The sequence below is a fragment of the Uloborus diversus genome, chromosome 7 (assembly GCF_026930045.1).
Source record: "Uloborus diversus isolate 005 chromosome 7, Udiv.v.3.1, whole genome shotgun sequence".
NCBI lineage: Eukaryota > Metazoa > Arthropoda > Arachnida > Araneae > Uloboridae > Uloborus > Uloborus diversus.
In genome coordinates this window covers 12,348,237-12,492,415 of record NC_072737.1, presented here as the reverse complement: position 1 = coordinate 12,492,415, position 144,179 = coordinate 12,348,237, and the positions used below count along the sequence as shown (strand labels likewise).

At 36.2% G+C, this 144,179-nt stretch overlaps 2 protein-coding genes across 2 annotated transcripts; both read left to right on the top strand.

Moving 5' to 3' along the window:
- Window positions 1-18,218: 18,218 nt before the first annotated feature.
- On the top strand, window positions 18,219-19,646 carry LOC129226256 (CXXC-type zinc finger protein 1-like). The gene has a single exon (XM_054860856.1). It carries the CDS (start codon window positions 18,219-18,221, stop codon window positions 19,644-19,646), a length of 1,428 nt encoding a protein of 475 aa, XP_054716831.1.
- A 22,246-nt stretch (window positions 19,647-41,892) lies between these two features.
- Window positions 41,893-114,597, top strand: LOC129226253 (multiple epidermal growth factor-like domains protein 6). Its single transcript, XM_054860854.1, has 17 exons — window positions 41,893-41,933; window positions 49,253-49,355; window positions 57,918-58,045; window positions 60,119-60,214; window positions 62,832-62,904; window positions 63,926-64,047; window positions 80,547-80,723; window positions 82,922-83,041; window positions 86,802-86,978; window positions 88,595-88,705; window positions 91,434-91,553; window positions 93,749-93,982; window positions 100,228-100,458; window positions 106,219-106,446; window positions 107,371-107,490; window positions 113,230-113,462; window positions 114,467-114,597. Exons 1-17 carry the CDS (start codon window positions 41,918-41,920, stop codon window positions 114,488-114,490), a joined length of 2,313 nt encoding a protein of 770 aa, XP_054716829.1. The 5' UTR covers window positions 41,893-41,917; the 3' UTR covers window positions 114,491-114,597.
- Window positions 114,598-144,179: the final 29,582 nt, after the last annotated feature.

The following is a 144,179-nucleotide window of genomic DNA, read 5'->3' as shown; positions in this document are numbered from 1 at the left end:
ACTTCTTGCATGATAGTACTGTCGGCCCCACTTAATGGAATATCGTCGCTTCCAAGAAATATTATTCGATTATGCGGGGAAATTTTATTTAAAAGTTCCAAATTGACAATATGTCTTAAAACTTAATAATAATAATAAATCGGTAGCTATATAAAGGGAATAATTAGTGTTATTGGGGAAAAGTTTTTGAAACAAGCTAAATAAGCAACAAAATAGTTTAATAATTAGTATATATATTACAAGTACGCATGACTATTATAAAAAGTAACTTACAACTAGAGTTATGAAATCTTTGTTTTGGCACCTTTTTTTCAGTACATTTTTTTTTGAAAAATTAAATATTAAGGTCTTTTTTTTCTGACTCAATTTTCCCCCTCTTCGACTGCGTCAATTGTTCTTACTTATATTTTTCTAATTTATTCAAAAATTTTCTCAGCAAAAATACTTGCGAAAGCTGATTAATATTATTCGATTATCCGGTGGAAATTATTCGATCAAGGGGGGATCTATAACATTGCGTCTATGGGGAAATACTCTGTTCCGGGAGGTTTTATTCGTACAAGCGGGGTATTCGTTTATCCGTTACCTGATTAAGCGGGGCTGACAGTACAGTCGACGCTCGATATAACGACCATCTCCGTCCCAGAGAAAAAGGTCTTTATAACGAGTGGTCGTTATAAGAAGTATAATTTTAAAAAATATACACAGTCATCATGCATACCCCGTTGTTCCATAAAAAAAATGGTATTTTTCAAACATTCCAGTTAAATGCCCAAATTATTTTCATCATAGGAATTTTTAGAAAAATCGTGTGCAAAATACTACGACAGGATATTAAAGAACTTTTAAAGTAGAAAATATAGAAAGGAAAATGTTACACACTTACAAATCTGCTACCACTACACTTTCTGAAGATAAAACCAGAAACAGACGTTTTCCTTTTTAGCAGACGTGATTTTTGCAAAACATTATTTTCCGTTTCAGATATATGTGATAAATTGTGTTTTTTTTTTCAAAGAAACATTTAGGAATCTGTAAATTTCTCGATTTTTCCTCCCATTATTTCTTCTGTATTAGTTGTGGTGAATGGTAATTCCCCCCCCCCCCCCCTCTCAAAGTTGGATTACATACATTGAAAACTTCAGGCAGATGTCCGTAAACAATAAACAAGGTCATTTCAAGCTACAAATTTGTTTTATTGGAAAGAACACCAGATATAGCGTCCGCTGAATTCGATCGTTGTATTGGATTGGACGATACAGAACGGTCGTTATAACGAAGGCAAATTAACGAAGTGTTCATAGGAACAAAGTTGGGACTTTTACCACTGGTCGTTATAATGGGACGGTCTTTATAATGTATGGTCGTTATAATGAGCGTCGACTGTATTTACAAGTTATTTTTGTGAGAAGAAACACTTTGAATGAGGAATAAAAAATTGAACAGTATTTACATATACTTTTAATTGGCAAGCACCTTTTTAGAAAACCCTTTTTTTGGGGGGGTGGGGGGGGGTGGTAATCTTGTTGAAAAAATCCTCACAAGCGAATCCAGGGGTGATTGTGTTCCGGTATTTTACCGAATTTCCGGTATTTTCGGACGTATTCCCGATATTTTTATGTCCGAAAATACCGGAATTATGTTTTTTTTTTTGTTATGCTTTTATCTCCCTACCTCCGCAATCTTTTAAAATTATACAATACTAATCAAATATATCTGAAAGAGCCTTAAGATGGACACCTATCCCTTAAGATGGACAAATGTCAAGATAATTTGTATAACACCAGCTCAAAATTAACTTTGTAACCCATTAAAAATTTAATCAAATGTGCACACAATATTTGGACTCAGAACTATTTAATACTATGGCAAAGTTACACTTAAGTAATAGGGGCCAAAGATTACCCCCCGTTCTCGCTTTGAAACTTTCAGGTATTTTTTGATGAACTCACAATCACCCCTGAGCGAATCCGGTATTAATTTTTGAAGTCAATGTTACAAATAATCCTTCCCAGTTAGTTATTTTTAGACTTTTTGGTCATCTGTGATCAAATTTATCTTTTTTCAGGACATGAAGTAAACCGGCCGGAACCCCGGGATGTTTTTTGAAAACCGGGACTGTCCTGGTCAAACCGGGACGTCTGGCAAGCCTACTTATGGCATGTGTGTACTGTGGAAATCAGACTTGCACCAAATTGCGGTACAGTTGGAAAAGTGAAGCAGCTCACTCCAAATTGCCAGCCAAAATCTGGTCTAAAATGACAATGTGTTTTAATCACATTATAGTATTAAAAACTCTAATTATAGTGCATTGGTTATTATCAAAAAGCAAAAAAAAATTAAACCACCTACCGAAAAAAAAAAAAAAAAACACTCCGAGAAACGCTTTATTTCTGTCCAACCTGTAAAAAGAAGCCAACCCTTTGTGTGAAAGATTGTTTTAAGAAATTCCACAAACAATAAAATATTATTTTTTTCTTGAATTGGAATTAATTTTCAGATATATATTTTTTGTTCGTTTTTTTTAGTAAATTTTCAGTTTGTGCAATCCAGCAATGATTTTTTGTTCGTTTCCCAGAAGCCATTTGTCGATATCAGCACTATTCCGAGTTTATTTCTAACTGAACAAAAATGGCAAACAAACAAGTACGAGATAACTCGTAGTTGGGGTCCTAGAAAATAACGCAATCTACGAGTTATCTCGTAGTTGTCAGTTAACGTGTTAACTAAACATAAGGACATGAAAAAAAAAAGCGTTTCCTCATAAATCTTAAAAGTTCGCAGTCAAAAAAAAAAAAAAAACAACAACATATATTTGCACAAAAACTCACGCTGCATGCATACTACTTGAAAGAATCTTTCCAACTGCTCTCTGCTATCTTATATTAGTACTAGCAAAAATACCCGGCGTTGCCTGGGTTAGCAATAATTATGAGAAACAATCGTTACTTGCATTTGTTTTCTGTTTTAAGTGAAAGAACTTAAAACACACCTTTTTGACGTGATTTAAAATCTAGATTCTTCTTTACTCATAAAACTAAAGTAGCAATAAGTAAAAAGAGCAAAATAGTACTCATTTAGAAACGAAAACACAAAATTTAAGCATATACAAATTTGAAGAATTTCCGAAATATGAAATTAAACTTCACATGTTTAAAAAGATTTATCAGTTAATACTTATTTTTTTTTTACATAGAGTCTTACCTTTTCTGTATGTCTATTGAAGAACGAACTGTTTAAAAAAAATGTAGCCACGCGCTCCTGATCCCCTTAAACTTGCTTTAGTTATTTTGGAAAATTTTAATTATTGTGGATTCTTGGTGAGATTTAAAATGTTGCCGAATTTGCGGGAATCGTTTTGGGATACCTTGGATAATGCTCCCCTCCTTACTTTGTAAAACGGTATGTTACTCATTTTGGGGATATTTCGATAATTGGGAATCTGGCTATCTTTCTTCATTGGCGTTAATTTTTGGCTCCAGCGCCTGCGCGAGAGGTATTTTTCTTTGCAAATCAAAACAAAGAGATCGGAAATATCTTTTCACATAGGGTTACTTTAATCAGCAGGGTTACCAAAATAAAATTATTTACGCCAAAAATGAGACGACCGCGCCAAATTCCCAATTATCGAAATATCCCCCTAATTTTTGTTAAAGAGATATTGTCGCCATATGCTAAGATACTTTTGGTCACCATAAAATGGCGCTAAACAATTTCAACCGAAATGTTTCCAAAATAAGTAGTAAAATTTGGCGATGGTTTGAATTTGTGCACAAAGTCACATTAATGGAAGTTTTTGTGCTGTTTATGGATTTACATAATTTAGTTGCTGGATTATTTTACAGTAAAAAATGTTTTTAAATATTCTTCGATTGACGATATTTTGTTTACATGGTGAAAGCTGACAAACATTATTACGTAGTCTTTGACTTCAAAAACCGCGACAGTTGAAAAAACTGCCAAATGCATTCGCTACTGAAATCTTTCTGCATAAATTTTGGCGAGGTTTCTGCTGTTAGATTGGATAATGATTAAAAAATCCGATCAACACAAATAATTAAAAAAAAACATTAGTTACACTAAAGTTCCGTTTAAATGGAAAATAATCAACCAAATCTAGTTATTTTCAGCCAATCTTGGGGGAAAAAAGAAAAAACGTTACTTTAAGATTTGACTTGAGAAAAGTCTCAGTCAGACGAAACACATAAAAATTCAACAATTCTAACTATGAACTGGGAGTTGAAATGATACACTAAATAATGAATTGGGTTGAGGAAAGCTTTCGAACATGGAACAAAAAAAGCTAATAACTCGTTTTTCATACAACTTAGAACTTTGTAACAGATGCCATCTTCAGCAGAAAAATAAGCGCTTTCGATGGACACATAATTTTAATATGTGCACGTATTTTTTCACCGTCATATTGGGGCATTTATGCGAAAATTTGGACAAATTAGAATAAAAAAGGAACTATCAATCGGATTTTTTTCGAACTGATCTACAAACCTCCTCAGTACCAAAAAGAACAAACGGTGAAAGTTTCAGCCAAATCTACCGGGTAGTTTCTGAGATCTTAGGGAACAAATTTACCAACATTCATTTATATATATATATATAGATTATCATTATATTATTATTATATTATTATCATTCCATTACATTAAAATTAATAGTAAAAATCTTCATTAATACAGCTGAAATCCACGTCTTCGGCCGGCTAACAAAAATTGTAAAACGGTCTGTTACTAATTTTCGTCAAAAAGATATTGTCGCCAAATCTTGAGATACTTCTAGTCACCATAACATGGAGCTAAACATTTTCATCCAAAATGTTTCCAAAATGAGTAGTAAAATTTGGCGATTGTTTGAAAATGTGCAAAAAAGAAAAAATTATGGAAGTTTTTGTGCTCTTTAATGGATTTGCATAATTTAGTTTATGGTGGATTATTTTACATCTTGAAAAAAGTTTTAAAGATTCTTTTTATGGCGATATTTTGTTTACATGGTGAAAGCTGAGAAACATTGGCTTCAAAAACAGCGACAGTTGAAAAAATTGCACAAATCTATTCGCATAAGCTATTACGAAGAAGCGAGTTCCATAAATTTTGAAAATATCAACAACAGAACGTGTAAGAAAATAATTACATTTTTGGCAAGGTTGATATCAATTTGAGTGTATCATTCAGCGTTGAATTTATACCAATCCAGGCGGCATTAAAATAATTTTCAATATTGCTGCATATTATGAAAAACAATACGGTGTCAAGTATTTTTAAATAAGACTAAGCTACTATACTTTTAAACACATAAAACGTTCAAAACCTGAATACTTATGAAGAGGAAAAAACGTTCAGATTTGAGTTAGAATGAGGGTTTCACTTTTAAAATATCGTTAACAGTCCCTCTAAAAATATGTATCTGAATAAGGAAAGTAGTCATCCCCCCCTCCCTTCGGAATAAGAAAAATTTTCAAAATAACATCAACATTCTGTTTTTGGTTTTGGTTTATCCCCAGTTTTGCCGACATTTCAAACTTCCTCCCGCCTTTAATATTTTAATGTATCAAAAGGTATGATTAAAGAAGAAAACGGGGGGGGGGGGGACGAAATGTCGGCTAAACTGGGAAGACACCCTTTTTTAACCCCAACAGAATTAGCATAATAGCTTCAAAAAATTCCCTTTTCAATGAATTCTCGAAACGTCATCTTAGAATATCGACGTCAGTCCCTCAAAATCAACATCAGCATCAACCATTCTGAAATAACGATAATGGCTCATCTAAAAATCTCCATTACATTAAAATTAATAGTAAAAATCTTCATTAATACAGCTAAAATCCATGTCTTCGGCCGGCTAACAAAAATTGTAAAACGGTCTGTTACTAATTTTCGTCAAAAAGATATTGTCGCCAAATCCTGAGATACTTCTAGTCACCATAACATGGAGCTAAACATTTTCATCCAAAATGTTTCCAAAATGAGTAGTAAAATTTGGCGATTGTTTGAAAATGTGCAAAAAGAAAAATTTATGGATGTTTTTGTGCTCTTAAATGGATTTGCCTAATTTAGTTTATGGTGGATTATTTTACATCTTGAAAAAAGTTTTAAAGATGCCTTTAATGGCGATATTTTGTTAACAGCGGCAGTTGAAAAAATTGCACAAATGTATTCGCATAAGCTACTGAAATCTTTGCAAAGAGTTTGGCGAGATTTCTACTGGTAGATTGGATCATGAGTCTGATCTCACAAATAATAAAAATATAACAATAATTTCATTAAAGTTCCATTTAAATGGAAAATAATCAGCCAAATCCATTTATTATCAGCCAATCTTGTGAAAAAACGTTACTTTAAGATTTGACTTGAGAAAAGCCTCGAACAGTCACACGAAACGCAAAAATTCTAGCTATCAACTGAGAGTTGAGATGATACACTAAATAATGAATTAGGTTGAGGAGAGCCTTCGAACATGGAACAAAAAAAGCTCATATCTCGTTTTTCATACAGCTTAGAACTTTCTAACAGATGCCATCTTCAGCAGAGAAATAAGCGCTTTCGATGGGCACATAATTTTAATATGTGCACGTATTTTTTTCACTGTCATATTGGGGCATTTATGCGAAAATTTGGACATATTAGAATAAAAAAGGAACTAACAATCGGATCTTTTTCGAACTGGTCTACAAACCTCCCCAGTACCAAAAAGAACAAACGGTGAAAGTTTCAGCCAAATCTGCCGGGTAGTTTCTGAGATCTTAGGGAACAAATTTACCAAACTCCATTTTTATATATTAAGAAATGGCACCATCTACAGTTCTCGCCGCCAGTCTTCAGTACCTCCCATAGCTTCTAGGGAGGGTTATTGAAATTGCAGTATGTAACAAAAAAGATATTTTTTGCCCTGTAAAAATACAAAGAGAAAAAAACTTGATTTTGCACTTGATTTTCTGAGTCATCAAACTATTTAGGAAAAACAGGTTAAGATTCAAGAAGTTCGTTTATTTTTGAAGATAATGGTAGATTGCAAGGTGACAGAATATTAAGTTTTAAAAATCAAGTGTCATGTCTCCTTTTTCCTGGACCATTCACTGAATATCTTTTCTTTACTAATTAGAAAGCTGAATGTTCCTCTTTCTGTCCGGATCCCCGTCTGTCAGAATCTCTGTGACGCGCATAGCGCCTAGACCGTTCGGCTGATTTTCATGAAATTGGGCACAAAGTTAGTTTGTACCATGGGGGTGTGCACCTCGAAGCGATGTTTCGGAAATTCGATGTGGTTCTTTTTCAAATCCAATTTTAAGAACAAAACTATCATAAGATGGACGAGTAAATTAGAAATTATCATAACGTGGAACCGTAACATGGGTACAAGCCAATTGGCGAGAAAATTCACCATACATTATTTGTAAATATACAGTCGAACCAAAAGACCTTTTAATTTTTCTATTACGTGCAAAGCCGTGTGGGTACCACTAGTAATTCCATGAAAACTAGTAAAATAAAAGCAGACGACTTTTTCTTCATAGTTAAAATATTTCAATTTAAATCCTTTTCAATAAAATAAAAAGGTTTGAATCGAAAGAATGTTTACGTTATAATTATAACACGAGATCATTAAAAGTAAGAGTTGAAAAGCCACTTTTTCATTCCAGATTTCTCATTGACTATTTTGCTTTGCCTTCATTTTCGACATGCCTGCGTGTGTAGCAGTGGGATGTACTAATCAAAGTCGAAAGCCTATTCCTGGAATCACTTTTCACAAGTAAATATGTGTTGTTTTTGAAAAAAGCAGGATTAATTAAAATAAATTCAAAAAAAAATTAATTTGAATTTTTGGCATCTTGAATTCAAATTGTTTTTCGCAATCACGAGCGTGTGTATGTATGTGCGTGTGTGTTTGTGAAGGCGCATGTGTGTGGGTGTGTGTGTATGTTGTGTACGCAGTGCTGTGTGTGTACAGGTGTGTGTATGCATGTTGTGTATGCAGTGCTGTGTGTGTACGCGCGTATGTGTTCGTGTGTGTGTGTATGTGTGTGTAGGAGTGTGTGTATGTGTATGTAGGAGTGTGTGTATGTGTGTGTAGGAGTGTGTGTATGTGTGTGTAGGAGTGTGTGTATGTGTATGTAGGAGTGTGTGTGTGTGTGTGTGTGTAGGTGTGTGAGTTTGTATGCGCGTGTCTGTATGCGTGTGTGTAGGATATGGACGCAATCTGGAGACGGTTTTCGCTATAGGAGCAGCATCGTGAGGAGCCGGTCGATGGTGGTGCTGGCAGAGGGTGCTGGTAGGAAAATAAAATGATAGCACGCCAAAACAGTCAAATGAGAACAATAAGCAATCGTGATTGCTCAATAAATTATTACACTGAGAAAAATGAAGTTTTCAAAAATGAGTACATTCATGCTTTCAGATTTTCTTGAAACCTTTAGTTTCAAATATGAGTACCCATGTTTTCAAATAGTAGGCTGAATTATTTCATACTCAAAAATGAGTACATAATACTCAGTTTTTCAGTATTCAAAAATGAGCTCAAATACCTCAAAAATGAACACACATGTTGATTTGAGTATTTGATAAGTATTTGAATGTTTCAAATTTTAATACAACGTAGTCAGAGCCATTTTGACTCGCGATATGTTCTAATTTGAGTGCTTTTTCGTCATTTTTGAAATTGTTGTTTTTAGAATATACAACTACAAGTAGTGTATCATTTTTATTTATCAAAATATTTAGTCTCTTTTGTTTTAAACTTTTCATTATCATATATTTTGTTTTTCAATTTTTTTTGCCAAACTATTCTTCAATACATTTTAAGATTTCCGAGGGAAGCCGGACTTAAGAGATGCTTGGATACATGCAGTAAGAAGAAATAATTGGGAAACGAATAAATACAGCTGCCTATGCTCAGAATATTTTGAAGACTCAGATTTTGACCGAACGTCCACACTTAGAGTATACCTTAAGAAGAACGTTGTACCTTCAGTATTTAAAGGGCAGCCAGTGCCTCAGCAAAAGGTGTCATTTTTTATACCTTTTACATCATTTTTAACACGCTTTTATTAGCTTCACCTGTATGTATGTATGTATGTATGTATCTGTCTTGTAACGGAATCTTGCAGCTCAAATTTCGCCCACTTCCTGCGATCGGATTCTTTTGAAATTGGGTACGCGACCGCAGACCCGATGACAATGCAATATTCTATAATCAAATTAATTAATTAACTCTTTTAATTGTTAGTTTCCTCCAATTTTAATCAATATTTTGGCATGAATCCAACAATGTGAAAAAGGAAAAATTTTAAAAAATACATTAAAAAATGCTCGCAAAAATTATTTAAAAATATCTACAAAAACCTTTAATTTTTCTGCATCAGACAAAATTTGTTCCAATGTTCCAAGGCAATTAGAACATGAAATATAATTGTTTTTGACTAATTTTTATGCCAAAATTTAGGTGAGCCTTTTAGACCATTGTTAAACAAAACTTTTATTTAAATGCATCTCAAATTTTCAAAGTAATGTAGATATGATTTCAGCACACATACATCGATGACTGAGACGGATTAGCTTTTTTTGGGCAAATTTTATGAACATAAAAGATTTTGAACAATGTTGAAATGAATATTTTTTCGTAAAACAAGTTAAACTAAAAAGAAGAAAATAAAATAATAGTTTAAAAACTAAAAAAAACGCGCTTTCGTAGCAAAATGAGCTAAAAAGTGAAAAATAATCTTTGGATGATAGTAGTTGACCAATTACTTAATTTTAATGTAATACAAAAAAAGCGTGGGGGGGGGGGGTTCTTATCAGTTGTCTTGAATTTCTTCCATTTGTTGTCCATGCAAAAATGTAAATAGACAGCACCCCACGGTTTTTTGTATTACATTAAAATTAAGTGATTGGTCAACTGCTATCATCCAAAGATTATTTTTCACTTTTTAGTTCATTTTGCTACGAAAGCGTGTTTTTTTAGTTTTTAAACTATTATTTTTTTAAGTATACTTAGTTTTTGTATCAGTCATTTAAAATATCTTTTATTTGTTTTTATTTTGAAGTTCTTCATAATATTCAAAGCAATTATTTATCTACATTCGTGATCAAATTATACAAGAATCTAAGACAATTGGTTCCTACGGTCTCTTAAGTATACAGGGTGTTTCGTTTTAACCTGCAAGACCTTTATTTTCGCAACGGTAAGTCTTAAATGTATACTTCCAATTGCAAAAATGTTCAAAATCAGATGCAGCGTTAAGACATTGAAAGTTTGAAGGGAAAATAAAAATGAGTCAAAAGACGCAAAATTTAACTTTTTATTCGGGCCCTAGGTCCCCCAACTAATATTTAGAGAAATAATCTCCATTGAAAACTTTTACTGACACAAAAAACTTGACACTTGTGCGACCAAAATTCAGGAGATATCCCAGTTCAGTTTTAAGGGACCATACTGAAGATGAGATACGAACCTGTCGCCCTTTCAGAAGAATGACAGGTCATCAAAGAAAGAAAAAAAAGGTATTTATATTTTTTATTGCTATTCAAAAAAAAAAGAAAAAAAAGAAGAAAAAAGCAAATGTTATGCCGTAATACGCAAAAACTCACGACAAAACTTCGAACAATTTGAAAAACCTCACTCTATGCACACATATAATTTTAGATCCTTTTTAACCGCTATATTTTCCCCCGAAAAGTGTTATTGACGGAGAGTGAAAAGTGGTGTAAGTCACAAAACGCTACGTTTTATATCTCGGTGAATATTGGTCGTACGAATTTCAAACTTTTTGTGTTGGAATTATTTTTCAATGAATATTATTTCTCTGAGTTTTAGTTAGGGGACCTGGGGCCCGTATAAAAAGTTAAATTTTGTAATTTTTGACTTATTTTTATTTTCACTTCAAACTTTCAATATCTTAACTCCGCATCTGATTTTGAACATTTTTGCAATTGGAAGTATGCATCTAGGACTAACGGTTGCGAAAATAAAGGTCTTGCAGGTTAAAACGGAACACCCTGTATATTAGTAACAGATGTATTTATTCACTGTAAAAAAAAAAAATGCGTAAGGTTACCAGCATTAATGGGTGTAACGTTACACAAATTCTGAAGTGTGTAGCATCATTGTTTTAAAAACTCGAATCGTTGGAAGAACATTGCACTATGGTTTCAGTAGAACTCAAAACGCATGCGTTATGATCAGAATCGATGCAGAGCAGGAAAACTCTTATTAGCGGTTAAAGTAAACCGACACTGGTAGCTGAGTGGTAAAATCGCTTGCTTTGCAGGTTGTGCGATTCGCGTTGAGGGTTCGGACACCACTCAGGTCATTTCTTCTCTTCGTGCAATAAAAATGTATATTAAAATAATTGGTTGTTAAAAGGCATGAACTTCATAAATCGTTCAAGAAAGTCAGGTGAAAGCTTAATTTTTGCTAATATGTAAACTTTCGAGCAATTTTTCCTGTAAGCATAAAGACAATTCTGGTGTAACCTTATACGCAGAAATGAGTGAGACGTTACTCTATAGTTACATTACCATGGTGTAACTTTCCACGAGCGATGTATAACTTTACCCCAGTTATATCATTTACTAGTGGTACACGCACGGCTTTGCCTGTAATAGAAAAATTAAAAGGTCTTTTGGTTCGCCTGTATATTTACAAATAATGTGTGGTGAATTTTCTCGCCTATTGGCTTGTACCCATGTTGCGGTTCCACGTTTTGATAATTTCGTAATTTACTCGTCCATCTTATGATAGTTTTGTTCTTAAAATTGGAATAGAAAAAGAACCCCATCGAATTTTCGAAAAATCGCTTCGAGGTGCACACCCCCATGCTGCAAACTAACTTTGTGCCAAATTTCATGAAAATCGGCCGAACGGTCTAGGCGCTATGCGCGTCACAGAGATCCAGACATCCTCCGGACATCCAGACGGAGAGACTTTCAGTTTTTATTAGTAAAGAAGTTACTCCAGTGTAGTGGAAGCAGCCAAGCTGCCACCGATTTTATGAACAAAAATTACACAAATTTTTTAGTGTTCAAACCATTGACCCGGATCATTCAATTCGGTCTATTACATTCCAATTTTGAACCTGAATTGTTTAGACTGGAGTTATGGACTTATGGCCTTATTCAACAACTGATTTGAACCTACATCATAAACACGTTGCACTTATTGAAGCCATCTTCAACAAATGACCCGTCTTTGTTTAGCGATTCGTGTGTCTTACTGAAGTGCAAATTGGCTGGTAAATAGGCACTTTAAAGTAAACTGTGTGAAGTAAAATTTCTGAATAACTTGTTGGAGTTCAGAGTTTTAGTGCGGGTGGTTCGACTATAACCCAGACATCCAGACAAACATCAAGGTTCTTTAAGAACGAATGAAAATTTGGAGTAAATGTGAGTTCGTGTGCGTATACGACGAATTGGCACTACGCTCTGTCTTCCCAAACCCTAAGCTAAGTTTCATGCGGGGATGATCGGTTCCGTGCTTGTAAATGAGACTAGCTTAACTTTGGCGAGCATTTAAATGAGCAAAGTCTTAATGTGTTCTACCTCACTTCAATCGTCTGCTGTTTCTTTCATTATTCATAAACTTTAAAAACTGCTGCTTTTGCTGCAAATGCTTTGTATGATATTGCAGGTACACTGATGAAAAAAAATTCTGAAATTTTACGGCAAAAGTTACTGGCATCCATGTTGCCAGCAATTTTTACGAAAAATTTTATTTTACTGTAAAATTTTACGCTAGAATAAACGAGAGTTCAAACACGCAAAATAGGAGCAGCAGGTTCGATCTCGGGACCTTCGGATTGGCTGGCGACTTTGTTGCCAACCTTACGAGTTGGGACACATCGAGTGGGAGGAAATACGGTGTTATCTGCTTCGCACTGTAAGTCACGTGGTGTATCGATTGGCGCCGCAATCGTTTATTTTTTGTGGTACAATACACTGTAAATTTTTTCTGTACTGTAAACACTCTATTTTTCAGTAATATTTGCCATAAAAGTTTCCTGATTTTTTAACAGTGTAAATTTAGAATGAGTAAACAATTAACTGATATTTTTGTTGTTTAACAGGTTGTACATGTAAATACGAGTAAACCACCGACTGCTAGAACAATGGTGGTTCTAATGGATTCTACTACAAGTGAAAATGCAGTTTCCTCACTAGTATGTAATGCACCTGCTGGCAGGGTTGGCAAAAACCCGGGTTTTTTCAAAAAAGCCCATGGACCCAGGGTTTTTTGGGTTTTTTTAAATAAAACCCAAAAAAAACCCAACTAAAGAGTGGTTTTTTAAAATAAATGTGGGTTTTTTTGTCTTTTTTTAGGGAAAATGTGGGGTACTTGTAGCATATTGTAGCGTAAGTATATGGACAAAGTGCAAAAATTGTCTTCGGGTAAAAAAAGCTGGAAAACTAGTTAAAATTTAGCGTTTTCTGAAGAAAAGTATAAAAAACGAAAAAACCCAAGAATGGTGAAGTTTGAGGTTTTTTTAGTTTTCATTATTACCAACAGTTAAGGCAAAGTTACTTCTCGAGTGATAAGATCTATTGTTTGTTTTTAATTACTACATTTTTTTCTTTGCATTTTACTTTATTGTATTTCATTTTGTTATGCAAAACTACGGTAGAACCTCAAGTAGTTTAAATCCCTTTTTACGAAATTCCAGCTTAATTAAAACATTTCTTTGAATTTTATGTTGCCTGTTTTTCTATTTCTGTGTACAGAGTAAGAAATACTTAACTTTTCGTAAGATAATGAAAATACTGTACCTGTTCTGTTTTCTGTCGACCGTTTGAAAAATCTGATTATTTCTCAAAAATATACCTTGTGTTTATTCGAGATTTGTGACGTGTTGGGTTGCAGAAAATAATTCACATGAAAGCCTTTTAACTAGATTAGTTTCCTCTGCACAATCTACAAATATTGAGAAAATCAGATGTGACGGGACTTGGTCAGTACAATTTGAGTTATTTATTGACCAATTAAAGAAAAAAGTTAAATACATTTATTTAAAATCTTTGAAGTATTTTTTTAATGCCGTTAAGAGTTAAGAAATACTATTAAAGTTCAAAGTTCATTTTTTATGTTCATTGTCTGTGGTGGTGAAGAACAAATAAAAAAGAAGTTTAAATTGTGAAAGTATTTAAATTAATTATTTTTTTAAAAACTTCTCAGAAAGCTTAAAAAAATCCAAAAGTGGGTTAAATAATGGGTTTTTTTAAGTGGGTTTTTTCAAAAAAACCCATTGGGTCCAACCCAATTGGGTCCAATTCGGCCAACCCTGCCTGCTGGGAATCCAGTTGTTGAGGAAAACTCGTCAATTCCGTCACCTACTAATGATGCATTAGAAAGGCAGTCAGAGGAGAAAGAAGCAACTCGATATAAGAGAAAAATAAGAACTCTCCAGGAAATAAATCGAAGACAACGTAAGAAAATCAGCAATTTAAGATGCCTTTTGAGCGAAATAAGAGCTAAAGATTTAATTACAGACGAAAACTTATCGATTGTGTTTTCATCGGTTGAATCCAACGAAGATCTGCTTAATCGACTTTTTTTAGAAGCTAAAGGAGACTATTCAGATGAAGCCTATGGCCCAGTAGTGCGCAAATTCGCACTAGCATTGCATTTTTACTCTCCGAAAGCTTATAGTTATGTGAGCGACTCATTTAACTGTCGTTTTCCACATCCCACAACGCTCCGTAAGTGGTATTCAAGCTTACAGTTATATGAGAGACTCGTTTAACTGCCATCTTCCACATCCGAGAACGCTCCGTAAGTGGTATTCAAGCTTATAGTTATGTGAGAGACTCGTTTAACTGCCGTCTTCTACATCCCAGAACGCTCCGTAAGTGGTATTCAAACGCGAATGCTGATCCTGGATTCAATGAAGAAGCTTTGGAAGCTTAAAGCTCGAAAGTCAGATTATTCAAGCATCCTCTTTTATTGAGCACTAGCGCGGTACCCGCACGGCTTTGCCCGATGTAGAAAATTAAAAGGTCTTTTGGCTCGCCTTTATATTTACAAATAATGTATTGTAAATTTCTCGCCAATTGGCTTGACCATGTTACGGTTCCATGTTATGATAACTTGGTAACTTACTCGTCGATCTTATGATAATTTTGTTCGGGAAAATGTTCTTAAAAATTGGAATAGAAAAGAGAACAAAATCGAATTTTCGAAAAATCGCTTCAAGGTGCACACCCCCATGCTACAAACTAACTTTGTGCCAAATTTCATTAAAATCGGCCGAACGGTCTAGGCGCTATGTGCGTCACAGAGATCCAGATATCCAAACAGACAGAGAGACTTTCAGCTTTATTATTAGTAAAGATAAAAATGTTTGATGAAATGGCTATCAGACAGCTTGTTGAATTTGATGGAGAAAAATTTCTCAGTCACAGTAATACTGCTGACCATCGATTATACGGAAAGGCTAATATCCGGTTTATATGCGGAAATGGACAAATCTAACGGGTTTTGTTGATGGACGAAGGTGTTAAATGATTATTTTTCGTATTAGCTAACATTGAAAGTCCTACTCTGTGTATTTCTGGAGATCCTGGCTGATAAAGATTCTATTCTATTCAAGAGTCACAACTGACTTCAACTGTATTTTATGTCGAGGTCTGCATACTAGTGCCTTGCCTCCATTATTTTATATACCGATAGATGGCAGCACCATCACCGGATCGAACAGTTAATGAGAATTTAGAACTAGTCCAAGAGCTAATAGCTACCTGGTACTAGCACCCCCAGAGGTATCGTTTCACTTGGAGGACATTGAGACCACGAGCATATTTAACGTCGCCCAGTCCCCTTTAATGACGACGGTGGGTCTTCGACCAGCGGGGATCGAACCCGAGCCCCTCCGGCCCCGAGTCCAATGCCCTACCGATCAGGCTACCACGGCCCCGGCTGATAAAGATGTTCTCCAACAAAAAACTGTAAGTTGATTAGTGTTTTAAAGTGTTTACGTATTTTAATATATGATTTGCCAGTTAATACCGTTATCCAGTCGAGTCGAAAAACAGGATTTTTGGACTTATTATTTGCATTACTGTTGTGACGTGAGTGTCCGAGTTCCGCGTATTGATTAGATAATTCCAAGGTAGCACAAGAAACACGTTTATTACTAACATTTAGCACACATAAGAAACAATTAACTTTGAGTAAATACTACAATTCGATAACAATTCGATAGAGCTCCTAATGCAGCACAGCATAGATTCGATGGTTGATGAAGTGAATCCATTGTTAGATTGATTGCATGAGTCTCGTGCCCAGTTCGACGTATTGCCACTCACTTGTTGCGTTCGTAGAAATACAATAATCACAAGTGCTGTTCAATTGTATGAGTTATACCTAAATTCTGAAAACTTACTCCAGTATATACCCATGCTTAAATTAAGCCAAGATCATTTAGAATTAATTTTCTTAATGATTAGATCTCAAGGAAGTTTCAATAATAACCCTACTTCTTGACAGTTTAACACAGCTTATAGAAAGCTTTTGTTAAAAACATAGGTCAAAAGCAGCAGCACTGGTAATGTCATTCTATAAAATAAACTTACAGTCCTTGCAGTTACATCCTTGAAATGTCCAGAACCTTCCTTTAATTACTCAACAACTGGATTCAGAACTGAAATAGATTCAACTAATTCTGTGTTGGAACAATCTGAGCATTTTTATGCTTATAAGCCAAGTTTTTTGAGCGAATGTGCATAGCATATTGATTTTTATATACAAGGTGTTCCAGAAATGATTGACACATTTGAATAATCAATAAAAACTAAACGGGCATCGATAGAAATATACCGTTTGTTGCATTATGCTTGGAACAACGGTAAATTTTCAGACAGACAAACTTTCAAAATTAGTTACAATGTTCCTCAACAGATGGTGCTTCAGGAGCAGACGCGCGACGACAATTTTTTGATCTCCAAGAAAATAAACAAAAGTCGCCAAGTGCCATCTAAACGTTTGTAGTGAGTATAACGATAAAATACCGTTTCGTGTTCCAAAAAATATTGAAAAAAGAAAGGCAGTTTATAAATAATTAAACAGAACAATAGTTGTAGAAAACAGTTTCCGTTTTTTAAAAATGTTGGTAAGACAACTGTAGAATTTCTTTAATTAAAATGTAAAATTCCGCCAAATAAATTTGGTCACCCCCCCCCCCCTTAAAACATTAAATTAATCATTGCCATAACAGGCCAAATAAATGTTGAACAGTCGATCAATTCTACAATTAAAATCAAAACTAATCGGCCAGTTCAGTGATCACCTATCTCGCGAAGCGACTACGTAAAATTATGGCTCCACCCATTTTTGCACCGATGTATCCCATAATTCCGGCTTCAATTTCATCCCCTTTTTACTATCGACCTCTCAATGTAAATTTCTTTACTCTATGATTAAATATGACCAACACTTCCATCAAAAACGTAAAATAATCCGCCTACTCCATTATTTATTCGCAGCTCCAGCGCTCGAATACGCTACCGGTGATTAAAAAAATTACAGAAAAAGGTAAAACATTGCGTTCCACTTGTGTTTGTTGGTAAACATAGGCAGTTTGTTATGAGTACTTATTAACGCGATCGATGTGTCTTAGATTGTTTTCAGCAACAGAAATTGTTTTGTCCCTTAATGGAACAAAAATATCATACATACAAGCAAAATTACTTGGCGTATAAGCACTTTTTACGTTACGGCATGCGTTTGTTTTACCTTTTTCATCCGCCATTAAAGGTAGTTGCAGTGCCCCCTATAGTTCGTTGGAGTTGCGAATCGCAAATCTCACAGAGTGATCGCGTAACTGTAACATAGCCGAATGTTAGAAATAAAACATCCACACCAAATATAAATTTTTGATGTAATGTCATTCTCAATTTAATATTTGGAGCATGTAATATTTTAAGTACGTAAAAACAAGCCTGTACTTGATCGTAAAAGTTATAGTACCAGTTACAGTAGAACTGCTGGATGTAGTTCAGCCTTGGTGAAAATGGAATATTAGATTAAATTATCGTAAATTATAGTTGAACTTATTGCGATTTTTAAATAGATCTAGTGGCAACATGGAAATTGTTCTTTAAAAGTTTTACTCTCAACGACTTTCGAAGCAATTTATTGCTGTGAGTAGTTTGATTGTTTAATATTGTTTTATGCGAAAGAATTTAATTTGCTTTAAGTAAAATATCTGTTTTTCTAATTATATTATGTCGGTGTCTGAAGTAAAACAAAGTGAGGTGTATTGCATATGCCGATCTAGTGATTGCAGTCGATTTATGATCGCTTGTGACAATTGCGGAGAATGGTTTCACGGTGAATGCGTAGATGTAGATTCAGATGAAGCGGATAATATAGATTTATTTTTTTGTGACCTATGCAGAATAAAGCATCCGAACTTGAAAATCACGTACAAGAAGCACAACTCTAAACGTAGTAAGCGAAAACGTTGTAAGAAAAAAAAGAAGCAACTTATAAAAAAGCTGGAAGACAATTCCCAACACTTGGATGTTAAACAAGTGAACGCGATTCAACTGGATGATAACATTGTTCAATCTAAAAGTACTGTGCTGGCTGAAGGCACTGTACAGTCCGAAGTCACTGTTCAGCCGGAAGTCACTGCACAGTCTGAAGTCACTGTCCTGTCTGAAGTTGTCGTCCAACCTGTAGTTTCTAACCAGTTTGAAGTCGCTGATCTGTCTGATGTCGCTGTCCAGTCTGAAGTTACTATCCCGTCTGAGGTAACTGTCCAATCTGAAGGTACTATCAATCCTTCAAAATCTCCACTGCGTTGCGTCACCAACAGAAAATCTGGGCGCAATAGAACGCGATCAGACAGAAGCAAGAAGAATAATTGTCTCTTCCACTGTTACGGACCTGGATGCACTAGGGCTGCTCGCCAAGATTCCAAATATTGTAGTGATGATTGTGGTAAAAAACTTGCTACACACCGTCTCCTCGAAATTTTGCCGCTGAGGGTTCAGCAGTGGAAGGCGCACCCTTCAGCAGCAGATGACATTTATAGAAAAAAGTTAATAGACATACGCAAGCAAATTCAAGAAACACAGAAGCGATTGGTTGGCATTGAAACAGACATCAACAAACTAGAAAGTTTAATCTGTAAATCGAGACATTCGCCCGACAAAATGGTTTGCCTTCCGGAGAGTGATGACGACTCGACGTTGCACTGCTTCATATGTGGAATAGAGGTAGCCACCAAGACCGCCATCAGACACTTCGATTCTTGCTTTAAGCGCGAAGATCGACACTTGCAGGCCACTTCGAATTCGAACGACGAGGACTGGAACATTTTCTGCAACCACCGGATGGGCAAACAGAACTTCTGCAAGAAGCTGCGCGTGCTCTGCCCTCTGCACTACAGAGAGTCAAAAAAGCCAGACGATCTTTGCGGTTGTCCGCTTCCAGGACAGACGGACCAGTTCTGTGGCTATACTGCGAAACGGTGCAACTCCCACGTCGGTTGGGAGGAGGCGTCCCGTGCACACCTCGATATGGAGAAGTTTAGACACTTGACTTTGCTGGGTAAGCTCAAAGAAGAAGAGATGCAGGTGGTCTTCAACATGGCTGCCAGGGGAGGTGTACTCAACATGATGCTGCACGAGACGGTTGTTCACTGATCTTTCATTATCTCGACACGCTTCAAAATTCACAATAAAGGAGAAAAAATGAGCAACTAGTTCTTTTCCTTTCAAAGGGTACCGTTTAGCATTCTGTGCCGAATCGTACCAAGAGATATGAAATGTTCGCCAAGCGGTAACGTGGTCGTGGTGAATTTTCAAAAGTCTAACGGAGAAAGCCATTCCAAAAGTTCGTGGAAATTAGCATAACGGGGAACACTTGGCGCATTTTTAAAATTCTTCGCCAAAGTAACCAAAGCTTATCTGTATGTCAACGTTGCCAAAACCAGTGTTGCTGTAATTTAAAATTTCATGTTTCATTTCTGCCAAAAAAAAAAAAGGGAATTAAGAAAGACTGAAAGTTTTATTAAAGTGAATGAAAATCCACCGAATGATTAAGTTTAGTCATTAAAATATCAAATAACCCGCCAAATAAATAAAAACAAGTCGTTAACTAACATGAAAAGTTACATTGAAATGTTAAATTATACTATGAGGAGCAAAAATAGCAAGAGCTATTTCAATAATAGGAAACGTTTTCGTCCATTTGACATATTCGACATATGATAATTCTCCAAAAAGTTCCATTGAAATCTAACTATTCCGCCTAATGCACAAGTTAGGCCATCAGAAATCCTTTATAAGAGAGAGAGAGAGAGAGAAAGAGTTCCATTACAATATAAAATATATTCCTAGAAGTAAATGAAACCATCAAATAGCATAACTTCGATTGTAATATGAAATAACTCGCCGTCGCCATTATTTGTCGCTAATTTCGTCAAGCGACTACGTTACCTTAACCCAGCAATCAAAAATCGGTACTTTTCCGTTAAAGGTTCGCAACTTAGCGTATTTTTCATTTTTGGCAATTTTAATTTATTTATTGCTATTGTAAACTAATAATTTCGTAGTTGGAGACGTTTAATAACCTCAATTTCTAAGTTCTAAACTTGCCATACATACTTCTAGGTATTGCCAATCGCTTTTAGTAATTTTTTCATTGTTGCCAAGCTCGAAAATATACAAGTTGCCAAGCCAAATGACTTACCTTTAACAGAAAAGTACCCAGAAATCTTCTATGTCAAAATAGGGACGACGAGTAGTGAAATTATAGTGTGGGTGAATTATTACAACGTGGAACAATCCAAATTGGCGATAAATCCAGCATAAGTTAAGACTTTTTGTATAATAAAACTCCTTTCCTACTGTTTATTTTTGTTATCTTACTGTTTTGGATAATATTCGGTCTTTTCTAGCAATATTAGCAGGGCTGAAATACGTTAGCTCCTTCGTCTTGCATCAAAAAAGTTGCCGACGACTGAAAAAAATTGGCCTCAATCCCAGTCGTCGAAATCTTTCCCTTATTTTCATTTAAGCTTGCAAAAAGATTAGAAAACAGGGTACTTTTCCGTTAGCCGGGCGCAAGCGAAAATTGCCAAATGATTACGCCTACCGCCAAGCGATTATTCGCCAAATTGATGTAAAAATCCGCCAATTTTCTTACAGCACTGGTTGGGCCTATTCGCTTGGTGAATCATTTGGCGAATCATCGCTTGGCGTTGGACGTAATCAATTGGCGATTTTCGCTTGCGCCCGGTCAATGGAAAAGTGCCGAAAAAAGTTGTACGTCGCTTTAGATACAAGTTTGGCGAAACATGGGATATTTCGATAGTTGGGAATCTGGCGGTCTTTCTTCATTGGCGTCAATTTTTGGCGCCAGCGCTTGCGCGATGTATTTTTCTTTGCAAATTAAAACAAAAAGATCGGAAACATCTATTTACATAGAGTTACTGTAAATCAGCTGGGTTAGCAAAACAAAATTATTTACGCCAAAATGAGACGACCGCGCCAGATTCCCAATTATCGAAATATCCCCTCGAAACATTTTGCAAACGCGCCAAGTGTTCCAAATTATGGTAATGTTAGCGTTAATCTTTTGGCGCGATATCGGGATTGACGCAGAATGCCATGTAGCGTTCATGATAACTGAATGAACCGGAATTTAACTGTGCGGAAGAGTTGCGGTTATGTAGTCGTAACAAGTTTTTAAAACTTTCGGCGCTTTAGCCATTCAAAAGTTACATTGAACTTTAAAATAATTCACCATCTAAGTAAAAAAAAAAAGCCATTGAATAACTTTAAAAGTTCCATAAAGATGTAAAATATAATTCTCCTACTTCATTATTCATCTGCGATCTTGCCAATAAGCGATCGTTACCATAACACCGCCAATAGTGCAAAAAGTATGTTCTATAGAAATATGAAGTATGCTAGTTATTCTCGAATTTGGCAGTGGAACGGATATGTTATAATCTTTCTTGGCGATTTTTTTTACGCTTGCACCAAAACTAACAGTCGTCGGTTCACTGGTAAACACAAATGTTCGATTGCATCTGAGATTTCTCTGGCGACGTTTGGAATCTTGGCAGAATTTGTGAGCAGAAGAGAAATATTTCTATAATTTGGAATTTGGCGCGGTTTTCACATTTTTAGCACGAGTGATTTTGTTTTGGTAACCCTGTTTCTTTTCTGGTATCTCCTTGTGAATAGATATTCCATTTCCACGCATCGTTTATGTATGCAAAGGAAAAATATTCCTTGTGCAAGCATTGGTGTCAAAAATTTGATGCCAAGAAATCAAAATCACTGAAGTAAGTCCCAATTATCGAAATCTCCCCTTCAAAAGCATCAAATCTGGTAATCTAGTTAGGTTAGTTTTTATTGGATACCTTTCTCAATACATCACGGCGAATTTTTGGTCTAGATTTTTTCCCTCTAATTGTTGTCGAATTTTTCGACGCCAAAAACTAAGCGGTAATGTTAATCTGCCTTGCCAATCTCGCACGAAATGAACGCCAAAATTTCAATTATCAAAGTTTACTCATGTATTTTGCATGGGTGCAAACAAAGATTGCGCTAGGGATTGTTGCGAAAAGTTTCTGTAACGTGGTTGTGGGAAGCTTTTGAAAATTTTGGCGTCTCAGCTACTTGAGAAGTTCAATTAAAATACAGAAATTCTGCCAAATAAGAAAATTGAACAATCGAAACTTAAAAATTTCTTAAAATTTAAAACGGTCCTCCAAATATTAAAAGTTTTATTAAAATAAAATAATCCGCCTACTAAATGAAACAACGTTTCTTCTTTTCACTGGCAAAAGAGTTGTGCTTGCCACTTGACTAAAAAATGAAGTGTCACAATTATAAAAAGAAAATTAATGGGGGAAAGTAGTCTTTTATTTTTATTTATTTATTTTTTGGCAAAAGTATTTTCCAATGAACATTTTAAAAGAAGAATTCAATGTGTCAGGAAATTCTGAAAATAGCACCATAGCTTGATAGCGTTACCAGTTGGAGAAAAATATGTCCCCTTTCCCCCTCCCCCCCAAAAAAGTGCTAAAAGTACTAAAGTCGCCAAGAAAAGATGGCTGGGAATTCTTCTTCGTAGTTTTTCAATATTTCGTAACCTGTAGCGAAATATACGAATCTTAGCATTGAGTTACCGCCCCAAAGCGATCCTTATATAATATTTCTGTAGCCTGTTTTTGGTTTCTACGCGAGATTTTTCTCAATTCTTAAACGATTTCTTTAATTTAACCTTATTTTAAAGCTTATCGTGCAGGCAACTGACGAAAAATAGACCCACGGTCTAAAAATTGTTTTTTCTGTCAAAAAAACCTGTTTTAAAGAACCTGAATGAGGTTTTCAATTAAATTTATAACTTTAACTTGTACCGTAACCGGCAGAGCTGAATAGCTTGATCGGCAGAGCGTTCGATTGGTAACCAGGAGAATGCGTGTTCGGGCCCATGTCCGGACAATCTGCATCAAAAAAAAATTAGAAAAATATCGCGCATTATATCAGCAATGAATAACAAATATGAGGGAATAGATGAGATGGAAACGCTCCTTGCTGTTATGGAAACTTGATGCAACATGGAGCTAAATTGATTCTTAGTCGCAAGGCTTTTTTTTTTTTTTTTTTTTTGGTTTTTAAAGTTTTGGCTCCGGTAAGAAAATTAAAGCATAATGTAAGCGAAAATATAAGTATCAGGTTTAAGAATTCAGACTACAATGGAGCTGTTTTTTGTTCAGAAAAAAAATAATAAATCGTATATTGAAATATAGATTCTTCTAATGAGTTTTTGACTCTTTGTACAAAAAATTACTACTTCAATTTGAAGGGTAAATATATTTTTTTTCTTCCTTTTGCAAAAAAAAAAAAAAAGCCTATCACATTTTTACTACATTCGAAAAGCTACGCGTAAAAAAGAATTTAGTTCAAATTATTTTGTATTTTAACCGTGCTGTTAAATGATGTGCCATTTGAGCCATAACGGTTCAAGCAGTCTGCGATGAAAAATTGTAAAAATTTTCAAAAATAAAAACACTTCTCTTCAATATCTTATCTTATATATTATTTCAGTGGATTATGTTTCTGTCAGTATGCGAGATCTTTCTTATCTCTTGAAGAAATCCCCCCCCCTCATTTTAAAACTTATATGCCGGCTTACAATAGCCGAAAAATAGACTTACGGTCTAAAAATCAAGTTTTCGGAAACGCCCCTTGCTGTTACAAAACCTTGATGCAGCCTGTAGTTCTTATGCAATTTTTTTTTGAAGCAAAGTTCTTATACAATTGTTCAATTGTTTGCGTCGCTTTCGACAAGGGAAAAAAATAATAAAATCAACCTGTGTGCGTGTGCGTTTTTTTTTTTTTTTTTTTTTTTTTTAATATAGCTTAAAAGCACTGGACTTAATTGTTCTGTTAAATTAACAAGTTTTTTCGGTAGAGCGTTCGGCTATATACTATCTGAACTTCGGCAAGCTCTGGCTGTCCGACATAATAGCAAATTTACATTAATATTACACATTACATGTACTCATAACATACAACACATAACACACATAATAAAATAAATGCAGTGGGAATGCCACTTGGTGTTTCGACTCCTTTATGCAGGCTACAGTTATCTCATTCAGATAAGTTTACTGTTAATCGAAGGGTTCTTCCTCTTTTTCAAAGCTTTGACTCTGTCCAGGCCACTAAGCATAATGTAAGCATAAAAAAGTGTTTGATTTACCTCAAGGGAATCCTTTTTGCGCAGAAAAACATTTTCATTGTATGCTGAAATGTAGATTTTTCCAATAGCAGGGTTCGACCTTTTGTACAAGTGAAAAAATAATGCGCCAAATTGAAACTACGAGTTTTACCCAGTAAACCCTTAATTATTTATTCGAGTACGATATAAAACATTAAAATTAATATCAACTTCATTAGTAAGAAATCATTTTCTACTCCGCTGTTTTCGGCTGAAGAAAAAGAAAAAAATATATTTTGTCTACGTTCGAAAAATTACACTTAAAAAACGGAGTTAGTTTAACTGGTTTTGGTTTTGAATTTTAAGTGTTCGATTAAAAGAAAAACATGTGCGATCATTTAAGCCGTAACGGTTAAAGCAGCCTGCTATGGGAAATTGTTCAATATTCTAACATAAAAACACTCATTTTCAATCGAATTTATTACTTCAATCAAATTCCATGTTTTACGAATAATTTTAAATCGTATCATGCTGGCTAATGACAAAACATAGACGAATTATCTTATTTTTTTTATTCGGCAAAAAGCTTTTTTGCTGTTTTTTATTACGCATTCCTTCAATGAATGGCATTCGAAAAGGAAGGCGCAATCGATAGGTTTGTTGGAGTGTCGTGCTGTTATTCAGAATGGCGTCAGTTCGAATCCGTGCCAATAAATATCTCTTTACTGTTTCTTTTTTTTTCCGTCAGATGCTCACATGGGCAGGACTGTATTTGCCACAACCTGTTTTTTCACATGCAAAATTATTGCTTTTTCACGAGCCACTCAGCCACACTTTTAATGATATTTGTGTTTGCTCTGAAATTACTGTTTTTGGTTCTTCTCCATAATGTTCTTTCTTTGAAATTTTTAAAGAGCGAAATGCCTTATGAAACAATTCGAAGCATAGTGCGGAATTCCGCACGGGCCGACTAGTGAAGAATAATGCTGCAAATGAATCAATAATTATCATACAAATGATGAAGTACGTATGTACTTACTCTAATGTAGACTAATGCATCTTGTACAACATTTGTATCATAAATATGAAGTTGTTTGTTGAATTGTAGCATATTCAAGTAGTGTAAAACTTTAAAATTTATGGTCTGAGTTTAAAATGTAGCAGTGTAATGTAAACCAACGTTCTCTAATGAAATAAAAATCTCAATATGAAACAAAGAGAAAATATTTCTGTTTCGTCCCAGGAAACTATTTCTGTATTAATCGAACGACTTTAAAAAATCGATTGAGTGGTCTTTTTTTGAGCCATCACGATTGCTTATTGCTTTCATTTGACTGTTTTTTTTTGGCGTCCTATCATTTTATTTTCCCACCGCCACCGTCCGCACCATCACCGTCGACCAGTTCCTCACGATGCTGCTCCTATAGCGAAAGCCGTCTCCGGGTTGCATCCATGTCCTACACATATGCGCAGACATACACACACACAAACACATGCACACACAAACACCTATACACACGCATACATACAGACACCTATACACACGCATACATACAGACACCTACACATACACAAAAACATACATACACACAACTACCCACACATTCATACCTGCACACAGACACAAACACATATGCCTACACACACATACACATACCCCCCACACACGCATTCATATACACAACTACCCACACACTTATGCCAGCACACAGACACACACACATGCCTACACACACAAACACATACCCCCTACACACAAACACACATACCCCTCACACACAAACACACTCGCCGACATACACACACTCGTGATTGCGAAAAACATAATTTGAATTCAAGATGTCAAAATTCAAATTAATTTTTTCTTTTTATTTATTTTTATTATTATTATTATTATTTTTTTTTCTTTGCCTTTTACCCGCTGACCACAGCTCATATTAAGGTAAATCTCACGGACCAGAAGGAATATATAATTTAACTACATTATTTAATATTTTTTTTTAGATAGCATAGATAAACAGGGAAATGAAAGACAATTGCAAACCAAAGATAGCTGTCATCAATACTACATGCTTATTTTATTGATTCGAACCTTGCATGTGTATTTTAGAGGCCAATTTATGACTAGTTGACTTCAAATTAACGACAATCATTCATAACACCGAATTAAACAATCAAAAATTTCAGAAAGTTTCAGAATATATATTTTGTTTCATAACATTGAACGCAACAACGGCCCACATTGATCAGCATCGCGGGTCGTAAATGGCCTGCGGGCCGTATGTTAGGCACCACTGGTCTAGTTTATTGGTAAAACCGAAATTTTTCTCTGGAGAAGAGAAAAGGTGTATAAATTGAAAATACAGAGTAAGTTTTAGGCAATCGTCCAACGTTTAGTCACTTTTCTATTGATAGTGATTATGCAGAATAATTACGTATGTAATGATGCTAGATTATTACTTGTCTAATCTTACAGTTACCGATGTGCTAATATGACACTGAAGTTCTGAGTTTTTCGGATTTTTTTTTTTTTTGACAACTCGGATTTTCCTGAGTTAATCAGCAAAATAAATAAATAAATAAATAAATAAAAAATTAATTTGAATTTTGACATCTTGAATTCAAATTATGCTTTTCGCAATCACGAATGTGTGTATGTAGGCGTGTGTGTTTCTGTGTGGGGGAATATGTGTATTTGTGTGTAGGGGTATGTGTATGTGTGTAGGGGTATGTGTATGTGTGTAGGCACGTGTGTTTGTGTCTGTGTGCAGGCATAAGTGTGTTGAGTAGTTGTGTGTATGAATGTGTGTGTGAGGGGGGTAATGTGTATGTGTGTGCAGGCATATGTGTTTGTGTCTGTGTGTAGGCATGAGTGTGGGTAGTTGTGTGTGTATGTGTTTGTGTCTGCATGTATGCATGTGGGTGTGTATCTGTGTGTAGGTGTATGTATGTGTGTAGGTGTATGTATGTGTGTTTGTGTGTGTACGTGCGTGTATGCATGCGTGTAAGTGTAGGACGCAACCTGGAGACGGCTTTCGCTAGAGGAGCAGCGTCGTGAGGAGCCGATCGACGGTGATGCTGCAGAGGGTGGCGGTGGGAAAATAAAATGATAGGACGTCAAAAACAGTCAAATAAAAGCAATAAGCAATCTTGATTGCTCAAAAAAAGTTTGTATGTTTGAAGACTTCGCTAGGATGAATCTCCTCGTCATAAAAAGCTCTTAAATAACGTCGATAGAACCTCGTGAAAAAATAATAAAGGTTCTTAAAAATCCCCATTGGAGCAAAGAAACTCCTCTTAGAATATGAAGAACAATTTTTAAAAATCTCCGTGAGTGTAAGGACAACAGTTCTTGAAAAATCGTCAGCACTCCCTCTAAAAATCTGTTGAAGGTACTAAAAACAATTATTTATGAATTTCACCTTCTCTGCTATTTTTAATGTGCAGTTTAGGTGTTTCAGTTTGCATCATACATGCGATACTCTAGAGAAAATGGAAACAACTATGTCATTTTTCCTATTTTTGGAAGATTAAATTTTAATGTATGTTACACTTTTATGTGAATTTTACATAAATTTAGCGAATAAGCTATTTTTTTTACTTTTATGTTTTTTGTTTTGTCATGATTATAAATTCGCTAAAATGAAACTGTTTTTACTTTTTTTCTAACATATCTGATGCTCTTGAATTAAAAGCAAAAGAAAAAAAAATAATTTGACCTCTTGAATTCAAATCATGTTTTTCGCAATCACGAGTGCGTGTGTGTAGGCATGTGTGTTTATGTGTGTGTGTGTGTAGGCATGTGTGTTTATGTGTGTGTGGGGGGGGGGGTGTAGGGGGTATGTGTATGTGTGTGTAGGCACGTGTGTTTGTGTCTGTGTGCAGGTATGAGTGTGTGGGTAGTTGTGTGTATGAGTGTTTGTGTGTGGTGGGGAATGTGTATGTGTGTGTAGGCATATGTGTTTGTGTCTGTGTGCAGGCATGAGTGTGATGAGTGTGTGGGTAGTTGTGTGTAGGCATGAGTGGGATGAGTGTATGGGTAGTTGTGTGTAGGTGTATGTGTAGGTGTCTGTATGTATGTGTGTCTGTATGTATGCGTGTGTGTATGTATGTGTTTGAGTGTGTGTTTGTGTGTAGGTGTGTGTGTGTGTGTGTACGTGCGTGTATGTATGCGTGTAAGTGTAGGATATTGACGCAACCTGGAGACGGTTTTCGTTAGAGGTGCAGCATCCTGAGGAGCCGGTCGACAGTGGTGCTGCAGAGGATGCTGGCGGGAAAATAAAATGATAGCACATCAAAACAGTCAAGTGAAAACAATAAGCAATCGTGATTGCTGAAAAAAAATCAAAGAAGAGGCTCACTCTTACATGCATAACCTTGTTATCCTAGCTCATCACATAAGGTGAAGGATTATCTAATTGCTCTCCGATCAGTTGCCTCTATCAGAATGAGAAACAACTTTGCATGCCATGCTTGTCAGAAAAACTACTCTTTCATTTACATGCCTAAAGCGTTGGTTTCCTTGGAGCGAATCGCGACCTTCGGGGTCGCTTATCGCCGAGAGGAAAACTTGATTCTTCTGCGCATGCGCGCCCGAGCTAAATCGACGTCGTGAGTGGCCACGCCGGAATCACTTGACTTTGATTTCAGCGTCACGCCGAAAAGCGACGCCAAAGCTCGCTAATTTCGGTTCTAGGAAACCAGAGCTTAAGAGAGAAATGACGCATTAGCTGAGGTTTTCGAAAGTTGTGCGGGATTCGGATCACGTATTACTAAAAATACCTATTGATAAACAGCAGATATGGGCGAAAGACTTGCTGTGCAAGAAAAGATCGCATCATTATTACAACGAAATCTGAAATGAAGATGATCCTTTCTGAAGCTTATATTGTCGTGCTAAGCGCAAAAGTCGTATCTGCGTCTGAGTTCAAAATGAGAAATTGCCGTTTAAAGTTTTGTGCCTCCATGTATTTGATCCAGAGGCAACTTTTTCAGAATTTTGTTAAAAATATTTCTCATTTACAAATGACCAGAAAACATTGTATTTAGGTAAAATATGTGACAAAGACACACTTAATGACATTAACTCAATTTTGATAGAAAGTGCAGATACGACTTTTGTGCTTAGCACGGCAGTATAGGGCTATAGCCAGGGCTTAACAAAAGAAGTGAGGGAGCTTTGCAGTGTTCAGTACTTATTTTAACGCGTAATTAGATTGTATTATCTGTAATATGTAAAAATACGCACATGAAATTGGACACAAGTGCTGGAGCTGGCTCCTGTGAGCTCCCTTACAAACAGGGGCGGACTGAGTCCCGCAAGAGGGCGTCAACCTTGTCCTCCAAAGGACGTAAAAAAAAAAAAAAATAATAATAATAATAATAATAAGGAGCAAAAAAAGGTGCAATAAAAAAAAGGTGAAAAAGAAAAAGAATAATAAATGAATAAATAAATAAATAAATAAGAAAAAAAAAGCGAAGAAAAGTCGCACAAGTTTGTGAGCACAAAAAAAAGAAAAAAAGGAAATTGCACCAAAATGCTTAAAAAATAAATACATTTAAAAAAAATTTAATTGAAAAAAAAAGTGTTCAAGCTTAAGGGCGCATAGGCGGAAGGGGGCATCGGCCCGCGGGCCGGCTGGCCAGTCCGTTCCTGCTTACAAATTAAGGCCTGATATGAAGTGCTGCCCAACTGGTAAAATTTTTAACAATGTTTTAGAGGCTGAAACACTGATAATATTGACTAAGTCAGGGGACCCCAACCTTATGCCCGCGGCAGAACAGTGCCCGCCAAACATTTCACGCATGCCCGCCGCGTGCGGGCAGGATAAAAAAAAAAAAAGAATTGTTTTTAATAAAATGTTAAGAAAAAGTTTTTTCATTTTAAAAGATTAACCATCCAAAGATAACAGTTGCGCAAACAACGCAAATAGACGCACACATTTCCGAGGTTGTTTCTATAAGAACAGAAGAACTGGAGGTATAGAAATTTTGTATTATTGGTGACGTTGTCCTAAAATACATTATATGAAATGAGAATGAAGAGAAACATATTAGAAACTAGAAAATCGCCCGTCAAGGTGTGACGGGTGAAAATTGCTTCTACATTTGAACGAAGCCATTGCCTGTTTGGTGATATTTTGATGGTTGACATTGTAACCCTAACTCCAGTGGATGAACCTTAAACTCCAGTAGATAGCGTTGATTGTTTTCGTTTCTTCATTCCCTGAAATGACAGTCTTACCAGTAAAGCAGTTAAGTGACCGGATCCAGTTTGGCCTTGTCATACTAAAACCTTTCCCCGCATATCAAACATTACCAAAACACATTATCAAATGATCATGTCGTGGCGCAAGTTTCATTGTTAATGACGTCAGGATCGTTACTCGATCATTGGCTATTATATGAGCACTTCGAATGTAAAATAACAATGTAAAATTAAAACAACTTATTAAAACTTTCTAAATTGTTAAACACCGGTAAAAAGGTTAAAATTGAAACTTGTAAAATCTAAAACTGGAGCCACACCTTCACAATTAAATTTGGGTTTGCCTCATTTCCTTCGTCGCCAACTGGCGGCCGGATGGTAGCAGTTCGCTGGACTTGGCTTCTCCTCGCATCGTCCGGCAGTTGGTCGCTGCAGATGTAAGAATTTTTTTAAATGATTTGTTAAGAATTCTCTTCTTTAAAATTAATTTTTCCACGAATTATATGTATATATTTTTAGTATGTCTACCTCTTTAATAACATTTAAAAATTAATGGTGCCTGCCGTGTGATCGGTATTCAGTATGTGCACTTAGGTACAAAAATAATGGGGACCGCTTTTACGTTATGTGTGCTAATTAACAAATTCAAACAAATGATAAAAGTTGCAAATGCAAATCAGTTTTTTAAAGATCGCTTTCCTATAGTATTCGCACTATCCTATAGTATTCCTATAGTATTTCCTATAGTATTAACATTTCGCACTGTACGGAGGAAGCAGCAGATCGTTATTTCCGCAAACTGTTGCGGAACTTCTGACGTCAGTAGATGCATTAGTGAATGACGGTAGTATAACCACTTCCGTAACTATTTCAGATAGTGAAATGATATTTGGGAAGACTGGGCATTAAGTTGAAGCATTTATATCAATTAATTATTATTATTATTATTATTATTATTATTATTATTGTTTTTATCATTATTATTTTTATTATAGTGGTTATTGGTGTTGTTGCTATTATTTTTTTACATTATTACTATCGTCATCATCGCCGTTGTTGTAAATATTATATTTATTTTTATTTTTTGTTATTATTGTTTTTATTTTTATTATTATGATTAAAATAGTAATACTATTCATAATAATTACTACTCGTAGTTTTTATATTATTATTATTATTATTATTATTGTTATTATTTTTATCATCGCTACTATTATTACAAAAATTATAATTATTTTTATAATAATAATAATAATAATAATAATTATTATTATTATTATTAATATTATGTCATAATAATAACTGCAGTAATAAAGATAATTATTATTACTACTGTTATTATTTTTGTTCCTGTTGTTGTTGTTGCTGTTATTATTATTATTTTTATTATTAATATTATTATTATTTCATATTAATAATTATAGTAATAATGATAATTATTATAACTATCGTTATTATTATTGTTCCTGTTGTTGTTATTGCTGTTAATACCAAAAATAATTTTCGACTTTAGAACAAAATATTACAATATGAGTATGAATTTTTGAAAATTGCTCGTATTATCATATTCTATGATTTTCAGAGGTATTTTTTTCTTGACTGGAATAAACTATATGTGTTACTACATAGTTAAAATATTACGAGATAAGTGGCGCTAAAATCAGAGTAAATATTTCACCATTTCACTTTGCCCAGCTATTTCAATTTGCCCCACATTCCCCTACATCGAAAATATTGAATCTTCGAAAATTGACTTTTGACGAACTTTTCAACAATGGGGGTGGGGTATAGAGGAAGAATGGCTGTGGCAGAAAAGGAATTTTAGAATGTAGGAAAACAACTTATAACCTAAACTTTGCGTCCTGTAAACGAAGCACATCAGCTTGCAATGCATGCAAATGAATTATGACTGGGATGAAACAAAGTAAAAAAGGGAACGAAGTATAAATGTGAGATGCATAAACGGTGCTTACTGCAAATTGTTGTCAAAAGTAGTAAACAATGTACAGGGGTTCAAATGTTTCCAATTCGTGGTATCCTTTGAAGAATTAGAATTTTCTCTCAACACCATATATATTTCTCTATTATATATCAGTGCCTCATAGTTAAACTGTGTTATGCCACAATAAGTGAGTTTTACATGACAGCCGCTTACAAGTTTTCAATTTCTTCTTACTCTACTATCGTCCTCAAAGGGTGATAGATGGGTGTTGACCCATCTCAACAATTCGCAATTCTTCGTTATTTGATTCAGTAACAATTTCCGTCATTTACTGCACATTTATTACTACTTGAAAACTTCTGAACGGCAATCATCCGCTTACAAGTTTTCAATGTCTCCTTATTCTACTATCATCCTCAAATAACATCCATGTCAACAATTCGCAATTCTTTGTTACTTGATTGAATAATAATTTCCGTCATTTGCTACACTTTTATTACTACTTGAAAACTTCTGAAAGGCAATCATCCGCTTACAAGTTTTCAATGTCTCCTTATTCTACTATCATCCTCAAATAACATCCATGTCAACAATTCGCAATTCTTTTTTACTTGATTGAATAATAATTTCCGTCATTTGCTACACTTTTATTGCTACTTGAAAACTTCTGAACGGCAATCATCCGCTTACAAGTTTTCAATATCTCCTTACTCTACTATCATCCTCAAATAACAATCATCTCAATAATTCGCAATTCTTCGTTATTTGATTGAATAATAATTTCCATCATTTGCTACACTTTTATTACTACTTGAAAACTTCTGAACGGCAATCATCCGCTTACAAGTTTGCAATGTCTCCTTATTCTACTATCATCCTCAAATAACATTCATCTCAACAATTCGCAATTCTTTGTTAGTTGATTGAATAATAATTTCCATCATTTGCTACACTTTAATAACTACTTGAAAACTTCTGAACGGCAATCATCCACTTACAAGTTTTCAATGTCTTCTTACTCTACTATCATCCTCAAACAACATCCATCTCACAATTCGCAATTCTTCGTTATTTGATTGAATAACAATTTCCATCATTTGCTACACTTTTTTTACAACTTGAAAACTTCTGAACGGCAATCATCCGCTTACAAGTTTTCAATGTCTTCTTACTCTACTATCATCCTCAAACAACATCCATCTCAACAATTCGCAATTCTATGTTATTTGGTTGAGCTACAATTTTCATCATTTGCTACACTTTTATTACTATACTTAAAAATTTGTAAACGGCAGTCGTGTAAAGTCACGCACTGTGACTTTGAAACCGAGGCACCGCTCTTACCTCTTCCTGCGGCACCCTCTTAGGGAACCCTGGTACAAACATCAAATTTGCCACCCTGTGCATTGCCACCAGGCGTGCCCCTGCCTTATTGGAAATCTGGCTCCAATTACAGATTTCGAAAATTTCTTTCCCTCATTTTTAACCCCGACACACAAAGGAAGGGGGTTGTAAGTTTGAGGTGTGTGTGTGTGTGGCACTTTAGCGCCTAAACGGAGGGACCTATTGTGACAAAAAAAAAAAATGTTCGAAATTAGAATTGATCGAGAGTGTTCTTAGCTAGGTTGCGTCTTCGGAGGACATTAATTAACGAAGATATTTATTAAAAACCTCTAAAAGGTTTTTTGTGGTTTTTGCAGTGAAAAAACATTTAAAATTTAGTATTTAAATAAAGAGTATTTTTTTTTGCTTCTGATAGAATGTGTTTGGAACTTCGATGTTATATAGAATTCGAATTATAACGCTTTTCAAAGCAGATTTTAAATACAGTTAAGCCTTTTTTCACGCGATTTGTAACCGAATTTATTGTTGGATGACAAGGAAATTAGAAGCAATGATTTAAAATTTTTATCTGTTGCCAGTTTCTATTAGTTAACAAATAAAATACTTATAATTGATTGTAATAGTATAAGGCTTTTAAAAGGATTTTCAATTTTCCCTCTTAATTCTACATTTGCGACTCAATCGGGGGTTGTTAAAATTTTTAATTTTAGTAACTAGTCAGCAATAGATAAATTGCGCTCGGCACGAAAGAACTTCCGCCTCAAAACCAAATTACGCTTCTCAGACAGATCTAAAATATCAAGTTCCGTTCGACTTTTCCTTGAAAACGACAAAAAAAAAAAAAAAAACCGGCAAGTGCGTGAAAGGTGTAAGATCTCCTTGATCTTTCCAGACACGTTCGAAGGTCACGTGTCAAACTTCGTTCATAATGAGTTTCAGTTTGAATTGCACACGACAGGACTGTCTATCCCACATTTTTGTTCGAAAACAAACAGGTTTGCCTTCAATTCACGAATCGAACCGCACCATGCTGTGGACACTTGCTGTTGAGATAACTTCACTTTATCTACCAGTTTGTTGGCACTCTCAGCTTCAATGAGATGACATCTGCCTCCAGCTCGATTATTCACTATTCCTGACTGAGGAGTTCTAATAAGAACGAAACTGCAGTCTCTGGACGTGATAACCGGGGTGTTTGATATATTGCATGTAGGTGTTACAACCGCTCGTTGTATTAAGGAGAAACAATCTTGCAAAGAACCTATGCAATCTATTGAACTTTTCAATGTAATAATGGGATGGTTTCCAACATTTTAAAAGTATTTTTTCTGAAAGAGCATGCTTAAAAACATAGGATCTGAGCATCTTTTAAATAATTTGACTAAGTTTAGCATTAAAAAAAATACATTCTAATCGTTGCGCTTTCATTGTTTACGCTTCTGCCGATGACATGACAAAGGATGAAATGCCATTCACAGATTGCAATATTTAATTCGCATATTTCCTCACATGTACTGGCAATAATATGGTTGATAGCAAGCGTGTAACACAATATTTAATTCGCTTCCTGATTATCATAACGAGGAAACGCGGTAGACAGAGGCGCCAAAGTACATCATTTGTGACGTCATGAAGATCATGTCTTAATTTCAAAATCAGACATTTAAAAAAGTGAATTAAAAACTAAGCGTTGGGAAAATGAAAGTATTTTCTCGCTCTATGTTATTATTATTATTTATTTATTTATTTATTTATTTTTGCTTATTCTATCAATTTCAGTGACTAAAAGTAGTACTTTTGACTGAAGGAAACAACCCCATTGCTTTTACTGACATTTATCCGTTGAGAAAATATGAATTTTTGTAGGAAAAAAGCAATGAAAAATCTGTGTTAAAAACTTTAAAGGATGGAATTTTTAAAATTGTTCATCCTTCTCTGAAAAAGAATCCGATTGCAAAGTTTTCTTTCAAGTTTTGCAAATTAAAAGTTTAAATTAAGTAACATTTATATTAAGACTCATGTAACCATTATTTATCTTCTTTTTTCTTTCACTTCTTTTGTATTTTAAAACATTTACTTGCGTTTACAATATTTTAAGCAACCATCAGGGAAAAGGAAGGGCTCCGTGACAACCAGATATGACGTAGGTATAAAAATCAATAAAGACGTAAATGAATATTATTTGTGTAATTGAAGTGATATGGACGTTATTAATCCATCAAAATCCTTATTATTTTGACTGCTTTTTAGCTTACTTTTTTGTATAAGTAAAAGAAAGAAGAAAAGAGTATAAAAGAAGGCTTAAAGCAGGTTCAAAATATCGCTGAAAAAATCAAAAATAATTGAATTAATATCAAAAAGTTAAAAACTGGAAAGAAGGGCTTTCATATGGAGAAAGTGTGTGTCTGTCCATCTGTATGTCTGCGCCCCCCTCCTATTAACGTTTGAATGAATAGTCCGATTCAAACAGCCTTTATTTTGTTCGAAAGATCTCGAAGAGGACATCTCATTCCCACATTTCACTTTTTGAATTGAGCAATTTTTCGTTTAAATTTAAGCAGTTCAAAAAAATTTTAGACTAGCGCCTGCGAAAAAATTTAAAAGAAATACAAATCAGGAATTGAAGGTAAATTTGTTTCAAACAAACTTTGTTGGAAAAGCTCTTGATGAAGAGGAAGGAAAGAAACATCTTTTTGAACAGTTTTCTGTTCAAATTTGAAAAGCTCAAAAAAAAAAAAAAAACTTCACATCACAAAAAAACAAACATCAGCACCTGAGGAAAATGTAAAGCAAATATAATTCCGAACTAAAAGGCAGATTTGCTTCAAACAAACTTTGATGGAAAAAGCTCTTGATGAAGAACATGTATAAACAAATCTTTCTGATTAGAACAATTTTTCGTTCAATTTTGAACAGTTCAAAAAACCTTAACATAAGTGCCTACGAGAAGGCTAATATACATTCCAAATTATAGGCAGATTTGCTTCAAACGAACTTTGTAGGAAAAAACTCTTGATGGTGTACTTCATGTACAGAAAATATTTTTGTGATTTTGCTCTTTAAAAGTTTTTTTTTTTTTTTGAACAATTCAAAATTATTTAACATTAACGACAGTATGCAAAATTGAAAACATTGTGAAGATACTGAATGAATTCTCAATTTCTGGTTTCAAGAAATGGAAAAGAACTCTTCTGCCTATCAAAGAGCTCACGGTAGCTTCTCAGCATTGAAATTAAAATCTAGAATTGTAAATTTTCGTTGTCCTATCGAATTCTTCGAACTTGCCATCGTAATCTGACCCAAAACCAAGTTCTCTAATGATGCTTCAATCATTTGCAATAATGTGATTCTACACACTGGTTACTTTGAGAACCTAAAGAGTTCAACACTGGGCGATGATCGTAAAGTCATCAGAGACTTTAATTTGCGTCGGATTACGACGACAAATTCGAAGGATTTGACTCAACAACGAAAGTTTACAATTGCAGATTTCAATTTCAAAGCTCATCAAAAAGCAGCCGTGGCGGCGATTCGGGGGGCAAGGGGGGGGGGGCACTTTATTTGCTTCATTTTTTTTTTCAATTTAGAAAACAAAACTAGAAATTATAAAACAAGCAGAAACGTCAAAATTTTCAGAACGTAATTATTTGTTTTGCTTTGTATATCTGTTTACGAAACATTATTTAGCACAAGCAGTAACTTTTAGTTTATGTATACCTTGTTTAGATATTAGTAAATCAATTGTTTTACTTAAACAAGCCATTCTTGTTGATTAAAATTATCAACAATTGTTTGTGACAACTCCAAAATACTTTGGGGGTAAATGATGTAAGTCTAATTCATGTCTAAGTGTTTCGGGAAAAGTTATTGTGTACAAAATTCATCAAAAAAAAACAGGAGTTAAGTTGTTATATTTCCATCAATTACCACTCATCTGCTCTCAAAACCAGCCGTAGCAAAATTTTGTACTTTTTTCCCTCCTTTTTTTTCATTGTTTTGCTTCCGCTAAAAGGTCTATGGCTTTTTTTTTGCCCCCCCCCCCCCCCTTTTCAGTTCCAATCGCCACCTCTGATAAGCAGGTATGTGAAACCTCGGCTACCCCTTTTAAAAAGAGAATTTCAGTTAAAACTTCGGAAGAAATGGTGCTTGATGATGTACCTACTGAATTGTATGGTTTTCAGAGCCTCACATGTAATAATCAGTGAGACGATGGGTAACATTAGACAAAGAAGCTTTCAATTACAGTTTGTTGTTTTAACCAAGAGAGATGGATTTATTAGAGTCAGATTGAAATTCAGAACTATTACGCCACAATATAACACTATAGCCGTACATTGTCAGGAGTTGCAACTTCTTTTGTTTCGAGGTGTGACTTACTATGTGGTTGTTGCTAGCAAATTTTACAAATAATAACTTCTAATACTTTTCCTCAAAGTACGGAGCATCACGATGTTATTCAATTTTGACGCTCTATTAGTCCAATTCAAAGCATGTGTGGAACTTTAAAATATAGCTCATCATTAAAATGGTCATATGCGGTATATAGTCTACACAAAAAGCCTACTCTTCAGTAATATTACATAAAATTTATGAAATTTTGATTTTTGATGAAATTATTGTAATTTTTCCCAGTTTTAATGCAATAATGGGTCAACTTCAAGGCGTGTGAACGGAACCTCAAGGTATTTTTTTGCTGTCGAAATCCTTTTACATAACCAAATATCTCTACAAAAAGCATTTTTCATATTTTGATTATTTTTTTTCACTCCACCCTAGTGTTCATGCTCCTATTTAATCGTTCGGCAAAAAATAAGAGTTTCATTCGGTAAATTGAGAATTTTCCATCTCTCTAAAATTTAAGTTCGGTGCACCCCTGGTAACTTATTACAGCATTTCACTTGGCTGGCAACCCTCCCTCATCTCCTCTTACTTAAACAAACGTTCATTCGCCAATTTTGTTGATATATATTTTTCCGCCCTAAGTCCAGGACTTGACCTATAACAAAAAAAAAAAAAAAAATGTTTAAATACCCGTTATCTTCGGAATATACTAATTAGCGTGGTTCAAAAAAACTTTTTTTCAGCTAGAGTCCAGGACACCCCCTATAACAAAAAAAAAAAAAAAATTTAATACCCGTTATCTTCGGAATATACTAATTAGCGTGGTTCAAAAAAACTTTTTTTCAGCTAGAGTCCAGGACACCCCCTATAACAGAAAAAAAAAGTTTAAATACCCGTTATCTTCGGAATATACTAATTAGGGTGGTTCAAAAAAACTTTTTTTCAGCTAGAGTCCAGGACACCCCCTATAACAGAAAAAAAAATGTTTAAATACCCGTTATCTTCGGAATATACTAATTAGGGTGGTTCAAAAAAACTTTTTTCAGCTAGAGTCCAGGACACCCCCTATAACAAAAAAAAAAAATATTTAAATACCCGTTATCTTCGGAATATACTAATTAGGGTGGTTCAAAAAAACTTTTTTTCAGCTAGAGTCCAGGACACCCCCTATAACAGAAAAAAAAATGTTTAAATACCCGTTATCTTCGGAATATACTAATTAGGGTGGTTCAAAAAAACTTTTTTTCAGCTAGAGTCCAGGACACCCCCTATAACAGAAAAAAAAATGTTTAAATATCCGTTATCTTCGGAATATACTAATTAGGGTGGTTCAAAAAAACTTTTTTTCAGCTAGAGTCCAGGACACCCCCTATAACAGAAAAAAAAATGTTTAAATACCCGTTATCTTCGGAATATACTAATTAGGGTGGTTCAAAAAAACTTTTTTCAGCTAGAGTCCAGGACACCCCCTCAGTAGCGGATTTTAGGGGGGGCACAGGGGGCACGTGCCCCCCCCCAAAAGGATTAATTAATTTCACTATTTTATTTATTTTATTTTAACTGACCTTTCCTTTGCACTTTTTTTACGTAGCTAATTAAAAAGAACACAAAACACACACACACACTGCATATTTTGAATAAAAGCATTTTTGTTTGCTAAAGAAGTATTACTGGAGTTAGAGACCCAGAGTTGCAGAATACATTTAACTCGTTGGCTTCAAATTCAAGAGACCGCATTATCACGATCCGTCCATTAATTCTTCTTTGATGGAATCAATAATTAACTTTTTTTTTTTTTTAAATGTGTAGGCGCACCTTAAAGAGTCATTTTGATCCAATAACCTATTTGTGAAATAATAGATTTCTTTTTCAGCTAATAAAAGATGCAAAATGAAAGAAATCGTGTGGTAGTTTCTTAGAAAAACCATGATTTTTAATGATGTTATAAAGTTATGATTAAATTAATTTTAAAAAACTCAAGAGAGGTATGGGTTTATTTAATAACCTTGCCCTCCTGTTATAATCATTATGACAAAGTTCCTAGGTAAAGCCGCTCATTGTCTAGCATCTTGGTGACATTATATTGGGTTTAGTATTTAAATGACTTGAAACGTTAAAGATGTATTCCGTATACATTCAAAGTATATTAGTGCATAATATTCATGTATTTAGAAGTAGATTCATTGACCTTAAGGAATCCTAAAAAAATAATAAATAAATAAAAAAACACGCACATTTAAAAATAAAGTCGTCAAAACTTCGTTATGAAACATCGAAGGTGGGGAGGGGGGGGGGTATTCAATTTTCCGTGCCCCCTCCAAACGATTTTTCTGTGTCCGCCCCTGCACCCCCTATAAAAAAAAAATGTTTAAATACCCGTTATCTTCGGAATATACTAATTAGGGTGTTTCAAAAAAGCTTTTTTTTCAGCTAGAGTCCAGGACACCCCCTATTTCTTTAACACTTACTAATAATATTATGCTGTAAAAGTTTTAACTTCTTACTGAAATTTTTAGACGGTGTTCAATGACCACTTAATTTAACATTAGCCGTAGAATAGAAAATGCCAAGTTGAGTGATATTTAATCTCCCCAGCCGTTTTTTAATAAATAATTATTTTATTGCAATGTATATGCATATTTCTGGTGTGTATTATAATATGTAGCATTGTTTTTTCAGTTCGATGTATTTTTTAACCCCGCTCCCCATACTATTGAAGTTTGGGGGAAGGGGTTGAGCACCCACTTTCAGTTGAAATAGGAAGCTAAAATTCTTCCAGTATATCGCTATCCACAAGTCTAAAAATATTGAGGGGTGTCCCGGTATCTAGGAGAAACTTTTATTTTTTTACATGTATTTTTGAACCACCCGTCGCATCTGTACCGTATCTGTACACGTACCGGTATCTGTAATAAAATCACCGAAAAAAAATCACCTAAGGGATGCAGTGTGAGTTCTCATGCTCTCCAATGAGTCCCGTGCAAATTAATCACTGTAACCCCCCCCCCCTTATCCCAATTAATGCACCAGTTACGAATACTAACATTTTGTCAAGTCCTATATCCCGTACAGTGTGAAAGTAATGATCAAAATTGTTCTTACTTTTCCTTCCCTGATTCCTCACGTATATTTATAGGCTAAATCAGTCTAATACCGACAAAAAAGAGATCGATTTTAATTGATTTTTTAATCTTCCACGACCCACGAGGTATCATCAATGTACGGAAACTTGATCCGTGCGATTTTGGGAACCAAGATGGCGGACGAGTCGTGTGACCTAGCTTTAACACAACTCGTATCAAACGCCGGTAGTGACGTACTCGTGAGAGATTCGTTGCTTTGTTTGTGTTCCTTCATGAATGCTACTAGGAAAGGATTTGCCATCGATGGCATAGAACATGAATCTTCTTACAGGTAAGTGGGAAATCATTTTCATTTGATCGTGTTTTCAATGTATATTGACTGTATAATTGATAGAACGAGGGTAGTCATTGTTGCGTCGTCAATGAAAGTAATTATCCTTCAATCTCTATATTGACCGTGAAAATTTGACAGTACAGGAATTCTGTCAGGACTTTCACTTTTGGATGTCATGCGGAAATTTTCTAGTTTATTAAATTGTCAGATAATCAGATAGGTTTCATTTTCGCTGCAATGTCTATAATGCAAGACAATTGAATTTGTTCTTCAGGCATAGCCGACTGAAGCCAAGTGGGGACCTGGGGCAAACTTTGCTTTCGGGGGCCCCATTCGTAATGCAGTTCTGATGTTTTAGCAGAAGACTACTTTACAGCACATAATACAGGACACATAATGTCAGTTACACATCCAAATTTGCATTCCGTTCATGCTCTAGCATTTAGTCTAAAACACTAGTTATTATATACAGTCAATTTAAACTTAAGAATAACTGTGCAAGATTTAGTAAAAGTTATTTTTTAGACTGTACTTAACTAAAAAAATAACAGTCGTCACTTTTAAATTGTTTTCTTGGCTTACATCATAAAAATTGTAATTGACTGCAGTAGCCGCCAATTATGTTCAGTGGATTAAGTGACCTATGAAGGTAGACAGTACAATAACAGTCTATAAAACTGATGTCTTGAAATCAGTGATTTTTCTCAAGCCGTCGTCATTTAAGTTGAAAGCCACTTCGTTCAAAAGGACTAGTTTTGCATCATAGTCAATTTAAACTGAAGAATCTTCATGAAAATGTAGTAAAAATTATTTCGCTGATTCCTAACCTTAATCGTAAGTTTTCTGATGCAATTTTTGAATTGTATACTTGGTTTATATTCTAAAGTAACTAATTGTAAAGTGTAATTGTTTGCAATAGTCCGCCAATTGTGTTTCGTGCATTTAGTGCCCTTGAACGTTGATGATATAATAACTTTCTAAACCGCTAATGCACCTTTAAATCAATGACTTTCTCTTGGTTAATTAAGCCAAAGACTAACATTTTGAGATTTAATCTATTTAAACTAAAGAATCATTATGAAAATGGTGAAACTTATTTTAAACGCATAACTCTTATAGTGGATTCACTAATGCAATTTTAAAATTGTGTTATTGGGTTATATTTCGTAATAGTTAATTGGAAAATTAACGGACAACTGTAGTCCGTCAAATGTGTTTTTTGAATTTAGTGACTTTTTAACGTTGACGTTATAACAACTCTGAGCAGTTGATGCATCTTAAATCTATGCTTCCCTATGCCGTCTAAACTCAAGAAGAAACCAATTACTCGAAAAAAATAGCGTTCAGATATAAGTTTCATTAACTATTGAGTTTTTACGAAAAACAGTAAAAAATATTTTATAGCAGCCTAATTCTTATAGTGCGTTTACTGATGTAAATTTAAAATTGGTTATTTGATTTATTTCATAAAATAATTAATTAGAGATTGTAGTTGTCTTTGGGTAGTCTTTCAAATGTGGTTTAGTGTCTTTTTAAAAGAGACGATTAAATAACTGTCGTACGGGCTGACGCATCTTAAATCGAAGCTTTTCTCCTGCTGTTCTCACGTAGTCGGCGCAACAAGTGGTTTTGCAAAGACTACTTTTCCAAATATAGTCATTTATTATTATTTTTTTTTTGCGAATATAGTCATTTTAAACCTCAGAGTCGTTATGAAAAATTAAAAAAAATATTTTACATGCTCTGAACTCTTTCAGTTGTCTAACTAATGTAATTTTAAGTTGGACTATTGGTTTATGTCTTGAAACAAAAATTTGGAAACTAATTGACTGAGGTATTTCGTCAAATGTGTTGAAGTGGGTGTAATCAATTTTGAAAGTTGTCAATATAGTGATCACACAATCCAATAGTGATCATACACTTGCTGTCGGAGCAGTTGACGCTTCTGTAATGGTTTCCCCTTGTATCTGAAGTATAAAATACATCTATTTTTTTAATAGTTGCTATGTCACAAAACAAGAAAAATGTTCTAGATTCAGGAAGTGCGGTTTTGGGGACGTTTGAAAGAGCTTCAGAGCTTCCTCGATTGTCCTAGGGATTAGGTACTGTTCGCAAGTATGATTAAGAAAATCATCGTAAAAAATTTGATGGAATAGATGCGTATTATTTTAGTTTGATTTTATCAATGAGCAGTTACTAGAATGCTACTGCCAGGGAAAAAATATTGAGAACTCTGGTAATTTCATTATTTTATGATTGTAAAGGTTGTCCCAAAATTAACGCCAGATTTGATTTTGTTGCCATTTGTGCAAAATAGTGTTGGCATCTCTGAAAAAAAAAAAAAAAAAAAAAACAATTGATAGCTGAGAGGTTAGGGTTTAAAAAAATGGAGCGTTATACGATACAATAACGCGCTTTCATTATTGAACAATTGTTTCAAAAATAATGAAAGTTGAGGCTGGTCAAGCAGTTACTGTTATTGGCGCTCGGTATCGCAACACGGTAATGCACGGGTGGTTGTGGGCTTGTTGACATAGACCTTTGAATTCAAATAACCGCATAAGAAGAAATTTAAAAATGTTAAATCACACGATCTAGGGTGCCAATTCTGATCACCAAAATGAGAGAGTACGCGACTAGGAAATGCCTTATGCAGTCATTGAAATGTTTCACTCTCTCTAGCTGTATGGTACAATAACACCCCATTTTTACTAACCCTAAACTCTCAACTGTCAAATTGTTCTTTTTTCCTGGCTGCCAACAATTTATCGAAAAAATGGTGGCAAATTCAAATCTTGCGTTAATTTCGGGACACCCTTTATTTCTCAATGACTGAAGCGTTTCCGACTGTCAACTTGATTGTAACGACTTTGACATCAGCTAACCAAAAAAATTACATTGCCGTGAGAATTAGTATTCATGGGGTAAGTTGGGGGTGAATAGAAACAAAATTTTAAATGTTTCAACTTTATCTTGCTCTTTCTTTTCAATGAATTGAGAGTTAAAATTTGGTGTATTGCATCTGAGACTAAATTAATTCAAAAATGTCAAAGTTAGCTCTAAGCAGTGGTGTTTCCATATGGTATACTCCATATACGCAGTATACTCTCAAACATTTTTTAGACAAATAGCGTATACCCTCCAAGGGTGCCCATATGCAAAATTTTAAGGTGAGGCTCAGATATTTCCCCCATGGTTTAGCAGGATATTTTCCTCATAGAAACCGATTTCAGTACAGATTAGACTTGTTAAAATTTGAGATTTTAAATAACTTATCCATTAACTGCTGGAGAAGAAATGTTTTTACATTTTTACAATGAAAAAATTAGTTAAAGCAAGGAAGTTCTAATTTCAAAGAGGGGCCTTGCCCCCCCCCCCCACACACACGGGCGCCCTTGATACCTTCATGCTTCGGCGCAGTATAGCCCTCAAGAGCTCTTGCGCCATTAAAAATAAGCAAACCTTCATGCTTCTAAAATTTTCATATTATGACACATTATGTACATGATCGCATACACATATTGTAAGTAATAGATTACTGGGAATATACCCTCAGAAAAATTTATGGGAATATCACTGGCTCTAAGAAGTCTAAAAATAACACAAGAAATTCTATTCAAGAAGATAATATTTGACTTGCATTGATAGCGGTTGTAATATGTACATATGGTTCATTAATGGTGGTGTTGGAAGCATATTTTAAATTTTTTGTGGGAAAAATACACTGATAATAATTTCAAAATTATCGACAGTTCCGTCTCTGTTTTATCAATAGCATAACCTTGCTGTTTTCCCTTTAAATACTGTCTTCAGAGCTTTAAATCAGCATAATTAATGTTTTCCCTTTAAACGCTGTCTTCAGAGCTTTAAATCAGCATAATTAATGTTTTCCCTTTAAACGCTGTCTTCAGAGCTTTAAATCAGCATAATTAATGTTTTCCCTATAAATGCTGTCTTCAGAGCTTTGAATCAGCATAATTAATGTTTTCCCTTTAAATGCTGTCTTCAAAGCTTTGAATCAGCATAATTAATATTTTCCCTTTAAATGCTGTCTTCAGAGCTTTGAATCAGCATAATTAATGTTTTCCCTTTAAATGCTGTCTTCAGAGCTTTGAATCAGCATAATTCAAGTCCAATACTGAGTAACTGGGTCTAAACAATTTCACTTTTTGGCTACTGGTTAGCAGTGATGTTCCCATCAATTTTTCGGAGGGTATATTCCCAGTAATCCATTACGCACAATTTGTGTATGTGATCATATCCATAGTATGTCATAATATAAAAATTTATGAAGCTTGAATACGCTATATGTCTAAAAAATGTTTGAGAGTATACGGCGTATGGGAACACAACTGCTTGTTAGTAGATGAAATGCTGCTAATATTTACCCCAGTTTGTTTCCATTTTACCCATCCATCATAACTTCATAATGTAATTCCGATAATTTCATGGAATCTCAAACACGAATACTGCCGTGTGCAGGTAAACGGCAGTATCTGCAGAAATGAGTTTTCGAGATATTTGAAGAAACGCGTTTTGGATTCAATGCAAACAATAGGGAAATGTTAGAATTAGACGCCTTTTTCGCGCCTTTTTTAGCCGACTTTCCCTGTAAAAGTCAGAAAAAGAAGAAAAAAGCATGAAAGAAGACTTATAATGCATCTTAAAAATGTCGCGAAAAACCAAAAAAAAATCAAAAATAAATAAAATAATTAAATAAATATCAAAAAATTAAAAATTGTAAAGTAGGGTATTGAGATGGGGAAAAATGTCTGTCTGTCGGTCTGTCTGTCTGTCCCCCCCCCCTAATAACTTTTGAATGAATAGTCCGATTCGAACAAACTTTTTTTTGTTCGAAAGATCTCGGCGAGGACACCTCATTCCCATATTTCACTTTTTGATTTGAACTATTTTTTGTTCAATTTTGAACAGTTCAAAAAAACTTAACATTAGCGCCTACGGGGAAACTGAAAGTCAATGTATAGATTCCGTAGTTGAAGGCGGATTTATTTCAAACAAATTTTGTTGGAAATAGCTTTGACGCCACACAAACTCCAGTCTCCGACTCCGAGAATTTAGAGGCACCTGACTCCGACTCCTGTGCCCGACAATTAATCGGACTCCGACTCCCCGACTTCGTAGCTTTGGCAAAAATTTATACACGGAGGACAAATGACTGACTCCGATTCTTGGATATTCGTCTCCGACTCCTTTATCCCAAAATGAGATTGACTCCGACTCCGCAGCTATGGTTTTCACTGTGAAATAATTATTTTTGATATGATTTGTTTTTATTTTCACGCTAAAGTTTTAACTTAGGTATTCAGTTTTCGGCGAATAAACTCGAAGTCATTTATGTTTCTACATAACGATATGCGCAGACGATTTTTTTTTTTTTTTTTTTTTGACAATGAAAAGTATTTTTTTAAATTGACATTTTATTGTTTTTATTTATTTTGGTAAGTGCATTAATTCATTTAAAAAATTATTTTTGGGAACAGGAGAAAAAGAAACGATTTTTTTTTTTTGATATGATGTATTTATTTTAATAAGCTTATTAATTTTAATTATTATTTTTTCGTTTTGAAAGCTCTTAAAGAATTTTTTTTTAAGGGAGAAAAGTGTATTAGCTGCTTTGTTTAAAAGGTACTGCTTTTTTTTTTACGCATCTAATTTTTTTAGTTGTGTGAGGAATACTTTATTCCTAGAAATTAGCAAAAATATGTTTGAAACAATTTGCAATTTTAGCTATTTTTGAGAATATCTATCAGGTACTAGAAAGTAGTATGGGTACACGGAAAAGTAGGCTCGTATAGTTCTGGACGGAACTTCTTGTTTAAGCGGAAACCAAATAATCGTGCTTGTACAATAAAGATAACGTACAATAGGTGACAAAAATGCAAAAAAATGAAAAAATTGCAGTTACTGCCCTTTACCTGCACACGGCAGAATACTTGTCTTTGTGAAGTATAGTTGGTCTAAGATGCTTAGGACACCTCAATTAATTGAACAACCAAGAAAAAGTTTCTCTGCGAAAGAATACCGATTTAAAGTGCTTATAACTTTTCCTCATTGATTTCTCTATAAAACCTCTAAGAATCAAAAATAAACGACAAATATTTAAATTTGCTGAATTTATCCTTGAACTTTCCAAATTAGATATTTTATATGTTATAAATAGAACATATTATCATATGTTCTATTTTAAGTGGGAGAGGTGTTACTCACGTACGTGACGTCATTAAAATCTGTGTGCTTTTTGGGTGGAGCTAAATGAGCAACGCCTACAGGCTATGAATATCCCTCCAGACAGACGGAAAAGGAAATAAGAAAAAGTGAAGAATGGAAAGTACCCATCTGTCTTTGCAACCGAAACTAAAATAATTTCTCCTTTTAACTTGAAACATGTATGTTTGAAAACGTTTTTAAATCAAATCAGGTGAGGTTATTTTTTATAACGCAAGTAGAGAGGTGAGATGTATGTAACGCCAACATTATATGTATGTTTTTTTTCATTCCAAAGAATTTGCAAATGAAAATAGGAACATCTTCAATGATTATTGCATTGTTTATTGATCTAAGTATGACTGAAACGGGACCAAAAGTGAAAAACTACATATAAAGCGACAAATGTAAAAAATTGCAAAACGTTGTTGAGCTAAAATCCAATTTTCTGGAGAATAAATAGCCTGGTGCAAAAACAAAAAAAAAAAAAAAAAAAAGATCGAGCTGTAACTTTAGTGTCCATTTCTGCAAGTAGTCTACATTTCATTTAAAATTTATGGGTAAAAATTAAGTTTCCTTAAAGTGCACCGTGTCCCAAAAAGAATCTCTCTTCCTTATCTAATGCCATTCATAGTGAATCTGAGCAATACTTGAGGAAGGTATTTTCAATTATTTTTGGTAGACATTCTGAAGCTGATTAAGAAATACTGTTTCCTAATTCCGCATATAAAGAAATTTTATGAATCTAAACAATGACTTCCTAATGGGTTGTCTGCAATAAAATTATGTTTGCAAGTTATGTTTTCAACGTTGCTTTTCCCAAAAAAGTTTTGGTCGAATATTTTATGAAATAATGAGATCCATGTAAAGCTTCAAAAGAAATCCATAGAAAAGGATGAATTCCTTATGTTCACTCGTTGAACAATAGTTTATATATGGGGGAGACTATAATATGATAGTCCCGCCCACATAAAGTTGACAAGAGTAAAATTCATTCCTTGAAGGTATCCAAATTTTCTTAAAATTTAAATGCTTTTTATTTATTTTATCTGAGTGCATAATTAATTTAACTGATTAAACTTGATTTACAGTTGTTCTGCATGTGGTGGTGATTGCAGCTTGTGTGAAATTTTCTACAGCCACTTGTCAACATGAGGTCACGTGTCCGTGCGGGACTACGGGACTGAACATTACGTAAGTAACGAAATAACACAGCCAAAATTCAAAATCGTTTACATTCAAATACACAGGTTCCATTACCTGTCTTACTTATAAGAGTTATACTTAGCCAATTGCAACAGCAACAGATTGCGTCTGTTGTAAGAGACTTACTGTGCATACTGAATCAATCCAATTACTGCAATAAGTAAATCCTGATCCGCTAAATCAAGCTAGGCAGCAACCTTTTCGCCTTGCTTACTGTATTCTGTTTATTTCTTAAAGAGTTAATTACCAATAATAAAGAGCATAGCAAGTTAAAACACAAAGTTTTGTAAAGTTATACTTTGCTTGGCGCAGTGAAGGTGAAATTCCACCCCCACCGAACTGTTGTAATGAAACAGAATGCAAACGACAGCGTTGTTCTAAATTGTCTGTTTGTTGCAAAGTCATCACCTAATTGACACCAAAAATGAGCCGTCGAATTGTACCTCAGTTTACTATAAGCCTTATAGCTATTTTCACTCTGTAAATTGCATCGGTTTGAATCAAACAACGAGTATTAGAGGTTTAATCCTCACTTAAAGACACTTGCACATTGTATTTTTGGTTTCTCCTACAAATTTTGCTTACTTATTGATATCACATTATTTAAATTCTGACGCCGATCAACACATTATACTGGGTTCACGGGGATGATAGACTAGATGTAAACAAAGGAATGGGAAATTTGGCGACGAAATCACATGTTTGGCTTGGACAAGAACAAATTGGGGCCAAGCAGATGGCGAATGCGAGCACTATTGGTCTCCTCTTTTTTATTCCAGAAAATCTCCCCAAAAGTGGGCATAGTTGGCATAGTTAAAACATTCTGGCAACTAGTCTGTTTGCTTCTGGTCTATCATTTATAGTATTCTTAAGTTACATCGCACCTCGTTATATCATGCATTATGGGATACATGTAAAGTTGAAAAAAAGAAAAATAAACGAAGCATCTAGGATTTGACTAAATGTAGAAGATATCAAATAATAATATATAATAGACTAGAGTTGGAAGTAGATCAAATTTAGAACTTTGGTGTCTCTCGAGCTTTGAGGTCAAACTTTTAATTTAAAAACAGAGGCTATCACAGCCGCCGTCATCACTATAACACTTTTCTTGTGGCTTGAAGGCCGTGGTTGGTTATTACATGTCCAAAAAATTGTTAGATGAAGATTTAATGAACTTATGTTTAAAAAAAATGTTTCATTACATCATTTTCAAATAGAGTACAATACGTACTCTTTCAGTATTCTCCATGAAAGTAGCGTTACGCATATTCTAAAATGCAATTGATTATTTTTTTGCGTAACCATCCTCCGTACTACAGTCCTGTTTGTGAAAATTTCAACACTACGAAGGACTTACGCGAGTGAGCTGAAAATTGCAGGAAATGTAAAGTAGGGCATGATATGCAAATGATTAGAATTGCAGACCGGTAGCGCATGCTTATGATGAGCAACGCCCTCTGAACGGCGGATCGAACCGAATATAAATAGACGGCTGTAGCGAGGCGTGTATGATTATCGGTGGTTATATGCTAGAGTAAACGTTATCTGAATCTTTATTATGCCTCTTCCACGAAAAAAAAAGCGAAAGGTGAGCAAATTTCGGAGTTTGAACGGGCAGAATTGTCGGCCTTCGTGAAGCTAGATTGTCTTTTTGTGCAGTAGCTGCTCGTGTGCAGCGTAACAGCAGCACAAACATGCGTATTTGGAAGCAGTGGACGGACGAGGGTCGGACAGCGCAGTGGTCAACAGCTACAGGTGTTTTATTGTATGCTTCATCAATTCGGAGACGTCTGCTGCAGCGTGGGCTGCGCGCAAGGATTCCTTTATACAGGATTCCTCTCACGCAAAACCATCACCGCCTGCGGCAACAATGGACCAATGTGCATAGGAGTTGGCGTGCTGATTGGCAGCAGGTCGTTTTTTCTGACGAATCCCGCTTCAATTTGTGGTACCATGATGATCGAGTTCGTGTCTGGCGCTATGCCGGTGAACGGCACATTCCGGAGTGTATTATCGAACCCCACAGTAGACGAACACCAGGTGTTATGGTCTGGGGTGCCATAGCATATCATGGACGATCCCAATTGCTACGAATTGTGGGCAATTTGAACAGTACCCGATACATAAACGAAGTTTTACAGCCCCAAGCTATTCCTTTCCTGCAAGGATTGCCAGGGGCTGTATTCCAGCAGGATAATGCCCATCCACACGTCGCCAGGACTGTCAAAACTTACCTTGATTCGAAGCAGGTACAGCTTCTTCCTTGGCCTGCATATTCCCCGAATATGTCACCGATTGAACATGTGTGGGTTTTCGTTGGGCGGCGTCTCGCTCGTGATCCTCGTTCTGTTGCTTCCACAGACAAACTTTGGTTGCGCATACAAACAATATGGAATAATCTTCCGCAGGCAGATATTCAAACTTTGTTTCACTCCATGCCGAGTCGTGTAGCAGCTCTTATTGCGGCGCGTGATGGCCACACAAAATACTAATTTCTATCTCTTTTTATTGTTAGTTTGGTTTGAAAATGTAATCGTTTATTTGTACCATTACTACTCACAACTGTGTATTAAATTTCATTCAACTATGATGCTTCCTTTATGGTGTTGCAATTTTCACAAACAGGAGTAATTTTGTAAGAAGGTTCAATATCTTCCATAAGGTAGGTAACTACACGTAGAATCCGTATACATTTCAGAAACAACTACAGTAGATGTTACAAAACGATTCTTTTGTGCACCGTAAAAAAAAAATGCAGTACTAATACTAGAAAATCTCTAGTAAACTGAACTTTTCATAAAGGTTTTTCTAGGCACTAAAAAACTGTAGAACCACTAGAAAATCTCTGGAAACTGGCCTTCCATCAAGTTTTCTATAACGGCACAGCTCCTTCTTAAGTAACACTAATTTTACTCATTAAAAGAATCTGAATCGCTTCTAGAAACTTTTATGGAATGTCCGTTTCATAGAGATTTTCTAGTAGTACTGCAGTTTTTGACACAATTTCTTCTAAGTGTAATAATGACACAACTTCTTCTTAAGTAACGCTACTTAAGGAGAAGCTGTATAAGTTTATGGAATCCCTGTTTCCTATAGGTTTTCTAGTAGTAGGGTAACGGCACCAGTTACAGACATGCTTAAGATATCGCTCTCGGGTTAACGATATTTTCTGAGACTTTTTAATGTATTTAGACTTTTAAACTATTTTTCTCTCATGAAACTATATCTCATCCAACGTTTGGCTGCTTCTGGATCCTCTGAATGAGTTAATTCTATTTTGATTTGCTGAGTTTCGAAAACAGGTCCGACCCCTAGTATCAGACACCGAAAATTTTGATGATACCCAGCAACAGTTAGGATGAGGAAAGAATGAGTAATAGACAAAAATCCCAATTTTCTCTTCAAAATGTGCAAAAGTTCTTTATTTTTAGAACTAAAGCCTTATTTAATTCAAATGAACAGGAAACACCGGCAGACCTCGTGGTAGTTGTTCATAACCTTCCACCACTGCCTTGTAAACACCAACTGGCTCATAAAATTCACTCTAATACCACTAGATGGTTGCACCATATTCATGGGCCACAGCAATCTCAGTCTTACCCACTGAAAGTTCTTATTATTTACTAGTGGTACCCGCACGGCTTTGCCCGTAATAGAAAAATTAAAAGGTCTTTTGGTTCGCCTGTATATTTACAAATAATGTATGGTGAATTTTCTCGCCAGTTGGCTTGTACCCATGTTACGGTTCCACGTTATGATCATTTCTTATCCCGCCAATTGTCTTGTGCCCATGTTACGGTTCCGCGTTATGATAATTTCGTAAATAATGTGTGGTGAATTTTCTCGCCAATTGGCTTGTACCCATGTTACAGTTCCACGTCATGATAATTTCGTATCTCGCCAATTGGCTTGTGCCCCTGTTACGGTTCCACGTTATGATAATTTTGTAATTGACTCGTCCATCTTATGATAGTTTTGTTCTTAAAATTGGAATAGAAAAAGAACCACATCGAATTTTCGAAACATCGCTTCGAAGTGCACACCCCCATGCTACAAACTAACGTTTTGCCAAATTTCATGAAAATCGGTCGAACGATCTAGGCGCTATGCGCGTCACAGACATCCAGACATCCTCCAGACATCCAGACATCCAGACATCCTCCAGACATCCAGACATCCAGACATCCTCCAGACATCCAGATAGAGAGACTTTAAGCTTTATTATTAATAAAGATAAAGTAATCCGAACTTATGACTGTCTGCTTTTGGACCTTTGTCTGTTACTGGTGCCGTTACCCTACAGCGGTTTCTTTTGCGACAGTATAGTAACAATACAGTTTCTTCAAGTAACGCTACTAAACAAGGAACAGCGTCGTACTAGAAAAGCTTATGGAATCCCAGTTTCCTAGAAATTTTCTAGTAAAGGCGCAGTTTTTTTTTTTTACAGTGCACATGGAGTCCCAAAAGCTACGATCTCAAGACTAAAACGTGCTAAAAATATCAGAGTATAGTACTTCATTCACAAATGACACGAAAGAGGCAATAACACATTCACTTTCCTGCTAATATGGCAATGAGAACGTGTTCTGTTTGAAGGTTGACTGTGGGTAGCTCATTAGATGACTCTATGGTAATCGAAGTCACGTGGATGAACTTGTGCGTTGTGTGTCGTAATATTAAGAATGTGTTGTTTTTTTTCGCTCCATTTGGAGTAAAAACAATTTCAGATTAACCCAAGCTTCTTGTAAAACATTGGATTACACAAAGCAGCAAAGAAAAAAGCACTTCACTTTTACACCATTCAAGGGTGAATACAGCTTCTGGTATTGGATGGGGTCATTGTTTAAAGTTGAGCACACGAATAGAAGGATGGGAGCAGGACGTATTCTGGGGGGGATTTCGGGATATACACCCCCGTAACTCAGTTATTTTCCTCTTTGATATGATTAAGATTTAGATAAAATTTAAGGTAATGGGTCAAAACTTCGCCGGACAATACTTCGCGGCCAAAAATTCGCGTGGACAAAACTTCGCGTGGTCAAAACTTCGCATGGACCAAACTTCGCGTGGACAAAATTTCGCGTGGGCAAAACTTCGCGCAGTCAAAATTAAATTTATTGATTAGTTAACTTCATTGATGATTAACTAAAATTGACTTGTACTACGGGTGTGCTCGGCTATAAACTTAAAATAAATAAATAAATAAAAATTCTTGAGCAAATATAAATTCGTCTTCCGATTCCAAAAAAAAAAAAAAAATGATAAGAATAAAAAAAAAAAAAAAAAAAAAATTTTTATTTTATTTTCAAATGTTCCGCTTTAATTAAGAAGTTAAATGTTTCGCTTAAAATGTGCGCACATAATGTTACGTAAAAGCATACTTTCTAAAGTAATGAGTAATCATTCAATTTCTCGCTTGAATGGAGAGGCGAACGAATTGTGAGTAACAACGCGAAAAGCAAGTTAGAGAGGGAGGGGGAGGGGTCGCTTCCGTATTTTACTGAAAAGTTTTGAAAAACTAGCTTTAAAATAAAAATAGGAATAAATGATGAAAAGAATTAAAATGAAATGCAAAATTTTCAATCATCAAAGATTTTTCAGTTAGTTAGCTATAAAACATTAAATTGTTATTATAAAACTAATTCCTCGTTTTCGAAAAAGTGATAAATTAATCTTAATTTAAACTTCAAATCTGTATCAATTATTACTTCATTAACTTGCTATACTTAAATTCATTTAGGATTTACACAATTAACTTGAAATCAAGTAATTCATTATGAAAAATTAAGTTCTTTATGTAGAGTATGTCTAATGCGTTCCTGGAAATCATTTAACGATAACACCCCCCCCCCCCCCAAAAAAAAGATACATTTTCACTTTATAGCTAATTTTATATGATATGTTTATTGAAGTTCATTGTTATGAATGCCCGAAGTTTTACCCACGCGAAGTTCTGGATAGGCGAAGTCACAAAGTTATGAATCCGCGAAGTTGACCGCGCGAAGTTTTGTCCACGCGAAGTTTTGTCCACGCGAAGTTTTGTCCACGCAAAGTTTTGTCCACGCAAAGTTTTGTCCATGCAAAGTTTTGTCCATGCAAAGTTTTGTCCACGCGAAGTTTTGTCCACGCGAAGTTTTGGCCGCGAAGTTTCGACCCCAAACCAAAATTTAATATTGATAAGATAAAGATTAAGACTCACTCTATTTCTCATCTGAAATTTAACCATATCATATCCCTCCCTCTCAGAAATGTTTTTCTCGCTATGCTGGTAGTGTGTGTGTGGGGGGGAGGGTAAGTATGATATTCGGACAGAAAGGACAATCTTTGTCCCTCTGCAGTAATTCTGCAGGGATTTCACGACCCCATAACCTACCCACTGGATCAGTGCTTGACTTTATTCTTACTTTCTCTCATAAGCTAATCTAACAAATGAAAATGCACTTAAAATGGGAAGTACGGGCAGGATTGTTTTTTTTAACTATGCTTTTATAAAGAAGAAAGTCAAAAGCAGGTGTTAGCTTTAAAAAAAATAAAGAGAGGAAGAAATGCATTAAAATGCATTTTTTGAAAAAATAATAGGACACATTTTGGAAAAAATATAGGATTTATAGGACACAAAAAAAATATTTACTTAACTAGCTGCATTGCCCGGCGTTGCACGGTCTACCTCAAAAATATTCGTATATTCGGCGTTCCAAGCATTTTATATAATGATATAAATTTTCCCGTTTCCATTACATTTCTTATTGCTGCTCCACTCCCATTAGTCAAAGCGCGATGCTATATAGCCTACAGCCTTCCTCAATAAATGGACTATTCAACACAAAGATAATTTTTCAATTCGAACCAATAGTCCCTGAGATTAGTGCGTTCAAACAAACAAACAAACTTTTCAACTTTATATCAATAGTTAATTAATTAGTTAATGAGAAAATAAGAACAATGATACGTATTTTTTTTTTACAAATGAGTTTTAGCAGCAAGTTCGATTTTAAAGAACCTCAAGAATTGCCTCATGGCTGACTCAAACCTACGCCAACTGGATCGTGAAGCCTGTGTTTTCAGGTCGAGCCACCGTGGATACGTCTGTTCGGCGTTCAAAGCATTTTACATTGTGATTTTATGATATAAATTTTCCCGTTTTCATACCTTTTCACTTTCTTCTATATCTAATATATAGAAGAAAGTATTGGATTCGTGCAAATTTTCGAATTTCGAATTTTGAAGGATTCGAACGTTTTGAGGTGTGCTGAGTCCATTTCGACTATTTTTGGAAAATGTCTGTCTGTCTGTGTGTATGTGTGTGTATGTGTGTCACATCTGTGTGTGACCAGTTTTTTGTGTCCGCTCTACAGCAAAAACTACCGCATGAAATTGAACGAAATTTGGTACACATATGTGCCCCTATGTGAACTTGTGCCCATTGGTTTTTGGTGAGAATTCCTTCAAGGGGGGGGGGGTAGAGCAGTGGGACGTTTTTTGAGTTACGCGTGCTTGCTATTCCTCAGGAAGTAACTGGCGGAATCAAACAAAATTTGGTCCACATGTTGGCCCTAACAGGAGCAGGTGCTGATTCAATTTTGGTGTCAATAGCTCAAACGGGGGTTGAGTTATAGAACGTTTTTTGTCGTCAATTGTGACTGCTGTATCTCAAGAAATAACGAACGGAATCAAACAAAAATTTTTTGACAAGTAGCCCTTAGTGGGTATAAGAGCCGGTTTTATTTTGGTGTCAACAGCTAAAAAGGGGGTAGCGCAATCGCACGTTCTTTTTTCCATTGTGAGTGCCCTATCTCAAGAAGTAATGCTACGTTCTGGTTGAAATTTGGAATATATGTGAATCTATACGTAAACAGGCTTTGGTTCAATTTTGACTCCAATCGCTCCAAGAGGTGTTGATTTTTTTTTTTTTTTTTTGCGTATAAAAATAGCTTTATTAATGCAACAATAAGAAAGATGAATCGTAATAGATTGTCGTCTGCGTATTTCTCGTGATTTTAATTGTATGGAAATGATCGGAAATATTATCTCAATGATTTAAAATTTTTAACTGTTGCCATCTTATGTTTGTTAACAAATAAAATATCTGTAATTAATTCAAGCAAGGCTTTTAAAATAACTTTCAATTTTCGCTCTTTGCTTTGCTTTTGCAATAATTCAGACATTGGGATGGTCGTCAAGTTTTTGCATGTGTCATTTTGTTTTTGTTAGGAATATTGCTTCTTCGTCAAGCATGGGGAGGGATCAGCAAAAGGGAAAATATAGAAGAAAGTTTCGTGATGGCCACAACATACTAGTTTTTATTGCTGCTCCACTCCTATTAGCCTATAGCTTTCTTCAATAAATGGACTATTCAACACAAAAATAATTACAGTCAAGAAGCAAACTAAGCTTCAGTTCCTCGTAATTTAACTAATGTTAGTGATTTGTTTTGTTTCTTTAAGCAATAAATTTCGAGTTTTTCTATTCGCATTTGCTTCAAATGAATCGTAAAACTAGCATTTCTGTATGAAAAATGGTAACCGCATTTTTATCCTTTAAAATTAGTTTTTGCTCCAAACAAATGCCAGAAAGTAACGACACCTGTCAAAAATGGGCTGACTGCAAAAGTTGTCACCCAGAAGTCGATCACTGTATAGAATGTCCTGAAGGATACACAGGTCCCACATGTCAAGGTAAGTCTTTATGAACGGGTACGATTTTGTTATCACGATTTTTGTCTAAAGTTTTAACTAAAGCAAGTGCGAAGTTGCTTTTAATTCATTCCATATTACGAAGCTAAGATATTAAAAGTCCTATTTTTAGTAACGTCTGATACGTTATTTTAAGGAAAAGTGATTTTAAGCTTTGCTCTGTAAGTTTTACATATGTTATTTTAACTACTTTGTTCTAATGGACTAGAATCAATCAAACACCATAAATATTTTACCTCATTCAAAAATTTGGTAGATCCTTGCTGTTAGTTTTCTTATCAGTAACAATATGCTATGAACTTTCGTCGTCGTCTTATTTTTTTTTCTTCCTCACTTTTCGAATTAAATCTTTGGGTCATTGATGCCTCACCTACATAAAGCTGATCACTATTAATAGTTTACTTTATACATAAAAACTTTAAAAATGTACTCCCGCTAAGAATTTCAACACAGTTTTCTTAGTAGATATTGATCGTTTTGTCATTCCATTAATCGCTAAAAAGCCAAAACAAAATACTTACATATTTCGCTTTTTAGGTTGTATTTTGAGCAATCTATAAGCTTATGTTCTGTTTTTTGAGACTCCATGAGTACCTTGAACTAACTTGACATTAATAAAATGAGTTGTCAATATGGGCATTCTTATAAAGGTCAAACCAAAAGAGTTCTCTAAATTTGCTTAAAGAATAAACAAGGTTTGGAAACTTCCGAAAAATGCTAGAGTAAAAACAACACGGATACTATTTGATAGAGGGAAAACAAGCAGAACCGAAATCCCACTAAGCTTGATTTTTGAAATGCTTTCTCCGTTTAGAAGAATAGGGATAACTTATTTAAGGATTCAACTCCCTTCCGTTAAATACTGCAATCAGTTTTGCAATTCATATTCCATTAGTTGTATTCCGTTATTAATTGTTTTAATGGTATTAACTCTTCGCTTTTAAACAGGTTTTCACTGCAATATCCATTTGGAATCAAAAGACAACTTAAATAATTATGCAAGCTGATAGTCTCTGACTATTAACTTTACGGACAGATTATCTCTCCCTTTTGGTGGATTAGTTTAGATTTTGCTGTTTTAGGTGCCTATGTGCATGAACGTTTTGTCGACTAAACGAAGCCAAGTCAAAATATAAACACAAGAAAGTTTACTTCATTGTTTTTTATTTGTTTTCAATTAAATCAAACAAAACTACGTAAAAGTCAGTGAATTAGTATGCGAAAAATGCAAAAGATCAATTTACTCGTCATACAGACGGGTCTTCCTCAAAACAGGGGGGGGGGGGGAGAGCTTCATTACTTTTATTTATGGTGAAACAAAACCGCCTGCGGTGCAATGGCATTTGAAAGTGTACTTCGGGGGCTTCGCTTCATTCTTACCGCCGCCTGCGGTACAGCACCGGACTCTCTATCTATGGCGGTTCGTCCTTTCTGCCTACAGTGGGTTTGTGCTCAAAAGTTCCAGCTACCAAGACTTTTTAAACTAAAACATCTTTTTGTTTTATTCAACATTTTGTTTCTCATATAAATAAAGGTGTAAAAGCAAATTACTTAAGTGCCGAGGAATATTTAAAAAATACTAACTGCGACTTTTGTTCAAACAAGAGTTCAACCAGTAAAAAAGGAAAAAAAAAATCAGATGTGAATGTCATTTTATGAACATCAGGTCCATTTTGAAAACAGTAAGTAACAAAATACATATTACATAAATTTCGGGAAAATGGTTGAAACAGTTCTCCACATATTTTATAATAGTTTTTATTAGATGAACCTAACAATAATTAACGCTGATTCAGCGGATAACTTGCAAAACATATACTTGATGCAAAATGTAACATTAATGTACAAAATTAACATAATCTATCCATTAAAGAGGTAAAGTGTTGGATGGTGGTCTGTCGTATCTGAATAATAATAATGGTGCAAACAATTTTAAAAGCAATGTTAAACGTCAATAAATACGTAAAATTCATAAAATGTCAGATAAATATAGCATCAAAGATTATAATAGAGCCAAATAGTGTTGTTTTTGCAATTTTATGTTTTGACTTTCAGAAACCAACAATGGCCTTCTTGTCCGTCTTAAGAGAGATTTCAAGTTTTCCAGGTCTGGATCAATTTCAAGAAAAAGGGTCACACTTTCTTCTGGAAGTAAGACTTTTTTTAAATATAAGTATGGGTAGTTCGAATAAAGACACTTTAAGATTTGTAAAAAAAAAAGAAAAAAGAAATACGCAAGCAATCTAAGGTTTTATACGCTGTATCACGTTGTTATGAGAGGTCGCTGTGACCTTCCGAAAATGTCCTTATTTGGCGTATTCAGTCCGACGATTCGGCAATTTGAAGTCATAGTTGCAATATGCAATTTTTAAGTACTCGAATGTCCTTTTTCATAAGAAATACTCATACGTGCATGAGCGTATTTATCATTGGGCAAAATTTGGATTTCTCTTCTGCAAAGTGAGAATTTCTACAATCCCTAAAATTTAAGTTCGGAGCGCGTCCCTGGTTATGCATTACTCTCTCTCTCTTTCATCTTCAGGTCTCTTTCATCCGTGACCAGAGTTGCTGACTAGCTGGGATGTATGACTTTACTCCTAGTGAATAAAAAGATATTTACGACCAGTAGGGAAAAAAAATGTTTTTTAATCACATAGTTTTTACAAATCGAGTCTGTTTTTATTTAATTCGTTACAAAATAGAAAATATTATTTCATCGCTTTGATGGGTAAACTCAGGGTGCCACGCTGGATCTAATACGCAGCAGATTTTGTGCGTTGCTTCTAAACTTTCTTCTTATTCAAGTGCTCTCTTGTAATGGTGACGATACTTAACGGTTAACTAGGACATGTGACATAATCCCAGCCTAAGAAATAGGAAAGTATGAACGATTTGTAAAAAAAATATTACTATATGGTTGCAAAAAGCAGATTCTTCAACATCGTTATGATGCGTAAATGTATTCTGATTTATTTATTTTATTTTTATTTTAACCAATGATACCTTCGTACCTGCCATTTCTAGCTTAACCGGTGAAGGGTACCATGGTGGTTGAGGGGGAGGGAAAGAAACCGATCAATGACTGTGCCTCTTTAGAAATTTTCACTGAAAAATTTATAAGAATATTACAATCATGTGCACTCCAGTCCTTCAAAATAAAGTTTCACTCTACCAAAACCTTCCCTTTCTTGGTTGGGACCATAACCTATCAATACACAAGAAGCTACTGCTCGCTAAAAGACGACGGTACCAACGATGCCAAGCGACAGACACGGTCAAAGGTTTTACATTTCATATAAGAGAGAACTTGCCTTGTATAAAAACACATCCGAACAAACAAAAGAGAGATTCGTCTAAGCTCTATGCAATGGGTTTTGTGCTCCGGTTGAAAACTTGCAATGGACACAAGCACTACTAGCTGAGACGTGTGACCTTGTCGCGAATAAGGACATAGTTGAGATTTTTAAAAGAAAATTTCTTGATCAAAATCTCAAATACATTTACATCGTTAAGAAGGGTAAATGTTTCAATTCCGAGTTGCTATTATTGATCTGGACGTTTTGTACGTTGTTTGGCATGTTCCTTGTGAATTAAAAACCACCTTTAAGATTGAAAATTGAAAAAAAAAAAAAAAAAAATCACGACAGGACCCTACTCATTGGAGTTACTGCTTCTAGAAACGGCTTCTGTCCCCCAAGCTTGCCTCTCCTTCTGGGCGGTTACGTGCGTATAGTTGTGTGTGCAGGAGCACGTGCTTGCATGTATAGGCTTGTGCGTGTGCGTAGACCAGTGTGTATGCACTTAGGCGTGTGTGTGTATGTGTGTAACGATGTGTGCGTGGAAGTGTGTATGTGCGTAAGGATGCGTGTGTGTGAGCGTGCATGTTTGTGAGCGCGCGCGCGCGTGTGTGTAGGACATGGACGCCACCCACCAGGAGAAGACGCTAAAAAGGAACAGTGCTTAAGGACCGGAGGCCAGTGGGCGGCGGTGCTGCAGAGGCCCCTGGTCCAAGCTGAAAAAGGAACCACAACGCCAAGGACGGTTAAGTAAGAACAATAAGCAATCGTGATTGCTCAAAAAAAAAAAAAAAACATTTCATTGCAACTAGCAAATACTGTTACAACGTTACAATTGATAAGTGATATGATTCAGGACACCCATGCTTGGTTTGTACGTAACGCATTTTGTGTGCCTGTAGGCAACACTATTTTTTATTTCGATAGTCTCCAGAACTGCTGGTTAGCTAGATCGTGTGACCTTGCCACCTTGTGAATAAAGATACATTTAAGGCTAGTCAAAAAAAAACTTTTTGATTACAAGATGGCAAATACTTTTCATCTTTACAATGAGTACATGTTCCGATTCAGGACTTGGACGCGTGATATAAGCAATAGGTTTTGTGTGATTCATTCAGAGACATTTTCCTTCTGTATGAAACCCACCAAGTACCTAACGGAAACTTGCAAAACAATAGAAACAAAATTCTTATTCTCCTGCAAAAGAATAAATTTCAGTACAGAAAGATATATGTTTTCGAATTTAAAAATTTCCTTCCATTAATTTTCTGAATTTATTATTATCATTTTATTCGATATATTTTAACTACACGCAGTTCCAACACTAATCCCATCATAAATTTCCTTACACGTACTTCAGTCATGGTACTACGATTACACGCTTACTGCGAGCTTAATTTCTTTTTAAAAACGTTTGCATTTTAATCTGTTGTTCTTTTAACGTAAACGGAAAGACTCTTTGTTTGCTTCAGGTTCTGAAAACTGTCCCAGCCTCAAGAATACGGGGCTGATTGCTCTGCGATGCACTGACGATGGAAGCGTGAGGTAAATATTTCTTAATCACTAGAAGACAAATATCTCTATATCTTGAAACGAAAAACAGCAGAAAAAAGCATCAATGTGATGGAACTTTTACTGGTGCGTGCTTTTATGAACAAGTTGCCTTTCCCTCAAGCGCCTATTTCCGAATATTTAGCGGGCTAATTGTTTACTAAGGGCGATAATGCTCGACCTAATGGGGCTTATTGTATTGATCAGTTTTTTTTTAAGTAATAGGGTAGACTGACCAGCAAAATGAGGTTTCAAAAGTAGCTTCTTAAATGAATTCGTAGCAGCAGCTTCCTTTCACAAAACTAAAAAAGAAATTGAAGGGTGTGTCCTCTGGTTAGACTTGTTCACTGGCTAGGTTGCTGCCATTTTTTTTTCATTTGATTCCCTTAATAGCCGAAAGGTAAACCATCAAAGTTCTCCCAGGTTTTTTTTCCAATCATCACACATATCAACAAAAATGTTTTTAACGTTAAATACTAAACTTTAACATGAATTTCTGAAAATGAACTTGTGCTAAGAGCTTATTTACTGGTCAGGCTGTCCTGCCTCAAGTAAAAGAATAGACTGCTTGCTACCTTTTTCCTAGTAGGCAGCTTTGAAAAGTAGCCATGTTTATTAAGAGCACTCCCCAGAGAAATTATATGTACAACTTCAAAGTCTTGTATTTGGAACCTGAGTCAACAATCGTAGGGGAGATCGGGGCTTATATGCAGTAGGGATAAATATGCGAATGAGCGATCATTTTCCTTTTTGTGACTTGGCAGCTCTGAGTCACTTGTCGCATGACCATGCAGGTGTCACGCTACTGTAAGTTTTGTTATCAGTGAGATCTACAGCGCGAAATGTGTGTTTGTGTTGCAAAAACTGTTCAAATAAGACTTTAGGTACCAACAGGATTATTCAAACAAGTCTTTATGTTCCAACATTCGAATGTGTCTTTATGTTCAAACAGAGTTGTTCAAATTATCTTTGTATTCCAGCAGGACTGTTCAAGTATGTTTTTCTGTTCCAATAGGACGTGCCGTGGGAAATGCATCACAGGCTACGTCTTTAAAAGCAGGGAAGGAGAACGTGAAATAGAGATGACGTGTGAACAGGGAAGATGGACACCTACACAGACCTTTCCGGTTTGTGTTTGTAAGTAATAGTTTGTTCAAAGTACAACTTTTGTTTAATTCTCCGTTTTGAAACTGTTCGAAACAATTAACTTGTACATGAAATACACAGCCAGCTCAGTCAATTCCAGCTGAGGACTGCAGTTTCGTGCTTATTAGCACTCATCAGCCCGGCATTGGAAAGTGACTTAGCTGGAGGTGGAAAACCTCTTAAGAGGCCGCATCAGACAGATTCCCGGTTTTCGAATCCCTATGTTAACCTACGGGGCAGAATGTCTTCTCATTCTTGCGATAGCTCATCGGGAAATTGAGATTTTCAAACTTTTCTTTTTTTTGACTTAATCTGTTACGACTATAGAGTGCTTCTATTTTTGCGGTTTTTCATTAAAATAATTCAAAATTTTTTTATACAAACTTGAAGTTGTACTTTGAGAAAAGGTGAATTTTTGACGAACCAGGAGGAGTATTCGGATTTTTAAAAAAATAGAAGCATAGCGCATAATCTCAGCTTTCTAAAGATGTTAAAATATTTTCGATAGCTTTAATTGAACAACAGTAATCAAATGAATGGTGAGCCTATTCCAATTCACAAACTAAAAATTTCCATCCCCCTTTACGAAGGTACGAGATTCGCCTCTACGCAAGTGATTTATGGCCTTTTCGGGGAAACGGTCAGCACCCCACTTGTGGGCGTGTTTCTTCTCCACCTGCTGTCCACAGATCGACTCCTAAATAGCTGTCTGGAAAGCATTTTTTTCCTTCGCTTGAGAATTGCGAGGAAAAAACCTGGCAAAAATGACGCTCTTAAATAATTTTAATTTTGCTTATTTTTTAAAAAATAATTGCGTTTTTTTTTTTTTGTAAAATTATGTATATAAACACAAAATTTAAGCTTTAAAAGTATTTAGATCACGATTTACATGCAGTTGCAAATCTTGGGGGGGGGGGGGGGGATTGAGAGTTTACGTGCTTCTCTCGACGGGATAAAATAAATTGAACTCACCCATTAAATAATTTTTAATTAATTTTGTCACAATGTAACTATATATATATTTTTTAATTATTACATAATATAAAAAGGAAAGAATATTTGAATATACCTAGAAGAAAATTTGAACTTACCCTTCTCACTTTTGTTTGCTTTTCGAGTATTATTGGAATTTAAGGACAGTGCGAAAAAGGATATGTAACTCAATGGTTTTAAACCCAAGGTTATATATTATCGCGATTTGTCTATTACTTCTTTTTTCATTGAATTAGTAATTAACATAAAAAAAATACATATGCATGTGCTTACCTAGAAGAGTTATGGCGGGTCAGAAAGCAAATCATAAGTTTATGATCAGTAGTGGATTTTAGGGGTGAGGCAGCCCCCCCCCCCAAAAAAAAGGGATAGATTAATTTAACTATTTTATTAATTATTTTTAATTGAATTGTTTTTTGCATTTTTTATATAGGTTATTAACACGAAACACACACAGCATATTTCGAATATGAGCATTCTTGTTTGCTAAAGAAGTAATACTGGAGTCAGAGGCACAGAGTGGCAGAATACATTTGGTTTCGAATTCTAGGGAACGTATTATCGCCATTCGTCTACTAATTCTTCTTTTATGGAATCAATAATCAACATTTCTAAAAAAATGTGTAGATTCACCTAAAAAAGTCATTTTGATCCAGGCAGCTATTTGCCAAATAATAGATTCCTTTTTCAGCTCATAAAAAAGGTAAAATGATAGAAATCACATGTTGGTAGTTTCTTGGAAAAATCATGATTATTAATGGAAACGGCATGTTATCTCAACTGTGTCATGACTTTAATAACAAATCAGCAACTGCTTTGAAATTTACACAGAAATAGTTTCTGAATTCTTCAATAAAACTTATGTTTTATGAAGTTACGATTTTCTTACTCAAATAATATTTTGTAGTTAAAATATAAATTAATTTATAAAATCTCAAATGAGGGATGAGTTTATTTAATAACATTGCCTTCAAAGTTTCTAATTAAAACCGCTCATTGTATAGCATCTCGGTGCAGTGGTTGGAAGTAGCGCGCTACAAGTAGCGAGGCTACTGTAGCAGCTACATTTTTTAGTAGTTTGTAGTGTAGCGCACTACTTTTTTTAAAAAATAGTGTAGTAAGTAGTTAACTACAAAAAAATAGTAGTTTGTAGCGATTTCTGGAAACTACTTTTAAATAAACGGGAAAAAAAATAAAGGTTCAAACGAATTTAAACTGGCGCAAATTTTACACAAGTTCATCAGCGGATGCAATGAGAAATAAGATTCATAAAAATGCCAGCTGACCCCAGGCATTTCATTTTGAAGCCATTAGTTTGTTTGCCGTCGTAATTTTCATATTTCACCAATATTTATATTGAAAAAAGCACTTATTTTCGAGAAAATGAAGATATCGATGATTTCACGAGCAGAAAATTTAGTGAATTTTATATGAACAGACCGAAGATTGGAAAAAAAAAAATAGTGAGGCTTAAATTTTCGACAGTATTCACCAAATAAAAAGAAGCTACTGAAAATGTTATAGAAAAGGATGAAATTGAACTGTTCTGGAGGACTCACAATAAATACGAGCATTACAGTGTATGAGAGTATGATATCGGACATTTTTATTAGTGTCTTCTGATGAGCTAATTTATCAATCTTTTTTTGTTAAATCCTCTAACGGTGTGTGTGTATTAGGGTGCCCCCCTTAAAAATAAATCGAAATTTAATTTTTCAAGTCGCACACTCTCTTATATTTTATCCTTTTACGTCAAAAAAAAAAAAAAAATCATAATTTGAACAACGGCAACAAGTGCAGATTATGTCTGAAAGTGTGAACCAGCATTTGTGAATGCTAAGCCAAATTAAAATATAACATTTTTTTATAAACTCAAAATTTCTGTTGATAAAACGTTGCTCCTATACCCCATATACACAGCACAAAAACATTTATTCAAATTAAAAACCATTTAGATATCCCACACGTGGCCTAACATTTATAATTTTCTTCAAAAAATTCAAAAAGTTTTTTTATACATATTTTCAGAAATGTAAGATTTTACGAAATTATGAAGCTGAAAAATATAAACAGTAAAGTATAAAAGTAGGTAATTAGCGTTAAATAGAAATTTTTGTTTTCCTGCGATTTTTAAGGCTCCCACATAGTACTCTAAGATATGGATTTTTTCCAGGTTGAGTTAAATTTTTCATTTAAAATATATTATTCTTTTATTATTCGTTTGTAATTGTTGATCTGTAAATGTGTTCGCCAGTAATTTTTAAACTTGATATATTGTCACGTAGATAGTGTAAGGAGACCAAGTGAACACTCTAGGTAAAGCAAGAGACGTAGTTTATTAACAGAGCACCACAGCTACACTCGGCTGAGAACTACTTCAGACAGAGAAACAAGTCACTTATATACAGTGATCGAAGATTCCAGAATGCAAGATTTGCATATTTTAAATTTACATGTTTTGGAACATTCTAGAAACTACTAGAACAGGAAATAAAACAAATAAAGGTAACTACAAGAACATACGATTAATTCTCTTTTCAAATCACCGACCCGCGGTCGGTTTCGAACCGAGGTCGTCGAGGTGGTAGTCCGAAGCCTACCCGATCACGCCACACCGGCTGGGAGAAGAATTGACTTTGTGGCATTGCTCCCTCCTCAGAACAACAGCGTCTCGCTGTTTCAGGATTTCTGGGATAAAGCTCTAGTCCTTGAGCGTGTTATGGGTCCTGAACGAGTGTGTTGGGACAATTGCTGATGGGTGTTCTCTGGAATAGGTGTAGCGTCTTCCTCTGCGGATTCGTCAGAAAGAACATGATCGACCATTATTTGGTCTTTTGGGTCATAATAAGGCTTCAGGCGAAGAACATGTACCACATCTTTCTGCTTACGTCGTCTGGAGCTGGGATCAAAGTCTTGTACCTCATAGGTGACGTCAGACAGTTGTCGTAGGATTTGATAGGGCCCGAAGTATCTTTTCAGGAGCTTCTCCGACAGGCCTATTTTCCTTACGGGTGTAAAAATCCAGACGAGATCTCCAGGCTGATAGTATACCATCCTGTGTCTGGCATCGTAACGCCTTCTGTCCTTTTCCTGAGCTTCCCTGGTCCGTAATCTCGCAAGCTGCCTCGACTCCTCCGCCCTTACTACGAGTCGAGTCGCGTAGTCGCCTTCTGTTTCCTCGGAGCAAAAAGGGAACATCGTGTCGAGGGTCGTTTCAGCCTCTCGTCCATGTAGCAAGTAAAACGGTGTAAATCTTGTAGTGTCCTGCTTAGCGGTGTTATATGCAAATGTGACAAAAGGTAATATTTCATCCCAGTTCCTATGCTCGACGTCGACGTACATCGATAACATGTCGGCTAAGGTCTTGTTGAAACGTTCCGTCAACCCGTTAGTCTGGGGATGGTAAGCCGTCGTCATTCGATGGGCTACGTCACACAGGTGGATGAGTTCTGAAAGTAGTTTAGATTGAAATACTTGTCCTCGATAATTACCCTTGGCGCTCCATGTTTCAAAATAATTTCCTCAAGTAGGAACTTGGCTACTTCTGGAGCTTCAGCAGTTGGTAGGGCTTTTGTGACTGCATAACGGGTCAAGTAGTCGGTGCAGACGATAATCCATTTATTGCCAAGAGATGATTTTGGAAACCGACCTAGCAAATCCATTCCAATTCTATGAAAGGGTGCTGGAGCAGGAGGTATAGGTACAAGATGACCTGGTGGCTGTTGCGGAACGGCTTTTCTTCTTTGACATTCCCGGCAGTGCATAACATATCGGCGAACTGCACGATACAGTCCTGGCCAATAAAATCGTCTCCTTATCCTGTCATAGGTCCTAGAGAATCCTAGATGTCCGGCGGTAGGAGTGTCATGAAAGTACTGGAGCACGTCTTTGCGCAGGTGCTTCGGAATGACTGGTAGCCACATTTTCTCGTCAGGATTGAAGTTCTTCTTACAAAGGACTCCATCGACTAACTCGTAATGACTTTTAATTGGCTCGGATCTCTCTTTGCTTCTTATTATTTTGGCAAGCTCGGGATCCTTCATCTGCTGCGCCTGTATATCGGTGAATGAGCTAAGAGCATTTACTTCTTCCGGACTGCAAACCACTCCATCTACCGGATAGCGGGAAAGGCTATCGGCGTCCTTATGCTTCTTTCCACTTCTATAAACTATAGAGACGTCATATTCTTGCAGTCGTAATGCCCATCTAGCAAGTCTACTTGACGGATCCTTGAGTCCAATCAACCAGCATAAGGAATGATGGTCAGTAACAATGGTGAACGGCTTTCCAAAAAGGTATGGACGAAACTTGTGCACTGCCCATACAGCAGCGAGGCATTCTCTCTCAGTGGTGGAATAATTCTTCTCTGCCTTCGTCAGCGTCCGTGAGGCGTAGGCAATGACTTTCTCTTGTCCACCTTGGACTTGAACGAGAACTGCGCCAATTCCATAGCCGCTGGCATCTGTATGTAGTGCTGTAGGAGCGTTCTCGTCGTAGAGCCCCAAGACAGGATCCGTGGTGAGGGCCTCCTTTAACTTCTGGAATGCTTTAGCCTGTTCGCTAGCCCAGCAGAATTTTGTGTCGCCTTTCAGCAGCATTTGAAGTGGTTGAGCTTGGTGACAGAAATCTTTGATAAAACGGCGGTAGTAAGAACATAATCCTAGAAAACTCCTAACATCGTGGACATTCTTTGGTACAGGAAAACAGCTGACAGCTTGCAATTTATCTGGATCAGGGCGAACACTGTCCTCGGACACAAGATGGCCTAAAATTTTAATTTCTTGGGCGGCGAAGGTACACTTTTTGGCATTTAGAACAAGGCCAGCTCCCCGGATGCAATCAAGAACGGTACTTAATCTCGTGAGGTGTTCGTCAAAAGTTTTAGAAAACACTACGATGTCGTCTAAGTAGCAGAGGCACATCGTCCACTTTAGGTGACGTAGTAAGTTGTCCATCATTCTCTCGAAAGTGGCAGGTGCGTTGCATAAGCCGAACGGCATAACTTTGAATTCATATAGGCCTTCCGGAGTGATGAATGCCGTCTTCTCACGGTCGGCTTCATCTACCTCGATTTGCCAATATCCGGATCGGAGGTCCATGGATGAGAAAAATTTGGCGCCCTTCAAGCAGTCGAGAGTGTCGTCTATACGGGGTAGAGGATAAACGTCCTTCTTAGTGATTTTATTTAGACGGCGGTAATCTACGCAAAAGCGCCAACTTCCGTCTTTTTTCCTTACTAAGACAACTGGTGACGACCAAGGGCTCTCAGACGGTTGGATTATTCCTCTGTCTAACATCTTATCAACTTCTTCTTGGATTATGCGACGTTCTATGGGAGACACTCGGTATGCCCTTTGGCTCACAGGTCCATGATCGCCAGTGTCAATCCGATGTTTAACCGTCCCTCTCAGGGATCGCGATTCTCTCTCTTGATCGAAAACTTCGGAGAAATTCTTAAGCACGTCTAAAAGCTTCTTTCTTTGCTGATCAGTAAGATTCGGTGCTAACATACTAAAGTCGTCGACATAACTGTATCTACTTTTCGTTTGAACCCTGCTAGGTGCTTCTGTGGCGCTTATTGTGCTGATATAGTCCTTGTTTATGGCTTCCGCATGGCCCAAAGCCATACCCTTTGGTATGATTTGAGCTGCAGCTTGTCCATTGGCTATCCACAGTTCGCCTCGGCCGTCACGCAATGTGATGACTGTAGCAGGAAGTGCAAGTTCTTTTTCTAACAGCAGGACTCTATTTCCATCAACGATCATGTCAGTATTGTGATCTCCACTATCACTGTTGACGAGTATTTTAGCCATAGAACGTCCAGGTATTGTGTAATCGTCTATAGCATGTAGAGTCCACGTCTGACGCTCTGGAACTTCCAGTAGTGTGTCGTCGAGTGTCAACTCATATTTTCCACAATCTATTACGGCTTGTGTTGCTTCCAGGAAGTCCCATCCAAGAATGACGCTATGACTACAACTCGGCAATACCGTAAATTCAAAAGGCTGGATACGTCCGTTGATCTGTAAGCGAAGCACACATTTCCCGAGCGGCTGGACATAAGTTCCATCAGCGACTTTCAGAAAGACTTTATCCTTGGTCGGGAACATAGTTTTACGGAGATGATGCCGAAACTGGTCGGAAATAATGGAAGAAGATGCTCCGGAATCGACAAGAGCACGTACTGGATGATTATCGACCATAACCTCAAGATGATTTCCGGACATCTTCGAAGCAGTCGGAGGATTTTCTTCGGCGGCGACCCCACCTCCTAGGGAAGTCGCAGGTCTTAGTTTTCCTCGTGGCGGCGGCTAGGAGAGACACTGGGACGGCGGTAAGGTGACGGCGTTCTGTAGCGGCGTGTCGGTGATCGTCCTCTAGTGGGGCTCGGCGAGACTTTTCTGGCGGCTGCTTGACTATAGTCGACGTGATCCCTCGTCTCGGCTCGGCTGTCCATGGCGTTTCCTCGGCTGGTCCGGTAAGCATCGAAAACAGCTCGTCGCTCGCGGCAGTACCGAACGACGTGTCCGGGGCGACCACAGTGGAAGCAAACAGGTCTGTTGTCGGTAGTTCTCCACATGTCAGTCTTCCGGGGTCGAAGCTCGGCCACGGGTATTGGTCGTCTTCTGATGGGCAGTTGGGGTCGTTGTGGTGGTTTCTGCACCACCGTCCACGGGTCACATGAAGTTGAAATAGGTGCAAGGGCGTCCTGCACCTCCCCTCTGACTATTGCCTCGATTGATTGCAGCTGCGGAGCAATTTCTGTACTTGGTGCGAGCAGGCGTTGGACCTCTTCTCGCACTATCTGGCGAATAAGTGCAGCTAAGTCCGTCTCTTCGTCCATTGAAGCCATCGGGACGACGTTCGGCAGGCGATCGAATTTCACTCGAGCAACCCGCTTTTGTTTCATGTCCTCGATGTACTGACACCACTTAATAAAGTCCCCGGTGGTTTTCAGTTCTTTGGTTAGCAGTGTCTGATAGATGTCTTCTGCTACCCCCTTCATTAAGTGAGAAACCTTGTCGTCTTCTGACATGTTTGGGTTTATTTCTTGACAAAGTCCCAGAACACTTTGGATATAAGATGTCGTGCTTTCTCCAGGCCTTTGGGCTCTTTTCTTCAGTTCTTCTTCAGCTTTTTGCTTTGCATGTTTGCTGTCGCCGAAGATTTTTCCTAATTCGGCCTTAAACAGCTCCCAGGAAGTCAGTTTGTCTTCATTATTCTCGAACCATTGCCGAGCAGTACTGTCCATGAAGAAGTAAACGTTCGACAGGCAGAAAAGGTCATCCCATTTATTATGATGCGCAACCCTTTCATACTCCTTAAGCCACTTGTTTGGGTCTTGCCCAGGTTCTCCGCGAAAGACGGAAGGATTTCTGATCTGCTGCACAAGTGGAGTGGCTAGCACTGGCTTGGTCTCAGACGTATTAGTATCCGTGGACATGTCCTTGGTTTTCTTTACTCGGCCAGGCGGTGTGAATAGTCCGTACTCAGGCGGAATTTCTCGTAAGCGATTACTCCTTCGGAGTCCAGTCGATTCCAGGATGCAGAAGGATTACCCGGCGCTTCCACCAGAAATGTCACGTAGATAGTGTAAGGAGACCAAGTGAACACTCTAGGTAAAGCAAGAGACGTAGTTTATTAACAGAGCACCACAGCTACACTCGGCTGAGAACTACTTCAGACAGAGAAACAAGTCACTTATATACAGTGATCGAAGATTCCAGAATGCAAGATTTGCATATTTTAAATTTACATGTTTTGGAACATTCTAGAAACTACTAGAACAGGAAATAAAACAAATAAAGGTAACTACAAGAACATACGATTAATTCTCTTTTCAAATCACCGACCCGCGGTCGGTTTCGAACCGAGGTCGTCGAGGTGGTAGTCCGAAGCCTACCCGATCACGCCACACCGGCTGGGAGAAGAATTGACTTTGTGGCAATATTCTATTTAAATCTTACTACTATTACATATGCGAAAGTTTGTCTGTATGGATGTTTGGATGTATGGATGTTTGTTACTCTTTCACGCAAAAACTACTGAACGGATTTTGATGAAACTTTACAATAATATAGCTTATGCATCAGAATAACACATAGGGTAGTTTTCGTCCCGTTATGGGGAGCAAAACCCCCCTTAGGGGAGCAATAAAATACAATTTTCGTATAAATTCTCTAATATAGGGATGAAAAAATACTTGCACATATTTACATTATATATCCATCGGAAGCTCTGATTTTTCTGCTGAAGATGGCACTTATTCGAAATTTCTAAGTAGAATGAAAAACGAGTTATGAGCTTTTTAGTTCCATGTTCGAGGCTTTGCTAAACTCAATACAGTATTTAGTGTATCGTCTCAACTCCCTGTCGATAGCGACTATTGTTGTATTGTTGACTATCTTTGCTTTTCGTGACTGTTCAAGGCTTTTCTCAAGTCAAATCTTGAAGTAAGATTTTTGCACAAGATTGGCAAATAATACATGATTTGGCTGATCATTTTCCATTTAAACGGAACTTTAATGTAATTAATGGTTTTTATTATTATTTATGCTGATTGAACACTTACTCATTATCCAATCAACCAGCAGATCGCCAAAATTTTTGTGAAAATATTTCCGTAGCTGATGCATTTGGCAGTTTTTTTCAATGTCGCTGTTTTTGAAGCCGAAGATTACGTCATAATGTTTCTCAGTTTTCACCATGTAAACAAAATATCGCCAATCAAAGAATCTTTAAAAAACTTTTTTTTTACTGTGTTAAATAATCCAGCAACTAAATTAGGCAAATCCATAAACAGCACAAAAACTTCCATTAATTTTTCCTTTTTGCACAATTTCAAACAATCGCCAAATTTTACTACTTATTTTGGAAACATTTCGGATGAAACTCTTTAGCACCATTTTAGGGTGACCAAAAGTATCTCAGCACCTGGCGATAATATCTTTGTAACGAAAATTAATAGATCGTTTTACAAAGTAAGGAAAGAAGGAGGGAGCATCATCGAAGGTATCCCAAAACGATTCCCGCAAATTCGGTAAAATCGCACCAAGAGCCCACAATGATTGAAATTTCCCAAAATAACTAAAGCAAGTATAAGGGGATTACGAGCAACGTCAATAGCAATACAGAGAAGGTTTTAGACTCCATGTTAAAAAAAAAGAGTATCAACAGATTAATCTTTTTAAACATGAGAAGAATAATTTCATGTTTTGGAAATTTGTATTTGTTTGCATTTGTATATGCTTAAATATAGTGCTTTCGTTTCTAAATCAATACTATTTTGTTCTTTATACTTATTGCTATTTTACTTTTATGGGTAAGGAAAAAACTCTACTTTTAATCATGTCAAAAATATGTGTTTTAAATTCTTTCACTTAAACCAGAAAAAAAAAGCAAGTAACGATTTTTTCTCATAATTATTACTGACCCAGGCAACGCCGGGTATTTTTGCTAGTTTATATATAATTTTTTAAAAGATGACTCGAAACAAAATCAATTTTTTTCATAAAATTATAAATTTTAAGTCAAGTGTGACAGATCTATATGTTTTTTAATTTGAATAAATGTTCTTGTGGTGCATGTGGGGTGTTGGGTACAGGGGCAACGTTTTATCAACAGAAATTTCGAGGTTTTTTTTTTTTTTTTTTTTTTTTCGATTTGGCCAACCATACAAGTATTGCTTTACACTTTCAGGTGCAAGTGGGCACGGGTTGCCATTGTGCAAATTATATGAGACGTTTTTTCACGATTGTTTTGACACAAGAGGAAAAATACAAGAGTCTATGCGACTTGAAAAATTGACTTTCATTTTTTGAGGGACAACCTATTGTGTATGCTTTTTATTTACTTATTTTTTGGAAAGTAGCGAAGTAGCGACTAAATTTTAAAAGTAGTTTGTAGTTGCTACATTTTGAAAAAAAGTAGTTGTAGATAACTACATTTGTAACAAAGTAGTTGTAGTTCGCTACAAAAAAAATGTAGTTTTTCCAACCACTGTCTCGGTGACATTGAATTGGGTTTAGTATTTAATTGGCTTGAAACGTTGAAGATGTTTTCCGTCCACATTCAAAATATATTAGTGCATAATATTCCTATATTTAGAAGTAGATTCATTGACCGCAAAACCATTTAAAAATCAAGTCATTAAAACTCTATTGTTAAACATCGAATAGGCGGAGGGGGGGGACTCAATTTTCCGTGCCTCCTCCAAAAGATTTTTCTGTATCATGTCCGTTTTCAACTTATACGAAACAGCATGGTAAATTACCGTGGTCCAAAATAGGCCTTTTTATTATTTTTTATTTTATTGGTTTTACTCTCCCATTTGGTTTCACCTATGTAAAAAATAATGATTGTGAAGTTTGAGCTCATAATTTTAACATTTAGAGAGAGGTAGCTTACCAGCCTCGAAGTTCTGCGTTTTTCCATCTTATGCTACGAATGTAGGTAGAAATAAAACGGATGCTATTAAAGTTATGTAATTTCATTTTATGGCAAATACACAAAACTTTCCAATCTTTCAAAATCCAAACTTCTAAGCTTGCAGATAAAACGTAATAAACTGGGGTTATAATAAGCGAGCTTGGGCCACAGGGGACATTTTTTTGCGTATGTTTTCCGAAGTGTTTCCAGAAATAAAATTATTAAACTCATACTTCATACTGTAATAAAAAATATTTTTGATGATTTTTTAATCTCTTATGGCAGTGGTGCCAAACCTTTGAAAATGTTCAACATTTTTTTAAATAGCATGTGAAAACGAGGAAAAAATAATGAAAATTAAAAACCAATAATTGGTGTAATCCTTATATATTATTTCTGTAGCCTGTTTTTGGTTTCTACGCGAGATTTTCCTCAATTCTTGATCGATTTCTTTGATTTACACCTTATTTTAAAGCTTATTGTGCAGGCTACTGACGAAAAATAGACCCACGGTCTAAAATTGTTTTTTCGGGCAAAAAAACCTGTTTTAAAGAACCAGAATGAGGTTTTCGGTTAAATTTATAACTTTAACTTGCACTGCTACCGTCAGAGCTGAATAGCTTGATCGGCAGAGCGTTCGACTGTTAACCAGGAGAATGCGTGTTCGGGCCCACGTCCGGACAATCTGCATCAAAAAATTAGAAAAATATCGTGCATTACATGAACAATGAATAACAAATATGAGGGAATACATGAGGTAAAAATGCTCCTAGCTGTTATGAAAACTTGATGCAACACGGAGCTAAATTGATACTCAATTGTAAGGTCTTTTTTTTTTAAAGATTTAGCTCCGGGAAGAAAATTAAAGCATAATGTAAGCGAAAATATAAGTACATTTGAAAAGCTACGCTTAAAAAAGAACTTAGTTCAAATTATTTTGTATTTTAACCGTGCTGTTAAATGATGAACAAGTGCTGCCATCTAAGTCATAATGGTTCAAACAGCCTGCGATAACAAAGTGTAAAAATTTTTAAAATAAAAACACTTCTCGGCAAGAAAAAAAATTCAAAATTACCTGTGGTTTTTTTTTTTTTTTTTTTTTTTCAGTAGAGCGTTCGGCTATAAACTGTCTGAACTTCGGGCCAGTTCGGGCTGTCCGACATAATAGCAAATTTACAGTAATATTACGCATTACATGTACTCATAACATACAACAGATAACACACGTAATAAAATAAATGCAGTGGGAATGCTATTTGGTGTTTCGACTCTTTTATGCAGGCTACAGTTATCATTCAGATAAGTTGACCGCTAATCGAAGGGTGTTCTTCCCTTTTTTTAAGCTTCGACTCCGTGCAGACCACTGAGTTCAATGTAAAGCATTAAAAAAAAGTATTAGATATACCTTAAGGGAATCCTTTTTGTGCAGAAAAACATTTTCATTGTATGCTGAAATGTAGATTTTTCTAATAGCAGTGTTCGAACTTTTGTACAAATGAAAAAATACTACGCCAAATTAAAACGAGTTTCAACCAGTAAATCTTTAATTATTTATTCAAATACGATATAAAACATTAAACTTATTATCAACTTCATTAGTAAGAAATCATTTTCTACTCCTCTGCTTTCGGCTGAAAAAAAAAAACATTTTGTCTACGTTCGAAAAATTACACTTAAAAAACGGACTCAGTTCAACTGGTTTTGGTTTTGAACTTTAAGTGTTCGATTAAAAGAAAAACAAGTGCGGGCTTTTAAGCCGTACAGGTTAAAGAAACCTGCTATGGGAAATTGTTGAATATTCAAAAATAAAAAAAAACTTATTTTTTCTACCGAATTTATTACTTCTCTAGAATGTTTGTTTCAATCGCTTCGTGAGATCTTCCTCATTCTTTAATCAAATTTCATGTTTTACGAATAATTTTTAATCGTATCATGCTGGCTAATGACAAAACATAGACACATGATCTTATTATGTTTTTTTTCGGCGAAAACATTTTTACTGTGTTTTATTACGCATTCCTTCAATGACTAGCATTTGAAAAGGAAGGCACAGTTGCTAGGTTTGTTGGAACGTCGTACTGTTAATCAGAATGGCGCCAGTTCAAATCCGTGCCACTAAATATCTCTTTAATGTTTCTTTTTTTATTTCCGTCAGATGCTCACATGGGCAGGACTGTATTTGCCACAACCTGTTTTTTCACATGCAAAATTACTGATTTTTCACGTGTCACTCAGCCACACTTTTAATATTTATATTTGAATTGAAAATACGTACAACCAAAAGGGGAGCGATGATCAAATCATCACAACGTTGTATTTAGCGAGGTTTTGTTACTGATGTCTTCAAACTACACGCCTTCTCTTGTGCACTTAATTTTTTCCGTTTACTTTTTTCGGTTTTTCTTCATAATATTCTTTCTTCGAAATTTTTAAAGAGCGAAATACCTTATGAAACGATTCGAAGTACAGTGCGGAGTTCCGCACGGGTCGACTAGTCATTACTTGATGCATCTTCTTTTAATTGCATCAGTTTATCAGAAACCAATTCTGAGTATTTAGTTCAATTTTTGACGTTCTCATTAAACGTGCTTTTCGATTTGTTGAGTTTAAAGAAGACCACGGGCCACACGTATCAACTTCACACATCGTATTTGCCCCTCGAGCCGCAGGTTGGGTGCTACTGTTCTTATGGTATAACTTTTACACTGTTCCGATTCATTAGTATTCTTTTCGTGAAACATTTAGTGTAAACAAAAAATCTGAAAAGAAAACCTGAAATTTATTCAAAACTCTTGCTTTTAAAAACATGCATAAATCAACTACTACGCACAAATTCGAAAAGAGAAAAGAAGGACATTGAAAAAAAAAAGGTAAGTAATGATTCAAGACTACAATCTTTGATTAAAAAACTTCAGAAACAAATTTGATTTTCTTTTTCGAACGCTTTACTAATTCTAAAATTTATCCTATGAATTAAAACAGTATGTTCCAAGTCCGAAAAATACGTTCCCTGATAATTCGCATGGATAAGTGGCGGGGGGGGGGGGGAGGTTAAGGATTCCGTCATTCCCATACAGCTTGACAAATATGGAAATTAATGCGGAAACTTTTCATAATCATTCTTTTTCCGTTACTTTTATTTCGATTCACGTTTCTACAAATGAATTTATAATTTATCATACCAGTGTGTTTAATTAAATCAGGATAAATTTAATTGATTATTAAATTTACTGACTTCTGGTTAGAAAGTTAATGATGGTGCCGCTGCGGCCAATGAAATTCTTAAACGTAATTTTCATAATCGACTTTTAAAATGTGAAGCAGAGGCTGAAATAGATCAAATGCTACAGAATATAGATTGCAAAAGATTAAAATAATACTGGAATATAACTGTTTTCAAAAGTAACAGTTTTGCTTTTATTCGAAAATATCATTTCAAGTCCAAGTCGTTTCTTTAAAATTGGAAGGGGGATGGGGGGCCTTGTTTTGGCACATTCCTCAAATTTTGAATAATTGTTTCATTTTGGTGAGTTCAGCCAGACTGCAAGAATTTCGCGCCCATTTGCCTGGTGCTGGCGGTAATGATGCGGTAATATTTGATGAACAAGAGCGGCAAATTCGAATCGCAACGTGATCCATAATTTGTTTTATCAATCCTGCGAATGCTTTTGATTTGCAGATTGATAATGCTGCATTTCGAAGGAAAACGAAATGTTAATAATCCTACTGCATATCCTTTTTGTGCATAAAAAGTAGCATGTGAAAGCATTTTAATAAATCAAATTTAGAAAACAAATAACGAATATAAAATTAACAAAATTTCGAGTTTCAGTGCGTAAGGAAAGGAAAGTTAGGCACAAAACACCAATTGTGTAGAAGATTTCGGTCGAAACTAAAATGAGCTAAAGGAATCAACGCAAAAATTGTATGTGGTCATCCAAGACTATACACGGACCCTCTTCCCCTACCAATAAATTTTGAGCGGTGACAGCATAGAGGGGAAGACGTCCCCCAAAACCTGTCAGCCGCTCCACGTAGAGGGGGAAGTAAAACGCTACAGCTTTCTCTCTCTCTCTTCCGAAAGCTAGAAATTTTCTGTCTGATGAGTCCTCTTAAGGAAGCCAAGAGTGCCAAACAAACTGGTAGCTAATACAGAATTAGCACAGACGAGACGAGTGACCGAAGCAAAGGTTCGGTTCAACTCGAAGATTGAAGACAAGGCATGGTATTTTCAGTTAAGGCCCTAGTAGGCGGTAACTTACTGAACATAGGGCGGTACATAGTCGTGTACTTAGGGCGCGTTGACATTGGAGCACCTCCTTTCCGCACGTTCTTACGGTGTGTTACTTCTTAACGTGCCCAGACGCTTTTTTCGCTCCGAACTGTCTTAAACCTTTTTAGTATTTTCTGGCTATTTAGTTTTGAAAATCAACATTTATTTTGTAATTGAGTTACAAATTCGTATCTTATAGGTTACAATCATATAGTGCTGTTTTCATGCCCGTTCAGCTTTTACTTTATATACTATTCAGTCAGTAATAAATTTGCTTTATTTTAACGATGGTAAGACATTATGTTTAAAACACTAACAAAACCATGTTAGGTGCCAAAATAAATATGCGTAAACGTACCCCGTGTCCGGGGCAAGTTCACGCAACCGACTTGGACTCAAAAATATTTTTTTAACGGTTAAAAACAAACTGAGGAACAACTGAATATACAAATTTTGACTCCATTAACTGCTTCATAAAATCGCCATGTCCTAAAATTTTCTAAGTTAAAACGTAAAAAATTGGAAAATTCATTGAAAAAAATCTTCGTAAACGTGCCCCGATCTACTCAAAATTTTTAAATTCAGGGCAGTTCTCACCACCCAACAACGCTCCCAAATTGAAATCTGTGGAAGAGCAGGGCATTTGCAGAGGTGCAGCATGGCCAGAGTTGTAGATCATTTTGCAGTATAAAACGTTGCCCAGGGTACACCACGTGTAGGTAGATCTACTACGTACCCCTCATTTTTTAAACTATTTTTTTGGTTTGAAGGTATTTTTTTTTTCTTTCTTTGCTAGCGAGTGGCCTGTGCGAGCTGTCTCTCACTGGAGAAGGTTCTGGTTCTTATAACTGCACCATGGAAATGAATGGTAAAAAATGTGATGTTGTTTGTGACGGAAAGCGCCAAGGGCGGTACTTCTGCTACCCGGGCAGACAATGGGAGCCCAGACTACCGCATTGTGTCCAAGCCAAAGGTAAGTAATCCTTATAAATATCCTAAACAGGACCGACGAGAGGCCATGTCAGCCTAGTCGGAAGCTAAGGGCCCGGCCTTTGAGGGAACCCTACTTGGATACACAGTAGTATGTGTTATTGGGGGGGGGGGGGGGGGGCTTCGCGGCCAGTCTTGACTTTTGGCGACCCTTATCCTATATGCATCCATTATTACGTAGACATAAACTACACTGGAATGCAGATTTTAAGATAATTTTTGCTACCATTCTTACATAGATATAAGTTACACTAAGGAGCAAATTTTAAATTAATCTTAGTGAGAGTTTTGAGTTGTTTTGAAGTAAAATAAGAATCCAGATTTTTCAAAACTGTTCGTAGTTTTCCTCTACCATGCGAGGCTTTTTTTCTCTACACTTTGTGTGAATGTGAGACTGCGACCACATTAAGCGGGAGAGTCTGTATCACGAGGAAGCCTTGTTGCTCTTCCATTGGCTGAAATAAATTTTTACTTGAAATAAAGTGTATTCAAACTACTAGTACACATGTGGAATGAACACCGATATTATTCATAACACACGCCAAAAGAGTTGCAGATTGTTACAAAGTTTTTTTCGTTGAAAATGATTGTCCATCAGCTTAAAGATTCATTTTCCAAGCTGGCGTGATGGATACTTTTGCCGTGCTAAGCTCAAAAGCTTTGCTAAAATTGCGAAACTCCTTTTTATTGTTTATCACTTCCGTATATTTGATTCAGGTTCCAGTTTTTTTAAAGTTTTTTAAGAATATTTCTATTAAAAAACGACTCCAAAACACACTATGTAGGTAAAACATGCTATAATGAACCACCTCGGTTGACAATAACTCAGCTTCGATAAGAAGTGCAGATACAATTTTTGGGAGCACCAGGTATTTCGAAATCTTCGACGTAAACCTGTCCTTTCAAGAGCCCTAACGTAGTTGTCCCCGATACGTTTAACCCAACATAAGTGTTCCTACTCATACGCCACTACTTTCAAGAAAATACAGCCAGGAAAGCTGGATCTTAGCAACCTACTCACTATATAGAAAATAGATATGGCATCACCTGAGAGATAATATAAAATAGATTGAATCAGATACTCCATAAACACGGAAAAAACAGAACGTTTGAAGTTTCTCAATGGTTTAAACCACCTATTCCATATTACTTTTCATTTTTGCCATTTTTTATAAAATACATATTTTTTTCATAGCAACAACATTAACAGTACTTCTGTTACAAGTGATAGTTCGCTACAGACAGTTCTAGTATACGTTGGTAGTGATTTGGAGATTTTTTATCCAAAAAGTAACTAGTTTTTTTTTATAGAAATGTAAATGGTATTCCTGATTATCTTCTCGTCTATATGAAGTAAGAAAACATTTATTTCACGCAAAAAGATGATCGCTCTTAAAACGTTGAAGTAATTTCTACCGAAAAAAAATACTTCTGCTGTCTCTTAAAATGTAACTAGTCTTAGAACCAAAATTTAAAAGAATACAGGGTGTTTCAAAATGAATAGCGGGGTTTTAACATGTTATAATATTTATTACACCAAACTTACAGCCACAAGTGATATATCAAATGAAAGAGAAACTCAAACAGTTTTACATAATAGCCTACAAGTGTCCAATGTGAGCACCATTCGTCACGCGGCACACGTCAAGACGACATGCGAGTTCTTCCCAAACTTTGATGAGTGTCTCATTAGAAACTGCTGCAACAGCTGTTTCAATCCTGTCCTTAATTCGAGAAGGTCTGCTGGCAGTGGAGGCACATACACACGGTCCTTAATAAACCCGCAAAGATAGAAATCACACGGCGTTAGGTCGGGTGACCGTGGAGGCCATGGGAAACAAGCCCTGTCATTAGGCCCCTTACGGCCAATCCAGCGGTCGGGTACAGTTAGGTTAAGCCAATCGCGTACCTCATTATGCCAGTGAGGCGGCGCACCATCTTGCAGAAAGATGAAGTTTTCTGGTTCATCTTGTGTCAGTTGAGGGAAGAGCCGTAGCTGTAAAGTATCCAGATAAGAAGGCGGATTGAAACACCCCTTGTACTTTATAATGGTTTCATATTACTCACTTCAGTGTTGTATGAAACGACGCGCCAATTTAAGAGAAATGTATGTGTTCAAGAACTTTTGAATTTTAAAATCCGTAATGTGTGTGTGTGCGTTTTCTTTTTGTTTCTCTTTAGGGGATGCAACTGTCATAAACGCTGATCGTAGACGATGCCAATGTCAAAACGGAGGCACGTGTGATGCTTATGGACGCTGCGTCTGCCCCTCTGGATGGTCTGGCACTAAGTGTGAACAGTGTGAGTCTGGCTTGATGTCTTTTGTATCCCCCCCCCCCCCATTCCTTCTTCACTTTAGTTTATTCTAACACAAGCTTTACCTCCAATAATACAGTCCCGAGCATTCGGAGTAATGTGGACCGAGGAGGGACCGAGTTTGTGACAATGTTAGGTTATTGGAATGCTCACGCAACGGGATTTTTCACTGTGTCCGGGTGTGACCGAGTGTTCTGGACGCGGTCAGGTTAGCGAATGCTAAATTTTCAGGACTTAATTGTACTTGCCTTTCTATTTGCTGAGATACTTTCTGAATACAACATTTGAAATTGATGTCGCATGTTATAACATTTGCAAATCTTTTTGAATTAAAGAAATGTAACAACTTTTACGCGAGTATAAACTGTGTAGCTGTATATTTAGATACTAGCTATTTGCTTAGTGTAGCAAGGTTTAGTAACTCTACATGTAAATGTATCAAGCGTTATCTTATAGCTCGGTGCAGCCTATTAAAGCTCCAGCGTCAAAAATCCCAGTAGAACCAATCCAAGCATTTTCTGCAATTTAAATATCTTCAAGGTTTCTGCTTTTTGACAAAATGATATTGCATATAAACATTTATGGTATCGTTTTGATTGTTAAAATTTCTCCTGTTTATTAGTAACTAGCTGCGTTGCCAGGCTTTGCCCGGTCTACCTTGAAAAAAAAAAAACCATTGCGTCAAGTGAAGTATCTTCAATAACCAGGATTAAATGAAAGAAAGAAAACCATCATGCAAAATTTTCTCGCCAAACAATGACGAGATACTAAAATACTTTTAAGAAATTAAAATAAAATGAGAAAGATGGATTTAAAAAGCGTAACCATGGAAACACAAAATAAAATAAGTTTCAGAATTGAAAATGAGAAAGATGGAAATAATGGATTCAAAAAGCGTTACCGTGGAAACGCAAAATAAAATGGTTAAAAACATGAATAGAGAACAGATTTTTGAACTTCATTTAATTCGCTTGTAACTTTTTTTCTAATGGAGATAGAGGGTTAAACTTCCGACCATAGGTCGAGTTAGATCTGGAGTAAAAAAGGTAGCTCTTTTTAATGGTGTCAAAAAGAAAACTGTAGGACAATTCCTTCACTTTTTATTGATAAATTTAATGAAGAAAGTAGTGCCTAAATTTCAGCTAAGCCTAAACAAATTCGAGCTAAAAACGTAAATAACTCCCGCCGTAATTAATTTAGAGCGTTGGGACAGATTGCGTAGAACGCGGAAAATTCTTCCCTTTCCAATGATATGTATAGAATTAGTAATTGCAAGTCATTTTTCACACCCATATTCGGGAATTTATGTGAAAATTGGGCCTAAATTGGAATAAAAAAAGAACTATTCATCGAATTGTTTTCGAACTAGTCTGCAAACCTTCTCAGGAATTAAAGGAACAAATTGTGAAAATTTCAGCGAAATCGGCCGGGTAGTTCTCGAGTTTTGCGAGTTCAAACACACAGATGCTTTTTGAACACTTCATTTTACACTATGTAGAGATTATTTCATTGTTAAACTTGTGACAATTTAGACAGTTTTCGTTGCGTTTTTTCTTTCTAACTTTTATTTTCTAGATTTATTATGGAGTTTTTAAATGTGTACTACGATTTTTATGTAAACTTAGATGGCAAATAAGTAAAATAATCTAGTCAGTAAAAACACGCTGTATCAGAATTTCATTTTCGGAAATTCATATAAGCAAGAGTAGGAAAAAACATTAAAAGCATTTTTATTGGTGTTTTGATAAAAAAAATTTTAATAAAATAAAAAAGAACTAGGAGAACTTTTTCTGGTTCTGCTTTAGGGCTATCCAAAAATGATGTCACACTTTTGCAAAACTTTTGATCCCCCATCCCCCTTATCACAAAGTAACATCTCACGTAAACCCCTTACCCTTGTTACACGTCACGCTATTTTTCATAAACATATCATATAAAAATATCATACTTGTTGCCACACCTTCCCTCCCTCTTGCAACCGACTGTCACAATTTCACGCCCCCCCTCCTCAAAGTGTGTAGTGTGACACCATCTGTGGGCGATCCCAGGTTTTTAGGCATCTATATTTAATTTCGTAGTATCGTCACAAAGTAACCGGGTGCTAATCAATTGTAGTAGCCAAGCCAGAGTGAAGTCCGTTAAACATGTGATAAATGTGTCACAGTCACAGCGTGACTCGTAAGAGACGTCACTGATCTTCCACTTCGACTACGATTGCTGTAACTCGTAGTGATGCCGCTGTAGTTTTGCCGTGACAAGTTGTGCTACCGGGGAAGGGACATCTCGTTATTGTTGAAATATCTATAATCGCACTTTAATTGGTTAAAGCAAACTTGGATAAATAACGTTTTGCTATTGGTCAAGGCTTACTTGAAGCTCTCTCTGAGGTCCTCAATTTTCTTAAGTTAATCCTTTTCTTTTGTTTATATTTTATTCATTTATTTCTCATTGGTTGTTTTACATTAGAAGCATATTAATTGGTTAACTTACTAATCCTGGACTAAAACTATAAATAGTCTATGTGCTTACTCTACTTTGGTTCTTTGGTTATTAAGTATTACATATTTTGTCATTGTTTATGTAGATAGTTTCTTCAACATTAACAAATGTGTTTTCGATCCACGGCATGATAATCATTTAATATTCTCAAGAGTTATCAGAGCCACACTATAAAATTAAATGCCGCCCAACAGCTCCTTTTCTGCGAGGTTCGATGCAAAAGTAAAGTTTTCAAAGAGCTCCAGGCTCACGGGAAGGTGCGAGGCAAACTTTGGCAACACCACTGTGCGTGCCTGTTAACTGACTCGCGACTCCCAAAGCCGTGCTTTGCTACGCAATTCAGTCTTGGCTTAACAGTCATCCAATATGAAAGTTCCGACTATTAGTCCCGCTAGAACCCCTTGAAGAGGACAGGCTGACTTATCCGGCATTTTGGTGACATCGTTGGATCCAACCTTGTTTGTAGTATTAATAAATACGTTAAAATATTTGCTGGTTGCTATGTCGTAAAAATAATTGATGCTAAGTTGAGTAAAATGTCACTTAAGGTAAATCTAGAAAGTTAATTTGGTTTACAAATTCAACAAAAAGGTATCGGGAAATGTTTACTGTAATGAACTTCATTTTCACACCTTATTTGTTTTTAATTCGTTTCAATTAAATCTTGTTCTTTTACAGAATAAAATAATCAAACATCAATCATGCAACACATCTAAAGCTTGGACACCAGTTTTCTTCAACGAGGCTTTTGTACAAATACTAATTCTGTCCCGCGACAATTTTAGAACCAAAATGCCGGATAAGTCAGCTCCTCTTATATAGTGGCCCTAAATCTCGCAAAGTGCAAAATTCGTTCCGCAATTCACTTTTTGCACGCCAAAGAGACCCGAACCCTGGATTTCATCGTCCGCTGCTATAGCAAAAGAGCAAAGTTTCTCTTTTCCAACGATGTAAATTTCAATGAGAATAGACAATGCTGTGTATTTGTAAAATTGATGGTAACCTTACGTTTCGACCGACCCTTGTAACGGGATCTACGTTTTTTATTGCATTCTACATACTTACGATTTTACCATCTTCCTGCTCGCATGTTCTGCTTACACAATTTTTGATGATCTTCAAATTTCTGAGCCATTGCCTCTGCTTTATTTTCAAAATTTTATAGACTTTAATTTGCTATTATTTTAGTACCTTCTAAAGAAAACAAACTTCTCCCTACTAATTTTCTCCAATATTTCTTCTACAGCAAACAGCCACTGCAAATTAGTACTAACTGGACACAGTAATGGCTCTTACGACTGCACAACTGAAATGAACGGAACCGTATGTGAAGTTCAGTGCGATGGAAGGAAACGGGGGTACTTCTACTGTTACCCGGACAGTGATTGGCAGCCCAGACTTCCCAATTGTGTAAAGGTGAAAGGTAAAAAATATCACTAGATATCCAACTGAGGCATTATATCCGTGGACATAAACTATTTAAGAGGATCTGCATGTATTAGTCATTTCACGAAAAAGTCAACCCGTTGTCCCGCACGTGACGGTTCACATGTTTCATTAAAAAGTAATAATTTTAAAGGGTAATGACGAAATTTTTTGCTTAAGAAATCACACATAAATTTGTAATTTGTTAAGCAGAAAATTTTTTTTCATTAATATTTTAAAGTGTTATTTTTAATGAAATATATGAGGCGTCACTTGCGGGACAAAATGACCGTTTTCCGTGGAATGGCCCATTATGATTTCTTTTAGCTTCGCATAAGCTCTGAAAAAAATCGACAGCTATTATATTATTAGAGGGGAAAAATATAATTACCCACCTTTTACTGATATTCTTGAAAACTGTCTCTAAATGATGCCTGTTTCATGTTAGATGTAGATATCGTCGCCTCAGAGCTACTGTAGGATATCTTAGTGTTATTTCTGAGATCAGATGTCTTAAGGGCAGTTCACTCATCGGCCGTCCGTCCCGTCCGTCCCGTTTTTTGTCGTGACGGACTGCCGACGAAAACAGAGTAGCATTCACATACGGTCGCCGTACATCAATCACGTGACTGAATTCACCCACGAGAGAGAAGAGCGCTGTTTGGCGGAAACCAATGAAATGCTGTCCTGCTTTTGACGGCCGTCAGATATCAAGGTTCTTCTGATCGAAACCGGTCCCGTCCAAGATGGCTTGCTGTCAAAGAAAACCTGTTTCGGGTGGAAGAGAATGGGATGGACGGGACGGACGGCCGATGAGTGAACAGCCCTTTACTGTTGCTCTGAGGCGACGGTATGATAGCAACATTTAGAGCTGTTTTACCAATTTAAATGATCTGTAATTGGACGCATACATTGCTTTTCTAAATTCGGTCTCTAAATACTCCATAATGAACGGGTTACTATTCCTTAAGATATTAAACCTTTTATTTTTAAAATTTTGAAAAGGAAAAAAAGCAAAAGCGCTTCTTGAAAAGAATTAATTTATTGCACCTGAAATTAATGGAGTTGGTGACATATTCGTATACCATTTGATTGTAAACTTTAAAAAAAACTCAGGGTGGGTAACATTTTGCTTTCAATACGGTGCTGGAATACGTTGGTCACTATGTATCTTAACAGACTTACGTAAAAGAGTACGATTCTGATGGTTAAAACCGGTCACAAGATATGGCAAATGTTGAAATTTTGAAGGTATTACGTAGCAAAGTAATAAATTACATGCAGCAAAAAATATGTTGAGAATTTTTTAATTGGTCACTCCTTTAGAAACAGGTATTACTTTCCAAATGATTCTCGGTCGTCCAAGAGTAGCCATGTTAAGGAAGTCAGAAACAAGCATTGAAGGGCATTGGCATCATTGCGAGATTGCGTAAAAGATCCCAAGGATTCATTTGATTCTGAAACTTGAGTAGAATACAAATTTTGGACATTTTGCAGTTCAGCAATGTGATGATACATAAATTTCAAAAATTAATAATCTTGAATAATCAGTAAATGTTAAAGAACTTCATCTTCTTTTTCTGAGTGCAATGAAAAATGTTGGTGTACTTCCAGAAGATGCAGCTTCCAACCGTTTACGCTGTCAGTGCCGAAATGGTGGCTATTGTGACGTCGATGGCCGATGCGTCTGCCCTGCTGGAAGGTATGGGACTAAGTGTGAAAAAGGTGAGCATGTAAAACCTTCCTAGAGTGGACATATGATCGAAATAGCACATGGTGGTGTCCCGTTGTCGACAATTAACAAATTTTTGCTTAACTGTCACGTGACAGTTCCTTGCTCGCCACGCGGTATATGAACCAGTTTTTATTTGTTTGTGAAGTAAGTTCTTTCTAGTTGGCAACGTGAATCTAGTTTTGTGTGATTTTCAAGAGATAGTTTTCCGGTGGGCAGCATAAAACAGTTTTTTGTTTCTTGGTCACCTGGCAGTTGGCCACGTTCCAGTCGACAACATGAAAGTGATTTTTGCTCGATTTTCAAGTGACAGTTGGTTGCATTCCAGTCGACAGCTTAAAGCAGACTCGGTTAGCTTGTTAAGTAATAGTTCTTTCTAGTGGGCAACATGAAACATATTCTTACTTGATAGTCAGGTGACTGTTGTTTTCCAGTCGACAACATGAAACAGTTTCTGTTTGATTGTCAAATGACAGCTTCTTCCAGTCGGCAACGTAAAACAGGTTGTTGTTTGATTATCGCATGGCAATGACAGTTCCTATTCGCCAACAAGAAACAGATTTTTTTTTTTTTTTTTTTGATTGTCAGGAGACAGTTTGTGGTTTTCCAATCGATAACATGAAACAGTTTCTGTTTGATTGTCAAATGACAGCTTCTTCCAGTCGGCAACGTTAAACAGGTTGCTGCTTGATTGTCGAATGGCAATGACAGTTCCTAGTCGCCAACATGAAACACATTTTCGTTTCATAGTCACGTAACAGTTAGTTACATTCCAACCAACAGCACGAAACGGATATCTGTTTGATTATTAAGTGACAGTTCGTTGCTTCCCAGGCAACGGTGCAAAATATATTTCTGTTTGGTTTTTCCCGTTTGAGCGTCACGTTTGTTTGATCGTCACGAGTTCGTTGCGCCGCCGAAATTCAATGGCATTAGGATGCTAGTTCTCACTTTAAGTGGTAAGAAACGTTTTGTAGTTTCTTTAGTGTAGTTTTTTGTAGTTAGAAACGCTTTGTAGTTTCTAAGTTTCTTTCAGAGTAAGATCAGTTCAAAATAAAGCGTTCATATAGGTCGTTAACTGAAATTAATTTAGAGCAAAGCATACTTCTCTCCTGCCTAATATCATTTAATTTAAGGGTGATGAGAGAAAGTAGATTACAAATTAACAAAATTGGTGGGAAATTTTCTTCCAACACGCTTAGAAAGGGTTAAATCAATAAAATACGGATAATCACACCAATGACCTACCGCACTAAGGAGAATGAGACACATGTTAATGAAGAAAGGTGTTGGTCTTGAAATAGTTTTTCTTGCTATTCTAATGGGAAGCAATCAGACGATTATCGTACTGATGGAACTTCTGCCCAATCGTTTTGGACCAGTCGACCAGTAGACGGAACTGCATCCCATATCGAATTCCTCACGTGACAGAGCCAAATATGGTAGAGAAAGTAATATGAGGCGTGTGAAAATCGTACATATTCCGGAGTTGTACAAAAATTGAAAGTCACTACATGTTTGTGATTATTGTTCTTTACATTGAGGTGATGAATAAATTTATTATTTCACTTGTCGTCGCCCCAAAGCATATCTTATTTTGGGCTTGGATATCTTATTGTTGATATGAGGCTACGAAATCAGGAAAATGAGACTTTTGAAATGTACGAGTAACATAACAATCACCATCTGCATGTACTAGTAGGGGACAAGTAGGTGCAGTAAAACATGGAAAATAGTAGGACAACAGCAATTTATTTCCTGTTAGGATATTTCCAGCTTATTAAAGCACTTGAAAAGTCAGATCAACATACTGTGAACAATATTATAGAAAAAAAAGTATCTTTTAATTATCATGTTAGTTATTTTTCTATGTCATCATGGTTTAAATCCATTCAAATAAAACATCCTCATTGTTTGTTGCACTGTTTCTAAATTGTTACATAAACTTTATAGACTGGTGTTAGTAATCTTAAATTAGCATATTAACTAACCTTCATTTTAGCAGGGAATGATATTGTTAGTTTTCTTTGTCTGAGAATCAGTGGATGATGAGAAATCCTTGTTAGGCTCGTCATGCTCAGGTAACAGTATTTCAGCAGAAGAGTATCTGGTTTAGAACGCATCATTCAGAAGGCCAATGTCACAATGTTTTGGTCAAAAGACTCATACATTAAAACTCCATTCTTTCGCAGCAAAGTTATGTCTAACAACAGATTTAAAAATATGTATCTATCTATTTTTAGCATTTTTAATGGTGATAGCAAACAAAGTTCAAGCGAAAAAAAAATTGGCACTTTTTCTCAAATATATTCAACAGGCAAGGGTAAAAATGGATTAGCTTAAATGGACAAAGGTAAAATAGATAAAATTTCTTTTACCTTTGTTGCTTCTCCTTAGATAACAGTACAGGTTTGCCATTCAAAAATGAAGTGGAAGTTCGCTATATAACTGAGGGTATTCATTGAAAATCCGTTTTTTTTTTTTTTTTTTTTCGAAAATAGCCAAAATGTGAGTTGTTTATTTTTATTTTCGCCAATAGTGATAAAAAATAATTTAAATGAAGCCTTGCATAGGAAGTTTGGTGAAGTATCAGAAAACTTATGGTATAACATCCCCCCCCCCCCGCCCAAAAAAAAAAAAAAAAATCTGCGGCCCGTCAATAAAGTCACAATAGAAGCCAAGAGATATGCATGCGCTTTAACATTGTCTTTTTTATTTTAGGAGGCCCAGCGATCATAGACGATAACCTTACGCGATGCCAGTGCCAGAATGGTGGCATTTGTGACAACGATGAACGTTGCCTCTGTCCTGATGGATGGTCGGGGACTTACTGTGAGAAAGGTGAGTTCCTTAGACCTTTCACTTCTTATGCTTACGTATTCAACTCGCTGCAGTAATCATGTAAACTGCAAGTTCTTCCTAATCTGACGCCATTCGTCTTATTTATTGACATATTTCTCATTAGTCCGTTATAGAGTAAGAGCCCATGGGTGCCAGACATACGTCATAGTATAAAGGCCCAAAATTTTACTGCGTAAGCGCACTGGAGCAGGTATGAAGGGTTCGCTATTAGTTAAGCTGACTCGCGCTGGCTTTGGCGGGCAAGAGGTAGCAAAGGCGCGAAAAAATGATGAACAAAAACATCATAGTATAACGCCTGATTTTTTAATATTTTATTAGGGCTACTATTACGAGTTAAACCTTACAAAGCTAGACACTTAGCACGCTGGCTTTGCGCAGCCAGACACTTCAAAGCAGGGAAAAAATGGTGCACAATAACATCATAGTATAAAGCGCGATTTTTTTTTATATTGTAAGGGGTGCTACTAGGAGTTACGCCTTACAATGCCAGACACTTCGCACGCTGGCCTTGAGCAGCCCGACACTTCAAAGTAAATCGTGTCCAAAAACATCATAGTATAAAGCGTGATTTTTTTTATATTTTGTAAGGGGTGCTACTAGGAGTTACGCCTTACAATGTCAGACACTTCGCTCGCTGGCCTTGCGCAGCCAGACACTTCAAAGTTGGGAAAAAAGTGAGCAACTTTACGTGTTTTTATGAAATGTGATAATAACACCTTTTATTTCTTGGCACTAATACATTACATATTTAATCCTGTTCTAACTTGCGGGAAGAGTGCAATTACTGAGTATCTTTTTTAGTTGTATAGGTACGGCTTCTGCCGTACAGGGTCGTTCCTCAATTTGTCGTACTTTTATTTAGACCTACATAGACTCTTTATCACATTTACGAGGAGCGACACAGACATGAAAAATCGTATTACTGGTCAACCTGGTTTTTGGACACCATTTTTTCCAGTTTTGAAGTGTCTGGCTGCGCAAGGCCAGCGTGCGAAGTGTCTGGCATTGTAAGGCGTAACTCCCAGTAGCACCCCTTACAAAATATAAAAAAAATCACGCTTTATATAATGATGTTTTTGGACACCATTTTCCCCAACTTTGAAGTGTCTGGCTGCGCAAGGCCAGCGTGCGAAGTGTCTGGCATTGTAAGGCGTAACTCCTAGTAGCACCCCTTACAATATATAAAAAATTCGCGCTTTATACTATGATGTTTTTGTGCACCATTTTTTCCCTGCTTTGAAGTGTCTGGCTGCGCAAAGCCAGCGTGCTAAGTGTCTGGCTTTGTAAGGTTTAACTCGTAATAGTACCCTAATAAAATATTAAAAAATCACGCGTTATACTATGATGTTTTTGTTCACTATTTTTTCGCGCCTTTGCTACCTCTTGCCTGCCAATGCCAGCGCGAGTCAGCTTAACTAATAGCGAACCCTTCATACCTGCTCCAGTGCGCTTACGCAGGAAAATTTTGGGCCTTTATACTATGACGTATGTCTGGCTATCATGGGCTCTTGGACTATTAGTCTTCATCTACAAAGTAAAAGAGATGTAGTTAGAGTTTCTTTTAAGAAAATCCGGGGGTTAATGGGTTATTTCCAATTTCGAAAATGAATTTTCACATCTTTTCAAGCGATTTTTGACACCTTGTTTGATTCATTTTTGGATGTGAACTTGCTCTGAAAATTGATTTACTGTTTTTTCCCCTAACGGGGCTGCATTAGAGGCTCTTACCTTTTGCAGCCATCCCCCGATTTAACATCTATTCTTTCAATGTAGCACCACTATCGGCGGATGCCATACCATGAGAACTTTCACGCCCAGTTTTCGCTCTAGATGGGGACACCTGATCTCTCTTCGATGCAAAACTGCACTTGAAATTCAATTTTGCCAAGAGCACTCCAAGCCAAACGGGATTCGAGGGATTTTTTACATTCCATACAATCATGCACGACACGGACGCTGTGGATTTTCTGCATCTCGAAAATCCACCGACAAGAGCCAGGTTCGAACCTGCGTTTTGGTCGTTAGAAACCAGCTTCTAACTACTATACCGGAAAATTGTTCCGTATCAAATTGCAAGGCAGTATAAGGGAAGCACGGGATTTTTTTTTTTTTTAAAAGAAGCTCTAAGCTTGTCTACAGGAAAAGCCACATCATCGGATACTTTTTTATTATAGTGTCCTGTACGGATCCGGGTCCATTAGCCAATGCTGACAGCGTGAACATGTTCGGAGCTTCTGCTTCCTCCAGGGCAAATTACAAACCCGGAGAGATTGTATACTTTTCCTGCAACCCAGGTTTCGGCTTACAGGGCTCAGCCTACATCACTTGCCAAACGTCTGGAAGTTGGACCGAGAAGCCAACATGCGTCCAACTGACTAGAGCTGCTACGACTACTTCACCTAGTCCTGGTAAGTAAGCAAACTACGAATTAGCACACCTTTCCATATTTCAGCAATACAGCATGTACAAATATAGTTTTCCATTAGTAAAAGTATGAAAACGTGTATACATGTACAAATAATACAAAATTGTGAAAGAGTACAAATAATACGAAATAAAAAAGAGTTAAAAAACTCTTGATGCATAGGATTTTAACTTTTTTTTCATTTGTACATGTATACACGTTGTCATATTTACTAATTTCATTGTACAAAGTTTTCGACTGCTTTTTTTACATATAGCTTTCCATATTATGTTTCAGCAAAATAAATTGGTGAGATAAATTTATTTCATGTACTAGTTTGTTGGCGCTCGCGTTCACAAGAGACTTTTGTACTTCGCAAATCACCGCATTAGCTCCGAAAAAAACCGGTTGCAAAATTCCCTTTTTACATATAGAAAGAGGTTTGTTCATTGTAACCAAGAAAGCGGTTTTTACCCAGCAAGAACTTGTTTCGCGTAATGCATTCTGGGTAAAAACTACGCATTTACTCCAGAAGGAAAATCCACATTTACCCGGTAAATAACCGAAATGCGGTTTAAAGCAGGTTATTTGCGGAGTCGAAAGTGTCCATGTAAACGCGGCTATTGAGATGAAATTTGCCTCCAGCTCGGTTTTTCACTATTTCAGACAGAAGAGTTCTAATAAGAACGAAACTGCAGTCTCTGGATGTGATAATTGGGCTGTCTGGTATATTGCATTGTAGAGTTTATCTCTTGCAAGGGCGGAACCGTTTAGTGTGTGTTATCCCTATTGATGGACCATTGGACAATTTATCACATTTCAGTTCGTCAAGCACGGAATAGTTTCACAATAGATAATGCTCTGTTATTGTCCTATTGTAGAGTTTATTATTGTCCTATTGTAGAGTTTATCTCTTGCAAGGGCGGAACCGTTTAATGTGTGTTATTCCTATTGATGGACCATTGGACAATTTATCACATTTCAGTTCGTCAAGCACGGAATAGTTTCACAATAGATAATGCTCTGTTATTGTCCTATTGTAGAGTTTATTATTGTCCTATTGTAGAGTTTATCTCTTGCAAGGGCGGAACCGTTTAGTGTGTGTTATTCCTATTGATGGACCATTGGACAATTTATCACATTTCAGTTCGTCAAGCACGGAATAGTTTCACAATAGATAATGCTCTGTTATTGTCCTATTGTAGAGTTTATTATTGTCCTATTGTAGAGTTTATCTCTTGCAAGGGCGGAACCATTTAGTGTGTGCTATTTCTATTGATGGACCACTGAACAATTTTATCACATTTCAAACTCGTCAAGCACAGAATAGTTTCTCAATAGATAATGCTCTGTTATTGTCTTTTGTAAACGTGTGTAAATTTCTCGATTGAAAAATGTATAATCTATCAAAAGCACATTTTAATTCCCCTCATCCCCAATGATTTTAATTGTGCTCCGTTGGCAACTTCATCAGCTTCGGGAACACTTTAGACATTGTTTTACAATGTCTAAGTGAGAAATGAATCTATTTATTTATATATTTATTATTATTGCTAGAAAGTCGCCCTTCAAGGTATGACGGGTGAAAATTGCTTCTCCATTTGAACGAAGCCATTGCCCGTTTGGTGATATTTTGATAGTTAAAATATTTACCCTAACTCCAGTGGATGAACCCTAAACTCCAGTAGGTAGCGTTCATAGTTGACCACCTTTTCGTTTCTTCATTCCCCTGAAATGACACAGTCTTACCAATAAAACAGTGAAGTGACTGGATCGAGTTCAGCCTTGTCGCGATAAAGCCTTTCCCTGCATGTTAAACATTACCAAAACATATCAGCGGCTATTATTTATATGAAGATGTATGGTCGATAGTTTACTCTGTTTTCGCAGAATAAATGAAGTCAAAGAGCTTTTCATGTGCAGTGACACTTATAGTAGTTTACAGTAGTTTTTAGTTGATAGTGTGGTCAAGATCGTTTTTTTCTCGAGGTCGAGAAATTTTTTTTTATTGAGCAATATTTTTTAACTTTTTCATTTTAAGTCGTTGTTGAGCTTTTCAATTCAAAATTTCTGAATTTTATTGCACCTTACTGTGTTATCTCAGGTTCCCCCTTACCTACCTCTTTGCGCTTTACCAGTTTAATGGAACTCTGAGAGTGTTTTGCCTATTGTTCTCGGGTTGCTCGATTATCGGCAATGGATTATCTCTACATAATATAAAATGAAGTCTCCAAAAAGCGTCTGTGTGTTTGAACTCGCAAAACTCGAGAACTACTCGGCCGATTGCGCTGAAATTGTCACAGTTTGTTCCTTTAAGTCCTGAGAAGGTTTGCACACCAGTTCGAAAACAATTCGATGAATAGTTCTTTTTTTATTCCAATTTAGGCCCAATTTTCACATAAATTCCCGAATATGGGGGTGAAAAATTACTCGCAAATAGTAACATTATATATGGTTGGAAAGGTATAAATTTTCCGCGTTCTACACAATTTGTTCCAATGCTCTAACTTAATTGCGGCGGGAGTTATTCGCGTTTTTAGCCCGAATTTTTTTAGGCTTAGCTGAAATTTAGGCACTACTTTCCTCATTAAATTAATCGATAAAAAGTGAAGGGATTGTCCCACAGTTTTCTTTTCGACGCCATTCGAAAAAACGACATTTTTTACTCCTGATCTAACTCGACCTATGGTCGAAAAAATAAGCTTTTATTTCGAAAGGAAAAAAAGTTACAAGCCTTTATAAATCAAGTTTAAGAAATCTCGATTCCATTCAAATTGTGAACCATTTTCTTTCGCATTTGAATTCCTTAAACTTATTTTATTTTGTGTTTCCATGGTTACGCATTTTAAATCCATCTTTCTGGATTTAATTTCTTAAAAGTATTCTAATATCTGTCGTCATTGTTTGGAAGGGAAATCATGATGCTTTATTTATTTTTTACGCCTGATTGTTGAATATATACGTCACTTGACACAATTTTTATTTTCAAAGTAGACCGGGTGAAGACGGGCAATGCAACTAGTTATTACTAATTTGAAAATGATTGCTTCATTTTTCTCCTCTGATTTCACCTTTAAATAACATGATCCATTTCCAGTGTCCTGTCCAGATCCAGGCGTAGTGCAGCACGCGGATCGCATGAACATTAACTGTCCATCCGGGCCTGTTCCGGTGTACTACCCCGGATATGCCGTCATCTACACCTGTTATTCCGGCTACGTGCTCGAAGGGAACTCTTTCCTCACTTGCCTACCTTCAGGGAGGTGGTCCGGCCAGAGACCTATCTGTCACGTGTTCACACCTCCGCCGACAACTACAGCTAGGACTATCAGTACAGGTTAAACATTTTCTTTTATGAAATACATAAATTACGTAACTAAAAATGGCTGTGACAGAAATGGCTATTTCGCTGGCAAATTGGTGTTTGCTGCTTCACTTTTTCAACTTTGGTGTGAAGTCCGACTTCCACAGTACACACATGCCACAAGGACCCGCGTATAGGGTGGGCAGCCATTCACAGCACAACACATTCACACAAAGAAAGGACAAGGACGGGAGAGAGAAAGTACATCCATGCCCGAGTCGAGAATCGAACCTAGGACCTCCTCATTGCAGTCAGACAGCTTTGACCACTAGACAAGGCGGCCGGCAATCGGTTATGTTCAACAATATATATAAAACAGCTTGCTGCGTCGCCCGGCTTTGCACGGTCTACCTCGAAAATAAAAGTTATGTAAGCGCGTGTTCAACAATCAGACTATAACAAAAAAAAAGTAAAATTTTTTAACAGATTGCGGAAAAATAACCAAAAAGGAAACATTTTAACTCCCCCGATTACAGGAAAAGCCTCAAAACAAAAGCCAGAATTTTATTTGGTCTTATTCGAGAAAAAAAAAAATTGCAACAGATCTTTGATCTCAATGATTTTCTTCACGCTACAAATTTTAATAAAAGCAATGTTACGGAAAGTTGAAATGAAACACTGAATAATATTTTGAATGGAGGAAAGCCTTCGAAAAATAGGGGTTTCATATCGAAATCTAAGTATCATAATATTCATAATAGTTTTTAATTGATATCCCCGCTAATTATTCTCGGAGGATTATGTTAGATAGCCAAACATAAAGATGGGAAAATTACGAATCCATCGATACCTGATTCGATGGTCAGTTGACTGGCGTTCGGGAGAAGTAACTCTGACATAAATGAATACATAGATACATACATAGGTACATACGCTCAGTTTCTAATTATATAAGATAAAGTTGATTTCGTTAATAAAGTTAACTAATTTCAAGGCTGAACTCAAGCAAGCATATATTTGTGTATTTTGAGCGTTTGAAGCTTTTTAAATGAAACAGGTTCTCGGGCCTTTCCTACTCTAATGGCTTTATTCAGTGAGTTACCGCCCTATAGCCAGCGCTAAGGCAGAAATACGTGAAATACACCGCCAGCTCAGTCATATCCAGCCGAGGACTGCAGTTTCGCGCTTATTAGCACTCATCAGCCCGGCATAGGAAAGTGACTGAGCTGGAGGCGGAAAACCTCTTAAGGAAGCCAAGAGTGCCAAACAAACTGGTAGTTAATACAGAATTAGCTCTGACCAGACGAGTGACCGAAGCAATGGTTCGGTTCAACTCGAATTTTGAAGGCAAGGCAGGTATATTCAGTAAGTTACCGCCCTATAGCCAGGGCTAAGGCAGAAATACGGGAAATACACCGCCAGCTCAGTCACATCCAGCCGAGGACTGCAGTTTCGTGCTTATTAGCTTTATTTGATTCATTTTAAAAGCTTCAACGAAACTTGTTTCTCTTTTCTTCACATACTAGAAAACCGGCCTTCAAGGTATGACGGGTAAAAATTGCTTCTACTTTGAACAAAGCAATTGCCTGTTTAACTGCAGTGGATTGTTGACCACTTTTTGATTCTTCACTCTCCTAAAATGAGTCTTACCAGTAAAACAGTTAAGTTACCGGATCCAGTTCAGCCTTGTCTAAATAAATCATTTTCCTGCATGTCAATCCTTGGCAAAAAATATTGTCAACTTATCATGCTATGGCGCGAGTTTCATTGTTGGTGACGTCATGAACGTTACTCGACCAATGAATTGGCTATTATATACAGGGTAGAGCCGCTATATAGATAGGCCGACGCATCAGCTTAAGTTTAGCCATTTTGGATCGGATTTTTCATTGTTGCACTGATTGGGTTACCCCAGTAAAGTTTCGGATTTCGCCAAATTTGAAGAAAATAATATTTTATTTTATAAACAATTCATGTGCCGCTAATAATTGCTTACAGTGAACAATCACGTACGCGATTACTCGCCAGAAAAGACAACCACTCAAACACGCGCTCCGATCCAAAATGGCTAATCTTAAGCTGATGCGTCGACTCGTATATATAGGGGCGTTGCAAAACTAATGGTCCATACTAAAAGGGGTGATAGACCTTGACAAAACAAGCCACTTTCACAATGCAATGTGGGGTCGGAAAGCAAACGGCGGGCTTGAAGAGGGTACTTGGTTTGCAGAAATGAGGAATGCAATAAAGACCAAGAACAGCAATCTGAAGTCAAACAACATTTATTTATAAATTTATAACTTCGTTTTTTAGATCAACACAAGTTCTGAATTCCTCCAGCAAGTGCCACCCGATTTACGAACATGTACAACCAAATGTTCGAGGCATCATATCATTCCAGCACGACGGAGCACAAACTGATTTTTCCAGGAATGTGCGAAACTACCAGGCTACCTTTCCGAACAGATGATTGGCCATGAAGGGCGAGATTCTTGGCCTCCCAGATCTTCCTATTTGTCCTACTTTGATTTTTTTTTCTCTGGGGACAGCTGAAAAATGTCGTGTACGAGACGCCTAACAAAAGGACCTTCCCCGCAAAAACTGCAACTGCAGACCTTTTTGATTTGACATGAATATTCTAACGTGTGCGTTGTTCAATGCATCGCTGATGTGAAGCATGTTTTGCAGCTGACGGACGCTCATTTGAACATTAGTAATAAATAAAGATTTTTTGTTCTTAATATTGCTGTTCTTGTTCTTTATTACATTCCCCATTTCTGCATACCCTCTCCAAGCCCGCCGTTTGCTTTCCTACCCCACTTTGCATCGTGAAAGTTGTTTGTTTTGGCAAGGTCTATCACCCCTTTTAGTATGGACCATTAGTATAGCAACACCCTGTATATGCGGATCTATGTCAGACTTTTTCCATGATTTTTTTTTCTCAGTTGATTCCGATTCTGTAAGCCTGGACTGCCCTGATCCTGGTGCCGTCGCCAATGGTATACGCAAGTCCTATCCTCCGCTGAACGACCAGCAACGGGGATACCAGCGAGGGAGTCGCGTGACCTACTCCTGCAAAGAGGGGTACCAGCTGCAAGGAGTCGAGTCCATCTTCTGCTTGGTCGGCGGGGAATGGTCCTCCACTAAACCCGAGTGTGACCAAGTTCCTGGATCAGGTATCCCCTTCTTGTCGATGTTCTCTGAGCAAAGATTTCTTCAGAAAAGTTTTCATTTCACTCCTATCACGTTGTAAACAATCTCAAATGGAGGCATCTTGCAAAATGTTGTAAACAATCTCAAATGGAAGCATCTTGCAAAATGTTGTAAACAATCTCAAATGGAAGCATCTTGCAAAATGTTGTAAAAAATCTCAAATGGAGGCATCTTGCAAAATGTTGTAAAAAATCTCAAATGGAAGCATCTTGCAAAATGTTGTAAACAATCTCAAATGGAAGCATCTTGCAAAATGTTGTAAAAAATCTCAAATGGAGGCATCTTGCAAAATGTTGTAAAAAATCTCAAATGGAGGCATCTTGCAAAATGTTGTAAACAATCTCAAATGGAAGCATCTTGCAAAATGTTGTAAACAATCTCAAATGGAAGCATCTTGCAAAATGTTGTAAAAAATCTCAAATGGAGGCATCTTGCAAAATGTTGTAAAAAATCTCGAATGGAGGCATCTTGCAAAATGTTGTAAAAAATCTCGAATGGAGGCATCTTGCAAAATGTTGTAAAAAATCTCAAATGGAGGCATCTTGCAAAATGTTGTAAACAATCTCGAATGGAGGCATCTTGCAAAATGTTGTAAAAAATCTCAAATGGAGGCATCTTGCAAAATGTTGTAAACAATCTCGAATGGAGGCATCTTGCAAAATGTTGTAAAAAATCTCAAATGGAAGCATCTTGCAAAATGTTGTAAAAAATCTCGAATGGAGGCATCTTGCAAAATGTTGTAAAAAATCTCGAATGGAGGCATCTTGCAAAATGTTGTAAAAAATCTCGAATGGAGGCATCTTGCAAAATGTTGTAAAAAATCTCGAATGGAGGCATCTTGCAAAATGTTGTAAAAAATCTCAAATGGAGGCATCTTGCAAAATGTTGTAAAAAATCTCAAATGGAGGCATTTTGCAAAATGTTGTAAACAATCTCGAATGGAGGCATCTTGCAAAATGTTGTAAAAAATCTCAAATGGAGGCATCTTGCAAAATGTTGTAAACAATCTCAAATGGAGGCATCTTGCAAAATGTAAGATAGGTCATTAGTGGGGTTGGGACGTAAATGATAAATTTGCGAGTTTTTTCGTTGCGATTGTAAGTATTTTTGTTCTGACTGTCTCCTTTGTATAGGGTATTGCTCTTTTTCTTTTCTTCTTGTTATGTGCGTCCTTTTTCTTTAGACTTTTTGAGCAATCACGAACTGCTCACTATGCTCACTTGACCAAAGCTGATGTTGCTCTGATGTTTCAGATTACCATGACAGCGGTTGTTCTAAATATTTATTTAGAGAGCCAAATTTTCGTTGTCATAGTTACAAATCGTCTATGGTTTGATTTTATTCGTATTTTTTTCAGGGCTTAACTCAAGCAGACTTCACATTAAAAAAAAGAAAAAAAAAAAAGAGATTTTTTGTGTCAAATTACGTTTTTTTCAGGGGAAAAAAACACCTATACAGCTGAACTTAAACAGCAAAACTTCATCTAAATACTAAATTTCCTAATTACTAATTCCCATCATATATGATGATTGGTAAGAAATAAATATACATAATGTTATACGCTGTAAATAATCTTTATACTACGTGTACTGATAAATATCCGTCTTAAAACTTATATCTTTATTACCGATTATTGTTATTATTTTTCTATGTATATGTGTCATATTACCTACTTTAAAAAACAACCAGTCATAATATGATGGGAGCAAATTTATTGGTCATTTTCATTCCATTCCAGTTGTAGAAAAAAGAAATCCAACGAGTAAAGTCGTATCGTTGTTCGTGATTGCGAAAAACGTAACTTGAATTCAAGACGTCAAAATTCAAATAAATGCAGGAAGTTACTTTTTATTTAATTATTTATTAGTTTATTTATTATCATTATTAATATTATGGTTTTTATCATTTCGTTGCAGCGTCTACTAATTTTTTTTTTTTTTTTTTTTTTTGAAGTTTGATTGTAATATTTCAATTTAGAGTCATTTTGCTTTAAAAGAAAAGGTTGGCATTTATACAGGGTTGTCCAAATTAAAGTTCCCCAACTCAGAGGCCTGTGCAGGATGTTCTATGGGTCATAATGTGATGAAATTTTGGAAACAGACAATTCAGATCATGCGCTCGTGATTCATTAAAAAAAAAAAATAGTACCTGAAGTTGCCGATAGGTGGCGTTGCAGATCAACAAGACATTCTATAGATGTTCTATATGTCTGCCGTGGTTCTCCACAACTTTTTCCATCCGTAAAGCAGTGTGTTCCACAGCGGAACGCAATAAGTGCACATTAATACCACGCACATTCTGAATAATTGAGTCTTTCAGATCTGCCAAGGTTTCTGGATTTTCTCAGTAGACTTGATCTTTTAAAAATCCCCATAACCAAAAGTCGCATGGGGTGAGATCAGGCGAGCGAGGAGGCCAAGCTGTTGGGAAACAGCGGCTGATCACACGTGCATCAGTGAAAGTTGCCCGTAACACCTGTTGAACGCCCAGAAGAATATGGGGAGGTGCACCATCCGGCATAAATATCGTGTCCTGGAGGTGGCCACGTTGTTGCAGTTCAGGATTCACAAACGTTGTCAACATGTCCTGATATCGTCTTCCTGTGACAGAGCAGGTTTCGAATCCTCTTGGAGTCACCTCTTCAAAAAAATAAGGCCCAATGATGAATGTTGCAGTGAAACCGCACCATACCGTAACCTTTGCAGGGTGCAAGGGCACTTGATGAATTGCTCGCGGGTTTTCACTTGCCCAAATGCGGCAGTTGTGCGCATTCACTTGACCATTCAGGTGAAAATGGGCCTCATCCGTCCAAAGGATATTCCACGGCCAAGCAGCATCGACTTCCATTCTGGCAAGGAACTGCAGCGCAAATATTTCCCGAACCACAGGGTCCCCGTCCGACAGCTAATGAAGACTATGGATTTTGTAAGGAAAATAGCGTAGGATTCGGCGCATCACACGTCAGACGGTCGTATAGGGCATATCCACAGCACGAGAAACACGTGGCACACTGACAACACCATGTGGTGATTGTCTAGTGGTATCCACGACCGCCAAAGCAACGTCTTCTACGCGTGCAGAATTCACAGCATGGCGTCCTCTACCTGGCAAAATTCCCAGTTGTCCAGATCTTTCGAACTTCCTCATCATCTCTCTTAAAGCGCGTGGTGACATCGGTCCTCGGCGCATGTTCTTCAGCCGACGGAATGCTCTTAGAGCAGCACATGAGTTCTCGTCATTCAGGTAAAAAAGTTTGACCAATAGAGCTTTGTCTTTCAAAGTCACCATTGTGTACCAGCGAGGTTGAAAATAACTGCCTGTGCAGCGCCTGTCTTCCACCTTCCACTTTTGTAGGGCTCTTTTGCATACGTTGCGCAGAAGCTTTATTTCTGCAAATCACGTTGTTGAAATATGCAAATTTCCCAATTACTTGTGTTACAGCGCCATCTATTGGCAACTTTTAGTACTTTTTTTTAAATAAATCACGAGCGCATGATCTGAAGTGTCTGTTTCCAAAATTTCATCACATTATGACCCATAGAACATCCTGCACAGGCCTCTGAGTTGGGGAGCTTTAATTTGGACAACCTTGTACTTCGAAACAAACTTAAGACACTTTAACTGGCGAAAAGAAAAACTTAAAATAGAAGATATTTCTGTCGGTATATCTTCTTATTTTAAATACACCCAAACTTGTTTTTGCGGTCTTTTTTTATACGATTTTTTTTGTCGTTGTGTTAAAATTTTAATCAGATTGGGATTCAATTGACGAAATTATTTTTAAAACGAGTACGAGGAGTGACGACATAGGCAGCCCGATGAGAAGTTACTGTAACCTCTGAAAATTTTCCTTATTCGGGAAATTTTGTCCGACTACTCGGCAAAAATTATCGTCTCTTTCACTTGATTTATTTTGATTTCTTTAAACATTACAATTTTGTATGTTTTTGGGTTATTTTCTACGTGAGACTTTTTTTATGCGGTCCCTATCCAACGCATAAAAAAAAAATTTTTAATTGTGTTGCGAAAACAACTTTTTAATGCTACTCGAGAAATTACGAACAATTTTTTTATGCGGAAATAAAAACCGAACCTATCCACCGCATAAAAACAGGTTTGGGTGTATGCTCCAATAATCAAGAGTTGATCGGTGTTTTTCAAAGTATAAGAATTCGCAATTGTATGATAGATGCTTTTTCAATTTTAAGAATGAAAAAAAATGCTAAATAATGCAAAACAATTACTATGATGATCTTGACGATTGTAACTAAAGATTAACAAACGCTTAATTGTCTTGTGGTGTTACTAATTGACCACACACCACTATAATTCACTGTTTACTGCATAAACAACATCCTTACTCTTCCAGTGACACGGGGGTTTACGTTATTGCCCAATTTAGGTTTCCATGATTACACAATTGGGCTCTTCACAACAGCATACTGCTGTGATGCTTGGAAGCTCCCATAGAATAACCCTTGCTTCTTTATTTGGCATTTATTTACACTTTACTTTATTCGCGTAGTTTATTGTAACATTAAGTTCACTTTTCTTTTAGATGATGATACTGCCATAGACGGTTATAATGGTCCTTGCCAGTGTCAAAATGGCGGCTACTGTGAGAGCCCTGGACGTTGCGTCTGTCCATCTGGGTGGTCAGGTACTTACTGTGAGAACGGTGAGTCCGAAACAACTTTTTGTACAATTTTCTACCTTCCCTTCCGTTTATACAATTCAAATTCATCCACTCATAAATATTTGTTGATTCGTAAGTTAATGTGTTTGTGTCAAATGAATTCCATGAACGGAAAATTGGGAATTCTGGTGGGAAGACGAGTCCAATCGTTTTTAACATGGCTGTGGGAAAAAATCGACATTAGTGATGTACATTTTTTTCGATTCAAAGAACATCCATATTTTTAAAAATGGATTTTGAAAAAAAAGTAAATAAATGAATAAAAAGCAAGCCGACCACAGGGTTAACAGCTAGTTGTGTTTTCGCCTGCCTTTTTTTAAATTTCAAATCAGTATCAAAAAATATTGACGCTCTTTGTCCGATTGGCTTCATTTGCCCCAATTGATGTCACCAGTATCGTCAAACGTACCATTGCTTTGCTTACTTTGAATAATATTTCTCTGTGAGGATTATTATAAGTAAATAATCATTCAATCATTAGAGTGAAAAAATGTGATTCGCATACCAATAAAGCTTCTCCGCTTGACAGGTGTTTGAAGTGGACAAGAGTATTAGTAAAACGCTTTCCTCTATTAAGTTTATTTAATTGAATTTAATTTATTTATTCAGTTTAATTTTTATTTATTTTATTCTTTTATTTTTTATGCCCGGAGAAAACTGTAAACTAGATTTAGACCGTAGGGTAATTATCAGTAAAAATATCTGAAGTCTTTCACCTGTGACGTATACGTGAAAACATCGACGCGAATCGCTAGACTATAAAATTATCTTCTCACTATAGTAACGACACCACCCTTACTGTAACAAAATAAAATAACACGGCGCAATATTATTCTACTAAAACACAATCTTACTATACTAACGGCACGATTGTAAGTGTTACTGTAGTCAAACATTACCTCATTTTACGAGACGTTTAACCTCACGTACACTATCAGTACAATCTCACCATACCCGCAACATGATTTCAATAAGCTATTCATACTCAGTATGCCGTGTATGTAATTAAAAGTGCTTTTCTTTCCAGCTGAGGAGCTTGGAGATCTGTACTGTCTTGACCCTGGAGTTGTCGAAAATGCACAACGCGAGTCCTATCCACCCGTGAGTGCCCGACAACGGGGATACCTCCAGGGAACTCGCATGACTTACACCTGCAAGGAAGGGTACCAGCTGTTGGGAGCTCAGTCCATATTTTGCTTGGTTGGCGGAGAATGGTCCTCCAACAGACCCACATGCGGTCCAATCCCCAGAGCAGGTACTTGAGATATGTACAACTCTTAGAACCATATTTCCGCATCTGGGGGGTGGGAGTCATACATATCGCCTGCTCGTGGTGCCTCCTGTTTAATCTGAACAAACCTGCAAGGTACCTGTTTGGTACCAGCTGCTGGGAGCTCAGTCCATACTTTGCTTCGTTGGCGGAGAATGGTACTCCAGTAGACCCACATGCGAACCAATCCCTACGGCAAGTTCTTCCGGTAAGCACAACTCTTCGAACCATATTTCAGCATCTGGGGGTGGGGGTGATACATATGGCCTGTTCGTGTGCCTTCTGCTTAATCTGAACAAACCTGCAAGGTACCTGCTTGGTACCAGCTGCTGGGAGCTCAGTCCATACTTTGCTTGGTTGGCGGAGACTGGTCCTCCAGTAGACCCACATGCGATCCAATCCCTACAGCAGGTACTCGCGATCAGGGGCGTGCACAGAAATTTTGGGGCCTGTCACGAATGACTTTTCTGGGACCCAGCTCATAATGTTTACCCCTATAATTCACGTCTAGTTTTAAAATTTTTGGGCCCCCCTTCAGGCTCAGGCCTGGGCCAACAGCTGTTCCTTCTCCCTCTTCCTCCTGTGCACGCTCCTGCTCGCGATAAGTACGACTCTTGGAACAACATTTTTGCACTTTTGGGTGGTGACACATATCACTTGCTTGTGGTGCCTGCTTAATCAGAGCGATCTGTACAAGATTTCACCTTTGATACGTGCTGACTAGAAGATGATGATCAACCTTACGCAAAAAATTGCTCTTGTCAGAACTCTGACACAGACCCCAGCGTCATTTTTTGGAATGCTGGTGGCCTTAATAATGTAAAATTTTTGCAACTGAGAACCTAAGCTGATTGTTTACAAATTTACATATTTTTTCGCATGTGTCACTTAACCTCGCCTCTTTTTCAGAAGAGGAATCTGGCATTCTCGCTTATGACGCACAATGTGAGTGCCAAAATGGTGGGCAATGTGACAACGCTGGACGATGCATATGCCCTGCTGGATGGTCAGGCACTTACTGTGAGAAAAGTATGTATAGAGGTATTCTGCCGTGGGAAGGTAAAGGGCAGCATGCTCAAAAATGAGCTTTTGGAGTCAATACTGACAGTAGGGAAATGTTAGAATTAAATCTTTTCTTTCTTTCCGTGCTTTATTTTTAGCGAAAACCGGATAAGAAAGATAGTGCAATAAAGCTAAAGTACAATATATGACAAAAAGGCAAAAAAAAAAAAAAAAAAAAAAAAAAACGAAACATTTGCAAATACTGCCTCTTACCATCCCACGGCAGTATTGTTTTTCACATTTTTACTTCGGTTATTGCCAAGTTAGTACATAACCTTAAAAGTACACTTACGCTCATTAATTTCAATACACCTGTCTTTGCAAATTTTTTTCAGCAAAAACGGATGGAATACTGTACTGCAACTGAATATTTATGCAGCTTTAGTTTTCAAAGCAGCTTTCATTTCTTTCTGTACCAAACATTGGTAGTAAAAAAAGGCTAAAAGTAGTTTTTTGGCAACTTTTCCAAAAACGAAAGTCTTCGACAACAGTTTGTATTCGGTCACTCTATTACATAATGAAAAATTCATATGAATGACATAGTAAGTTGTTCAGCTAGATGAATGTGCACAAGAAAAATCGTTTCAAAACAGGACTGCACATGAAAGTTTTTTTTAAATAGAAACCGCCAGGCCGCCATCTTTGGCGGCCTGTATCTCGGCCTAGGATTTTTTTTGGACAAAACCAAAATATACCTGATCATACTTTTGCATGAGTTTTAGCATGTTACATTCAAAAAATACCAAGACTATCGAGATAACGCCCTAGTTGAACTGAGAGCTGCTAGATTCAATATTTCGTACAGAAGTATGGATTCTACTCTATAATTTTTTGGTGGTTTTCATATTTCTTTTGTTTTTTCCGGGATATGCTGTGATTCGCAAGTGGAAAGCACCTAAAACCTTAAGTTGCATGTCAATACGAACACAAAAATGTATGCGTTGAAAATTCCCACGAGGGGAGCGGGGAGGGGGCTATACACCAGCCTCCGCTCTAAAAGATACGCAGGTCAAATCTTGCAGCATATTTGTCGTTTACAGAAAGTTTCCATTGGAGAATTACAGTACGTTCTTGAGAGAAATATTGATCTTTTTTTTCTTCTTCTTTTTTTTTTATTGCTTTCGTCCTGGGAGGCCTCAGAAAATTTCAGAACATGCAAAAAAAAAAAACTATTTTAGGGTGATATCTAAATGAAACAAATGCAAAGCAAGCCGTCGTGCTGAACTGATGGGAATAGTGAAATTAGCCTATCAATATGTATTGTCAAATGGCACCTGAGCACGGGTAAAAGCCTGGGCAAACATCAAAAAAAAAAAAAAAAAAAAAACACCTCAGCGGCAGATAGTGACAAGAAAAGGTTTAACTGGGCTAGAAAATACAAGGTTTGAACACGTGATTCGTGGAAAAGTACTTACCACTGACGAATCAAAATACTTGGGTCGAAGAGGCGTTACTTTTCTAGTAGTGTTGTGGGTCAGTGCATTTTAGCCACTTACATGTATTCAACGAACCATCAAGTATGGAGAGTGTTCTGACATGGTTCGAGGAGGTTTTGGATTGTTGATGATATTGTTAAAATGGTGCAAAACACCCAAACGATATCGCACCATCCTTATTAGACATTGTACACGGCGTGTTGTCGGCCCTCTGGCACTCGTCTTATTGGTCGTGGATTCATTTTAGAACAAGATCACGACACAAATCATTACATTTTGTGGAGGAAATAAGATCTTAAAAAAAAAAAAAAAAAAAAAAAAAAAACCGCCAGCAAGTGCTTCAAAACATGGTTAGACCACCTCAACGTCCAGGCTGTAGCCTCATGAACTACTCTGGGTACCTTGGGATTTGGCAATATTAAAAGACAAAATCATTATTTGTGAGAGGGGATTCAATTCATCTGAAAATTTGGATCAAGTAATCAATATAATGCCCCCCGTGCGTACGGCGGTAATCATTTCTAAAGATCTAATTTTGATAAAAGTTGACATTGAAGAAAAAATTGTAATGCTTAAGTATGTAGTGAAATATGTTTTTTTTTTTTTTTTTTTTTGCCTTATGTTCATGGGAGAGTTTATTTCATTATGTATCTTGAAAAAACAGACAAACAAGGAACGTATTGAAATTAATAAATGGTAGTATCTTTGCTAATTTCGTTCTTAGTAAATTTAAGTTTGTACAAATAAATTGAACGGAATACTTTAAGTATCTGAAGATTGACGAATTCAATTACTTTTAGAACATAGCCAAAAATTTTAGTCAATTGGCTTCCCAAGTGTTTCGTGTTTCCACAATATCAAGGTTTAATGCATGTAAATTTGAAATAAGATTAAAAACCTATTGGTTAAGACCTAAGTTACAAGAGCAAAATGCCATGACTCATGCAGAACTTGGCTTAATTCCTCTTGTAAAATCTGTTTAAAAAACATCCAAGGTCAATTTGTTGCATATTATTCAAAAATAAATCAATAATAAATTGCTGATATTCACGCAATTTAGTTTAGCTTGTAGGTATAGAGTTCTTCATGCATCATCAGAGCAACACTAAGACATCTATTCCCAGGAATAATACTAAGATATCCTACTCTTGCTCTGAGGCGACGATATCAGGGTAGTTTGGGATCTGCCTCATTACGTTTTCAGTGTAAAGTTGAAATACTTTTGCATCACATCAGCTACAAAAAACAAAATCGAAATTCTTGAGGAAAAAGGTATAAAAAGACTATATTTTAAACGGAAGACATTTTTGTTCAACTGTTAAAAAACAGTGAGAATTTTCTTATCGCTACATTCTGTCGAAACTTTTGCCCCAAATTAGATACCTCATTTGAATACTTCTGTACTAAATATTGAAACTGGTGTTTTATAATTTCATTAATTTCCGCTTGCAATGCCAATATCAACAGCGTCGACTTGGCGTGCATTCTCTCTTAAAATCTGCGCTAAATTAGTTTAAAAAATCCAGGGTTCTCACTTCTAAGTCACGCCCCGTTTTGCGAAGACTCTTACCACCAGCTACCGCATAAAACCATCTTTTACTTAATAAATGAATCGTGAATTTATTAGATGGTATATTGATCTTTCTGGTATACTCGTGGCAGAGTGCTTACAAAACGGGGCGTTGCTGAAGAGGATGCGAATCAGGATTCAAACTAATTTGGTGCTAGATCTCACCAATTCGAGAAAGAACTTTTACCGATTCGTCGTTAGAAGTGGTTAAGAGACACAATACCTGTTGCTGTTGTTGATCACCTTGGTCTAGCCCCTAGACCAAGTCCAAGAGATCATGTCGCTCTAAAAGATCAAAGATAATCCCACTCTCTTCCGACAGCTGCCGCACAGAGGCACCGATACAGCAAATAATATGAGAGGGAGAGGCAATAGCCGAGCATGGGCAAGAAGAAAAGGTCTTGGTGGAACCGTCAAAAACCCCGACTTCTAATGTAGCCAGACGGTAGCCTAGCTAAGGCAGTTTGGGTAAGTCTTGAGCAGATCTTCTGCAAGGACAATCCAGGATGCTTTGCGTTGTATCAATCGTGTTCAGGTGGAATCCTCCAAGTGGATTTTATTTCGTCAATGAACATGGAATGAACCTCTGAAACTCTTAAAATTGATGATGGGAGAATGGAAAGGTTACTGCCTTCCACGGCAGTGGGGGCAGTTAGGGGGCAGCAGTCTGTTAGCGGCATCATAACCAGGGATATTAACATGAGAGGGAATTCATTGTAAGCACACAGAGCTTACCTCGGAATATGTAGCCAATTCGTAAACAATATCTTGCCCCAGTTGATCGTAAATACATGGCCAGTCTCTCAAGAAATGAATGGAACTCCTATCAGCAGTCAGAATTCACACATCACAAATACCAATGTCCAAGGCGTGGCCCAGAGCTTCATTTATGGCAATGAGTTCTGTACTGAAAACAGAATTAAAATCGGGATTTCTGAAGCTATATTCATAGGACTTGTCCTTAATTCTCATATAGACACCACAACCAGTTCTTCCCAAATCGGATTAGCTCCCATCTGTATAAATAGCAACAGCCCCGGGTTGGATATTGTTGATGATTTCAAGAGCCAGTTGGCACAGCAGCTCTGGGTGCTCGTTTCGTTTAGTAAAAGCCAAATTTCAAAATTCGTTAAAACCGCGTTATTGAGAGATGTAGGGGGAGTCAAAGAATTAAAAGTGGTACAGGGTTCTACCTATATGTCGTTCAATCCCCACTTATTCATAAAACCAAGAGGGTCCCTCTTCAACCTTTTGTTGTCCGTCCAGTTTGATAAAAAGTCTGATGTTCTGTTAAATCATACAAGACTCCTGAGCTTAGCAATATACTTTGCAAAATTTGCTTCCCTTCTCAGTGACAGGGGTTGGAGATCAGTCTCGTAAAGAACTATATTATTAGGACACGAATGCCTAAGTCCAGTGATGATCCTGGCACACAATATCTCTTATGTTTTAATCATCTTTCGATGCACACTTTAAATATGACAAGGGATGTTAGAAAATCATCCAAAGTTTGGCTCAAGAAAGAAAACTGGCAATTATGGAGCGTCGGAAACCTTATCACCATCCAAGTAATGGGACTGCTCACACTTCTCTCAGGGGTGCTGCCATTGTTGGAAGCTTTTCTAGAAAGCTTGTTTCGGAATGGAGTAAAGCTCGGCTGCAGTCCTAATATCTTTTAAAAAATCACGCATGCCTACAAAGGTTGAAGAAAAGCTCATGCAAGCGTGCTCGAATCATATCCATCAGGTTTTCACAATAATAATAAATAGTCGAACTCGCTTAAAACGAGCGCAAATGGACCGCGTTATCTGCTCGTTATAACCGACTGCTCGTAAAAAACGAGTTCATGAAAAACTTAATGAAAATTCAGCAACCTTAATTATGTACACAAAATGTTGATTTTGATGGTGTTACTGTATTTTGTCAAAATTTCAATCAAGTCAGCTGTTGTTCCGGGTTTCTTAGTTGGATGGCGTTGGAAAGTCACTCCACATTTCCCACCAAAACCGAGAAGGTCTGGTTACCATTCGGGGGAGAAGTGGAGGAGTTGTCTTCAGTTGTCTTTTTTAAATCTATGTCAAGCACCAATGAAGTTGGTTAATTTGCTTTGAACTGTGAATGTGTTTCTTGTGTCATTGTTTTTGAGGAATACAAACATAAATATAATACAGTGAAACCTGTGTAAGTTGACCACTTGCGGTGCAGTACTTTAGTGGTCAACTTACAAAGGGCTTGTTATATGATTCTCAGCCAAATTTGGTGCCTATTGGAGGTCAGCATAGACAGGTGATCAACTTACAAGGGTGGTCAACTTTACAGGTTTTACTCTACTTAAATGCTTTGTTATTAAACAAATTTTTAAAAAAAAACGCTGTCATCACTTGTTTTCAGGATTTATGACTTATCACCAACTTTCGTTTGACTTTGAAATGTTGAAAGATAACTTACCAAAAAAAGAGATACAAGCTGAGCTGGAAGTCAATAAATATTGCTCGTTATAAGCAGGGTTTGCTCGTTACAAACAAGTTGTGCTCCCATAGATTTAACATTGTACCAACCAAATATTTCTGATTTCCTCACTAAATCCGGGTTCTCGTTAAATCAGGGCTTTTTATAAGCAAGTTAGATTGTAACAAGAAATAGGATACTTTTATAACAGTTCACGTATTTGATTTTTCTTTCTTTTCTTTTTGTTTTCAGGGGCACTCGATGGTGGAAGTTTGTACTGTCTCGACCCTGGAGCCGTCGCCAATGCTGAACGCACCTCAATTCCTCCCCTGAGTGCGCGCCAAAGGGGTTTTCTTCAGGGTAGCCGTGTGACGTACACCTGCAGGGAAGGGTACCAACTGCAAGGAGACGCGTCCATGTTTTGCCTGGCTAATGGGGAATGGTCCACCACAAAGCCCACATGCGAACCAATCCACACAGTTCAGGTATTATTTCTAATCTGCCGGGTGGTTAAAATTAAACTGACAATACTCGGAGCAGACAAGTTGTGCAAAAAGAGGGGGAGGAGCACAGGGCCAGTTTCCAATCCAGAATGCTGAATAGGATGCTTTTCAAAAATATTTTTTTTTACTAAAGGGTAGAAAAGAACGCGTTTTGGGAAAACGAACCTATTTTATTATTTTTTTTTTTTAAATAAGTGTGTTGCGAAATTAATTCTTTTAAAATTCGTTCCCCCCCCTAATTACCCCTTTTCCCTTTTCTAGCCCGTCTTCAAAATGGCCCCTGAAGATCCCTCCAAAATCATAACAGGGCGTCCAAAATTTTGTTTTCACGGTTTCAATTTCAAATAAATTTCGGAGGAGAGTCCCCGAACACTTGGCCCTCTACATCGAAGACCGCTTGTAATTGCATTTTTTGAGCTTCAATTTCAAAAAATATCTGGAGCAGTACTTCCGAACCCCTAACACTCTTATGTCATTAAAGAACAACGAAAATTTGCGGTTTGAAAACTACAATTTCGTAAAATTTAAGCGGCAGAACATCTGAACCTCTCCCCGAAAATTATTAAAGTACGTCTAAAAATTTCGTTTTTAAAACTTTAATTCAGAAAAAATTCCAGAGAACCTATAACACATCGGCGAAAATTGTCTAACAATTGCGTTTAAGGAACTTCAATTTCAAAATATTGAGAGAGGGAGAATCGATTCGAAAAATTGATTGGAGACAGTCCCTGAGCCATATTGCTTCCTTTAACATAAACAAAACTAAAGGGTTTTACAGCATCACTTACGAAAAATTTTCGGGGAGGACCATCGAAGCTTTCCTCTAGATTTAAAATTTAAAACAAACACTCCAACGAGCAAACCCCTAGGGTCCGATGTATTTTAAATATATCTTGTTGAGTCAACCTGTATTATCAATTATTTTATCATCAATATTAACTGTGTATAATGCATGAAATTAATTTTCTCCCTTTTTTTCTTTGCAGGAAGCACACATTCTAGCGAGCTAGTCTAAAGTGTATTTTAAGTTGTCGAGAATATATTATTTTTATTTTGTCTAGGACTATCGGTGAAGTGTGAAAAGAAGAACTTGAGGAATTTTGTAATTCTAAAATTGGTTGAACAAATAAAAAAAAGTTTCAAAAACGCTGCCTCTTGTTTTATGCACCTTTAATCGTGTATAATCAGTGGCGGCTCGTGCCTTGAAAAAGTGAGGGGGCCAGATCATGGGTGCACTCCCCCCCCCCCAGGTTTTTGAAAAGAAAATTTTTTTTTTTATATTTTTTAAATATTTTAATTTTCTTAAAATTAATATTTGTGTTAAAATATTTGTGTTAAATAGAGAAAAATAAATTTATTTTAAACTCTATTTTGTAATTATAGTACGCTAATTACTTGAAGACAGTCAAGAAAAGAGCAAACTGTCTAACCTTGTGCAAATGAAGGCTGTTTTTTATTTTTTATTTTTTGTTGTTTATTTTACATAGCCTGAATATTCAAGCTACGCAAAATAAACAGCATACAGGCAAGGTAACGGTCTCTGCGAATCCTGCTGTAAATATTGAAGTTCAATGCGTTGGTATTGAAGGAGAAAAAAGAACAGATAATCCGCGGCAGCGTATAATCCGTACCTCATTAATTTTACACTTTTTAACACATGATCCGCGGATTATACGCAGGGAAAGACTACAATCCATTTTTTTTTTAATTTCAAGCACGTACGCACAAAAAAAGGGGGAGATAAATAAAAATATAAATTATTGTCTGAAAATAATGAGGGGGGGCCAGCACCCTCCGGCCCCTCCCACGAGCCGCCACTGTGTGTAATCGTGTATAGTTAACTCCCAATTATTCGCGGAATAGGATGGCAAGGTAAGAGTCGATAAGTGAATTGTGCGGCTAATCCGCAAAATAACTAAAAAATAATGATATTAATAAACACAATGACACTAATAAATACCAGTAACTTAAAAAAAAACAATAACACCCACACATCCAATTAAAATCTAGCTAAAAGCGATAATAGCTTAGGGGAAAATGTATGTAAGAGCTAAAAAAAGAATAACTCACAAGTGTATAACCTCACGGATTATACACATCTGCTGCAAATCGTGCTAACAATTGTGTAGGGGAGGTTAAATTTTTCGAAGAAAACTGTTCCGGTCACTCATTTACAAGCGTGAAGAGTAGATGTAAAAAACGGCTTTCAACATATAAAGTTTCGGTGAACGAGGAAGATTTGCGGTCATTGGAAGGAGAAGAAATAAACAGGAATGTCTAAAAAATGGACTTGGCTTTTCTTTTGTTGAAACAGGTGCATTTTTCTACATTCAGTAAATCATCCCTGCTGAAAGAAGAAAAAGTGGAAGACCGATGATAAACCTCAAAGCGGATAATCAGGAATTAACTGTAACTGTATGTTAAATATTTTCCTTTTACTGCCCTGCAGAATTATTTTGTGTCTAATTTTAGAAGATACTGAATGTTACAAATTAATGTACCAGGATTGTTATAAAATAACGTGAGGCGTTCAGAGCCCTCTAGCAAGTGAAGTATTGGACGAAACATTGCCAAATTTCATAGACGTGCATAGCAGATCATGGGATTTCGATCCCTGCAATAAAAAAAATAGTACCAAAATTCACCACCAGGGGGATTTTGGCGCTGAAAAAGTTTATTACTTGAGAATACTGAAGAATTAAATGCTAAAAAATTCAGCACACATCAAATGTGTTTCTTGCTTTCAAATAAGGTTCAATAAAACTAGAACCCCTATAACTGGAGAGGCTGACGCATCCGCCATATTGGAGCAAAAGCACAACAGGAAAAGCTACCTTTATTAAAGCTTGACCACGAAGAGAAGGCGGCTGACCTTGAAGCAAACACATCATTTGTATTGTTTGTAATAGGTTGGTTGTAATTATTTTGTGATAGATAGGATCAATGAGAACGACTCTCACTTTTAGGTGCTTTCTGGTTGATTCTACCTATTACAAATGATACAAAATGAGGTTTCGCTTCAAGGTCATCCGCCTTCTCTTCGTCGTCAAGCTATAGCAATCATTCGCCAAACAGGAAACGAGAGAGTCAGGGAGCGAAGGTGAAGATTGGCGAAATTTTGGAAACAGTTGGCGTCGGTTCTAGGCTACCAGTCACTTCCCGGGCTATTAATTATCCATTTCTTTTTTCTTTCTGCATCTGCTGGAAATCTGAAGAGCTGAAATCCTTTCTTGGAGCTGTTTTCACAATTAATTGCCGAAAAACCACCTATTTGACTCAGTTTAACTCAGGCTAAAGAAATGTAAACATCAGCAGCAATACTATCGCTGCGAAGCACTGGATCAAGTTTGCTCCAAATGGCGGATGCCTCGGCTCCTCCACTATAGGGGCCTTAAATAAAACCAACAAGAAATTTCAATCCGTAACAAGAGGAGAATAATACCAAAAGTCGTCACGAAGAAATTTGGGCGCGGATGCAAGGATATCTTCTTGAATAATATTCATATAAGATGTACACCATCCCACGTTGAACTTTAGGTACTGAGCGTATGGCGACAACATTTCTTTGACAGCAGATTTATTAGTCATGCATTTCGTACGGTATGGCCACCGTGGTCGCTCTATCTTTCACTTTGTGACGTTCCGCCATGGGGATTTCTTAATGGTGTTGTGTTTCTACGACATGTTCCCGATGTCTCAACTTTGAAAACTCGAATAACTTTGCAGGAAGGGAAAATTAATCCCCCCCCCCCGGATGTGGGGAAAATACTGTACATTGTATGCAGTACATGGAAAGTACCTCGATGTTGGTCATGTTGAACCTCATTTGATAGTAAAAGGGGAATAAATTTTGGGAATAAAATTGATGCATATTTTGGCAGTTAGCATTTAATCCTTCAATATTCACAATAATACACCTTTTCAACGCCAAAATTTCCCCTGGTGACGATTTTTTGTACTATTTTTTTTTTTTAATTTCAGAAATCGAAATCCCATAGTCTACTGTGTACGATCATGAAATTTGGCAATGTTTCGTCCAATACTTCATTTGCTAGGGAGTTCTGAGCAGTTCACGTTATTTTATAACCACTCTGTATTTTACGTGTTGAAGTTAATAAATATTTTAAGTATCTATATTGTTTGAATTTTTATTACGATTTCCTACTGCGTTATACATTTAACTAGTGGTACCTGCACGGCTTTGCCCGTAGTAGAAAAATTAAAAGGTCTTTTGGTTCGCCTGTATATTTACAAATAATGTATGGTGAATTTTCTCGCCAATTGGCTTGTACTCATGTTACGGTTCCACGTTATAATAATTTCGTAATTTACTCGTCCATCTTATGATAATTTTGTTCTTAAAGTTGGAATAGAAAAGGAACCACATCAAATTTTCGAAAAATCGCTTCGAGTTGCACACCCCCATGCTACAAACTAACTTTGTGCCAAATTTCATGAAAATCGGCCGAACGGTCTAGGCGCTATGCGCGTCACAGAGATGCTGAGAGACAGAGATACGGACAGAGAGAGATCCTGACAGACAGAGAGAGATCCGGACAGAGAGACTTTCAGCTTTATTATTAGTAAAAAGATAAAGGTAAAGAAAAGATGAGCGAAAATTTTCCCATGGAATGAAGATTTGATCAAACTTTTTCCCAGACTTGCTATAATTAGGTTTTGGAAAGTTTATTTTTTCTTCTCCCAGCGGAAGAAGGCATTTGCTATGATAAATTTGGTATATTTTTTGGGACGGGTGTGAGAGCTAGACCTCGTAACTGTTTTTGCACTTAAAATCATGTTAAGTATATTTTTATGAAACATTAAGTGTTTCAAAAGATAAAGATAAAAAAAAAATTAAACAAGTGGTAATAACAAATACAACAAAAATGCTTCGTTTTGAGCAATCACGATTTTTAATTGTTTTCATTTGACCGTCCTTGATGTTTGGTTCCTTTTCAGCTTGGACCAGGGGTATCTGCAGGTTCGGCTCCTCTGGTGCAGAACACTGTCTTCCGGAATCCGCTTCTCCTGGGCGGGGGCGTCCATGTCCAACACATACACACCCACACACGCTTTTCTTTTACACACACACACACACACAACTATACACACATAACTGCCCAGGAGGAGGGGAAGGATTGGGGGCACAGGAGCCGTTTCTAGAAACATAGTAGGGTCCTGTCCTATTCCTATTCAGAGTCACAACTGACTACAACTGTATTTATGACGAGAACTGCATACTAAGTGCCTTGCCTCCATTATTTTATATACCGATAGATGGCAGCACCATCACCGGATCGAACAGTTAATGAGAATTTAGAACTAGTCCAGGAGCTAATAGCTACCTAGTACTAGCACCCCCAGAGGTATCGTTTCACTTGGAGGACATTGAGACCACGAGCATATTCAACGTCGCCCAGTCCCCTTTAATGACGACGGTGGGTCTTCGACCATCGAGGTTCGAACCCAGGACCCTCCGGCTCCGAATCCGACACTCTACCGATCGGGCTACCACGGCCCCAAAAATCATGTTAAGTATATTTTTATGAAACATTAAGTGTTTTAAAAGATAAAATTTAAACAATTGGTAATAACACATACAACAAAAATGCTTCGTTTTAGCAATCACGATTTCTAATTGTTTTCATCTGACCGTCCTTGATGTTTGGTTCCTTTTCAGCTTGGACCAGGGGTCTCTGCAGGTGCGGCTCCTCTGATGCTGAGCACTGTCCTCCAGAATCCGCTTCTCCTGGGCGGGGGCGTCCATGTCCAACACATACACACCCACACACGCTTTACTTTTACACACATACACGCACACACACACCACTATACTCACACACAAGCCTACACACAACTATGCACACGTTACTGCCCAGGAGGAGGGAAAGGATTGGGGGGACAGGAGTCGTTTCTGGAAACATAGTAGGGTCCTGTCGCAACTCGTGATTGCGAAACGCATAATTTGAATTCGAAATGTCAGAATTCAAATTATAATTTTTTTAAATATTATTCTCGGATGATGAAATAGAAGTTTTTCTTCAATGAAAGTTTTTTAAGTTACACTTAATTTAAGCTCAAATAAGATAATAGGATAACCTTTATGCACACTTTCTTTACAATTTTATAAACTTCATATTATTACTTTTGACTTTATAGAGGATGTTTCGTTTTAACCTGCAAGACCTTTATTTTCGCAACCGTTAGTCCTAGAGGAATACTTCCAATTGCAAAAATGTTCAAAATCAGATGCAGAGTTAAGACATTGAAAGTCTGAGGCAAAAATAAAAATGAGTCAAAAAATACAAAATTTTACTTTTTATGCGGGCCCTAGGTCCCCTAACTAATATTCAGAGAAATAATCTCCATTGAAAACTATTACTGACACAAAAAACTTCAAATTTGTGCGACCAAAACTGAAGGAGATATTCGAGTTTAAAGTTTTAAGAGACCATGTAGAAGATTAGATTGGAACTTATCGCCCTTTCAGAAGAATAAGAGGTCGTCAAAGTAAGAAAAACAAGGTACAGTAGAAGACCATTATAACGCACACCTTGGTACCAGAGCTTTTGCGTTATACAGGTTTTTGCGTTATATAGATCATTTCACAAATTTTGAAGCAAATATTCAGAATATATCTATATATTAGCAATTCAGAATGAGTTTTGTCTACAATAAGTATTAAAGCATCAATATTACAATTAGTTATTCACAAATAAATATGTTTCACAATCAAAATCCTGCACTTCTGCTAGCTTCATGGTTTGCATAATAGCTGCATTTTCAAGAGCCATCTGTACTTTCTGTTTACTATGAGCACTAATTTTCAATTTAAAAACTTTGAAATAAGATGGAAAGATGAAAAACTTTCAAAATTTAATTTGCCTAACAATTTTTATTTTAGCAAAGCAAAACAGATGAATTTTTTAAATTTCAAAACCTATTGTTTACTTCTAAAAAGTAATGCGGTTTATAGAGAATTGCGTTATATAGGTCGGCGTTATAATGGTCTTCTACTGTATTCATATTTTTCATTGCTGTTCAAAAATAATTTCAAATGTTATGCCGTGGTACGCAAAAGCACACTGTAAAATCTCGAACGATTTGAAAAAACACTCTTTGTACACATATAATTTTAAGCACGTTTTCACCGCTGTATTTTCCCCCAAAAGGTGTCATTGACGGCGAGTGAAAAAAGGTGTAAGTCACAAAACGCTGCGCTTTATATCTCGGTGAATATCGGTCGAAGTAATTTCTTTTTTTTTTGTGATGGAATTATTTTTCAATGGAGATCATTTCCCTAAATAATAGTTAGGGGACCTAGGGCCCGTATAAAAAGTTAAATTTTGTATTTCTTGACTCATTTTAATTTTTGCTTCAGACTTTCAATGTCTTAACTCTGCATCTGATTTTGAACATTTTTGCAATTGGACGTATGCATCTAGGACTGACGGTTGCGAAAATAAAGGTGTAGCAGTTAAAAAGGAACACCCTGTATATTACTTATAGCAATATAACAGCTAGTTATCTCCAATATCTTATTTCTGGCACTTACACCTCTTTTTTAATAGGTATGACATTTTTTTACAGGACACCTTGCCCAATATGTTAACAAACTTCATAGTAAGAGAAGAGCTACAAAAAATTTCATTGAAATACAAGTTTTTCCACGAACATGCTTCTTCATATGTTTTATGAGAAAATTTTCGGGTAGTAGTCATAGATATATGGCTTTTCACCAGAATGAACTTGTAAACGTACTTTTATGTCAGAATATTAAGAAAACGCTTTTGAAAAATATTTGCAAGAACGTGGTTTTTCTCCAACATGAACATTCAATTCACGCTCCTTTGAGTAAGGCATAAGCGTTATTAAACAGTTTCGGACAACGTTCACACAAATACGATTTTTTGCCCCTAAAATTAGCTCTCATGTGTGTCGTCAAAGCTGAAGCTAGGGAAAATTCGTCTGGCGTTTAGAGAGAATGACATCTCTTGTGTTTCTTTAAAACCGAAGCAAAAGAAAATGATTTCGAGCAATATTCACATGATTACGGTTTTTCGCCAGTGTGATGGATTCTCACGTGAGTCTTTAAAGCTAAAGCATAATAAAATGACTTCGAGCAATATTCACATGAATACGGTTTTTCGCCAGTATGGATTCTCACATGAGACTTTAGAACGGAAGCGAAAGAAAATGACTTCGAGCAGTATTCACATGATTACGGTTTTTCGCCTGTATGGATTCTCACATGAGTCTTTAAAGCTAAAGCATAAGAATGACTTCGAGCAATATTCACATGATTACGGTTTTTCGCCTGTATGGATTCTCACATGAGTCTTTAAAGCTAAAGCATAAGAAAATGACTTCGAGCAATATTCACATGAATACGGTTTTTCGCCAGTGTGGATTCTCACATGAGACTTTAGAATTGAAGCGAAAGAAAATGACTTGAAGCAGTAATCACATGAATGCGGTTTTTCGCCAGTGTGATGGATTCTCACATGAGACTTTAAAGCTAAAGCATAAGAATATGACTTCGAGCAATATTCACATGAATACGGTTTTTCGCCAGTGTGATGGATTCTCACATGAGACTTCAGAACTGGAGCGAAAGAAAATGACTTCGAGCAGTACTCACATGAATACGGTTTTTCGCCTGTATGGAATCTCACATGAGTCTTTAAAGCTAAAGCATACGAAAATGACTCTGAGCAATATTCACAAGAATACGGTTTCTCGCCAGTATGGACTCTCAAATGTCTCCTTAAAGATGAAAGATCAGAATATGTCTTTGAACAAAATTCGCAGGGGTGTGACTTTTGGCCGGAATGAGCTCTCACGATATGTCTCTTCAAATTTTGAGCTTGAGAAAATGTCTTTGAACATACATCGCACGAAAATGGCTTGTTGCCAGTATGGACTGTCATATGTCTCTTCAAAGCTGAAGCTACAGAAAATACTTTTGAACACCATTTACACGAAAAAGATTTTTTGGCAGTACGGACTCTAAAAGGCGTCTTTGAAGGATGTGTGTTTTCAACAGTATGCAAACGATTGTGTTCCTTTAAGCCTGAAGCTAAAGAAAATGACTTCGAGCAATATTCGCATGAATACGGCCTTTCGCCAGTATGAGAACTCATATGTAACGTTAAATGCGAAGCTTGATGAAATGTCTTAGGACAATACTTGCACGAGTACGGTTTTGTGCCAGTATGAATTCTCATGTGAACCCTTAGAGCTGAAGAGTCGGAAAATGACTTCGAGCAATATTCGCATGAATACGGTTTTTCGCCAGTATGAACTCTCATATGAACCTTTAAATTTGAAGTTCGAGAAAATGTCTTTGAACAGAATCCACACGGATAAGGTCTTTCGCCATTATGGACCCTTTCATGTTTCCTTAAACCTGATGGTTCTGAAAACGTCTTTGGACAAATGCCACAGATGTATGGCTTTTCCTTACTGTGGGTTTTCATATGACGTTTCAAAGCTGAAGCTTCATAAAAGGTCTTGGGGCAACACTCGCATGAGTGGGACCTTTCGCCAGAATGGACTTTCATGTGCCTCTTTAACTGCTCAACTTGAAAAAAAGTCTTCGAGCATTCACTGCACAAATATGTCTTCGTGTCAGAATGAACCTGCGTATGTCTTTTTAAAGAGGAAAGAGCGGTAAATGCCATTGTGCAAGTTTCACAAACATATGGTTTCTCCCCAGTGTGGACTTTCATATGACGCTTCACAGATTGAGCACCAGAAAATGTCTTGAAACAAGTTTGGCACGAAAATGCTTTATCACCGGTATGAACCCGCATATGTCGTTTGAACTGTGAAACTTGAGAAAAAGCCTTTGGGCATTCACTGCACAAATACGGCTTTTCGCCAGTACAAACATGTTTGTTTAAATCTGAAGAATCAGTAAAAGTCTTTAAACAAGTTTCACAGACATACGCCTTTTCATCAGCTTGGGCTTTCACGTGACGCTTTAGAGCTAAAGCATCAGGAAATGTTCTTGAACAACATTCGCATAAATATGACTTTTTAGAAATATTAACACTCATGTTTCCTTAAGTATGAATAATAGAAAATGTCTTTGAGCAATATACACACAAATGGGATTTTTTACCAGTATGAGTTCATATATGTCTCCAGTACCAGTATGAGTTCATATATGAATAATAGAAAATGTCTTTGAGCAATATTCACACAAATGTTTTTTTTTACCAGTATGAGTTCACGTATGTCTCTTCAAATATGAAGCTTGTGGAAATACTTTTACACAAAAACACAACATTTTTTTTTTTTTTATCAGGGTGGATTTTCATAGATTATGCCCTAACTGCATAATAGAAATACCATTGCAAAAATCTACAATATTAGGTTTTTGCTGAAAAGAATTTTCAAATAGCCTCAGAAACTGTTAGTGCTGTTTTCCAGCTTTGTAAAGCATACAGCGAGTATGTACTTTTTTAAATAATTCCAAGTTTGTTTTAATTTAAATCATACTTACTTTATCATATGTAATTCTACGTCAGCCGATCTTTAAAAAAATCACTGCTGCACGAAACGGTTTTACTCTGAGTGATAAGTTGTGTCAAACAGTATTTTTTATGATTAACATATTAGCTCGCGCTGTTGCCAAGCAAAACGAAATCTAGATCGTACACACTGCAAGAACTTCAACAAATATTATTTCTATCTTACATTGCTCGATAAAAACGAACAAACTGATGTTTGTCAAAAATGGATTTGCTGATGGCGACTTCACTGCATCTTCTTTTGTAAGTAGGTTGATTAATTTTACAAAATACGATTTCACGATTGAGTTTAAAGAACAAGTCTCTTTCAGTAGTATTTGAACAAATGTATTTTTGTCTAAGCAAGTATCAGTTGTATTTTAACTTGAATGAATAAAATACTTCACATACATTTGTGACATTACAAAAGATGAGTGTGGTCTAGTAGCATACTAAAGTTTGGAAATCCACAACATCAGACTGCTGGTCAGCTCGCTCAGTAAAAAATGTGTTACAACTGTTTGTTTTAAGTCTTAAACTTAAATTTCGGAAAAGTCTGACTGAGCTGGAATTCCATCAAACATTTTATTTCATAATGTTCCCCTGCTTTACATCATCCTTGATAAAGTCCAGTGTAATGAAGTCCAGATTACTGCTGAAAACAAATACAAAAAATTAGTGTGAATTTAAAAAAAAAAAAAAAAAAACAGATTTAAGTCCAATGGGCACAGAAATTAGAGGTGCGACATCGATGGCAAAACATCGATGTTAGACATTAAAACATCGATGGTATTGATACATCGATGCTTTAAAACATCGATCTTTTTATCAATGTATAACATACATTTTTGAATATACTACACTAATTTAAGCAATACAAAAGAATACGTATCCGACGAATATATTGAAAATACTGAACCTCAAATCATGAATATAATTTAATAAGAATAATTTCGCAACACCTTGGTATTATAGTAGAACAAAAATTGATAATAAGACAAGCACCGATTAATACAAACTAGTTCAAGTAATAAGGAAATATTTTCAAACTGAATGAAACTAAAAGTAAATTTACATCAAAAAAGAATCTAAGAAAAAATGTATCATAGCACTTACCGTCAGTCGAATGATGAGAAAAAGTTGTGCTAATTATTTTAAAAATACAAAATTAATTCTAACAATGACTTTTAAGAGCAAGAAATATGTGTTGTATTGTTAGTTAATTATTAAAGAAAGTAATGGAGGGACGACTTGTTGGGGGAAATCGATAAGTAACCCCATGCATTGGTGTTGACAGTTTGGAAAAAAAGAAGTTTGTTTACTTGGTCCCCCCGAAGCGCATTTCTCTTTTCGCAGACTATTCCACCAGTCAAAGAAACATCTCTTTCCGATGGAACAGAAGTTACCATCACTATCAAATATTTTAAAGCAACTTTTACCAGCTCTGAATTTTAAAAGTTATAATTTTCACCGTAGTAACGTATAGGATTTTCCTTTAGTTTAAGAACTGGAGCCTTGAAATAGACTGCAAGTTCTGGCACCAGACTACCAGTATCAGGTTCTTCCAATAGCTTTGACCTCTTCCTCACTCTCTAGTTAATCTTCTAGTATCTTGCAGTGATCTCCCCAAAAATCATCCTCTACACAGAAAAATTGATCTTATAAAATGGGTGCGAAAAAATGATTTTTTTTTTAGGCAACTCCATAAGTAAACTTAATTACCTAGCGAGAAAATTAGAGCAAGTTCTATGAAAATTTTCAATTAAAATGCAAAAACATCAACATCGAAAGGACATCAGAACCAAAACATCGATCGTCCAAAAACATCGACATCGATGTCGCACCCTTACACAGAATATCTAAGCTGTGCACCCAAAATATATATATATATATATATATATATATATATATATATATATATATATATATATATATATATTTTTTTTTTTTTTTTGGTGAAGAAAATATGTGTACTTCTCAGAATCAGAGTAACTTAAGTCCAAATATTGCGATTTTCCGTTTATTGTATGTAGAAGCCTATTCCGCATCGAGCCATGTAAACGTAATTCTTAAAAAAAAAAAAATCGTTTACAATTTTTTACTAGGGTTAAAAGAGCTCGCGTCCCATCCTTTGCATGTGTCAGAACAAAGTTTCTCCCGTTTTCTGTAAAATTATCATGGTGTGACTTACGTCCTTCTAGCTCTGAGGAAGAGAAATTACAAAGTAAAAAAAAGTAGGACTGAATTGTAAACATAACCATTGAGAGGAAAAAAAATAAACTAAAAACTATGGTTCATATCGTTGAAAATTGAACTGAAAAGTAAATGATAAATTCATTATGTGACATAGCATCCTTATTCTAACATAATTTTTAGGTAGTGTAAAAATTTGCTAAGCACCAGAATCTGATGAAGCTACTACTTGACTAGTATACACTTAACTTTTTAATAGAAAGAGTTCAAGGGTGGCTCAAACATGATGTTATTCAGCTTGTATAAACTAAGTTTTTTTGAGCAATCACGAATGGTGTTCTTTCCAAAATTTCAAAAGTATTTTTTTCTGAAAGAGCATGCTTAAAAACATAGGATCTGTGACCATTTTTTAAAATAATTTATTTAAGTTTAATATTTTTAAAAAATTACTTAAATCATTGTGCTTTTATTGTTTACACTTCTGCCGTGTGACATCAAAAATGATGAAATGATATTCAATGTTGCCATTCACAGAACAAAATATTTAATTCGCATCTTTACCCACGCGTATTGGCAACGATAGGGTTGATAGCAAGCGTAGAGCGCAATTTTAGTTCGCTGCTTGATTATGGTAACGTGGAAACGTAGTAGAAAGATGCGCCAAATTGCATCATTTGTGACGTCATAAAGACCACGCCTTGTTTGAAAAATCGGAGATTTAAAAAAATTAATTAAAAAAAACTGTTGGGAAAATGAAAGTATTTTCTGAGTCCATGTAATTTATTTTTTTTTGCTCATTCTATCCATTTCAATGACTAAAAGTAGTACTTTTGACTGAAGGAAACCACCCCATTGCTTATTATCCTCACTTGACGGTCGTTGATGTTAGTTTAATTTTTTCAGATTGCCATTGCGATGAAATAATGTCTAGCTCGTTTTTGTTTTTTAAATATTTATTTAGAGAGACAAATTTTCGTCGCCATGGTTACAAATCGTCTGAGGTTTGCGTTAATTATTATTATTTTAATTCCAGGCTAAACTTAAGCACATTTTACATGTGCAAGTGTATAAAAATGTACAAAACAAGATTAAATAAGTAGATATTCTTTATATGATCGCCAGAACAAATTTCTACCGTGAAATGCTTTGTTATATTTTATAGTTGTAACTTAAGTTTAGATTGAAGGTTAGGACAGTTTACTTACAAAGCCATTCAGAAAATTTCAAGGAATTTACTTTTTTTATAGTGAGAATTGTTATGAGATGAAATGTTAAATAGTATTTCTCGAGGTTACATTTAATAATACAGGTCTATTTACTGAGATATGCTGATCATCAACGTTTGTTCTAAGCAAATTAAAAAAAAATGAATTTAATAATGAAGCATTGATACTGGTGTTAAGGGGTGATCAATTACTGCTTCTCTAAAATGCTACCAATACCAGTAATTAACTAAAACGGAAAAGTAATGAACTGCTGCTAGCTTTAAAGTTTTTTTTTTTTTTAAACCCAAGTGATTACACACACGTTTGCACTAAGAATAAAATATGATAGCACTTTTACTCAGAAAAAAGTATTTTTTAACCAGTATTTAACAAGCACGGTTAATTAATAAATGCTCTAGGTCCACGACAAATAAATGTAGATAGTCGCCATACCTCTGTAACTTATAATAGTTTTTTTTTTGTTTGTTTTGCATTTTTTTTTTCATTAAAAAAAAAAACATTAACTATTACCGTATTACCTCGCATTATTCGGCATGCCGCAAAATTCGGGGATCACCAGATTTTCAATAACACTTGCCTGGTCCTTTTTGGCACGCCGGAAAAATAGAGGTTAGGAAAAAAAATTGATATCATAAAAAATATATGGGTTCAGCTTAAAAATGAATATCAGTTCTATACATATCTTATTATAGTATTAATAAACAGTTTAATTTTGTAAAAATATTTACTAACAATGTCATTTGTTACTTTACCAAGAAAAATATTGCTTAATGACGAATAGTTTTATAAAAATTAAATTAAAACTAAGTAATCAAACATTTAAGCAGTAAGTTACCGCCCCTTAACCAGTACTGAAGAATTTACTGCAGTTATTCAATAAATAAAAAATAAACTTAACTCTCTAAAAGGAACCAAAAATATTCATTAAAAATTTTTTTTAACAAATCGCAGTAACGATGATAGCTTCTGAATTGATTACTTTATAGGCATATATTTAAATCTAAAGCCGCTATATAGACAGGCCGACGCATCAGCTTAAGTTTAGCCATTTTGGATCGGATTTTTCATTGTTGCACTGCTAGGGTTACCACATCAAAATTTCGGATTTCGCCAAATTTGCCAAAAATAATATTTTATTTAATAAACAATTCACGTGCCGCTAATAATTGCTCAGTAAACAATCACCAAACGCGATAACTTGCCAGAAAAGACCACTACTCAAACACACGCTCCGATCCAAAATGGCTAATCTTAAGCTGATGCGTCAGCTCGTATATATAGGGGCCTTAGTTAAATCCATTAATGACGACCTACCATAAATAACAAGCACACATTATGTGCAATACACATTTTTTTTTTTTGAAAGAAAGTTACTTTCGGGATTTATTCCCCCCTTACAGTAGTTTGCTTTTTGATTGAAACTGAATGGGGAAATTGACTTTTGTTTTGTTGCAAAATAAACCTTGAATTATCCGGCATGCCGGATAATACGGTACTACAACATAAACTATCCACGCCGCCCAGAGAGTAGGAGAGCCCGGGGTTAGTTGTTACACAGGATTTTGTTACATTTGAATTTAAAATTTAACTGCCAGGAGAAACTGACTTTCCTTGCAGTAGATGATAGCACCCACCCATCTGCATTCCCTGACTATCACTGGAGTGCTTGCAGTCAGTCGCAGGGAGAGTGCTCAAGGAAAACGGTTTTTTGAGTCTGGAAGTAATTTTTCTTTCCGTTGTTATTTTTCTATTTGTGACGAAGCCGTTGCAGATAACGAATTTAATTCTATACCACGTGAAAACCTACATTTTCAAGTAAGTGCAAACATATTTAAAAGTTTTGTACAAAGATATAATACCAGTAATATGTGCCCAGAATTAAAGTAGCATCATATGGGGCAAGTTGTTACAATTTTGTTGGAGTTAGTTGTACCAAGTAACAACTTGCCCCATGCAAGTTTTAATTTAATATTATGTTTTCTTTTCAAATGCGATATGGCGAGGGAGTATAAAAAAGACGGATAGGGGCAAAACACCTAAAGGAACATACAGATGGGGGACAAAATAATATGAACACCTATGAAAAAGTATGCCGTATTTCACACCTATAGTACAGCCACGCCACCTGCAACAGAAGTCTGCCACCTGGTGAGCGGGAAGAGGAACCTATCAGTGTCTCAACAGTAGTCACAAATGTTGCGTGCTTGGTTCTAAATTTCTGTAATAAGTTGAGATGTCAGACCTTACAGAGTTCCAAAGAGGAATGATTGTTGGGGCGCGTTTAAGTGGAGCATCGGTTACGGAAACAGAAAAGCTTTTGGGGTGTGCAAGAGGTACGGTGTCAGAGGTTATGACAGCATACACGAAAGAAGGTAAGACGACGTCTTCAAAGACCACTGTGGCCGAAAATCAAAGCTTGCTTATAGGGATAGAAGAACTTTGAAGCGCATAGTAGCTCGAAAGCGCAAGCAATCCTTATCCGAAATAACATCTGAAATGAACAGCTATCTCCAGGACCCCGTTTCAACAAAAACTGTCAAAAGGGAACTTCATGCTGCGAACATTTATGGAAGAGTGGTAATTCGTAAACCCTTGGTGACAGCAACTAATGCTTTCAAGCGATGCCAATGGTGCAGAGACCACAAATTTTGGTCCCCACAGATGTGGCAACAGGTAATATGGTCAGATGAATCATCATTTACCCTATTTCAGACAACTGGGCGCGTTTATGTCTGGCGAACGCCCTCAGAAGCCTTTAATCCTGAATGCCTCTTGCCGACTGTGAAGCATGGGGGTGGCTCAATTATCGTATGGGGTGCGATATCTTGGCGTGGTCTTGGGCCACTTGTTATTCTGCATGGGCGTGTCAAATCTAATCACTATCTGAGCATTCTAGAGGATCATGTCCATCCGTTTGTCCAGGCTGTGTTCCCTGGTGAGCGACCGCTCTTTCAAGACGACAACGCCCCCATACACATTGCCAGATGTGTCCAAGAATGGTTCGAAGAGCATGACAGTGAAGTTGAACATCTCGCCTGGCCCCCTCAGTCTCCGGACTTAAATATTATTGATCTTTTATGGGGATATTTAGAGTCCAAAATTCGTTCCCGATTTCCACTTCCATCCGGACTTTCGGAATTAGAGATCATTCTGCAGGAGGAATGGCTTAATATTCCTTTAAATGTTGTCCATGACCTTATGCATCTATCCCCCGTCGCATTCAATCTGTTCTTCAATCAAAGGGTGGTCCAACCTCCTATTAATAAAGATTTTTCCTTATTTCACAGGTGTTCATATTATTTTGTCCCCCATCTGTACCTGGATGTGGCTAAAGAAGTAATTGCAGGTAATAGTTCATTACAAAAGGCAGCCGATGAGTTTCATGACACTGGAGAGATTTTGCCGTTAGATGAAAAAATATTAGTGGTGATAAGTAGTATTTCTGATCTGTTTTATTGCATGATTTAAGTCATATAAAATACTGTAGTTGAATGACGATAGTAATAATAATAAATCTGATCTCTTTCATTCTATGATTTAATTTATTGTTAATATGTATGGTTGAATAAATAATAATAATAATTACAACAATGATAATAATAATAATGTATTATTCAAATGTAAGTCTTTCTCCAACGCTGCAGGCAGTGTAGAAGTGAAGACTGTTCGCAAGCGGAAACAGATACACCAGTAAAAAATGTTTTACAAGCCGAAGCTGGGAAACAAAAATCTGTGAAAAGGAAATTTTATCTGACAGAGAAGAAAAAGGCAAAAAAAAAAAAAAAAAAATTAATTTGAATTTTGACCTTTTCAATTCAAATTATGTTTTTCGCAATCACGAGTGTGTGTGTATATGTAGGCATGTGTGTTTATGTGTGTGGGTGGGGTATATGTGTTTGTGTGTAGGGGGGTATGTGTATGTGGGTAGGCATGTGTGTTTGTGTGTGGTGGGGAATGTGTATAAGTGTGTAGGCATATGTGTCTGTGTCTGTGTGCAGGCATGAATGTGATGAGTGTGTGAGTAGTTGTGTGTAGGTATGAGTGTGATGAGTGTGTGGGTAGTTGTGTGTAGGTATGAGTGTGATGTGTGTGTGAGTAGTTATGTTTGTATGTGTAGGCATGAGTGTGATGAGTGTGTGGGTAGTTGTGTGTGTATGTGTAGGTGTCTGTATGTATGTGTAGGTGTCTGTATGCGTGTGTGTATGTATGTATGTGTTTGAGTGTGTGTATGTGTGTGTAGGTGTATGTATTTGTGTGCGTGTGTGTAGTTGTGTATGTATGCGCGTGTGTGTAGCATATGGACGCAACTCGGAGACGGTTTTCCCTATAGGAGCAGCATCGTGAGGAGCCTGTCGACGGTGATGCTGCAGAGGGTGGCGGTGGGAAAATAAAATCATAGGAACGCCAAAAACAGTCAAGTGAGAACAATAAGCAATCGTGATTGCTCAAAAAAAAAAAAAAAAAAAATGCAAGAAGGTGCGTTTAAACAGTGCGTCCTTTGGATGAAGATGATGAAGACTGGTTGTGCATACAGTGCTCTAAACCGTACTCAGAATCCAAAAACCAACTAAACGGCTTCAATGTCGCAATTGTGACAAATGGACATATGACCGATGTGCTAAGTTTAATAAATTATATGCTTGTAAAATTGTAATTTGCTCGCGGACAATGATAATGATAGTTTATTAGAATAAGTCATTAATGAAGTAAATCTGTAAAGCCAAAAATTTTTTGATTTTTAACGTAGTTAAGAATTTTTAAAATTTAACAGAATAAACCACAAATTATGTAAAATTCATTTTATTGCTAAAATATATCTCATGCAACAACTAACCTCATATACTGTAACAACATGCCCCGTAGTGGGGTGAGTTGTTACAATCTACATCTACTCAAAAAACTTGAAATATTTTGGAGTAGTGGCTTCTAATCATTTTTTAAAAATATGTTATGAATGTTAAACAATCTAGATGCAATTTAAAGTTTCACGTGTGTAAATAATTGAAATAGTTCAGCGTAAAAAAAATATTGAAAAAAAATTGTAACAACTAACCCCGGTCTCCTTTATGTCAGTCAGTTTGGAAACTAGGGTGCGGTTTGCGGAGGGGGCTCGGCTTGGAATTCGAATAGTGTAGATTGAAGAGGGTAAGGTTATGGGAAAGGGTTTGGGCGCTAAAACTGACATGTTGCCTGGCTGTATACTACTACTAAATATTAAATTACTACTATTATATATATATATACTATTAAATATATGTACATAAAATACTACTCAATAATGTACATTCCCTCATTTTTTGATGCCGCATAGTAAAATTTTGCTAGATCTAGACTTTATACAAATAAAAATACAAAAGTGACGACCAGTAACAGGCTCTGGGCCCAGCTAGACTGGTCCTAGTCCATTTACAATACCCAGTGAAGATCAATGGCCCTCTTAAAACTATCTACTCCGTTGCTCATTACCACCTCTTCCGGTAAGCTGTTCCAAGGTTCCCCTACCCTGCTAAAATAATAATTTTTCCTAATATCCATGTTAGCCTGAGATTTAAATAGCTTAAAACAAGGACCCCTTGTCCTGTTTTCAGTGCTAAACTTCAGCCCCGTAACATCTTTCATTTTAATAAATTTAAATAACTGAAACATGTCCCCTCGGTCTCTTCTTTGCTCAAGACTGTACATTTTTAGCCTTCTAAGCCTGGAATCATAGTCTAAGTGAGAAAGTCCACTTATTAGCCTTGTAGCCCGCCTTTGAACCCTTTCCAATACATTAATGTCTTTCTTAAGATAAGGAGACCAAAACTGAACAGCATACTCCAAATGAGGTCTTACCAAACTTCTGTATAAGGGCAGAAGAACTTCTTTAGATTTGTTTGAAATAGATCTATTGATAAACCCAAGCATTTTATTGGCTTTGTTACTAACTATGCTACACTGTTGGCTGAACTTTAAATCCTGACTTATTAAGACGCCCAGATCAGTAACTTTGTCTTTATCATCATTAGAAAGCCTAACTGATGATAAAGCGTCATCAACAGGTAATTTTTAATAGCCAGACAAAGGTGTAGAAGTTATTTCGGAAGAGTGATGCAAAAACCACCTGATCTCTTGCATAAAGTACACCGCCAGCTCAGTCATTCCAGCCGAGGACCGCAGTTTCGTGCTTTTTATAGCACTCATCAGCCCGGAATAGGAAGTAACTGAGCTGGAGGCGGAAAACACCCTAAAGGAGCCAAGAGTGCCAAACAAACTGGTAAAACTGGTTGTAGAATTAGCACACTAGACGAGTGACCGCAGCAATGGTGCGATTCAGCTCAAAGATTGAAGTCAAAACAAGGTATTTTGCAATAAGAGAGATGCTGATGAGTGCGAAAAAGTACAAAATTGCAGTCCTCGGATGGAATAATTGAGCTGGCTGTGTATTTTATGCATTTCTGCCTTAGCCCTGGCTTAGGGCGGTAACTTACTGCAAAACGGAGCTATTCAAATCTCAGGCTAACCTGGAAATAAGAAAAAGCTACTACTTTAGTAGGGTTGTGGGCTCTTGGAACAGCTTACCGGAAGAGGTGGTAATGAGCAAGGGGGTGAATAGCTTTAAAAGAGGGCCATTGATCTTCATTGGATACGAATAAATTGACTGGGACCAACCTAGTTGGGCCAAGAGCCTGTTGTTAGTCGTCACATTTGTATTTGTATTTAAAACACCTTATGTAAGTTTTGCTTTTACATGGCTCACTATAGGTTACTAATACAGTAGAAGACCATTATAACGCCGACCTATATAACGCAATTCTCTATAAACCGCACAACTTTTCAAAAGTAAACAATAGGTTTTGAAGCTTAAAAAATCCCTCTGTTTTGCTTTGCAAAAATAAAAATGGTTAGGCAAATTAAATTTTGAAAGTTTTTGATCTTTCCATCTTAATTCAAAGCTTTTAAATTTAGAATTAGTAATCATAACAAACAGAAAATACCAGATGGCTCTTGAAAATGCAGCTGTTATGCAAACCATGAAGCTAGCAGAAGTGCAGGATAATGCACTTTCTTTTGATTGTGAAACATATTTATTTGGGAATAACTAATGGTAGTATTTGTGCTTAAATATTCATTTCAGATAAAACTCATTCTGAAGTGCTAATATATAGATATATTCTGAATGTTAGTTTCAAAATTTGAAATCATCTATATAACGCAAAATCCTGTATAACGCAAAAGCTGTGGTCCCAAGGTGTGCGTTATAACGGCCTTCTACTGTATAAAAAAAGTTCGTCTATGTAGTTGACAAATTTACAAAGATAAATGTCGCTGAGTACCGTCATTTTTTCTTTGATTTGATAATATAGAAAAGTATATTATTGGCCGTTAAGGTCGTGGTTAGCCTTCTTGACACTTCAGTATCCTTATAATATGACAACGGACTATCGGGAGGAGGATATGATCATATGCTGTATATATATATATATATATATATATATATATATATATATATATATATATATATATATATATATATATATATATATATATATATATATATATATATATATATATATATATATATATATGGTGTTCCGTTTTAACGTGCAAGACCTTTATTTTCGCAACCGTTAGGCCTAGATGTATACTTCCAATTGCAAAAATGTTCAAAATCAGATGCTGAGTTAAGATATTGAAAGTTTGGAGTAAAAATAAAAATTAGTCAAGAAATACAAAATTTACCTTTTTATACGGGCCCTAGGTTCCCTAACTAATAGTTATAGAAATAATTTCCATTGAAAACTATTACTGACACAAAAAACTTGATATTTGTGCGACCAAAACTCAAGCTGGATTCGTACGCTCCTTCAAAACTCCTCCAATACTCCTTCGTTTAGGAAATTTTCTTAAAGGGCCCTTCAAACGAATTCATTTTGGTTTTAACTCCTTCAAAACTCATTCTTTTTTAGTTCAAGACTTCCTCTTCCTCTAGGACAGTTTCTTATAATACTTTGATTGACAACTAACTTCGTCACAAGGGCCATTTTAATGTAGTAATTTCGTGCATTTATATATATATATATATATATAAATCTATATATATAATTCTCTTACGTGCCGGCAAATGAAGGGGTGAATTTCTAAACCTCTGTTGGCAACACTTCGCCGATAAATCATGTAAACAAACTTCTACGTTGTTTTGAAATCTTGAATCACAGAATACTCAACGAACTTTTTTTTTTTTTTGAGATGAGTTTGAGTCGGGCTGTGGCCCATTTCAACCTTAATCAGCAAAGAAAAGCTCAAAGAAGGCAGGAAACCGTTCTTGAATCCAATTTAAGACGAGCCATTTCCAGAGTTGTATTCTCTGATTCGCTGCCGATAATTTTTAGCGGCTGGGGAATTTTCAGTCAGCAGTTCCTTCAACAGATCAGGTGCGTCACACAATGCCGGTAACCGCACCTTTCCGTCATGGCAACATTTAGTATATTTATTTGCAGTATTACGCTCTTTCTGCCAATAAAGAGCACCACAAAATTCGCATTCTTCACACATTGCTCCACAATCATGTTCATCGGCAATGTTGTTTTGAACGCGTAGGCGCTTTGAGCGTCGTCTATTCTCTGCTTCAGTACGACAGTTCAGTTCAAAATGAATAACCGAGAAAGAATTTACTTTATTCCTTTTATTCTCAGCTGAAAGGTTTCGCCAAATTTGTTTAGGGTTATAGTAGTTTTAGTATTGTGCAAGCAAAGTAGCCTTGGCGAGTTTTCGCGTTTTTAGTTAAACCATTTTTTGTTCGTGACGTGGCAAGGATTCAGAATAACAACAAGAAGGACAAACGTTTGAGAAAATATGTTTGGTGCTCTCTGAGCCTCTTTTTAGTCATGGCCAGCTCTATGTGGCATTATCAAGAACAAGATCTTTTGAAGCAGTGTCAGTTGTGGCTCCCAAACGGGACATTTTTAATTGTGTATATGAGGAAGTTTTCTCAGATTAGAATATATAAGAGTGTAAATATGTAAATATATAAGAGTGTAAATAATGTAAATACATCCCTCGGGGGAGCCTGTAACCCCTAGAGGGCGCGTCCCCAGGTGGCGGATAGGGGAATGCCTTCATTGGTTTTCCAATGGGTGGTAGAAGGGAAATAAAATACCTTCCGCGGACCAACAGGTAGAAGTGCAATCTCTCCAAAGCAATGACAGACACTTTTGTATCTATAATGGTAAAGTTGTGCACATTGCCAAGGCAGTCATCTTACATACAGCAAAGTTAAACTGTCGAAAATCTGGCTAAAGCAGACAAATTAACATTATGAACGTAATTTTCATATTGGTTAAATGGATGGTGACCTAAATGCAATTACCAACTTTAATTTTCACGGAAAATTTTAGCTAGGCTAATGTATTGGCATACAGCGAGCGAGCGAAGCGAGCATGGATCGCGAAGCGATCCACAGGGAACTGCGTAAGCAGTTCCGGGGGTTGGCGAGCGATAGCGAGCAGGGGGCGATAGCCCCCTAGTATATATATATTATATACATATATAAATGCACGAAATATATATATATATATATATATATATATATATATATATATATTCATAAAGATGTGATTTACAAATTGATCATAGTTAATTCATAAAAGTTGAAAGTGAAAATTTTATTAGAAGACTAAAACATTTCATAAGTGAAGTAAAATATGCTTAAATGGTGCTTAGGTATTTTTTCAAGTTTTATGATTATTGTTTTTCCCTCCAACACACTTTCAGCAGCTAGAGTCAGGATGTCCAATTATTATTCAAATATTTAAGACTACATAAGTAGATGTACAATGTTAAGTGATTGTGTTAAAAACAATTGTTTAGTAAATTGCAGTTAGATATTGTAAAAAAGGTCATCCACAAGTGATGTCATGCCTTGAGGGGGAGAGGGGCTCATGAAGTTGAGACAAGGGAAAGAGAGAATGTGACAAAAAGTGACATCACACAGTTATTGTAACAATATGTTGAAAAAATATGACATGGTAAGAGGAGGACGAGCTAGGTGAAGTGTGACACTTGGTGATAAAGGGGGAAGGGGGTCAAATATGTTGGAAAAAAGTGGGACAGTTAATGACAGCCCATTAGTACTCCTTCAAAACCTCATTTTACTCCCTCAAAAATCCTTCAATTTATATCTGAAATTGAGTATGAACCCTGTCAAGGACATATTCCATTTCAGTTTTAAGGGACCATACAGAAGATAAGATTGGTACGTATCGCCCTTTCAGAAGAATGACAATTTGTCAAAGTAAGAAAAACCAAGTATTTATTCAGTAAATTACCGCTCATTAGCCAGGGCTAAAGCAGAAATCCATGAAATACACCGCCAGCTCAGTCATTTCCAGCCGAGGACTTCAGTTTCGGTTCACCTCGAAGATTGAAGGCAAGGCATGGTATAAGCCCTGGTAATTTATTGAATATACCATGCCTTGCCTTCAATCTTCGAGTTGAACCGAACCATTGCTTCGGTCACTCGTCTGGTCTGTGCTAATTCTGTATTAGCTACCAGTTTGTTTGGCACTCTTGGCTTCCTTAAGAGGTTTCCCATCTCCAGCTCGGTCACTTTCCTATGCCGGGCTGATGAGTGCTAACGAAACTGCAGTCTTCGGCTGGAATGACTAAGCTGGCGGTGTATTTCAAAGTATTTATATTTTTCATTGCAATTCAAAAATAAACTAGTGATTAAAATAATTTCCAATTTCACGAAAAAAAAATCCCTTTGCTGCTTCCCCCCCCCCCTCCTTTGGAAATAAACCGTTTACACAGACATAAAACGAAATTTTATAGACATGTTTACGATCCAAATTGTGCTATGTTCACATCTGTGTATGCAACAATTTCGTTTTCGCGAATTCAACTTATGTTAAATGTTGCTTTTATCTGGAATTAATGTCAAACAAATGCAGCTTCGTAATTTATTGCTCTCTTACTACGTTATTTCGGAAAAACAAGTTCCGATTCAGGAATATCGCGTTTCCTTGTTTCGTACATTCCTGTTTTTATTGTAAAAAAAAGTGTTTTAATAAATAGTTATATGGTATTCAATTACACCTGAACATGTTAGCATCTATTTCTTTTCATCTTTATATATAGTAAAAGAGGTATTGTAATGACAAAAAACATTTCACTCAAATTTTGGCCAAAATTTTTATTCTACTCACCTTCAAATGAATGTCGAGTAGTTTTTTTCAGCCCGGCCGCATATTCATATATGAACCTGATACAGAAAGGACAGCCAAAATATCCATTTGAACACCCCCCAAGTTAACTATCATTTTTTCGTGACGTCTGTATGTGTGTCTTTCACATAACTCAAATACAGTTAGCCGTAGTAGGTTAAAATGCTGTGTGTAGACTCTGAGTGGGGTTTAATTGTTCACCTCTAACTTTGGTTGCATTTGAATGTTCCAAAATGGGTCTTTTATACGCTTTTCGGGGTAAATCGGTGTTAATTTAGAAGTAGACGTAAATGCTGTTATAAGCTGGCGATACATCGCCGAGCTATAAGCGTTTTTTGCTCACTCTAAGACAGTTATATTGCACAACCCAAATTCAAAATAATAGAACAACAGAACTTTTAAAACAAAATTTGTCAATTTGTCGTGTAAAATGAATGCATGTAACTTTAAGAGTGACCCATGTTATTCAGAAAGTGGCAAATCAATTTCCAACAATGTTGCAGATTTTATTTCAACAGTCTATGGTTCGCTAAATTTTTATGAGGGCCCGTTGAGCCCTGTATATTCAAAGTTTTTTTCTGCCAGTATGCAGTCGCATATGCTTCCTGAAGTCTGAAGCATGAGAAAATAGCTGCATACCGGCATAAGAATGCAATTTGTGAAAAGTCTGAAAATACACATAATGCAGAATTTGTCAAGTGAAAAAAGGCATAACTTCATTTTTTGCTGTGTTCCTCGTATAACACGGTTGATTCGTTCCGTGTAGTATCGAAACCGTGTTATACAAGACTTTTTTAAAAATAACATTTTCACTTATTTTTAATACTAATTATATATGTGCATGAGAAAAATCAGATTATATAAGAGGCATCGTGTTATATCGAAACCGTGCTATACGAGACTTTTTTAAAAATAACATTTTCACTTATTTTTCATACTAATTATGTATGTGCATGAGAAAAATCAGATTATATAAAAGGTATCGTGTTATATCGAAACCGTGTTATACGAGACTTTTTTAAAAATAACATTTTCACTTATTTTTAGTACTAATTATGTATGTACATGAGAAAAATCAGATTATATAAGAGGTATCGTGTTATATCAAAACCGTGTTATACGAGACTTAGAAATAATGTAAATCAAGGGATCTGTACCGTGTTGTATCAAAACCAAATTTCATAAAAACAAATTAAAATATTAGGGATCTTAGCAAAAATTAACAGAATGTATTAAACAAAGTAGAAGTTCCATCTTTTATAAATTAACATTCGTATTGTATCAAAACCATGTAGCATTAAATTCAATGTTTCGTACCGTGTAATTTCGAAACCGTGTTATAATAATCGCAAATTTGGGACTGTGTAATATCGAAACCATGTTGTAGAAGTGCTGTGTTATATGAGGGACGCCTGTATTTCTTAAAAATAAAATAAATGACACAGATTTGAGTGTCTGTTAAAACAATTTTACTACATCAAATTCCTAATCGTTCATCATCATACTGTAAAATTAGCTAATCACATAAGATTATTCTCAAAACACAGGTATAACTTAAGATTGCTGAGACTACATTGAAAATTTTATTTTTGCAAAAAGAGAAAAAATGAGCATAAGTTTTAAAGTTTCCAATGATTGAAAATTTGAAACACCTCATATCTCAATAATGTTCACAAAAAAAAAAAAAAAAGTTTTTCGCCCGTCTACAGTTTTTATGTTTTTTGAGACTTGAAGCACCAGGAAATGTTAACAGCACTGATTTCCATACATACCTTCAAGCAGAAAGTTGTAGAAAATACCGCGATATGAGTCTTCAAAACTGAAGTGGTAGAAAATGATTTAGTGGCTACTCATTAATTACGTAAGGGTCCCAAGGGGGAGGGGAGCTGGAAAAATCTCTACATACCCTTACTTGGGAGAGGTCAGACCATTGAGAAGGAATACTAATGGAGGGAGCCATAGAAAATGTCTCAGTGAAATAAGCTTGGGAAAGGTCAGGTGACTTGTTTGGCTGGGAAGTTGTCGCGTTTTGGCACGCATCGCTCTTTTGGCATTAAATATTTTTCAGACGACGCGACAGAGCTTATTATGAAGTCGGGGCTACAAATCAGAGCAACTCTGGCTCCAACTCCTTTACGGCATAATAATAAATAAATAAATAAATAACGGATACAGGCCAATTATTCAAACTTTCTCTCCCCACTTCTTTCCGGATTTTAAATTATAATGTAATTGCATTTTTAATGTATTTTGATGTTTATTCCCTGAAATGACGGTCATGTAAAAATAGTTTAAAGTGTTCTGTTATTCACTGAAAATTTATGGATTCATATGTATTGTAATCAATGTTTTGAAATGATTTCATACGCAGGCATACCAGTATTTAAATTGAAGCATAAAAATAGCAAATCTTTATTCTTGCGCATCTGCTGCTCACAGGAGTTTGGCGAGAAGATACTCGCCAACAAAGCAAATGTACACAAAATGCTTAAGAGGCCGTTAAAATAATTACTAGTTAAGTAAAAAGTGTTTTTATGGAACTAAAATGTTATTTGCACTCAAGATATACAATGTTTTACAATAACTTTTATAGGTAAAACAAGTACAAAAATTTAAACATTACAAGCTACTGTGGAATGTGTAGTCGTTGAATGCTTATAAATTTTTTTTTTTTTTTCATTATTTAGAAGTAAAAAACATTCATACATGCTAGTGAAAAGTTACTGGACCTCCTGGTGCGGCTTTTTCCTCACAGTTTACAATGCTAGAATACTGCACTATTACTGTAAATCTAATTTTTCCCTTCTACAGTTAAAGGTTGTTAACATGCATGGCTTCAGCTAATGAAAACTCCTTCAGCGGTTACGGTCAACTCGAAATTGCTCCCCATGTCACATGGTACTGTTGCCGTATCGGGATAGTAGGGTTGCACTCTCTCCATCTATTCCTTCTCAATGGGTCAGACCCATTCTTAGGTAACACTTTTCCAAGTCGATATTTTATATTAGAAATCGCACAGTCAAGTGGTTTGCAGGGATCATCTTTCATTTGCTTCTGGAAGGTAGAGGAGGTATTTGGATAAGCTGTTTTTTATTTGTTTTTCAAAGAATGAATAGTGTAAAACATAATAAAGGAATTGCACTGTGTCTGGCATGTCTTATTTTTAACTAGTGTCGCATCAGATACATTTGTCGAAAAAACATTCATTCTAGATTCTTTTTAGTAAATATTTTTTAGCACAAAAAGGTTTTTAAAAAAAATTTAAGAGTGAATATAATAACAACTCTAGTGATGTAAGATTCGTTACTTTATTATTAGTAGGGGGGCATATTACATTCCGTGGGAAATTTCGTGAGGAAATTGTGAGACCAATTTTAATATATTCCTTATGATCTATATAACTATGGCTCACCGAGTGTTTTGCTTGGATTTGTGTCAGACGGCCTGTATGACGTCATCAATCCAAGATGGCGGCTTTGATGAGTTTTTAAAATTATGAGTTTATTTTTGGGTATTTTGTGATAATTTTTCTGGTGAATTTATTTGATTAATATTCTATTCACCTTCTTATTATAAATTAAAAACAAAATATTTGATTTATTTGTTTATTGACTCATTTTTAAAGGAAATTCTGATAAATCTTTTTTTTTTACCTTGGCACATTCTAATTAGCAACTTAAAAGTATCTCGGGTGAGCTTTCGCAGTTAAAAATACTTTTATTTTTCAGGCTAAGATCACTAAACATTAGTACAGTCGAACCTCGTTAATTCGAACACGATTATAACGAACTACTGCTAAAGCGAACTACATTTGCGGACCCAGTCCTTCTATTGAAAATCACTTAACACACTCAACACTATTGTTTTTCAGATAAAACGAGCTACTGTTGGGACAAATTTACTTTGAAGGTCCCTTTGAGTTCGTTTTAACGAGGTTCGACTGTGCAATCGTTTAACAGAATTCCTAATAACCTGTATAACTGCGCCTTACGAGGAGCTTTTCTTACATCTTTTAGAGCGCGCCCCAGTAACGCAAAACAGTCCCCTGAACCTGTTATTCATATTCCAAACTGGTCCGCGTACAACTCTATAGTTAAAAAACAGCATATCACTGAAACTCGTGTTTGTGTATTACCTCTCATCGATAGCAGCTCATCATCAACACAGCTTCCTTTCATTCAGAAACTGGAAGACGTAACTAAATATATTTTAGGGGAAAATTCACCGACAGTAGTCACCATGGATATTGGGTTATACAAACCAGTTTTAAAACTTTTTATGGCAAACAAAAACTTGTCCCATAATTGGATTATTAGACCTGGTGAATTACATACGATTATGGCTATGTTGCTAGCAATTGGGTTATATTTAGATGGTACAGGTCACGACGCCACTTTGACTGAGTTAGACAGTGAAACTGTAGTGTCAAAAATTCTTGCAGGAAAGTGTGTTAGACGGGCTATAGAAGCACATTCTACGTTAAGGGTTGCACTATTCAAATGTTATCTCGATGCTTTTTATACACACAATGAAGAAATTAAATTTCAAAGCGATTATAAAGTACAAAAACTAATCAACTGCTTTCAAGAAAAAGAGTATGGTGAAGCAAAAGAACTTCACTCAAATGTAATGCAGATATTAATAGATTTTAAAATACATAAAAAAAATGAAAGATTTTGAGGATACAGAATCAAGTGGAAGACCAATATTTAAACTTGCTTTGTTATATATGCATATGGTTGATACTATACTACTTTTTATACGGTCTGTTAGGTCTGGAAATTGGGAATTACACATTTCTTCATTGGAAGCTTTCGTTCCCTATTTCTTTGCTTTGGATTTAACAAATTATGCAAGTATGATATCATGGTACCTGACTGATTTGAAACGTATTAAAGTTAAGCATCCAAATCTTTGGAATGAATTTATGGAAGAAAATTGGGTTGTTAAAATGTCTTCTGTACCATTTTGTGCTTTAGGGTCAGATGAAGCTTTAGAGCAAGAGAATAGCAGAATGAAAGTAATTGGTGGAATATTAAGTATAACTCATTAAGAAAAATACTTTAGCGCGATTTTTTTTTGACCTCTCCTGAGCTGGCAAGGCTTTTTGATAAAACTAAAGCAATGATAGGATTAAATGAATTGTTAAAGAGTAAACATCATCATTTGGCAAGCTTAAGAGGAAAGCGACAACATGAAGATGTGCAATCTATATATAATGCCTTCAGAGTATCAACAAACCCTATAACATATAATGGCAGTGAATTTATTAACACAACAAACAAGTCTGTACATAGTGAAGCCACACAAACAGAAGTATTAAGCATTTTAAACAGAGGCCGTGAAATGTACGCCACTTTCAAACGAGAGAGAATTGAAACTGAAAATAAGAACTTCTGGGCTACAATGAAGAAAGAAAAACTAAATCTATGTAAAAATAGCATGAAGAAAGTTGCGACAAATATAGCTGGCACTGTTCTACAGTTAAAAGCTGATCGATCATTATTTACCCGTTTGCTGGTTGTATCGAGGAGCCGAGCAGACATTGATTTAAAAGCAGCA

Bases quoted from the DNA above. Each gene is read 5' to 3' on its own strand.
- LOC129226253 (XM_054860854.1), top strand. The intron at 86,979-88,594 runs GTAAAAAATATC...GTGTACTTCCAG, and splicing joins CAATTGTGTAAAGGTGAAAG to AAGATGCAGCTTCCAACCGT. The intron at 93,983-100,227 runs GTAAGTAAGCAA...TTTTTTTCTCAG, and splicing joins GACTACTTCACCTAGTCCTG to TTGATTCCGATTCTGTAAGC.
- LOC129226256 (XM_054860856.1), top strand. From the start codon at position 18,219: ATGTCGGTGTCTGAAGTAAAACAAAGTGAGGTGTATTGCATATGCCGA.